The sequence below is a fragment of the Manacus candei genome, unplaced genomic scaffold (assembly GCF_025592945.1).
Source record: "Manacus candei isolate 608988 ecotype Guabito, Panama unplaced genomic scaffold, ASM2559294v1 h1tg000008l, whole genome shotgun sequence".
Taxonomy (NCBI): domain Eukaryota; kingdom Metazoa; phylum Chordata; class Aves; order Passeriformes; family Pipridae; genus Manacus; species Manacus candei.
Window position 1 is genome coordinate 17593464 of NW_026138056.1, and position 121896 is coordinate 17715359.

Genomic DNA, 121896 nt, shown 5'->3' on the forward strand with positions numbered 1-121896 from the left:
GAGATCTGGTATTAGGATCTGTAAATTCATTATTTTCTGCCATGAGTAGAGACTGCAACATTTATATAATATGCTGAGAAGAGAGATAGCTTGGATAAGAAAAGCCTCATGAAGATGTTTCTGTGATTCTGAAATGTGCAGGAAAGACATAAATATATAGAACTTAAACTTGTATTGCCACCATACACATTATCAGAAGCTGGCATTACCACATACTTGAAAAGAAAGATTTAGAGCAAATCTCAGTCTCTGACTAAGCACCTGCGACTAATTAAATAGCCAGTCTGGGGTTTGAGGGTTTGATTTTGTTGCTTTCTTCTTTTTGTTGTTTTTTCATTTTTTTTCCTTTTTTTGGGGGGGAAGGTGTTGCTTCGTTTGTTGTTTTGGTTTGGTGTTTGGTTTTGGTTTGGTTTGGTTTTGTTGTTTTTGGTTTGGTTTTTTTTTGGGGGGAAGTTAAGATTAGGAAATCAGACACTTTTATTCACAGACATGATAAAGCTGCAATGGATTAAACACTTTGTTAGCAACAGAAGCTTAGAACTCTCAAGGTTGTGAGTTTCTTTAATATAACTAGGAATTTATCAACTGGAAACAGATCTAGAAACTTCTTGGGTTTATATTGTACTAAAAACAAAAGAAAAAGGGCAGCAAAACCAAAACTCCAAAGGCAATTAAAGTGACTGCAACATAAACCTTAATTACTTTTGCTTAACCTCAAAAGTGGCCACTACTTCCCTTACGCAAATGAAAAGGAGTACAAACTAAAGAGAGAAAGTTCATTAAGTGAGACAAACAAGGGCTGACCTTGCCAGAGAGATAGGTGGTGGCTGCAGACAGCCCTCTGAACCACAGGTCATCAGGATCCATCTTTGAATTTAAGGACTCATACCAGCTCAAAAATGGCATGTACAAGGTCAGAGGGCTTCAAATCTATCCTTGCCTGTTTACAGTTCCAACAAAGAAACATGATATCTGTATGGATGTCCTTACTGTGCAGGATCCCACCTCAACAGTATACACCTTTAAATCACTGCAAACAAGAGGTATTTCAGGAAAATTGATTTTTTCATTTTTATTTGCACAAGTCTTCTTTGGAGAGCAAGGTACCTTGTGAGCAAGGCACTCTGTGAATGATGACTATAAAGGGAGACTGCATGGGATTCAGGACTGTTTACAGGAAGGTTCATAAGGAAACTGATCATGTCACCACTGACATTTTTCCTGTCTCTGTTCATTTAACATAGAGGAAGAAAGTCAAAGAGAGGAAATGAAATAAAAAAGGAATAGCTCAGTTCCTTCCTTCATTGTACTTAGATGAGCTGAATAATATGGAATCATTCACTGTGAAACAGCGCAAAAAGTCAACAAATTCTAATGAGACTCCATAGGTTTTACAATATTCAATTCTCTATGGTCCTTATTGGTGTCTCTTCTGAAGCCTAACAGTAAAGGGAGAAGACATAACATTTTGAAGCAGTATGAAAAGTTTGAACCTGCTGTGTTGAACAACTTCTCAAATTGCTAGGAATGAGAGCAGCTTTAGTAGTTTCCATACAAAATTTAAATCTATATTTCAAGTGGCATTTCAATTGCCACTGAGCGGCTGTGCAGACTGGGTGGACAGAACAAGAATGTTTCATCTCCTTGATTATTTCCTCAGTGGTCTTTGAGCGATTCTGTGGAGTATAGCTGCACATTTTCAACCTGGGGGCAAAACTGAGTACATAAATAAAAGTATAAGAGTGAACAAACACTGTGAACACACTATTTTCATGAACATGTTCAGTCACAAGGATGAGATGCTTCTTACAGGAGCAATAAGCTATATTAAAATTGAAAGAGAACTTTATAAAACATTCTCCGGTGCATATGAAGTACAGCTTCTTTAGAAATCCTAATCATGCACCCGGTGACCTCAGGGAGGGGTCCAGCAGTGAGCAGCTGGACCTGACAGTGTGCAGCTGCCTGCACCACACAGCTGCACGAGTGCCTTTCAGGATGGAATCCTTCACCTTTGCCAAGGCAGTCTTATGTCTCCTAAAATTGCCCCCATCAGTTTTGCACCTGAGCAAAACAATGCTGAAAAAACAGCTGCTTGGAAAATAGGTTCCTAATACACACAGTAACTTAATTTCACTAGACGAGACTAACCATTTAAATTTTTACCTATAAACTTATGCTTTTCCCCTTCAGCAAGAACCCCATTTCCTGAAAAATCTTAGCAGTCCTCGGTGCTCACACCGGGGGCAAGCTACCCTCCGGCATTCACCAGGTTGTCCTTACTACTTGCTAGTCAAAATTCCCAATTCAAATTTCCTTTGGGAATCTGAGATTGGTAACCAGGACTAGCAGGCTTATTCCACAACTGAAACAAGTAATTTTTTTTAAAAGTGACTCTAACATAGCAACCAGCCTAGATACATTTATTTTTCATCTCCCTGCATACTCTGCCATGAGACAAAAGAAATGGCTCTCCTCTGGGGATAAGGGAGAAAAATATCATTTGTCTTCCTAGTGCCTACTCCAATTTCCATACACAACTGTCCTCATGCCAAATTTTTGTTTAAAATTGTTTTGGTGACTCAGCAGGACAGCGGGACAGAATAACTGAAAGTAAATGATTTCTCCAGGGATTTTATTCCACATAAAGAGACAAAGTATAGAAATCCCTGAGGTTATGCTGAATGATAATATGTGCAGACTATGCATTCAGGCCCATGAAGATAGCCAGGCATACATTCCAAAAAACAGTATGCCTATGTTTTTAAGGTGATGTGCATAAGTTAATAAGCTCAGATGTTCCTAAACTTATTAGAAGCTAATTCAGGTATCTGTGCCTGCTGAGCTGCAATATTTGTCTGATTAGTGTTTTACAGCATGAGCTAGGAGGGAATGATAACTTTCCTCTATTTCTTTAGGCAGCAAGGCTACCTTTTTGACCAAGACATCTGTAAGTGTTTAAGGAACATTTCATCCCAGGCAGGGGATCCAGGCGCTCTGTTCAGCAAAGAGTGTTGTTAGATCATGGCCTCAAGGCCCTACTTACCTGTTAAGGTTCAGATTCAAGTGAGGTGTCCTGATAGTATTTAGACCCAGACTTTTACTAATGTTAGCTTCAGAGGGAGAGAAAAAGAAAAGAAAAATAAAAGTTATAATTTATGTTAATCACTGAAACACCAGAGTTGAATACTGACCACACCTTCCTAGCAGCTGCTCATACTTTGAACAGAAGAAGAGCAATCCTTCCAGTAGCAGCTACCTGAGCACCCTCCAGCGATCCAGGATTTCAGGGCTCCGATTTCAGTGTAGCAGGTTGTGGTCCCAGGTACAAAACTGCAAGCAATTATTGGTTAGACACTGTCCTGCAGGATCTGTTCAAGTCATCCAATCCACACATTTAGGATTTCCATAGTTTCCCAGTGATTTTCAGCTTTCTTCCTCAACTTTAATTTCATTGGCTGTCTACCAGAGTTTTCCAACTCCTCAGCCTGGTTGCAGGACAAGAATTCAACAAGAATTCATAAGACACAGTATTTTTTACCTCAGAACACTGACTCCTGTGTGATTATCTACTCAAATCCAGTACAGTCTCAACAATCCTTTCTATTAAAAAAAATAAAATCAAAGAGAACAGGAAAAATGCAATATTATCCATAAAGCTTGAAGGGGAAAAAAAGAATAAGCACACAAAAAAATGCAGAAAAAAAGTGTTAAAAAATTTACATCCCAAAACATACTGCAGTACAGTCTGTTTTTCATATAGTAGTACCACAAAGTTAAAAGCATAACAGTATAACATAACAGTGCATAAACTCCTGTTTTATACAATTTACTTTGCTTTAATTTTAGCAAAAAAAAATCTAGTATTAACAGTTATTAGGGAAAAAAATAAGAAAAAAGACAACTTTAGCCTGGATGTATTTTGAAATTAAAGGGAAACCTGGTCTTTGTTTGGTGGAGAATGTTAGCAATAGAATATAGCATTAATGAACGAGGCCATTTTGCATTAGGCAGCACATTTTTTTCTATAAACACAAATTAAAGTATTTGTTTCTAGTGTAGAAATCTATCCTACCAATTTTTCCTCAGGCTCTGTTTACTCACTCCTCGGGGTGTCTGGCTTTTGGAAAAGAAAAAGCATTGATTTGAAATTCAGTTCTGCAACACTGTTAATTGTGGGAGTGGATCCTACTCACAAGTCATCCCTATGAAACTAATGGAAATGCTTGTGTGCATAAGAATCAGAGCTGGTTGGGAATTTAGTTTTTTCTTTCTTTGTTCTCCCCTAGAAACAATTTTTGCATGGATACTGCAACTTTTGATTAAATATATGTTTTTACATTGAACTTTGAGTACATTATTATTAGTTTTACTGACCAAGCTGGAAGAGAGCAAGAATAGGAGTTAGGAACTTGACTGTGCTCAGAAACACACATGCAGCAGTACTTGTCTGAGGCATGCCCCCCTCAGGGTCTCTACTGAAGTATTCTTTCTTTTATAAAACACTCAGTTGTTCCCAGGGCTAGAGAAAAAGAGATGGAGCAGTCAGGATGCACGTCTGAGATGCCAGGCTCCCACACTGAGGTACCCAGGTAATGCATACCTCTGCACACATTGGATAAGGAGGAAGGCCTGAGATGGGCAACTTCCACTTTGGTCTCATTTCTATTCTAGAAATTAAAGACCTTCTCTGTTGAGTAGGAAAAATTTCTAACAAAGGCTCAGTCACAGTCTCACATCTCCCACACTAATATATTTTTTTTAGAGCACATTTTCTTAGAGGAGGAGTGTTTTGGCTGGTATATGCTTTTTTTCACAGATTTGGAATGGGATTTTCCGCACAGCTTTGCACACAGAAGCTTGGGTTCAGAAGACCGCTTTTGTATTGCACTCACAGAGTGCACAGTCTGAGGTCTTCTCACGAGGCTAACACTTCTGCCCTGGGAAAATTACAGTTACATGACACTTCAGGAGGGGTAAGATTACAGAATTACACTTGCCATGACAAGGAGTTCTGCTTGCTCCAAAACAAAATTTTAAGCTACAGTGAAGAGTAAAATACCTCATTTCCTCCATGTTAACCCTGCTCTGGTCATTCTATTGAATGAGCACTAACAATATGCTTTTCCATGCCTGTTGGCAGGCACCTAGTGCCAGATCACCACCCTTCAGCAGCAAGTTCTTCAGTGGTGAGACACCTTCTCATTGATAAGCTCAACATTGTGAATTTCTTTGTCCCCTTGCTTGGAAAGTTGGTGATATTTAGTATTTGATTGTAATCACATAAACAGACCTTTGTTCTTTTCTGTTTGCAGCTAAGCTGCTTGGGATTTGACTTCCCATTTGCCAGCAATAAAACAACTTCATTCGTAATCAACACAGAGAGATGCTATAAAACAGTAACTGTAATTGTGAATCAGAGAAAAATTCAGCTTAATTGTATATTACCATATGCTGTCAGAAAACTTTGTCTGCCCTCAATTATTATGCATCAGCCCAAAGCATGCTCAGTCTAAGACGTAGCACAACATTGACAAACTAGATGTAGGCTAATTTATTCAAACATATTTGCAGGTTCAAACACAGAACTAAAAGCACACCAGAAATCCAGAATCTTCCTCTGCTGCTCCAGCAAGTCTTGCAGACTGAGCTGATCCAGGTCTTGCAGCTAGTGTAACACCAGTGCCCAAGCTAGATTAAAAATAGGAAAGCCCCAGTATTGTTCTGTCCTGTGTATGTGTATATATACATCTATGCACACATACAGACCAGCAACATAGTTTTGGGGTTTTCTTGAGTTATCCACCCATACAGGAAGGTAAAATTTAGTACAGTCAGGGTTTTTTTAGTAGTTTTGCCCATCTTTTAATATTTTCTATGGTTTAACTTATTATAGTTAAAAGGTCTCTTCTCAACCAGAGGTAACCAAGCCCTTCTATAAATACAGATTCTTTGTGGAAAAAAAATATTAAGGATTAACCTGCTGTTACTTTTAGGACTCAGTTTACAGTTCAATGTTATATTAGGGATGTGTGAGTGGCTTCTGAAGCAAAGTACATTTCTATAGGCATGGCACAGTGTTACACACTGATAAACTGAGTCTCATTCAAGAAGAAACACAACTTCATGAGCAAAGTATTGGATCAATGCTAAGTATTATCAATCCCCTGACAGGAGGGACAAGGAGTTGTTATGACCATCACACACTTGGGACCGATGAAGTTTCCTATCAGTCTGCTATAGAGAAAAAGGATTGGTCTAATTAAAGATGTGGATCTGAGAGAGATACATTCAAGTCTCCTCATCTGAGACAGATTTTCTGTGGGACTTGGTCAATGGCAGAGTCTGCCTGTGCTTAAGATTCCCATTTATAGAAAGTGAAAAGTAGCTTTTTCATTTCTTCCAGGGATTTTGTTCAGATAAATATGTGATACTTACAAGCACCATGTAAGAATGTAAAACCAAATCTGAACAACAGCCTCAAGAAGATGAGAATGATACTCATTCTTTTAAAGCAAGGATATTAAACTAGTCAAGCAGAAGTATATCATTAAACTACGCTTCTCTCTAAGGCTGTAAGTAAGCTCATTCCCCTGAAGGTGACTTGTCAGGAGCGTATGCATTCTCTGTAAGCTACCAATCTCTATTTGCAGTTTGTTAAATATTACTGAGAATAGAATCAAGGCATTTATGCCTCCAAATGTGGTATTTTCAATGGTTACACACAGAATCAACTACCTGTCAAATTTCCCCATCTCGCACCAAGAAGAAATAAGGTAAGAAGAATGGGATTTCTCTTCCCTAACCTAATTGTGCAGACATTTAAATCTGAACTAGTCACCCCAGGCTTCCTTTCAAGTTCATGTCAGGAATACATTCCTTCTAGCATGTGATTCATCTCATCCTAAAGCAGACAACTAGAAATAGGTCAGAGCTGCAGACTAGAAGGGGTTTTATTTCTGCCAACTGCAGCAGGAGGCTAGCATGAGAAGTTTACCTAAAAAGGTCTATGCAGTGTGCCACCATGTATCAATTTTTTATCATTGCTTTTTGTAGGCTTTTTCCCATTTCTCTTGTGTGCATTTAGAAAGTCTTTTAGCATAGTCTAAACCAACAGTTTGCCAAAATATAACGTTTAGAAAGAATATTAAATGCAAATTATACTTTTTGCATCCTATGAGATGAACATTTGTCATGCAAATTAATTGTACTAAAATTTTTATGAGCTTGAGTTTGTCATGTATAGCTAGGTAAAGAACAGAGAAAGTTAAAGTCCTTGTTGGTCTTTTTCTTCCTTCTGAAGTAGTAGCTGTTCCTGTTTCCACGACAATGTGGTGATTCCTAAAGTCAGGCTATACAAACTATGGGAGGAGAAAAGAGTATCTGTCATTTCAATATGATTTTCTTTTTGTTAAACACATCTTTTTCCCAGTTCCTTAAGAAAATTAGTCTATGACTCCTCTTATACCTGCATACACCAGGGCCTATACCTGCATACACATACTTGCAATAAGAAGGCTCTTTCACCCCTCTGCAAGGAAAAGCCCAGCTTGCCCTCAAGTGCAACACCAAGGATTCAAAGGTTTGCTCAAAAATTTCATAACTAAGAAGAAGGTACAAGAATAAAGCTCTGTCAAAAGCAATTAAGAGCAAGTTACATGCTAATAGCTTTAAAAAACCCAACACATATTTTGCCCATGACCACTGGGATTTAAGAATGCATTTGTGCCTTAAACAAAGTCTTGATAAATTTTCCAGAAGTCCTGATAAATTTTCCTAATTTAACTTCGGTGATCATTAACATATTTTCAGAACAGGCATTTTGGGAAGACCTATTAAATGAGCAATCATGTTCACCAGATATACTCTCTTATTAGTGGGATTAGAAAATTGTTTAGAAACAATTACTTCTGAAATGAAAGACGAGTAAAATTACATTTAAACTGTTGCCATTAATAAACCTTAAAGAGGACCTTAAAATGAACTGAAGAGGAAAGATATCGTATGTTTTTGTGGCTTTTTCACCTAGCCCTAATGGAAGAAAGAAAACAGCATTGTAGTTACAGAGCACAAGTAGAGATCTCCTTGTTTTTTTTATGGTATTAAAAGGATGAAAAAAATATTATTTTTAATTCATTTTAGAATAGAACAGAGAAAGGGAATGGATCTGATTTTTATTATCCTTATGTTATATGTTCAATTTATCCTTTTACCAGCAAACCTCTTCACATGTTCAAGAGTTCTTAGGACCTATGGGCTTCCAGGAAAAAGCAATACCATGTCCTGAACCTATGAGCTGCATTTAAAAGGCCATTATCACCTTTTTTTTACTGAGATGAAAACAGCTGAATTTTATCTCAAGGAGAAGCTCATGATCCCTCAGTAGGGGAGATCCTGACATATTCCTGACAACCTGGACAGAGGAGCCACCAACCATCTGGAGATATTTCCCACACCTCCCAGATGTGGTCTGTGCTGGGTGCAGGTGCCCAGGTGCTGGTGGCAGGAAGTTAGGAGAGGCCAGGGCTGTCCCGTGCCAGGCACAGCCATCTCCAGGGGAACCTCCTGCAGGGCACATTTGAGCTCATCAGCAATGCTGCTGGCTCCTCTGTGGTAACATATTTGAGATGGTAAAAAATGCTGGACAGCGTCTGTGAGAAAGGAGTGAGAAAAATATGAGAAAAGGACTTGCAGACACCAAGGCTAGAGAAGGAGGGGAGGGGGTGCTCCAGATTCCCCTGCAGCCCTTGGAGAACCTACACTGGAGTCAATGGACATTCTCAAATGGCTGCAGCCCATGGAGAGTCCATTCTGGAGCAGGGGGAAAGTGTGGGGAGTAAAGAGCAGCAGAGAGGAGCTGTTATGGACTGAGCCCAAACCTCCATTCCCTACCCCTTTTTTTCCACCACTTGAGGTGTGGATGGGTAAAAGGAGTCTGGAGTGAAGAAGAGACGTTAAGTCTGTGATAAGGGGGAGAATAGGTCGTGTTTGCATATTTGTTCTTTTATTTACCACACCTGATTTAGTAACTACATTTTATTTTAAATGACAATTAATTAATTTTTCATTGTTGTACTTGTTTTGCCTGTGACAGTAATTGACAAAAAAGCTCCCTGACTTTACCTCAACCCAGAAGATTTCTTATTCCTGTTCTTCCTATTTCCTCCACTTCTGTGAGTGGCTGGGCAGGTGCTTGGCTACTAGCCAACACTAACCCTCTGAATTTTTGTACTGCTGTCTAAAGTGTTGGTACAACATGGAAATTTTAGTCCATGCATCAAACCTTGACCACCACCATTCATTAATTTAGGATTGAGTAACAGGAGGAGTAGTCATTGAAGTCCCCATACACAGACTGTATGTAAGTATGTAGATACAGTATTTTGAACAAGTCCTGTATATCCAGCAGAGAGGAAGAGATGTAAAACAGTGGCATTACTCTATCACCAAAACAGCATCCAGGCCCTTTTTTAAGTCAAAAGTAACCTCAAAGATGATTTCTGTCAAGGAACATTTGCCAGAACTTGAGAACAAACTGCTCACACATCATTCTTCTACAGTGAGATAGAAGGGGCAATACAGTATCAATCTGGAAATCTTCTACCTTTTTGTCCTCCACCAAAGGAGAATCCTGGAGCAGTCAGTGAGGTGGATATAGTAGTAGCTCCATTGGCAAAGCCACAATAGAATATTTTATTATTGAAAATGTAATTTTATATGCTGTAAAACGAAAGTAGCAGAAAAATATTTCTTCTTAAAAAGTCTGTTGTTTTGGTGGAGTGAAGCCATATGAGGATGCAACAAAGAATTTAGATATCAATATCTTTTTAAGAACCCAGCGATCTGGTCCAGTATTTCACAAAAATCTAGTCTCATATGCAGGCACACACACACATACAGGCCTTGTACATTTGTTGATCTCTAATTTATTTTTCCTCTTGACAGAACTTATAATAAATCAGAAAGGGTAACAGGCAGAGTTACCACAGAAGAGAAATGAACTGGAAAAATGGATAATGGTGTTTATGCCCATAATCTACATTCTATTTGTGGCTTCATTCAGAACTCCAGCCTGGTAGCGAGTTGCAGTCTATTCAAGTGAGTTAAATAAAATACTTTTATTATTTTTGTTGAACAATCTCTCAGTTTGCCCGTAAATAAAATTATTTTTGTTAAGAACTATTGGATTTTCTCTATGTAATGAATCATTTGTGGCATATTCTCAGCACACAAGAGATGCCTGAATAGGAAACTGTTACCTGAATTGGTAGGACAGCAGCAGCAAGTTTGCAATTATGGAAAAGACTTTGTCCACAAAAACAACTGTCAAACTTAAATTTAATAAAACTGAAAAGGGAAAGAAAACAAAACCAAACACTCATACAGAAAAACTTCACTCTCATAGAAAACAAAAGGAATGTCCAGATGATTTCAGCTAGCTTTCAAAATGCACTTTTGTAATTTGTTACCAAGAAAAGTGAAATACTCCTAAGCATATACAGCACATTACCAAATAAATAGGTTTTCTGACAGCTTTTGAGGCAAACAGATGAACTGACCTATGAAAAAATGCAATAAGTTATGTCAGATATTAAAACACTAACAAAATATAATTTGTCATGAAACAACATGACAAGTTTGGATCTCAGCTTTTTCTAAAATGAAGCCTAGTGTTTTTTTCAAAAAGACTCATGGGCAGCAAAAATAAAAACTGCAGAACATACTGCAGACAGGATTTATCAGAAACATGTGTGTTGCAGAAGCATCACACAACTCAAAACTCACTAAGTGACCAACCTTGAAACACCTTTGTCATTTCCATTTTGTTTTCTGAGAAGTGAGACTGAAAACTCTTTTTCCCCACATACTTCCTGCTCATTTCCCCAGTCAAGTCATAGGAAGAGACAAAGAGTCAGGTATCCTGCTCCCTCTGCAGTGCAGCTACAGTACAATTCTAGAAAATGTAATTTTCGATTCTCTTAGGGGGGGAAAAATGAAGTCACTATTTTCAAACAAAGTTTCACTTTGCAGAAATATGCATTACTGCATAGAATTCCAGTAGAAAAAATTTTAATCAGTTTCACTTTTCATCTGAAAACATATGTGGAAAAACATTCTCTACTAATTGCCATGAAGGTTCATAGGGTCCCCTCATCCCACTGCCATCTTTCCACCCAACACACAAGGAACAGGCACATGGACTGTAATCATCATCTTTGCAAATCATTCCTGGTTTTTCAGAAATTCCTTGGACTATGAAATTGCTCCTTTACCTTTCATTCCAGACCCACAATCTGCAGCAATGGGAATACAGGAGGCCCTCACTCACAACAAGCCATATATTTCGCTCATCTTCTGCCTGCAGACCTCCTACCCCTTTCTTGCCCCTTGGTGATTGTTCCCTGCCCACATTTTTGTTCATCTTCAACAGTAGGCCAAGTCATAAATGAAGCCTTTTCACTATTGAGAAGCCATTTTCTAATGAAATTTGCAGCAAAGAAAACCTTACCATTCAGCCACCTAAAGCAGCAATGGGACCTAAATAGGCCTTGCTGTCCATACAGTCTACACTTTCTGTTATTACGTAATGCTTTATCACAAAGGAGATCAGTTTGCTTCAGCTGTAATCATAAATCTGTAATAAAGGACTCAGTTAAGTTGTGAATATGCTACACTAGCTACGAATTATTCCTAATCTGCATACATTTCCAGATCTGGCACTCAGTAGACAGGGAATTTGTAACATCTCCTATATAACTGTGTAGCTATTCTATCCAAAAATTTTGCTCTTTTCCTCCAGAGACAGACTGAAAGGTGTTCAAAACTGTGTGAATTGAAGATATCCAAAATTTGAAAGAGAGCTGTAAACACAAATGGAGAAGTGGTTAGGTGAGCAGAACTCCTTCTTCATTTCCTGAGTACTCATTCTGGCATAGCATTTTCTTGCAAGCCTAAGCAGCAGGCCTAAAGCTAAGTCTCAGATCTCTTCTCATTGCTTGCACAGCACATAAGGAAAGCCTCAGATACTCTACATAAAAGCCAGAACCAGTTTCCATTTTCCTTCCCTTACAGAGCAATTCAAAACCTACCTATAGTCCAAAAGCTGCTGCTCTAAATGATCAAATGCAGCAATTAGTCAACGGTCCTAAAGCAGCTTCGCTGAGTCCAGTCTTCAGTGACCAAAATTTTGTCCTGAAGTTCAGCACCCAGTAACAGCTATACAGTATACTTATCTAGGGAAAACATATTGCATGCAGCACATTCCTATCTCATGCTCTTATTAAAGGAATGCAAATATAGCTGCAATCTTGCCCTAGAGACCCGCTAATTTGCATTTTTTCCTCATAGAATCATTTTGACTTATCAGCATGACTGTAAGTTATCTGAAACATGAGTTGTTATGGTGAACTCTTCCTCAAAATTGCTTTCAAAGACTGGAAGAACCCTTGATTTACACTGTTACTAAGTACCTACTATGCAATCCACTGCCATCAATTTAGAGAAAAATTATGGATCTGAGGTAAAAACTTATTTTTCCTCCACTCATAAGAAGAATGCACTTCAGCGCACACTTCTCCCCAGGTCACAAAGAGTATACTTTTAAACAGATGCTTTCTATATGTTAATATAAATTCAAGGATTTAACTATGTAATTTCACTGTTGGTGTCAAATTAGAATTTTTTCTGTAAGATAGATCTTACACCTCTCTCTCTAAATTTGTATTTTTGCATACTAGACCTCATAAATTTACTTCAAAATTTGACTGTAAAAAGAAGAGTTCATACTACAGTGCATTAGCCATTCTTGTGGGTTTTCCAGACCATGTTTAAAATTTTAATGTTGGTCAAACTTGGAAAACATCTGTTAGTTTTTCATCATACCAGAACTAAAGTTACTAGATACTGGAGTTTGAATGCAATGTCCTTCAGAGTAAAATTAAAGGATTTCACTTCTAATTAAGAGCTATATTTAAGAGGAACACAATTTAAGTATTGGACACAGTCAAGACACAAACATCTCTTTTGTGCTTGTTTCACGGACAATAAAGATTTAGGAGCCTGTTAAAGTAAACAGTGCCTGTAGAAGCAAATACAGTTTGGTGTTTAAGATAGAGGACAAAATACAGACATAGAAAACAGTCTTATCTTTTATCTTCCCCTTTATTTCTACCTGCATGTAGCTGCAGCATTTAACCTGTTCAAGCTCCATTTCTTTAGCTGATGACATTTGGTTTGTGCTGGTAATTAGCCTGGGAAGGCAAAGACTAATGACCCCAATTACTGCGGGAGGCACAGCTGGAGAGTCTTAAAAGCTAAAGTTTATCAGAGTGTGTGGGGGGGGTGGAGGGTGTTACAAACAGAACAGCTTCTCTCAAGCTAGGATGTCTAAATAGGGTTGCAGTGTTCTTGCTATGTATTGTAAATTGAAGTCCTTTGTTGGGAAAAAGCAGGGGTTTTTTGCATCTATGTTATTTTATGACAAGGAGAATTTTTGAGAAGTATAAGCACTGTATTAAAAATGTCCACGTGTATTCAAAAGCACCTTTTATTTTTGTAACTGTGTAGCCCTGTTAATAGAGTAGTGCCACTACTAGTATCAGATCACCTTGTAGTAAGTTTGCAAGGCCTCTGGACTGCCACAGCTGAGCTTTCCTTCACTTGCCTGTAGCTTTCTTTAACTCAGTTTTGCAGTGACAGAAGTCACTCCAGATGACTTGATGTCTACAGCTAAGCTGTTTTACTCATGTTTGTTATATGGTAAAAACCTATATAGAGGTAGCAGTAACAAGTAGTTATTGTTGGCAGAATGAAGTATTTATGGTTCTCACACAATGCAGTAGTGCAGAAAACGCTGCCTTGGTATGAGAGCAGAGGCCCTGAGAAATGGGGGTGCAGGAAGTGGCATACTGACATGGCATGCCAAGAGATGGGTCCAGCATGTGGTATGGGAGATCCCACAGCTGTGCACAGGTCTCTATAATTTTCAGTTAAAAACCCCAAAACATACAAACAAATAAAGAAGACTTGAAGGTGGGCAGAACTGGTCTTTGAGGTAACAAAGAGAACAAAGAAATAGCATCTAATACATGCAAGGAGTACTTATATGGTAAATCTGAATATAACCTGAAGCTGAGGAGCACTGAAGAAAAAGAACAATATAGAAGTGCTAGCAAACATGCAAATGGTGGATCCCAAGTGGATCATGGGAGTGGAAATCAGTAACACCATATGAACACCATATTCCTCCTGGGAAAGGACTCCAGATACTGGTGATGTGTCCTAACACCTCTTCACATACGGAATCCCAGAGTAAAGACACTGACTTTTGGATCCAATGGAGTAGGGGAAGGGTGAGCTTAACCCCAGGAAAAAGAGTAGAAGTGTATGTTGTGACATTTTTCTGTGTCAGTATTCTGATTACACTAGACTTTGTTCTTCTGTACAATTAGATACAGGCTCATGATAGTGCTTGAATTAGACTACTAATATCCCCACTTTATCTACACTAATTTCTTTGCTTTACAGATAGATAGATATAAATGCCAGATTTTTTTAATATTTAGTTATATAAGGCATGTTCCCCTTCCCCATAAACAAGGTTCTTAGCATAACACTACACAGTGTATTAGAACACTGACTGAATTGTGTGCTTCACAACACAACTCGTGATAGTTCAAATTAGCCAAATCTTAGCAAAATTACATCTCTATTATTGTTGCACTTTTGGATATCTTGCCTGACCATCCAAAAGGTATGTCTTGCCCTTCTGATCCCTCCTACAAAGGGATCCAGGAACACACAGTGCAAGGGCCATCTAGGAGAGAGCATGTAGCAGCTACTCAAGGATGGATGGCACTGTGTGTCTCTTGTAACTTCATACTTAGAAATATTGGAAAAATTATAACAAAAGTATTAGCCGAAATCATTCACAAAATGCTTTTCTGAAGAGCAAGACAGGATTCCATTTCCTCTGACAACATGATTATTTTCAAAAACAAGCAGCCTGCTTTTTGAATCATAATGAAAATTTAGGTTTAATGCTACGTAAACTTCTATGGGACTATGGTCTAAAATATTTTTACATCACATTATCTGTTCTTATTCTTCTAAGAACATAGGAACTTTACCCCTCCCCAGAATTCAGTCCAGCTTCATGTTTTCCTTCTGTTTCTGAAGAACTTTGTAATGTTCCATGCAGAGGAAACAGGTGCCAGCCCTGCCTGCTGTGGGAGCTCAGTGAATACACATTCTCCTCAGGCCCACTGCACACACAAAATTTATGCTGCACAGGAGATGTTCTTTGTTTTGCTCAGAGAAAAGATCACTCCAAGCCCAGGACAATGGTGAGGTCTGCATGTCCTATACCTAGCTACAAGATCAGTTGGGTAGCATGTAACTCTATTTTAAACCTTCATTGGGAAAGCTGCTTTTGGGAAATGGTCTCTTCCATGGTCCCCAGGTTACATTAGAGTAGTAAATGTGGAGGATTGCACTGTCTTCCTAGATATATTTTTTATTTTGCTGTCAGGAGTATAGTATTCCTTTGCAGTACTACAGTATTTCCATTGTCTATAATGACACCATTCATGTGTGAGAAGTGTGCATAGATTGTGCACAACAATAGGGTATCTGAAAGATAAGATAGCATGAAGATATTGACATTTTGATAATATTTCTTCTTTACACTCAATGGAATGGTAATAATCCATTTTAAGACCCAGAAAAAGAATACAAAGAGACCACTGCTTTTTATTTTCCTTTTGGAGACTGAGTTTCTCTAAGTATTAATATACTTTTGCCTCACTGAACTTGAAGTATTTTTGGGGACTAAAAGGACCCTGCACATGTTTAATTTTGTAGCTACATGCCTGCTCAGTTTTACAGACCACAACCAGAAGTGGCCAAAGCTATCAACAAATTAAAAATATACAATTCAGCCAAGTCCCACCTATGAATTAACATCTCCCAGAATAAAGGCATTGCAAATAAACAAAACAACTGGGCTAAATACTGTACATGTAATCAACAAACAAAGAGGATGAAAAAATGCCATATTTTAGATTTTTCTTCTGCATAGAATTGAATTCACATAGTCATCTAAGGATAGAAAGTTAGTAAATATTTACTTCAGAATCTACATATGCTGAAGTTAAAACGTTAGCTAATGTGCTCCTAGGAGTACATGTTCTTCCTAAACTCTCCAGTTTCTCCTGTGACACAGGCCCTTGGCCAGCTCTGTGAAAGCTTCGTTGCTTCATGCAGCTGAACTGCTCATTAGTGCAGTGGTTGATAGCATCGCATGCGGCAGCGCACACAGTGTGTTGGAATGGAAGATAAGAAAGAAAATGAAAGTAGTAATTTTCTTTTGCTCAGGCTTTTTTTGCCACTTTGATGTTATTTGTAAGAACGCACTTAGTAATTTGATAGTGTTCTTTTTTTCCCCAGTCAGGTTCCAGCAGTACTTTCATGGTGCCCTGGTGTGCCTGTCACTCTCCGACATCTGTTACAGTTGAAGGCCATCAGCTGGGTTTGCATGTTGAAAACAAATTCTCAGTGGGTTCCACAATTTCTCTGCGCTGTTGCTGTGCAGCAAAGTAGTATCTATTGATCACTGACTGTAACTGTGGTAGGTCAACAATTACTGCTGATGGGAGCTCTCCCGTGCCTCAGTGCAGCAGCATGCATTTATGTTGCTCTAAATGAGCAGGTGGAGGGGAGGGGTCTTAGTTATATGAAACAAGGAAAGGCTCTGCCCCTGAGAAGCACTTTTATAAACAAAGAAACTTTAAAGCGCTTAAACGTATAAAAATAAAACCATATTATCTAATACAGAGTATCTATCTAACACAAGAAAAAAAAAGAAGCCAGGAAAATTGAAGCTTAGACAAGACTTAATTAAATGTCTACATTAAAAAGTCAGAGATGATAATTAATTATTCCTAAGCTCCCTCAATATTCCATCCTACATCTGATGTTTCAAATAAAAAACACACACAAGGAATTAATGCATTTCAAGAAGTATTAAAACAATTTCTGCTTTGAATTGAAGCTATTTTAGACAGTATTTCTTCCCTTTTTAAAAATCACAAGTCTTTGCAACTTCAATCAATTCAATTCCACACTATAGTCAAAAATTACCACGCTAATTGTAGGTAGGAGAATAGCAGGTGATTGCACATTTTTAAACAGAACTACACAGATTTAGACACTTGGGGTTTTTTAAGGGAAAATAGACAGCATAGAATTTAAGCCAGAAATTTGGCAATGACCTGGAATAGCACATGTTGCTTCATATCAGAAGAGGTAATAAATAAATGTCAAGCTGGTCTCACTGCCCAGAGCCTTGGTATTACAGTGATTAGATTTCCCAAAGAAAGATCTTGTTTCAACCTTCGTTATTAAGAATGGCCACTGGCACATACCTTGAAGGAATGCTGTTTGTGAAACCTCACTGTCAGGTCCATCAGACAGTTAACATATTTCATTTCTATCATTCTAGCTCTTTCAGTCTGGAAAGAAATAAATGGTATTTTAAGTATATACTCTACCAACCATGCCGAATGCATTGCTGCCAGGAACAGGATCAAGAAAGCTGTTCTCCAGTTCCCTAGGCCAGCTCACACACTGTTCTGTGTCTTCTCCCAGCATGGTCAAGATCTTTGTTTCTTCCCCCCAGCACCTCCCAGTGAGAAAACTCTTCTGCCAGGTTATGTGACCACCAGTGCCAGGAGCTGCTGTCTGGGGGAGGAGGTCTGCCTCTCTGGTCTCCCAAATAAACCTGAAATCATGAAAAAATGCAAGTCCTCTCCTCTCTCAGCAGAAATTATAATATGTCTCTAAAGTAACCCATAACATACCTTGTACTGCCACATTTGGTAAAGGGGCTCAAATAATCCCATCTTAATCTTGTAAGCCACTATGAGCACAGCAGAGCTACTCACTCTACTGCATTCATGTCTTCATCAACTCTATTCCCCATATTGACATGAAAAGGAGATTAAAGAACAAACACACACACAGACTGACAGATGTTATTCTAAAACCAGAAAACTCCCTTCATACAGAGAAAAAAGTCCTTGCCACTCTTACGATGACACATTAAGGATGCATTTGTTTCGTGGCATCTCAACAGAGAGTAGGGATGAATGGAAACAGGAGTTAGGCACTGATGTTTTTCCATCAACAAGTAAGAAAATAGGAACCAGAAACATATGTAAACAGAAAAAAAAATCATTATTTGTATTAAATCATAGCAGACAGTTATAAAGTTGGAGGCTGCACTTGAAATATCAGAAGTGCCTAGAAAATACCAGGACAAATAACTGATAGAATCAAGTCTAAAACTTATGAAAGTGCAAACAAGAGATGTTTGAATTACTAACACCAGTAGGATGTAGGCAAAGGGGCTAAAGTATTTCTAATAGTGCCTCTTTCCACTAATTACAATGATGCTCTATGGAATTAAACCATGGCAACAGTCTTGTAACTTTCAAACAAAGAACATGATTTGAAACTTGTGATAGGAAAGAAAGTAAGGGATGGAATTACAAATGAAGTAGATTGGAAAGGTTTCTGGATTCAGTCATACCCAAACAAATAGTTGGTGATGCCCATAATATTTAAAATGCTCTCTTTTGGACAATTACAACTGCTTAAAACTTTGAAAGCGTAGTAGGGGGATAAAATTTTTTCTCATATATGTATCTATTTGTTTCATTTTCAAAAATTCTAAACAATCACTGAACACATAAAACCATCTTTTCAGTATCTCTAAAAAAGTTGTTTTGCCTTCCTCTGTTTAAAAGGATACAACAAAGAGCAGTAACTTGGGATATAGATCGAGTGCTGATGCTCCAGTGGCATCAATCACAAAAAACACAATTATATAAGCATGAACCAAGTCAAATGCGGACAAAACTGTTCAGATTGTATTTTTCTCTTTTGCTCTAGTAATTTCTGGAGCTTCTGTCTTATGAGGATAGGCTGAAACAGTTGGACCTATTCAACCTTAAGAAGAGATGACTAAGGGGGGGACCTCATAAATATCTAAAAGTATCTGAAGGGAGGGTGACCAAAGCATGGAACCAGGCTCCTCTCAGTGGTGCCAAGCAATACAAGAGACAACAGGCAGAAACTGATGCACAGGAAGTTCCACCTGAATATGAAGAACTTCTTTACTGTGCAGGTGACTGAGCACCAGAACAGAATGCCCAGAGAAGTTGTGGAGTCTTCCTCACTAAAAATATGCAAAAATCATCTGGTTGCAATTCTGTGCAATGTGCTCTATGATGACTCTGCCTGATCAAGAAGGTTGGACCAAGTGATCCACTGTGGTCCCTTCCAACCTTACCCAATCTGTGATTCATAAGTTCGCCATGTGCAACCACAAACACCATTTTTGTGGCCTCCAATTATAATGGCCTCATGTCTTTCTGCTTCTACAGTGGTTCCAATTTACTGTCATGTCTCCATACCAGCCTAGCCTGGTTTCCTTACAAAAATTCAGTCATCTTCTTTATCAAACCTTAACTCTGGATGTTACAGGAATCTACCACAGCAGATTTGCTGCATGCCTATCTATATTGTTCGATTTCAGTACCAGAAGATTACATCTCAACAACTTCAGCTCACTCAAAATCTTCTGCTTTCTACCTCCTTCCAAAACTCTTACTAAATCTTATTTTTTCTGTGCTTTGGGGTTTGGGGATTATGGTGAGGGGAATGTAAATGATTGGGGGTTTTTGTTGTTGCTCTGATTTTTTATTCAGTTTACTAAAATCTCTCTTGCCCAGTTAAGTAACAAGAAAATAACCAAATAAACCCGGAAACCTTTTTGGTTTTGTTGAATATCTTATTCTTTCATTCAAGTTGTTTCTTCCTTTTGTTACTTTCTGGCACCCAGCAGCACAATGCATACTGGCTCACCCACCACTTCAGATCTATCCAGTAAGAATCTGCAACAATGAAAGAAAAGCTCCAAATTCTTCTTCCTTTGCCTTTCCTACAGAAAAACATGTGCAATGTGATCAGCAACCCAGAATTTTAAAAGCTAGTTAATGCCCCTTTTTTTAGCCTATACTTGGAAGCTTCTTTTAACAGTGACTATAAACCAATAGAGTCACTTCATTAAGACCTTCAAAATATATGAATAAAGACTATGGTGTCATATTCTTACATGGTAATACCCTGATAGAAGATTTATTTATTGTATTTAGGTATTGTTTATAGACTATTACATCTATTTCTTTTGTCTAACTTTAGATTGATTAAGGTTATATAAGTGTAAGCCTTTCGAGTGGTGCAAAAAAAATACTAGATTTCTCACACTGACAGTAACAGCTAAATAGAGTCAGGAAAAGAACAAGCTTAGCAACTGTTTAATTGCTCTATGAAAATGGGTTCTGTATGGATACTGAGCTAAATTTCCCATTTAGTACCCTAGTGAACAAAAAGAAAAAGAATTTGAAAAATCAAATTTTTCCCAATCAGGTAATCTGCATGAAGTGTATTTGCAAAGAACTAATACATAGACTAATGCTTCTAATCCTACTTGAGACCACAAACTTAATGAGGCAATTTAAGTAAGTCAGGAGATAAGCTGTGCTTTTCTTTGTGGTGTAGAATTTCTTGAATAACAAGAACAAGAATTACCATTAGCAGCCTTTGTAAAAATAGCAGAAATAATCCTAAGAAAGGAAAAGCAACTGAAATTGCACAAAGTGCATACCACGAAGTATAAAAAGTATGTCTAGAGAGAAGCAAAAATTGTATTTAAATTGGATAAATGTAGCATACCTTGCTCTTTTGCAGTTTAAACTGCAATGCAGTTTCTAATCAGTGAGATAATTTAAAATTGAAAATAATAATGGAGTCTGTTTCCATATCACTGACTACATGCAGAGCAAATTTTGCTGAAATAATCCAATTATTCTTGCTATTTACTTTGATATCATGCTGCCTCCAAGTAATTACCAGAAAAGTTGGACAGATGTAGTTCCATTGGAATTATGCTGGCACCAGCAGCTAGCATTCAAATACCATATAGGAACCAGTAAGTGAAACATTTCATTCCTGGATGGTGTTCCTTGTTGACATAAAGCTTTTGCTGAGAGTACTCAGGCTCTGGCAGTTCCTCTGATAACTCTTACTCTGGTGATTTGAGATTTTATCTCCTTCAGGTACCTGGGTGGTTTGTGCCAGAGGTGACCAGTTACACCTCAGCTACCCCAATTCCTAGACTGGCATTTAGGGCGAACAGTGAAAAAGGGGTTTTGCTGGCCCATCAGCAGGTCAGCCTGGGGCGTAGAGATGTCCACTTCATTCAGTTCAATCTGCCATAGCTCAATTGATCAGGCGTTATTTGTGAGGGACCTGGACCTTTGCTGGCCAAACCTCTGGAGACAGTGTTTGCTGCTGTGGCACACACAGCACTTTTCTCTTCTGGACCGTACATTTTAGTAGAATGTGACATGTTAATCATGGCTGCTGTCAACAGAGTAAATAAAGACGTAAGGATTCCTCAGGGATTGCAAATATTTTATTTTTAACATAATTGTTACTTAAGCGGCTTTATTTTATGTAGAAGAGGTAAAAGTTATCCTATATATTTATTTCTATTTGGGATCCAGTGTGACTTCTGCTAGTCACTGATAATTTCCATTTGGCACGACAGAACAAACCCATGTCTCATTAGTGGTCTCATTTCCCTTTTACTTTTTTCCTTTTGGGATAATAATAAAAGGGAATAATTTTTAAACACCTTAGGAGACTGTAACTCTTTCATAGACTTATGTAACAAAACTGATTAACCAAAGTAGCTGCTAAATCAGAGTTTTAACAATTTTTTAAAAGCAAAAATAAAGTTGAAAGGTAAAGCAGTTCTTTGCCCTACACTAAATTAGAACTTTTTGTTAAAAAATGGATGTGAAAAGGAATAATTTATTGTATCATAGAATCCAAATTTTCTGTCACAGCTCTGAAATATCTCTCTTGCCAAAAGTATAAAGGGAGATATTTGTTGCTAGGGTTATGTTATGTGCAAGGTCTTGCTAAATAATTCAAGAAAACAGTCCATGCTGATGCCTTGCAAATCTACTTTTTACTTCCCTGTACATATTCATCCATTCAGTCCAGTAATTCACCTTCTCCATGATGCTATTAATGATGAAGGCAAATATTGTGGCAGTGCTACTTTCATGCAGACCCACAGCCTTAGACTTTTTTCTCTTCAACCCAAATGACTGAAAAATTTTCTTCTCTTTTACTTCTTTTATATATATCTAAATATTTTCTTTCCAAAACTTAGTGAAATAAATTCTTTTAGTATTGCTTATTAACACATCATTTTCCTATAAAGGGGCATTCAAGAAAATTATCTTTCTCTTTTTATGTGCTATCATTAGATATTTCCCATTGTTAGTCCAAGCACACAAATTACAATATACACTCAGGGCTACTGAAAATACAGACTTCAGTCCAAGAGATCTTCAAGTAAGGTTCTCCACAGTAAATTTCATTGTCTATCTTATTTTGTTTCTACACTCCTCTCTTACAAAACTGTTGGTGGAATTTGTTTTAAGAACATGAACCTTTGAAGACTGATAAAGTTAATTTCAGTTGCAGATGGATAGATGTGGCCCTTCGTGCTGCGTGTGTATGCAAAGCAGTCATTTGCTCTTTGGCATGCAGATTTTAGGAGTCTGACATCATATTTACTTTCCCAAAATCTGAATTGGACTCTATAAAGATCATTAAGAAGGTCCCTGGGAGTAAATAAAAAAGAACAACAAAGGCATGTTGCATTTGGCCCTGCTGAAAACCAATAGAAGCATAGTCTGTAAGGAGAGATTTCCCACTTCCAAAGAAATAAGGTCATGTATTTTAAATAAAAAAACTCTGAAATACAAGGCAATTTTGGACAGATCAGCCCCAACATTGTAGGCCTTGGGGCTTAAACCTTTTCAGAAATCAAAGGAAAGAGAACCAGCAGTGTCCTCTATGTGTCCTTCCTTTGGTTTTTCTCTGTTCCAGTCCCACTTTTCACCAAATGAACTCCATTCAGAATCAAGAATTTCCTTCCAGACTTGTTTACCCATATGGGTTAAGTAAGGCTGGACAAATACAGAAGTTTGTAGGTCTGAACAAATACAAAACAGTAAGTATGACAATCATTAGAAATTCCATCCTATCAGGAAAAACTGCCTTAAAAATTATCACATTTTCTACAAAAAAAAAATTAATTTGGAGGCAAATGCCACAAACCCTACACAAACTTGACTGTGATCTGTAAGTATGCTAGTTATTACCTCAGGCTGTAAGTTAAAATGAATTATCAGGCATTAACATCATTACAGCAGTGCATATTAATGAGCTCAGTACTTACACTAAATCTGTTTTGATCATCTCCCATTAAGTGAAAGATGAGAACATAAAGAAAATTTCTATGTGATTTTTTTTTATTATTATTCAATAGAACAAAAAATATTGGAAATATTTTACAAGGTAGTGAATCAATTAGAAATTTGAAAGTGCACCCTTCTAATAGTTTTATAGTCCTTTTTTTTTTTACTAATTGACAGTGAAGTTATTAACACTACTCCTTGTAATCTGTTACGAAAACTCTACCATTATGTGTTTCATATGCTCAGAAATCTTACCTTTAAATGCAAAAAAATTGTATTATATTAAAAAACTTTTAAGAATAATACCCACTCACAACTACTATCCAACTCCACCCTTTTGTGCACATACAGTCATTCACCATCAGCTGTAGTGTGTGATGACTGCCCAGCCATCAGTTAAGGCTAGAAGGTAGCTTAGAATCACAAAATGGGAAGACCCATAGGATCAGACTGACAGTGCAATCAGTATAGGATTTTTCTACAACTGGACCAATATTATAAAAAAGGAAAAATAAAATCTAATAAAAGACGGGTGTGATAACCCATCTATCAATTTTCAGAAACTGGATAGCAGCCTGACAAAAAGTTTTTCCACTTTTCTTATACCAAAGAGCAGCCAGCCTGAAATCATTCCAAGAACATTTCTTTCATTTATATACTCCATGAACCTGTCTTCACTTCTACCCAAGAACAATGTAAGTATAAAGGAACTTAGTAAATACTGAACTCATAACAACCTGAGATTGGTACCCAAAAACTGAGAAGTTTATAATTTTATAGATCATTGCCAGCTATCACTGTAACTGACAGTTTTTGAATGATGCTCTGAAATAACATTCTTTAAATAATTTCCAGTGAACTGTATAAAAAGTAAAATAAACTACGCTTCTCCCTATTCTATACAATAAAATCTGTTCTCAGTTTAATTTTGTGGAACACAAATATACATAAAGGAAACAGAGTGTAAAAATGAAGTATATTGTCCTACAAGCATAGTTAAATTGAAAAGTTTTGCTAAAATACTTTTCTTTTCCCACTGAAAGAACTCTTGCAAAGTTCTGAAATTCCTCTGCTATCGATCTCTCCCTGCATATTTTCACGAAACTTTTCTGGCTATATATTGCAAAGGGAAATGCGTCATTAAATGCTTTTCAAAGTGACATTGCTGAGTGTGTCGGAAGTATTTTCTGTGCTCTTCATGATTGACAGGCTGCACATCCCAGGCGTCAGCTGTGCGAGGTTCATCAGTGCTACAACTGCAGCAAACCAGATGATGGTTCTACAGGGCTCTTCAAAGGCAGCAATAAGGAGCCAGCTTTCACTGATGAAGGAAAAGATGATTCCTTCAGCTATTTTTTTTTTTTAATGAAAACAAGTTGTCAGCCCAGGAAAAGAAGAGTGAAAAATTAATTTCTAAGAAACATTGAGACGTTTACAAGAAAATTTTCTAAACCGGGCAAAATGAAGAGTGGGAAATTGTTTGCTGGAAGTTGCTCTGAAACAAATCTCAGTTTTTCCTTGATGCTTTGGTCTATAATTTGTGGAGGTTTTCAGGGAAATCTAACATGGGCTCAGAAGCACACAATACCTGTAAATGGTACACACAGATGCTTTGCTTGCAGGAAGTATACTTCAAGTTTCCTCACATGTATTCATATTATGCACTTTGAATTTGACTTGTGTGCAGTGGGCTTGTTACCTCGTTGTAGGTCAACTTCCTCTAATGGTTTGCTGTATGACCAGATTTTCATGAATGGAAATTGAACCTGTAGATTAAAGTCTTTTATGCACCCCAATATTTTGCAGGTATAGATGGGGAAAGATGAGAGAAGGAGTCTCTTAAGTCTTGCTTACATAGAACCACTCTGAAGATTAGTTCTCCTTACACTAAAGATTAGGATATTCCTTACAAAACAACAACCAAACCAAAACAAATAAACCCTTAAAACTGGAAAATTAATTTTTTTAAAAGGTACAGGGGAGTGATTTACAAAATTCTATCAGTTCTCTAAAACAAAATTGTCAAGTTTAAACCTAAAGTCATGAATATTTTCAGAAAGTCCTAGAATTCACATAGGGTGTTAGAAGGAGACAAAACTTCCCCTCTGCCAAATCATACTGCTAAGAACTACAGAATGAGATAGGAACAGGTATATGCAGAATTTTAAGCATAAACATGACTGGTTTCTGCCTGCATTTGCCAAAGCAGAGATAAGTCTGACAGGCTCTCCCACAATCCAGGACACTCACAGTACCAAAGCAAATTTGTGCAGCCACATGATACTATAAAACAAAATTCACATTTAAAGAACAAGAGCACGACACTTTTGTTAGCATGCTCCATTGAAAAAAATATTGGAATACAAACATCACTTGATCTTGCTGATAGACCTCAAACCTGAGCCTCTGGCACCCCTACTATAAGGTTCTTGTCTTCTTTGCTTCTTTCTTTCAGTTTTAGAGAGGTAAGACACCACGAATGTTAATAACAAACTACAAACTGCAAAGCAAAAAACTTCAGTCTACCTTTCCTTTGTTTTCTAAATTCAGTTCAGATAAGCTTGTGACAAGAGATTGCTCAGCTACTTGGAGACTTGTAATTAGATCTTTATATAATACACTAAAAAATCCCAAAACATTCTTGAATGGCTATTGGAGAGTGGGGGGTTTGACAAGACATCAGGTGAAGAGGGATGGGTGAAGAATGCAGACTCTATGCAAGAAACCAGAGATCAAATTGGGTCCAAGCCCAACGACATTTCTCTGAGTGCTTTCATCTCACAAAAAATATATATATTTTTTTGTCCGTACTGAAAGGGTTTCCAGCTCAAAGAGTAACAACAATAAAAGAGAGAAACCCCAAACACACTTGATCACAACTTTAGGTATAGCATCCAAGAGATGAAAAACAAAGCTGTATTTGATGCCATTCCCACTAAAGGGAAAATTGACTTTTTTTGATTCAATAAAACACATAGATTAATAGGTGGAATGAAAACTGTCAAATCTCAACCAAAAATCTCTTTTGTCTTTGGAGAAGCAAAATACAAAAGTATTTTTTTGACCATCCTTATTCTTTTTACAATTTGTTTCATTGTTTCACTGGAATAGGTAAACTCTTCATTTCTACAGCAAGCAAAACATGACTTAAAAATATCAAATATGGATTTGACACAATCCAAGTGAGAGAAATGCATCCTATAACACATGAAAGGAATCCTAAACCAGAAAAAATTCCCAGCTTTTAAATGGGTATTTAAAATTTATGTCTGAGAAAACGCTGCCTATATTCAAATGACAACCAAGTATTGCACTTATTTATTTGACTTTTTCTTTAGTTGTTATTTATCTTCTATATATGTACCCATACAATTCACCAGAGATTTGCATGACATATTGCAATGATGTAGAGCACTCAGCTGAAAGAGCTGAGACAATGTTAGACTCTGTTAATGAGTAGCTAGTTTGCACCTAAAAATCTATGTTTATTATCAGGATTTTTTTACATCTTCCAGCATTCTGATACTTTGTGAAAAGTATAAGATTTAGACATCTTTTAGGTTAATAAGGGCATTCATGCTCTTTGAGGGACTCTACTGGTATGTAATGTGCATGTATGTACAACCAAGTTAATACTGAAGATAGAGGATAAAATTTCAAGCAGATGTAGTTTTGCATTTAGCTTATTTTGCTTATGCTTGAACAGCCCTAGTTTTGTACACTCTGACAGAATAAGGTTACAGCTTAAATTAATAAAGAAAGTAAACAGGGCCAATTAAATGCATACAAACCTTTCCCTAGTGTGCTTGTGGGTGTTTGCAAGGCTGGGTGATTTTTTTCTTATGGCAAGCAGATCTGTTCCAGAGCAGAGCTTTTATCACTTGTATCTTTTTTTTTTCAGGTCACATGTCTGAAAAATGGTACACTGTGGGAGTTCAAGGCATTTCTTATAATACATTGCAAACCTTTGTTACCATTATATTATTTTAAATACTTTAAAATAAATCTCTCTGCTTCCAGAGGTTTCTGTTTTTTAAGTATATTCCACCTTTTATGGGGCACACAGTCTTAATTATGTTTTAAGATCCTGTATTAATGCTGTGCAAAAAACAAATTGATTGTACAACACCAATTATAAAGAAAACTATGAAGATAAAACCACACTCCTTCTTGTGGAAGGTATGTAACAGTGATGATTATTACAGTAGGTGGTAGATTCCTCATGTGCAGCAGCCTGGAGGGGGCTGGTGACCTCCCAGATGACAAAACTTTTGACCAAAAAACCCTCAAAGGCATCCATTGAGGAAAAGTGATGTTTCAGTGACTTTCACTAAAACTTTTTGTCCATTCTCTTCCATACTGCATATGTAATTTCACAAGGCTACCCCACCCCCTCTACTACACACTTCTACACTTCTTTCAGCTGCAGGTAACATCTCACCAGGCTCTGACTGGGCAAGTCACGCTGCTCAGGACACAGGCAGAATTTCCACAGGACCTCACAGCCTTCCACAGAAGAGGCTCCTTCGAGGATGAGTGATAGGCAAGGTCTGACTTGAAACTGTAAACTGGTGCACAGTCTGTGCAATGAGCTTGACATGTGGGTCCTTCATAAATGATTAGTGACTCAAACAGTACAACCACAGCAATGTGTTTGATAATCTTATTGTAATTCATCAGTTAATGCCAATATAATCCTCAGAGGATTTAACTTCTTAACTAAGGCCTCCAGCATTCAGCTGTATGTAGGTGCTGTGACTGTAAATTGCTCTTTTTTTTTTTTTCATGAGAAATAAGTGGGTGTGATAGGGTGAAATTTTCATTGATCTGAGCTTTAGGAAAAAGAATTTGAATTAACATCACACAGGGTTGTAGTTATAAAACTTACTCCTTAACAGCTTCATGTAGTATACTGTATTTGAGAAGATTAATTCCATTGTGATCAAATCCAAACTAAACTCGTTTAATTCCCCTTTAATTTGCTGCCTTCCATTGTCCACCTGTTAAAAAACTACTGCTTGCTAGCCAGGCTCCAAAAAACATCAGGTATCAAGGCTATGAAGACAAAAACAATGATTAAAAAGTTCTCAGAGATGCTGTAACTCTTTCTGGAAGGCAAAATAGCACAACTCCTGACTTGGATCATCCAATCCACACACATGGAGTTGGACAGGCAAACAGAGCATGTTTATCCACAATAGTTTTAATCAGTCACAATCAAATCAATTCTGATTTTGAACAGTTCACAAGGAGGTGACAGGTTCAAAAGTCTAATTATTTACATATTCTTACATATTCTGAAATAATAGTAATTAATTAATCCCATGTTGCTGTAGTAATTATCCACTGTTCCTTGTTCATATTACACTCTGGCAAAACAAGCATTCCCAAGCATCCCTTTCTGATGTACAAACATAAGGACAGCAAAAATTACATGTGGAAACCTTAACTAAATGACAGTAGAAGTAATCAAGCTGAAAACCATCTGCCATCACTGGCTGTGCAATGAAGTTTGCTTTAAAAACTACAGTGTGGGAGGCTTATCTTGTGAGCAGAGAAAAAGTTATCCTGGCAAGGAGAGCCAGCAAATCCCAAACCTTCAAAGGCACATCAGCCTCCTGCACCAGCAACTGTATGGTGTGGCCTAAAGCTTTCCATCCAATATGCTTCAGCTTCCTTGTGCATGAAGACATTTCCTACTATGTATATTACTACAGTATCCAGTAGCTTTTTTATTCAGACAGGGCACCTGAACATTGGGTGATGCAGCCTCATGCTGCAGGAAACAAACACTTCTATTTTAAGCAAAGAATTTTCTGCCCTGCTGCTGCTGCTTTTTATTCTGCTCAGAGGTCCTGCCAGCACTAGGCTCTTTGGACCTGCTGCACTTTCACCTTTGATATTTCCAGAAATTCAAGTATTTCATTGTTCTGCTCATGCACGGGGAGAATTTCCCCCTTCTCACTGCCCCCAACCCCATCTCTTCTTGTCACTCAAACTCTTCTAACCCAGGCAATCACCTGTGGTCTGACCCTTCCCCAGAGCTCTTCCAAAACCCAGCAGAGCAAGGACCTTGACCTGTGGCCTGTGGTAATGTCTGAGGAAGTTGTCTGCATGCCAGTAGGCACAGAGACTTCTCAAAGGGAAAGAGAAGACAGAGGAAGAGCTTCTCTTCACCCAGAAAGTAATGAAATCCAGGTTGGACAAGTCAGCTGTGCATATGCCTACAGGGAAAGGGGGAAATGTTACTGATGCCAAACTGTATTGATAGAGGAGAGCTGCCAAACACCATCTGCTTTCAAAATTCCTCAAAGATAGTATCAATCTCATGCTGTGACCAGGAAGAAACTATCTAGATTCAGTGTAAAAGCACATCACATTCTCCGCAGCCTGGGCAGGTCACTCCCTCTCTCTTGCTCTTGCTTATTCTGTGTTCCACTGCTGCCTTTCCCTGTTCCTTCCCAGTAAGAAGAAACCAGGAGGAAAGTAGCTTGCTGACTTGTGCCAGTACACAAGTGTCCTGCACCAGGATCTAGGGCCAGCTGCATAAGGTCTCATTTAAATAATAAAATGCCTCTTATAGTGAAGAAGTCCTCTTTGTAAAAGCCAAAGGGATTCAGTGACACAAAGTATTTTTTCCCAATGGGGAAACTGAGACATAGGCTAATGACCTGTATGGTCACCAACAGACCAGGGAAGGAATCTTCAAATCCCCACAGATTTCCAGCATCCCTCTTGCTAAGATAGGCTGTTTTCTCAAATCTACTGGCAGAATTCAGAATTCAAAATTTACTAAACAGCTTAGATCTCACAGTTTTAGCATTAGCATTGCATAGTATTCCCTAACTTTTAGACATGTTGCCTACAAATGAAAATGCTTTTATTGCAGGCGACATTTAAAAGTTTGAAGAAAACTTTAGAGACAAGCTCTTTGTTTTCAATTTTGCATTTTCCTGGAAATAGACTGACACCTTTAAGGAAATTAATATTGTTTCCTTGGATCACAGTGTAGAGCACCTATATTCCTATTGTGCCTCATACCAAAGAGCTATCCCACAGCTGCCATTTCCCTGCCTCCAGTGAGCCCCTTAACTGCAAAAATTTAAGGTTATGCATGGCATATGCATTAAGCTTTTCCTTCCCTCTGTGTCTGTGAGACCCCAAAGTCCAGGCTGGGGCCACAGGATGGGGGAACTGCAAGGGCTAGGGGAGAGTACTGAGCTAAAGTAAGTGCTGAAGAAAAGTTGGGACTGGAAGGCAAGTCTGAAATCTTACAGTTTTAAGAACAGAATATTTCATTTTATTCCATCATTTATCTTCATTGAGAGTGAAAGGGCTGAGCACTCACCTGATAGAGGCTTGTACTGTTCCTTTCTCATAAAAAACGTGCAAATGTCAGCACTTTCTTTCCTCAGTAGTTGAATTACTACAGGAAAAGTTTTCTAATATTTTCTCTGCTCCCTGAAGGAAATATGCTGTACTAGTGGGAGATGGCTGTGGAAGGGCTGGCCAGACTCTGCAGGAAGCAGGAACTGGAACCCAAATCAGCAACTGTCAGTGAGTTCGTCCCAATCCCTTTTTGGGGGCCTCCACAGCCCTTCCTCATCTTCCCCAGTCTCTATATATCTGCTATCTTTTATCTGTTTGCAGTCAGGAGGCAATAGAAGAGTCCCTATTGACTTGAATCTAATCAGGATTTCATCTTTTTCAGTTACTCCTGAATAGACTGCTGCTTTTTGTCAAAATACATTAGTCACATTTGCAAATGCTAGCACACTGATGTTATAGTAAAATCCAAGTCAGAAACTTCTATTCTAAGAGGGAAAGTTTCTACAGTACTTATTTTTAGGATGTCAAAGAAAAGTAGAGTGAGAACCTTACTGCTCAGCTATTTTCATTAAAGATTTTATCATCTGTTCTTAGCCATATACACCTCAGCTCTAATTAGGAAACTGTTTTGATACAGAGTTTTAAAAATTGTCAAAGCAGCATAGTTGGTGTTTTTGTCATTCTCATTTATGACCAAACACTTTCAATAGCCTTTTCAAGCTCTCTTTTTTAATACTGATCCTGAAATCTCAAGCAGCTTAACAGCAAAGCAAGGCTGCATCATTGAAGCCAATTGATTTACAAAAGCTATCATCTCTGAAGAAAAAAAAAATATTAGAACCTAACATAAAACACATGCAAGCAAATATACATTTTGCTCTGTGGTGCTAAGACCATACTGGGGCTTCTTTTTCCCAGAAGTGTTACATAGATGAAGTGAGACCTGGTGTCCTGCTACCTGTCCACCACACATCTGTGATAACTTGTGGGGAACACCATGGGACTCACAACAGTCAGCATGATGACTTGGGAACTAATAAAACCAGCCCCACATATTAAAGCCTAAGAGAGTTGTTGTTCACTTCCATAAATTCTCCCAATGTGGAATTTAGATTTCTCACCTGTCACAGAGGAACTTTCATTGAAAACCTTTGTCTTCTTGGTTTTGTGAGAGCACTTGCACCAGTATCTCGTGCTGCTTGTGATAGCTTCATTCACCTTCTCCAAGGTGTAAGGTAAAACATATGCAGGTATTCCTCCCAAGAATGCCAAGGCAGTGGGAGGATTAAAAAAATGTTTATTTCACATGTAAGAACCACTTCTTAATGATGCTGTGCACACCAAGTCCCAGGGTAAAAAGGCAATACCCTGCCTTCTCCAAGGCTTTTTCTACTTTCTCTCTCTCCTCCCCTACTCCTTCTGGCCCGAGGAGGCCTTGTACATGTCTGCAAACATGTTATCTCTGTGCATACCAGGGAGAGAGCAAGCTCGCACACAGCTTCTCCCTGCAACTTTCTCTGAAATGCAGAAAGCAGAAAAAAAACATCTAACCCGTTTGAGAAGGCATTTTGCAGTTTTCCTGAGAGAAACATGTTCTAGCTTTCTGTTACAAATTCTTGTGCAATTGCACCGATCCCTACACAGGTGACTCCAACTAACTCAGCAGGAGTATACCAGTTAAGAACGTACGGATATACAAACTTTTAGTTGAGGTGCCTCAAGAGGCTGCTGGACACTTGAACTCCATGGTGGACCTTATGATTTGCAAGACCTTTGTTGGTTGTTTTTAATTTTTATTTGCCTGAAAAAGATCTCATAATTTCATTATGCACTGGAATTCAATGTTTCATCTGCATTTTATAGAGGCAGTAGTTTACAATTAGTGACAGCTGAAGCCCATGGATTAGATACACAGTGAAAGAACAGTAATGAGTAAAATCAGCAAGGTTACTGTGACAGAACTAGATCTATCTCAGCACAGTTGCTACCACCACTGCAGAGAAAAGGACATTGTTGTGATGATTTTAATAGCAGTAAAAGGACACTGTGTTGTCATAGTTTGAAACTGGCCCCCCTTGAGAGTTCGAGGGGCTTAGAGGTGATTTGGTGCCAGGACAGTGTTCCCTGGAGAGCCAATCACCACTCATGTTGGTCGCTTCTGCTCAAAATCATATATCACAGCACTGGGAATGGTTGGCAGTTCTGTCTTGGTTGTTTTGCTGTTGGTGTCTGCTGCGTGTAGGTGGACAAGGCCAGGGGGTGCCTGGGCTCCCTCTCTTCCCCTCTGGGGGGGAGAGGGGAGCCCTGCGACCCCCCCCCAACTCAGCCTTTGGCTAGAATTAGAGTCAGCATTTGGAGTGTGTGCTGTGAAGGAAGAGATTCACAGCACCAGAGGTAAGAGAAGAGAGGCAGGCTTTGCAGCCAAGCCTTCTTCCCCCTCATTTTCTGCAGTGAAGCTGTAGAGAGGGGCTTTTCTTTCCCTCCACCGTGAGTGGAGGAAGGGCTCAGAGTTGGAGCTGAGCCAGGAGACTGGGCCGTGGAGGTAGGCCCGGCACTCGGGAGGAGTCCCGGGCGAAACTGGAGACGGGCCAAGAGAGGCTCGGGAGTTGCCTGTCGAAGCTGACCGGAGGCAGCCAAAAACTGACTTAGAGGAATGAAGATTCCAGGACGCGCACACTTGATAAGCTACACTGCAGCAGCCTACGAACCGAGGTGGGACACCGAGAGGGAGAGATCACCAGCAGCAGGAGAGCAAGGACTCAAAGCTATCTTCTCGGACTTCATGAGGAGGAGAGACTACAACAAACAACTGCTGGACCTGGTGAGGAGGGAGTGTTCAGGAGCCCAGAACACTCCCACGGCAAAAGACTGTGTTACATATCAGCCTTAAAGGCTGCTCCTGGACTAAAGTTAAAGGAGGGGCTTGAAAGGACTGACTGATAGTAATGTAATATATATATATATATTTGCCTTTAGTTTGTATAGAATTTATTTGCGTAAATAAATGTATATACTTCCCCCTTCCCCTACAGAAGCCTCTGGCCTGAAAGTTTCTCTCCGGTGTTAGGATAAATTGTTGAGAAGGGGTGGGGGAAGCCTAAAAATTGGATTTTAGATTTCTAATGTGGCTCAAAATGCCACATTTACAGAGAAATAGCCATGTTAGAATTTATTATTAAATCTGAAGTTACTATCAAACCATTATCACACACATTCTCTAGATACACAAAAAAAATTGAGATATATTTCTGTGCTCAAAGGGAAAATAAATAGTCTGCTTAATTTTTAAACCAAATTTCCTGAAGTGAGATAAGGTCATGGAGTTGCATGTCATTTTTTTAAAAAAGATTTAAGATTAAGAAGGGATTAAACAAAATCTAAAATCCTGGTTTCTGCATATGGAGAAGTCACTTAGTGCAGGTACTTAAAATGATGATCCTATAACAGCTTTCTACAACATATTCACACAATCTCTACTTTGTGGAATGCCTGAGAGTAGAAAAAAGGAGCTTTGGAGTGAAGCGCTAGTGGTTTTCATAAGGAGATAGTTCATTACCCATTTCCCACATCTCAGCATGTTGCTTAGTGTCACTTGGTGCTATTTGGGCTAATAAGCCTGCCAACCTTTGCATTCATGCAAATCCTCACTCCAGCCTTTGAACATTCAGTATTTGTGTCCTCTCTCTATTACTATAGTTTAGAAATGTGCTGTTGTTTTTTTATTCTGAGAAAAGTTGAAACTGCATCCAAGCAAGATTGTTGCCAGTGCTTATCTCAGCACTGGTATCATTAGCAAACCTGAGATCAAGCTGTGGAAACAGTATGATAGATCTGTCTTGTACCTTAAATACGACACTTGCTTTTTTAGCCACCATTTCATATTTTGCCCAATTTTCAGAAAGTAAATCAGCAACATCCAGACAATTTATTCTCTCAGGACTGAAAAATTGCCCGATTGCTGGACAGCCAGATTGGTTGATGCTGCAAACGCTGTAGGTAGGACTGGGATCTGTTTGTGGTATAGCCAGAGCATCTGGAATGGACAAAACTCTCACTGGGGCCCTGAGCAGCAGAGCAGCAAGCACTGCTCTGAAGTGCTTTCCCTCAGGTCTTTCTCTGGGAAATGTGATCCTGCTGGGGCCAGGTTTTAATGCCACATACTTCAGAACATTTAATGCATATTTGTATCACAACTTCCAACCCATGCCTCTGCTCCAAGCAGGAGATAAGCAGCAGCACTGTACTGCAGAAACAGCAGCAGCTGACTACTGCATTACATAGGGCTGCAGGTGATGCACAGGTATGGAGCCTGTCACACATGGCAGTTCACGGCACAACCGTTCTTTCCTCACATGCCCAAATGTCCAGCTCTCAACATATGGTCTCAAGCAAGCATTAGAAGAAGTCCAAAACAATTCTGGCAGCTGAAGGCATCTAATGCCCAATTACACAGCTAGTCAAACCCTTACAGACCCTTTTACAGCGTGGTACCTTTACTGTTTATGAATGAAGGGCTTTATCCACATCATCAGTTCTGGAATGGTCTTGGATTACATGAAAGCACACCCCAGAAAAAAAAACCTATTATACTATACACCTAAAACAGAAAATTCAGAAAATTATTTTGAATAATCATAAAGAATATTATTTTGAATAATCATAAAGACTCTTCTGACATTTTCCAAATATATATATGTATCTAAGCAAGTTACTCAGAGAAATATTTCACCATGAAAACAGCAATGTGGATGTTTTATTCCTTTACTTAACAGTTGCCTGCACCCAGCTTGTAAGTCTCCCAAACGGCAATGCTGCCCTCTTTTGGTGTCCGTGATTACACACACCACTTTCGACAAAATTCTTCAGCAAGGTAAAACAGCATCTTTTAAGGATCTACTACTTTTTATTTTGTAGAAAATAGACATGTCAAGTTTTGAGAAACACAAGCTAAAACATACAAAGTGCCACAAATAACAGACTTAATTTTGTATGCTGCTGATCTAAAAAGGCTGCTACTGTTAACAGATTACTGAAAGTCAATGTTAGAGAATGTGTTAGATATGGAGCAAACAGTGCAAAACCAGTGCATTACAGGGTTTCCTTTACTGACTACTGCACTGTGCCAGTTAATAAAGAGAAAAACTGAAGGCCAAGACAATACAGTTAAAAATATTAAAATCAAGTATTTAAAGTGGTTAAAACACAGAGCACCATCTCCCTTCAAGCTAACATTTACAGACTATGAATTGTACAGATCTGGGAAGTGGCAGAAATGAAAGATTTTGTGGCTAATTTTTTTTTGTTATATAAACCAACCTGTCACTACTGGTTAGTTACCTGTCACTTCCCCTGTAAAAATTATTCATCTCTCCTTATCCCTGCTCCTGTCTCAACCCTGAAAAAAATGCTTTTTGATCACCCAGACAGAGAGATATGAAAGCTTGTTTTCATCCTTGTGTAGCCCTGTCACATATGGTACTAGCACTGCCCATGGCAGGACAAACACTTCACCGTCTCCGTAGCTGACCTGACAGGTAACCTTTCACTCACGTTTATCTTTGTGTGGTACAAGCCTAGTTTTAAATAGTTAACAGTAATATGTCATTACTGTTGGCAGAACAAGGTATTTATCATTTTCACATAATGCTGTAGTGCAGAAAATGCTGCCCTGGTCTGAGAGCAGAGGCCCTGAGAAGTGGGGACACAGGAGACAGGACAGGTAAGAAGATGTGGGCCATGCTTTGTACTGGAGATCCCACAGCTGTGCACAGATATAGAATAGCCAGAAATGCCAAAAATGCAGACCTGAAAATTGATGGCACTGGTCTTAGGGATGACAAAATATAGTATCTAACATATGCAGATTATCATAAAGAGATAACCTGAATACAAACTGGAGCTGCAGAAAAATGAAGGAAGATGCAAAGAGCACATTATCCAACACAGAAATGATTCCCAAAGTGATCCCACGAGGGTGAGAAGGAACCAGCAACATCAACAAAATATTCCGCCCACAGACAGCAGAGGCACAGAACTTCGTGTTACCTAGCAGTTGCAAGTTGTGGTTTTAACACTCATGGGAAACAAAGGGAGGTTAAACATAACTCCAAGAGAAGGATTAGAAATTAAGTGTATCTGCTACAATTTTAATTGTATTACTGTAATAAAGAACTGTAATTTAACTCCATATGTCTATCTGGCTGCAAGGAACATTTCTCTGCAAGGAGATCACCCATGATAGCACAGTAGGAAACACCAATAAATTATTTTTCAGTCAGGACTAAAAGGCTACCAAAATGGCAAGGAAATGCTCAGAAAGAAACAAAGCCAGCATTTAGCATGTACTGAGACACACAGCTTTGCTCTCTGTTCTCTCTTCATCCTATGATCGTTATGGCTGGTCTCCAATGCATGGAGAAAAAGTGAGAGAAAACAATGCAGTGCTTTCTGCAGTGCTTCTGCTTCTCTCCAGCAGGGAAGTATTTTGCAAAATATTCTGGCAAAGTATTATACAGATTCCTAGGTCACAGCAGAGAATACAGTTTTAACAGGGACATGTAACTCCCCTTAGGTCCCCTGAAAATTCTCTTTAAAGCATCACAGAATACAAAGGATGACAATCAGAAGACTCCAGAAAAAAAAGTTACCATCACGCTGAAAAGCACTGATAAATCAGCATTAGATTCTTGCTTTCATACTGACCATAAACACAGTCCAAGCCTGGGGCTAAACAAGCCAGTTTTACTTGAACAGAGTAACTCAACAAGTTGAACACTGTGAAGCTACAGAAGCACAAAGAGGCAGGTATTTATCAAGCCAACCACCCAGATTTTACTGAAGTTAATTTTACTAGAAGATCTCAAGAAACACACACCTGTAAAGCCTCACTGTTCCAATTACACTCCAATGACCTTCTCAGAACAAATTTATGGAAAACATCTCATACATGATTCAAGTGTTGTCAAAGTAAGTAGCATCTCATTAAAGTGAAATTCAGTATACACCTCTAAGAAGAACACAGCAAGCACACAGGTCCTTTATCTTTTATAATTGATTAGTAAATCACACAAAGCCTTCAGTTTACTCAATTACATGAATGATGGAAGGAGAAGCTCTTGAGGAGATACAGATTAATATTTAATGAGTTAAAACAGCTTTAATCAGAACATAGCATATTTCATAACATTCTCTATTTGTTTTCAAGCTGACAGGTTAAAAAAGTAGTTTGGAGAAAAAAAATTAGAGGATAAAAAAACCCCAAACAAACAGACTAAGTTGCCAGCACCTGAACAAGCAACAGACAGTGCTCAGCTGAACAGAGCTGTTCAGGTTCATTTCAATGAAAACTGCTTTCCAGCTTTTTGGGAGGCAGCTGCTGAGATCTTCCTGAATGACATGGGATCAAAAATTCAGGTTGTCTGAAAAGACTGCACTGGTCTTGGGTGCTCCTCCAGACCAAAGAAGATAAAATCCCCTGGAAGTTCCAATTCATCCCATACTTCCTTACAGTGACCACAATTACAGTACTGCTCATCAGCCCAGACTACCCACCTGGTATCTTTCCTCTAACTCGTCATAAAATAAGACTGCAACAAGAGGGAGTTTCAGAAGGAAGCGAGGTTCGGTAGTTGCTCACCACCCTTGTGGCTCTTACCTCCAAATTTTCCTTATTTATTTTGACCCAGAGAGCTGCTCAGCTGAGGATGAAAAAAAAATACCAATGTTTGGAAAAAAAAAAACAAGCCGTGAAACTGTTCTTTAGTATATAGCTCAATTTTTGCTTCTGGGCTCTCCAGCAGAAACTCTCCATATAAGTACTTCAAAAGTAGTGATGGACCCAAAATAGCTTTCCTGTGTCATGAGTAAACACCTCATCTTTCAACCTTTGTAAAAATTCAAAATTTAGCAAGAAGGTGTATTTCTGAAATTCAAGAATAGCCTTTATTAAAAGGTAATTGACCTAATTACGAACAAACTGTTACCTGAATTTCCAAATAACTCAAAATATTTCCACAGAAACACAGAAATTCAAGCAAGCAGAAACCACAAAAAAAACATTTTATTGCAACAATGTCCCCATCATCAAGTGAGATGGCAAAAATTAAGTTTTAATTAATTTTGCGTTTCTACCTTTTTATTTATGTAAATATAAATTCAAGAGTGTAAAATAAATCCACATATAAAACACAGAAGAAACATTCTCTTTCAGTGATTCCAAAAAAAACCTTACATACTGAAGAATCATGACAAGTCATCCACTGTCCATTTTTCCAAGTATACAGGCGTGAAAGAATGCAGAAATTTATTTTCAAAAAGCATCCTGTATAAAGTCCTTAAAGTACTTAAGTAATATTTAGTAATCTCATACTCTTGAGCTTATGGATGTAGATTCCAAGAAAAGGAGAGACAAACATCTCAAACTTTAGATCATTTAACCTCCATCTAAAATAACCCATTTAAAACAATATTATGTTCAATTCTTATAGCTGAAGCATCACAATTACTTTATTAGTATCATTATTTTGGAAAACTATTTCTTATAAGGTTTTCCTGCTTTTAAAATAAAGTCAGAATATTTATTTCAAATACCTCTGTTTACTTATACAGTAAATATATTGCGGAAAGTTAACTCCACATGCTGGTACAACAGGCCTCCAATGAAATTCCATTTAAACATTACTATGATGTACCTTAAAAAACAGGGACTACAGCATGAAATGCACCATAAAGAGTCAGTGTCATGGGATTGTGTCTTATCTTCCTTCTCAGATCCAAGAAAATGCTTAGGTACTTGGAAGTCAATATTGGACTGCTAGACCATATGAATACTGGTTGGTTATAAATACTTGGATTAAGAATATTTACTGCTTTAGAAAGATGTGATTATTCTGTTCATTTGTTTACACACACACAAAAAAAAAGTCACCAGTATTAGAAAATGTATCATATGGGATATTTCAATAGGAATGTTTTTCATTGGGTCCAACAGGCATACGTTTCCAATGATTGTGGCTTTTAATGCATATCATGCCAAGTTCTTAATAAACTGTTTACCCTCGTGGTTATATTACAACAGAATGAAGAAATTAAAGTGGTAAAAGCAAAGTTAAAAATGAAAACTGCAAGTAACTTCACAACTAGAAGAGGAAAGATCATAGAAAGATTTAAATCAGCACTATTGTGGGTCCCCACAGTTGCACTGCTACTCTTAGGTTTCCAAAAGATGCATATGATTTTATAAATATTTTTGTGCTAAGAGCCATGCTCAGAAACAAAATATAGGCTAGCACAAGTCTACCTTCTTGGAGATGCATGTTAAGTATAAAATTCACTTACTAAAGTGCATTTGCTGAACAAATTCTAACTTCTACTATTATAGCTATCCCAATAAGCAATACAAACTAAACTTTGTTGAAATTCTATCTCTATTTAAAAGCAGTAAATATAGATGACTGAAATCTAAATTACAATCTTGTATTACCAAACTTTTTGACTCAATACTGTGAGCTGTAGAAATAAACAAACTTTACTGTCCTAAACTTCCCACAAATGAGGAATTGCCTCTAGTTAGAAATACTGACAGTGTAGAATGGAGTGAAGTGTAAGCAGAGCTGAAGTAAGCATTGCTTTGCTTCTTATTCAATACGGTGTTTCTTTAAGGCTCTGAGAGAAGCTGTTAATTGTCTCAAGATCTTTTGGCAAAAGATTAATGCAGAAGTAGCAGGGTCATCTGACATGGCAGAACTTGTATTTTCATATTTCACTAAAGCCAGCTCATTCAGTGTCTGTATACATTTATTGCACTTGTGTTGTTGGAATACATCTAGACCAACATAGTAATAATGATTGCAACAAAGCCATAGTAAAATAAACTTTAAGAGGGTCTGATTTGGACATTAGAGGGTAAGTGTCTGCATGTTTAAAATGTTTCCATAATAATAATAAATACAGACAAATTGTTCATCAAGTCAGATGCACATTTTTAACCAATTATTTAGCATATATAAAATTTCACTCATCCTTGTATCAATACAAATCTGTTAGGGATCAAAAAAGACTTACCATGCAAAATATTGATTAGTGCTGCATAATGGAATATATATTTCTATCAGAGTTAAAACAGCATTTTCAAAATTTAAAGAAAATAGATTTTTAAAAAGGGATTCTACTGTTGAATGCAAGTCTTCCTTGTAGCAAAGACAAGATAGAGACAAGTTACCACTTATCGCTGTACTTCAGTCTTGATGAAAAACTAATAATAATTTGTCCACCTACTTCTTAATAAATGCTACATTTTCAAGAATAAAGGAACTATCAGTAGGCATTATTTCTACTTAAAACAAGTTATTTTTCTCTGTAATAGGTCAAGTATGCTTTTAAAGATTCAGGTAATGGTAGACTCATAATTTTTTCTCTCAATAGATTTCGAGGAGGCTCTTCTGGCTTCAAGGCCTCACTGTGATCTTTATCCTCCTCCTCTTTGCTATCATCTTCCATTCTTTCATCTTCTTCACTGTCTGGAGGCTGAGGAATTAGCTGATTACCAACAAACACATAGGTGTTAATCCTGCGTCTACGACATCTCCTGCGTTTGCGTTTTGGAGGAGCCTTCTGAGCAATACCCTTGGCTTTCATCTCCTCGTTTATGAAGTTTCTAAGAGTGCGTCTGATATATATTCGAGCTAGGTCCTGGAGGTTTCTAACAGCACACGGAGCTAAAATGAAAGAAAAGTAAGTTATACTAAGTGAAATCTCCCTCTAGCAAAAAAAACCCCAAAACATTAGCTGCAAGGCAGTAAGACTAACGCTCAAAAACAACTGTAATTTTAGTACATGATACAATATGCAAATAAAAGAAGGGTGGATAGAGCCACCTTAACAAACCCTGTGTCACAGCCCAAGAAACAAAGAAGTCTTTTGACAGATGTGCAAGAGAAGTAGAAAGCATGAACAGATTATTAAAATAAATTTAAGACATCATACAACAAATACTGTCACCTTTTAGCACCTGGCAAGTCTTGGCACCTACTTTCCTACTGTTAAGATCTTGCAGTAGGAAAACAATTTCAACCCCTGTGTCAGACTTGTTTAGGCAAGTGCCTTTCTTCTGTCTCCTCCTTCCACTCACTATGCTTTTCCCCCTGCCTCCCAAATCTATCTGATGAGGGGGGGACATGAGTAGTCCACAGCTGACCAACCATAAAAGTCACCTGTATCTTTGCAGCAGAAAAGGAATCAGAATTACTGAATTCCTGAAGGAAAAAAACAAAACAACAAAAAAAGAAACAAGTAAGAAAAAAAGTCAAAAGCCTAGTGTTTTCCAAAGACAGACAGGCAGGTGATGACAAAGTATTGCTGGGCTAGTGGATGCCTGCTCTAGATGAGCTACGGATTGTTAATTCCAAGGAAAGTAAACCCGAAAAAGCACATCAACCAAAGCTACAGCCTGTTCAACTTTCTTGCTTGTCACATTTCTTCCTGTACAAATAAGCATAAAATTAATGGAGACCAGAAGTTAGTGAAGAAAATCATCATTTTGAAAATTACACTTCCAAATATTCCATTCAGCTTAAAAAAAAAAAGTCCTGATGTAGTTGAAACAAAACCTATTGTTTCATACACTGACTTTAGTTGCAGGCTAATCGTTTTATCTGAGACAGAAAGAACGTTTAGGACTGGCAATACTGATGTCAGGAAATGCCAAAAAAACCCAAACAAACCAAAAAATGCACCAAACAAAAGATCCCAAACAAAAAAAAAAAACAAACAACAAACTACCAAACAAGCCCCATCTCTTTCATATAAAAGAAATTCAAGAATCTCAAAATTCAAGAACAAAACTCTATATCTAACTAACCATTCAGATCACATTTATAAGTTCAGGGGTTGCAGATTGTAAGCCAATTATAATAAATGCAAGCAGAAGGTATGTAAAGTTGAAGAAATGGACCAGAAGGAATTCAGCCAAAATACAGAATTGTGTTGAGACTTCATAAAATCAGAAGGAAAAAAAAAATATTTCCTTCAAAAGAGGATGCAATAAAATTTTGAAGCACTGCATTCTGAAAAAGGCGTAAAAGCAGTATGCACTCAGCTTTCTTATCCTGTAAAGTAACATAAAACAACCAGATTATTTTTAGTGCTAGTTATGCGTGACTATATTCTACTTTATTCTGAAGATAACAGCATCTAAAAAGGTTTAAAGACAAACTAAGCTCCTCACAGTCACATTCAAGATCATAACCTATAATCAGTAACTACCAGTAATTCATATTTCATAAATTAGGTCAAGGTCTAAAGCTCCTGCCCTTCTGTTCAGAAGTCCCAGAGACACACAGAGGTAGCATAAAAAAAAATTAACTTCCAGAAAGCTTAAGACTTGCTGTATTAAAAAAAAAAAAAGGCTCAAGGGGTAGGAAGGACAGTTAAGAAGTCCTTCAGTGAGGCAGTCATAAAGTTTTCCTATTCAGGGTAATAGAAAATCTGAATACAGAAGTACTCAGGAGAGTACCTAGGGAAGACTCAAATAACAGAATTAAGTTCCACAGACATTCATGCATTTAAGCCAAACTGATCAAGAAATACAACTCACTTTTGTTTGAAATTATAACATAGTATTGTACTACTGTTCAGCTCTGAATGCTCATGGTCTTCACTACTTTCATTCTGAAAATTTAGGAATGGTGATAAAAACTCTCTTGTGTTCTAGGGAATTATATATATATATTATTACATATATTATATGTATAAAACCATAGTAAGACCAGTGTTTGACTACCCATCTCTGTATTTTGCTGTAAGACATGATACAGCCTATCTACTATGGATGGAACAGAGGAAAAAAATAATCTTGTATTAACAAGGTTATGTCAGGAAATTACTTTTGAGGTCTCAAAAAAGTAAGTGTTAAAACAACCAAAATTAATTATTCCTGCAAAGGAACAGATTACATAAAGGAGAAGATCTTCTATACTTTGTGCAAAAAAAAGTAAAGGTAACTCTAATAAGGAACTATCCTTGGCAAGCTCACACACACTCTCAAAATTAATTGCCAGATCAGCAGTTACAGGCAATGAAACCTGATAGGACAACCTGGACTCCTGAAGGGCTTATACAGTGAAAACATATGCATAGGAAGGCAAGAAACATGCAAAGGGGACAGTTCCCTTTGGTTATTTGTTAACAGGACAAAACAGGAGAGTAAAGATGTCATCTCTTAGGCTCTTTGTTGGGTTTATTTAAGTCCCCACATGCTACTAAAGCTCAGCATTATTATTCTACTCCTAGCCCTGACTACTCAGACAGAAAATTTCAACTTTACACCTTTCTCTACCATGTTTTTCCCTTCCCCTTATCATCCCATCTTACCACCTTGGCAACTCGTATACTTTCAGAGACTTTCTAAGTATCTTTATTACCTCTTCTCAAAGCATTGCAGCTAGAAAGCCAACTCTCATGACTAATGACATACAGATACAGGTATGACTATATCTGTTGCAGATAGACACAAGCACACTCAGGTTATTAATATTCTATCATACCCAGTTGCAGTTTAGACCTCTTCCTTCCATTTCAGGGGGAAGAGAAAATGTTTTTTTTCTGCTAGACCTTGAGAAATTTAGGACTATGACAGGCCTAATATTAGCTTACTATTTTATCTATACCTTGCTATAATAGAGAAGCTGAACCTGACAGGAAAAGAAGGCGAGAGAAACAAACTGGGGCCATTGCATCATTTTAATTCAGGATATTAGTCATTTAGCAACACACAACATGCACTGGGAGCACAAAAACATATCAGTGAGCTACTGGTTTCCTAAACTGTATGTCTCTATAGCATAGTATCTCAACTTCCAGACTTCCACCATCAGGCACTGTAACAACCATTCAACCCAAAGGGAGCGAGCACAAAAGCCACTTACGCAGTCCCACAGTGTCATGTTTGCCGTTGTCATTTCTGTTTGGTTGCACTAGTGGAGCAAATGAAACAGCAAGGATATTTTTACTTTCCCAGGTGTTCTGTCCTGTTCTTAAGATTTGTGTTAGCTGCATAAAAACAAAACCAAAATAAATCAGTGGTCACAGTTTTGTCATACTCAATACTATTCAGACTGGTGTTCAAACACTCTGCTGTTTTGTTTTGCTTCAAAATTAAATTATTAGGGTTGTTTTATCAACAGAAAGCACTCCGATACTCCTTGAAATATTACTTGGTCACTAAAGTAATGAATAAGGTTCTTTGATAATGGGAAGAAATGCAGCTGGAAAACTAAAGCCCAAGGTAAGTTTTGCTTTCTCTCATTTTTCCAGAAGATGAAACAATACTTTAATACTTTAGATTGTAAGCAGCCTCTGGAGTCCTACCTACTCCTTGAACAAGGTCAACTTCACAGTTAAATCAGCAGCTTTTCCAATTAAGTTAAAAAAGATCTAGTACCGAGATTCCCTAACCTGTCTAGGCAACCTGCTGTAGTGTTCAACCACTCTCGTTACGAAAAGCTATTTTCCTTTCTTGCAGACAGAAAGCTCCTTTGCTGCCATTTGTAACAGCCTTCCAGTATGCTCTGCACCTGTGAGGAAAACTGGACTCCTGCCTACCAGGCAAATTCTCCACCCCTTTAGGAAGCCAAATCAGGAATTAAAAATTCACTTAGCTGTGTCTCTGCAGGCTAGGCTAACCCAGGTCTCTCAACTGCTCCTCACACTTTATATGCTCTAAGTCCCTATCCTTTGTATGTAAGGCAGAAGTAGTCACACACTTAATTTTTTTTTTTTAATAGATTGTGACTACTTTTAAATTGGATTCCATCAATTTCACCTGACAATATCTTAGTCAAATGAATAATAAAATAAAGTATTTATGGAACTGAATCATGCAGGCTATGCTTAAATCCCTTTGGTATTTTAAGTAAGCAGATAGATAATGTGGTAATTCTTTCTGGAAAGTAAAGTAACTAGCATGCTTATCAACAAGCATTTTAGTAATTATCTGCATTTAGGAGGCTATCAAGTCACATGATCTGTCTTTCTCAATTTCCCTACTAGTAAAACAGGGAGAATAATACTTACCTTTGTAAAGCCTTTTGAGGTCTAAGGATGAAAAGTGATAAAAGTGCCAAGCATTATTAAATAATACACCTGTCTGAAAATCGTTAAATCTAACATGGAAAAGCAACATTGAAAACTGATGGAAATAAAGTAATATTTTTTCTTCCTTTTTTTTTTCTCCCCTTACAATCTCCCACTAATTGTAGTTATTTTGTATTTCTCTGAAATGAATTCTCCTGGTTTAGAAGGTGGTTTCTTTGTTTTGAAGTACTGACTAAAAATGTCTGTGTGGCAGAGAGATTTCAAAGCAGTTCTGAGACTGATGTAATATACAGGAAATAGTATGAAACAGACTTTGTTAGAAGAAGGATATTGATGCTTTTCTACACATTTAACAGAAAACTTCAAGACTTCATTAAAAAGATTAATATCTGCTTAACTGCAACAATACACTGAATCAAGGTATTATTAGCTGAACATTAACTTAGTCAAATATACATTTAAAAGCATTCCTTAAATTATATATTCCTTAAATATATAGTTCTCATACTAGAAGATTAAAAGGGTAAATTGTCACTAAGTCACCTGATCTTCTATAGGCATTACTAAAATGCCTCCAACTTTCAATAAAATTTTCATGTAGTTTTCATGGTCTTTCTGGACTCCAGCTCCACAGTAAATCCGGTCATACTGATGACTGTCTGAGGCTATTTCCAAACAATTACCAACCACAAAGGCAGGTTCACAGAACTCAAATCTAAGGGGAAGAAGAAAAAAAAAAAACAAAGAGGGGACACATTTCAAATCAGGATTTTTAAGAAAAGCCACTCCAGATAAAGACAGAAAATATTTTTCATATCTTCCCTTGTATTATAAAGAAAGATTAAAATACATACTTGAAAATTCTGTATTAAGACAGTACTAATTTGAAAATAATCTGTTTTTTTCCTGTCACATCAGAGACCACCAAAGAAAAGCTCTTAAGCAGTTATAATTATGTATTATGCAACACAGGAAAGGCCTCAAAGCATCACCTTCCTAACTACAAGGAAATAGATTTGTCCATGGAAATCTTTAGTCATATGGTAAAAGTGCCATTAAAATAGTAGATTATCAACAATGTGAGATATCCAGGCTGTTGAATAAACATTGAAAAGTTTCATTTCCTAATATCTCACCTCCATTTTTTATAAGTTAGGTTTTTTATAAACTCATTTTCCTCTACCTCCAAATTTTTCACCTTGAGCCCAATCCACTTTACCCCAAAAAGGAATTTAAAGGAAAGATTTGACATTTTTTGACGACACGCAAAGCAGAAAGAGATTCATTATCTCAGAAGCATCTGTTCTCATTTTCATTAGCAAATGAAAGCTGTATAACTCCTTTTTAGTACACCTAACTTTTTTGTGACTGCATAAAATACCAAAGGAAAAATGTACAGGACAGTACTTCATAGCTAAAGCTGCATATATTCTCCACAACACTTATTTTCTGACATTTTTTAAATCTCTGCAGCATGTTACTGCTTCAGCTGTTAACACCATAATAAAACTTACTATTTTGTAAAAAAATTCCTTCAATTAATAACTTTATGTCTTCCCCAAGCACATTTGAGAGGTTACAAAGTAGCTCATAGAAAGGATTTATGGTTTTCTTTGAAAAAAAAAAAATAAAACCTAATACTCTTGTTGTTACATGAAAAAGCTCATAAACTTCATCTGGCAGCACTGAAGTCCAATGCATCTCAAACATCATCCTGAAGGAACAAATTTTTCTGAAAACATGCAATACATATAGCCATTTTATGAACTTTATAGCTGACTGTCAATGGAAAATAATTTTCTTTGGCTTGGCTAGCATTAGCAAATCTCAGTACAACACCTGACAACATTCAAATCAATATTTCTTCAGTTACAGTGAAAGATGGCAGCTTTCACTGCTTAAGGATGAAGCCTATGAGGCTTGGCTGACTTTCTGATCTAGAACATCACCATTAACAAATCAGGAAGTTGAAGTTTTTGCTGCTAGTGTGGTTTTCCCCCCAAGATGGGATGCTTGACCTTGAAACTAATGCAATGCTTCCTTCTTTGATTAGGCACAGATAGATCCCAGAATCCTTCACCAATTATTGCATAGCTCTCTCTTCCATGTACAGTCAACTGTCCATAACGTTGTTTACTCTTCCAAATCCAGAGAAAAAAAAAAGCTTCAGACAACACGGGTAGATTAAAAAGAAAAAAGGGAGAGGGAAGGGAGTGGAGATAAACTGCCTTATTACACACAACTGGAATGCTAGCCCAGCCTGAACTGTGGCTGAAGTGATTTCAGATTAACACAAAGATGCAGAAATACATTAGGCAAGCTTAAATGCTGGGAAGAAAAAGAAATCCAAGGCATTGACTACTTTGCTGAAGAAGCAATGTCATTTTTTAAAGCACTTGGGACTACCATGTGTTTTCCTATATTTTCTACATTCTACCTACAGGTCAATTAGGCAGTTCCTGATATAGCTTTCATTTCAGGTTGCCTACAGTTTAAATCAAGCATCACCACATCAATTAATGTGAAGGTTTGAGCAAATTACCTTGGTAGGCTTCAAAAGTAAAACAGGAAAGGGGTGAGGGGGCAGGGAGAAAATGAATATGGTACTTTTCTAAAATGCAGTTTTAAATCTCGAGACAGTGTCTGCTTAGTTTTAGAAAAATGAAGACAGTCTGCCTGCCTAACCCCGCAGCTTTCACAACTTCTGATCTTCTCAGAATGCTCCCCTAAAAACAACCAAGTTTATTGACACATAATCACAAACTGTTTTCTCTACTAGAAACCACCCTAAAAGCTCATGAAGCCAGTGGTTAGACCCTCTTAAAACAAGGAAAAACACAAACTCTCCAAGGAATCATAATACAAGACAAACAAAGCTCCCCAAAATGTTCCCCAGACACAAAATATTCTGTGAGGTTGTCTTTACCAATATAATAAAAGCCGAGGAGAATTTCTTATTTAGCTCCATGCCTTACAACCAGAAGGACACAAAGTACAAGTAAAGACACAGAAGTAACTTCCTAATACACACTTCTAGGAATGAAGTGGGTTAAGTACTACAGATTGACTATCTACAGGCACTTTGAAGTGGCTGGACTGTGTTCCCTCCATGTTCTTAGCACAACTTTGTGGAGACGAAAAGCTCATGATCAAAACAGCCATTTATTTATTAGTTTATTTACTTCAAAAAAGACCTTCTTCCTCTATGTAAGTTTTTCAGCTAGTTTCAACCTCGTTTGTCACAGCTGGTGATTCCCGACAGACTCATTTCCCACAGCAAACCTAAACACTGTGTGGACTAAGTTACATGTAATTCCTGAAGACACCTCTTCAAACCATGTCAGATGAAAAATAAAGAGGTCTATTCAGCTCCCCTGGCCATGCAATGCTCACACCCAGCTAGCCTGCATACTATAGGCAGTTCAGGTTACCCAAAAAGCTAAAAGTAGGTAGAAAAAATGAGAGGAAAAGGTTATAAACTATCTCTGGCAATAGCAAAGTGATTGTTCAAAAACCAACCCCTCTTCGTTTATGCTTCTCACAGAACCAACTGCTCCATGTGTTATGGCATGAGTAGCAACAAAATACCAGAAATGAAAGCATACTGAGTTCCTAGTTACTAGAGTATCATGGATTTGTCAAACCTACTCATGTCATACAACAGTGAATATTACTACTTCCATGTAACGTAAATCTAGTGATGCAGCAAGACTCTTTCCCAGTGCCCTGAATCTTAAGACAATTCTGATTTGACAAATACACATGCACCTCTGAATCATAAAGACCTGGTAAAGGTATGTACCATCTTCTCATATTTCTCTAATCCAGTAATTTGTGATGACCTTCAAACACAGACTGAACTATAATTTTCAAAATTGTTTCTACTAACTTGCCCAAATAATTTTTTTTAACAAGTAAAGTTTAGTTTGGTTCTACTCAAGTATAAAAGACCCCATTAATCGATCAGGAAATTATCTAAAACTATTACAGATATTACATTACATTCTGTGTTACACAGAGTTATATTGTATTAATGGTATTGACGAAAACAAAATTCTTAATGGTTTAACATGCAGTATTGATAAACACATAAGATACCTACCAAGATGAGGTAATATTTCACTTAAAACTTCTGTTTGTTTCCAAGCTGAAATGAAACTAAGAAATGCCAAGTGGTCTTTACCATTTGTTCACCTCTACCAAAGGGTGGTTTTACACAAACATTATATTGATAACACAAAAAAACTTCTCTGATTTCATGCATCAGATACCAAAAGAAAGGGGAAAAAAAGTGCTGGAACAACCTGGGGAAGTTTTAGTGACATCAGGTTCTTCAGTTGAATATGGTATCTTGATAACAAGAGAACCAACAGCCAACAGAACAGAAATTAAGTTCCCATTAGAGATAATATAGCAATAGAAAACCTGTTCAAATGAGCACTTGCCATAGAAAAAAATTAAGCACACAGATCACACGTAGCGATGGCCCAAGATAACCAAGCAGTTTGAAGCGTTTAAAACATCTGTTGACCATCTGCTTCCACCTTTCCATCTTTTCCACTAGATGGGCATTTCAAGTTCACAGTCAACGCAGCCAAAGTACTTTTCTTCCAGATAAATGTAAAAATAAATCTGTAGAATTTAAAGTGAATTTGTGCCTTTGCTGCAGAAACTTAAGAAAATGATCAAGTAATAGATTGTAACTGCCCATGATTTAATTTAGATTCCCTATAGCTATCAACACAATAAAGTATTATTACTGTAATAAAATTAATAACCATTAAAAACACAGCAAAGAATTAAGTTTGTTGCTCTTGTATCCATATCCACCAATCTAGTATTTGTGTCATAGTAAAATATTAATTAAAAAACCAGGAGTATAGTACAATAACCTACCCTAATAGCAGGAATTTCCTTACAAGGGGATTAACTGGTTGATCCTACTATGACACCTACCCACAAAGCCTACCTTTAATTACTTCCAGCTCTGAATATGGACAGGACGCTTCTTGGGCTAAGCTCTTCTACTTATACAACCTTCATGAATACAGGATGTTATCCTGATGTCTCTTGAAGATGAAACTAGGTGCAAGTACACACGAATTTTCTCCTTTTTTGCTTTTAAGTGGTAAACATACTTGATTCTTTAAAAAAGAACAAGTTCAATAAAGTTGGGGAGAAAAATATTAAGTAATTTGAACGGGAAAAAACCCCAAACTGTCAGCATCCACAGATTTGTATCTGAAGGAAACAATAAAACATGTTACAAGATGCTTAAAAAAGCAATGCTGTGGAACCATTAAAACTACTTATACCTGTCCTTTGCTAAGAGAAGAACTAAATTACTTCTTAAAACCAGCACCATTCCTGGTACATTTTACACCTCTCTACTACACTCATATCAGGCCATCATTTGACAGTACACTTCTGCCTATCCCTACATTAACTAAACACACTCATATCTCTCAGCTTGCTGCTCACAGCCCTTATAGAAAGAAAATCCATTTCAGTATGAATTTACTATGCTCTTTTCCCATCCATACTCATTTCCTTTAGCTGGTCAACTCAAACCCTCTAAAAATCATGACATCTCATTCAGTACCATCAAGCTACTTCAAGTAATTCCCTTCTAATAGGAAATTTATTTAAATTTATTTAAATTTAGGGCACAAAGGACTACTGTTCAGCTTTAATGATGTATGAGAAAAGGTTGGCAAGTTGTTAACATTTGTCATTTGAACTACAGTGACACTACATTAGAACGAAGAATTTCACACATAACTCTTTGTGGAAATAAAAAACCATAACGTATTTTAATACATATTCCAAACCAGAATAGTAAATCCAGCATAAGAACTCATGGAATTAACTTTATATCAAACTCCCCTTAAACCATCAAATACATTAATAACCAGACATTGCAATGAATGTGCACAATATGTAGAGCCTGAAAATATGTGATAAAACATTAAACAATTTTTGTTTCTATGATGAGGAAGTAACATTTACTTTTGTCCTATACTAATACACTGTTGTCCTAATTCTAATATACTGCTGTCTGTACTTTCCAAAAACAGACTCTTCAGGATGGTGGAAGATGGGAGTAAAGAAGGAAATAAAAAACACCAGTTCTTGCAGATTTGCCGGTGAAAAGAATAAGAAACAAAACCAAAATCTGGTCTATAGAGCTACAGCAGTTGCAAAGTAAGTTCCTGTGGTTATTCGAAGACACAGACTGTAAAGCTGTACCATTTAATCTAGAAAGGTCTGGTTTCTTTGTCCACTTGCATTAAAAAGACATTCTCAGAGCTTCTCTTATAACAAACAATAATTCCATAAATCAGTAATCTTACTCCAGGTATTCCTAGAACCTGTTTAAACACTAACGCATTCAACTGAAAGAAGCTTTGAAGAAGTTTTCAGATAATTTAGTCAATTTTTCAGGTTTTAAAACAACTTCTTTGAAAACAACAGATGAAGGGCAATATTCACATGGCTTTGTGTGATATAACATGCCACAAGAACATGCAACAGCATGAAATACTTTCAGATTCCTATGGCTCATTAGCGTCTCTTATTTTACTTGACTGCAAGAGTGCTTCAGAGCTAAAATGAATCAGATTTAAAGGTGCTTCTTACATATTGCAGGAAAAGGTTTTTCCATTTGTTTTCCCATAAATACTTTCCATGATATATTCTCTCAGTGATGTCTATTTAAGATTAAATCACGAGCTACGAAACTTAAAACCTGCACCAGCTAATAGAAAAAAATTTTTAAAGAGTGTTAATTCTTTTCCTATGAAGGGCAGGATGGCAAGCTCTTTCTAAATTTTCTCTATTTTTCTTTCTTCATTGTTCATCTCAGTTAAATATTTTTTCAAGTTCTTTAAATTAGTCTTTGGTTCATGTATAAACACGTTTATCTATTTCTAGCATGTTTTGTTGGAAAGCTACGTACATTTCACCTACTATTGTTGATACCTTTTTCATGTACAGTACAAAAATTAAAATAAAGTATTAATTGAAAAGCTGTCATTATAGACTTTAAGCCCCTTGCATCCAATTGCAATAGTAATTTTAATCATTACAGTAATAGCCAAAAGTAATGTTGTTAAAATATTTATTCAATAATTTTTTCCTTAAACATTTTTTTTTAGCTTCCAGGCAATGCTGTAGGGACAGTGAGAAATTGCTATCTCTTGTATTTGTCATTTCCATCTCTGAATAAAATTGTCTTGGTTCTTCTCAGTCATCTCGTTTAAAATTTCTGATATTCTCATCAGTTTCAATGAGTAGACCAAAACTCATTATTCAATTATTTCTGAAGAAAAAGTCAAACACTGGTTCCTAAAAATGCTTGATTAATGTCACTCTCCCTTCAACACTGGTTTACAAAATTTAAATGTCATTAGATACCACATCTAAGCCCTGGTGGTAAAATTAAAAATTATATTGAAGGAACACTTTTTATCAATTCCACAGAGAATTTTAAGAAAAGCTAACAGGAACAAGGAAGTAAGAAAAAATTTCTGTCACTTCAGTTTATTGTCAAGGCCCTAATACATCCATGGATAAAAACCTGGAAAATGCTTACAAAAACCAGAAAATATTTCCTTTTTTTTTTTTTTTTACTGAAGGAGAAAAATGGTTTTACAGGTTGAAATACTCATATTTTACACTGTGGGGTTTTGTGAAGCAACAGCTTTTATAGGAACCACGCATCAAGTGTTGTCATAACTTGTTTTAACGTACCAAAAATTCTAAATACTATCAAAACCTGTAGCAATGAGAGACTTCCAACGAAAGGCAGTGTCCATCATGGAATTTATTTTGAGAATATATTTTATGTGTGGTTCTGAGAGGGCAACAACCTCCTTAGGTAAGAGTAGATGCAACTGGGATTTTTAGAGGCTTCTGGTCTAAAAGGTATAGGATTAGAAACAGTACTTCTCTAATATCTCTAAATATAAAATGGATATGTTCCAAACCCTTATTTTCCTTTCCTTTTTGTTTAACATAGCCTCTGGCATCAAAGAATCCCACTGCAATTCTTGTAGTCCGTGTTGTGCCGGTTAGATTAAATCTCAACAAGAATTTACATTAAAGCATTATTTACACTATTTGAAACTAAGTTATCAGGATGATTTGAACCAAGAAAGCTGTGAATTTTGCTTTTCCCGCTTAGATTTTACTGCAATCAGTAGCCAGCTGAGTGGTAGGAAGAAGTTTTACTTTTCTGTGTTTATACTAGGAACTTTGCCTTTCAAATCTAATTAAAAAGGTGAGCCTTCAGAGTCCTACCATGAGCCTTAAATTTCAATGAAGACAAATATTCTGATGGAATTCCTTTAATGCCAAGACAGTCTACCACAGGACTTCAGAAAGAAGTTTCACCCATAACAGTTATCTCCCATAATTAGTACTAGGGTTCTTGTCACTTACCATTGAAGTGGATTCTTTTGATCCTGAGAAGGGTTGCTGATTTTCTCTCACAGCAGGGACTTCACCAGCTTACCCAAGCTGGGTTTTTGATAGGGTGCTAGAAGATGGGCAACCTAGCCTTGCCCTGTGGCTCTCTCTCCAAGCTGGATATTCTAGGTCTAGAAGTTGAATGGGAGCAGAAAAGACAACACATTCCCCTTCAATAAACAGGTGAAGCGGGGCCTGAACATACGTGTTTTATATAGAGCCTTCTTTAAGAAATGCTTTTTTCCCCTTAATTGGCATGCACTTTCTGAAGGTTTCAAGAATGAAAGAGGGCCTTAGGTGTACTTCAGACTCAAAGGATTTTCTTCAGTCTGTACCTAAAAGTCCTGATACCTCAACCATAATGACCCTTTCAGATGCTTTCAAGATGGAACTTTTCCTTTGATTCTACTGGCAAACATACTTCAACAAGTAAATCAAGGCAGCATTTCATCTCTCAGAATACACAACTCCACCTCCACTTAGAGGAATATTATTTTTATAGATTGGTGGGATATGGATACAGATACAAACGATTTCTGGAATTATTTGCCTTTCTGAAACAGATATCTGAAAAGCTTTTCTTCTCATGAACAGTTCAAGAGGCCAAAACTGAGATATAACCAACTACCAGAGGTAGACAACCCGCACTTTAGGTCAAGAGAGTGTCTCAAAAATCCTTCTGGATATGCTAAGTTTACATCATTTCAAGTCTCTGGTCAAGCACTTAAATCATACAAAAGTAATTTTTTTAATACAGTTCAACAACATTCTTATAAGGAATCAAGAGATAAAGTTATACCACAAAACACCGGATCATTCCCCCACAAAAATGGCATAAATGCAGCATTTCATCTTGCTTTATCAGGCAAAAAAATCACCTAAATCATCATGACCCAGCTCCACGAAAAAGTCAGATGCAAACCCAATGGCCTGTTGGTCCATGCAAAGGAACACCAAGTGTTTACTCAGGATCCAAGATGAAGCTCTCCAAGTACCTACCCATAAGGTTAAATTCCTGGTTTATGTTTCAAAGCAGAATGCTTAAAACATTCAGACCAGGCAGTAGAACATTACAGGCTAAAGAGAGAATGCAAAGAAGTAGCAAAGCAAAGCTTTACTGAATTCCTCACCCACGTATCTCCATTACCGCCAGGAAAACAGATCATGGTCTCCGTGCTCATTATGTCTCCTAGATGCCTTGTTAGAGGCTGCTGTCCAAGTGCAAGGTATTTTTCACTCACACACACACACACATTCACTCAGACAATTACCTTCATTCATAGCAGTGTGTCACATAATCTGTTTTCAAACAGTAAGGATGCCCCCTAGAGATATACCAGCATTCAACAGCAGACAGATATTGCACATATCTTTCTTTTGGTATTTTGTCCAAATACTAAGTTGATCAAAGCAGTAGTTAAGTTCAGATGCCACAGCCCACAACTTTGGGTAAGTATCTTTCATTTGTAAATGAAGATACTGGAAAATACTGAAACAAGAACCAAAAACCAGACTTACTGAGTCAGAACACATTACTTTGAGAGTCAGTTTAAAATTCAAGACATGATCTTAATGCTTATAGTAAAAAAGAACACAGAAGAATCCTGTAACAGAAAAAACGCACACCATCTTCATTAACTACATTAAAATACAGAGTATTTACAAAGAAAGCAGTTAGCCAGAATCAGCTATGCAGAGAACTTAACCCCCCCCAAAACACAAAATCCAGCCAACCATTATCATGTCAGCTGCAGCGCAGCTATTACCAAGTACATTTGTATCACAAAGTCCTTCCACAAAAGTATAATTTTTGTTAGGTTGGTGAGGAGTCTTATTTCTTTGAAACACTATACATATACAACACTGATGTTCATCTGTATCAATTTTAGCAATTTTGGTTTTCTCCAGTTCTTGCATTTATTAAAGTGTAACCCCCACCAGGGTTCTGCTATTCATTTACAAAAAGATCCTAATCAAATTTACAATAATAAAACTTCATTGCTACCCCTTTACTCAATTTCCCTTTATTTCTTTACATAAACATATCACCTGATTGGAAAGACATTCCAATCAAAACCAGTTTTTGTATGTCTCAGTACAGACACCTACAGAAATGCAAAAATACAGGTATATACGTGCAGGAATTGACTAGCTAGCAGGTACACTAATACAGCCATTAATGCAGTATTCATAATGATCACAAGTGACCATATTTCACACACATTTTTTTAAGATATGTAAATTCTGGCTGCCGTTATACATTACGCTCAGCCAACATAAATGCTTGTATTAAGACAATAGTAATGAAACATGTATTTTCTCCTACATAATTTTATTTATTCTGCTGGGGTGACATAGTACTAAAATAATCTAGCCAATATCAGAATTACAGAACTGACTTCAGAACCAGGTAACACTGGGATGGATACTTTTCTGTTACTTAGGACCATAAAGTGGTCAGACTCAAGCTCCTGAAGTTTGCAGTAGGGAAAAAAAAACAAACTGAGGTCCAGCCAACACAACCAAGAGCATGGCAATTAAAAAGCACATCACACAGGAAAAAGGATAGCGAAAAGTGGAGGACATGCAATTCTTAGGCCACTCCTACAATTCAAAAGCTTTTCTGCATTTCCAGCAGCTACCTTGTAATCACTGTTGGAGAATTTATTGCCCACAAGGAAAGAAGTCTTTACAAAGAACAGCCCTAATCAGAACCTTGCTCTCCCTTCTATAGAAGCAGAAGTGCCCAAGATCCAGATCTTATGGGCCAACTTAAAACAATAAAAAAGTGTTAAGTAGGTAGAAGCAATAAGGTTCAAAGCCATGTAACCCAGAATTATAACCAGAAGTAAAAATGACTAGTGTTATGAGCATAGATGAATCCTCTTAAGTCCATCTCTTCAGGGAGTAAACATGACGACAGAAAAATTTACTCATTCATGTCCAGAGCAACAGTGGTAGATAAGAAAAAAGTTAATACTGCACAGAGAGATGATGTATAATTATACAGTAAATATTCAGTTCATGGATAAAAATTACTGTATACATGCAAAGACATCTGGACATCACGCCACTCTCCTAAGAACATATGCATGTATGTGCACGTACATACGTGTGCCTGTGTACGTATACACATCGCCAAAACACAGAAATCCACTTTGCTAAGTACGGTACAACAGAAATACTACCATACTTCTGAAGAATGCTTTCTTAAGCCTCAACTTACCTCATGGAGTCACAAACTGGAAGTTTTATTTTGGTCATGTGGTGCCATTCTTCTCCCCTCCCTAAACTCATAAGCAGTGACGCACTGAGTTTAAAAACAAAAATGTTGTTGCAAAGTGAGCTAGTCAAATTAGATACTTACTTATCGAAGCTATCACTATATTTTATGAAGCTCTCCAATTTTTCCTTGGCATATTCTACCACATCTGAATGAAGCTCTATTCCATGATTTATCCCAAAAGGCCCTGTAAATAAAAACAGCATAGTGGTTTTTGTGTTTGTTTTTTGTTCTTTAAGCATAACAAAACTGCATGGAACAGCACTATACTTTTCATCTGTGAAAACACTAAAAACACATAAAACATAAGTCTACCAACACTGCTAGACAAAGTTATTTTTTGCATCTGCATTACCAGTGCTTAAGAGGAAGGTAAAAGGCCAAAGATTCACTAAAAGAACAGGGACAGAACTGTGGCAAAACAATTTTATGGAATGAATTTTCTTCATAAGCATGCAGAAAATGAAAAAACATTGACTACACTTAAGTCAGTCTGCGCAAATTCTTTTTCAACATGTCGCTTACTTGGAATACAACAATTAAAAATTTTCTGTATTTTGCTATTTAAATTTTTAAGCTTTCTTATGGCAAAATGTTCAGTTTCGACAATTCAGAGATTAGATATTATATCCCTTACCCACATCTGCTCTTCTACTTCGCAGGTTGCAAAATCAGAAGTTTGCTTCTGATTTACCTACATATAATAATTAATTTCCACCTAGAGCACTGTGGTCACTCATCACAATCACAACACTGCTTTCCTGTGATCAAATCCAAATATAATTCCAAGTAAATTTGTGTGCCAAAAGTTAATGCTATTTTTTGGGAATGAGAAGAAATCATGAGACAGTACTATGAGGATTATCCACATCAGGAAGGAATTTGAATCAGACAGTCACATTTGCTGTGAGGATTCTAAATTTAACATGCACTCATAGCCCAGGGACTTTAGTCATTGGAGCATAGAATTGGAAAAGGGAGAGGAAAGGGTAAGAAGGGAAAGTAAACATCAATAAGATTAGACAAAACTTATATTTATATCCTCTACTGCATTCCAAATCTTTCCTAAATATTTAGCTCAATGATGTTACTCCAATGAAACAATTCAATTTGTCTTTTCTAGGACACAGATTAACAAAACAGACCTAGGGCTAGTAAGAGAGGTTTCATTTTACTGCAAGAAAAATACTGCATATGCCATTAAGGTGATCAAGAACTGCAATTCTTAAAATAGTTTAGAACATTTTCTACTGGGTGAAATAACAGCAATCCACTAGGTTACCACAGGCAGTGTTTGTAAGATCTCTCTGACTGCAGGCAAGAGGTAGGTGTCATTCAAGGGATGTTCTCAGAACTTGCGAAAACGTACCTCCTGATGACATTCCATGTAAATTTAGTTTATCATTGCTCACATTAAAAAAGTACTGGCATAGGAAATCCCTTCCTAGCTGTTTATTGTTTTCTTGTACTGTAATAGACAATGATGTTTCTAACAGCTCTATAGCATGCAGCAGCACTCAATTTATATTTTCTTTACTTAAAAATTGTCATTCCTTCAATCTCATCATTTAAAAGATGCATCAACATCACCTGTCCAAAAATTCACATGTACGTACCTTCCATTACTTAATTTTGAAAACAAAGAACTAAAAAATCCTGCAAACATCAGTTGCTCCAAAAGCTTAAAATTAAATCTGTGAATGCCGAACGCTACCCCATCATCAAACATCACAGTATCCATAATTTGAACAGAAAGATGAGAAACATGTTCTCTTCTTTCACAGGGAAAGTCACAACTTCACTTTTAAGCAGAGTCAGCTATTCTAAAATCATCAATGTAATTTCTCTATTATTCTCTGAAATCAACTGGCCTCTTCCAGCATAATGAGCTGGCAATTCCACTACCTAGTCTGAAGTTCGCTTATATTTTAACAGTATCAGCAGCAGTTAATTTAATCTGTATAGACTGAGCAGGGTGGATGTCTTATTATTATGTTGCTATACACAGAAGTGATTACCAGTTTCAAATTATTTCAAAATTTAACCTAGTCATTTTGACACCACCAGTGTGGCAGAAATACTACTCATACATTGTCCAATGGAAAGACACCCAACTACTGTCAAAACCCACATGGTTCTCTGTTGCTCACTGCAATGTACACTGAAGTTGGTTTGAAAAAAGGTGAGCTATTAAAAATATATATGGTTTATTTGTCAGGAAACTACATCCGTTTATTTTTCTTTGTTAAAACAGCTGTTCCCTGGCCTAAAACACACACTGAAGTAAAATGATTACATGTAACTAATTCTATCAGGAGCTGAGTAAGAAAATAAAGGCACATAAATTGCATTTATACTTTCTATGCCTCAGCCTAGAACTCAAAACACATTGCAACACTAAGCAGATTTCAGTGACAGGATACAGCATTACAGAAACATAGAAAGTCTCCTTCTGTAAGTAGCTGAGCAGTTGCTGCTTCAGGCTGCTCAGCCCTGCTAGGGAATATCAGCACCTGAGCTGCCTTTGTGGGAGCATCTGCAGGGTAACTGTGCTCTTCAGGGGCTGTCAGCCAATCTCACCCTCTGCAAGAGACAAGTCTTTTCCTGCCTAATTTCTTCAGCACTGCATATACTATTCTGAAGGCAGGAATTCTGCTTGATAAGGAAAGGTCAAACTCAGGAGGATTCAAAAGCCAACCAACAGCCACTCAAAATTGGTTAGATAAATCCACAGATACAAGTGCAATATATATAAGCAAGAGCAATATACATTATTTTTTTTTCCAGCAGTTAAGAATAATGAAATAACAAAGCTTCCCACAAGACAAATAAATTAATACCATTACTCACTAAGTTGAAGAAACATTTTAGAGAAAAAAATGCAGCAATATTTTCTTATTGGTTTAATATGGAGCTTAAAATATTACAGTCTAATTTAAAATAGCTACTCTTAAACAGAAACACTTCCAAACAAAGTAAAGCAACACTCTGAGAGAGTAGACATCTTTTTTACACTTTATTTTTACCTATGAATGAACGTAACTCCTATTTTCACAAAACAGTGGAACCTGTTAAATTTATTACTATTAACTGGAACAAAAGATACTGCCAGAGATACCAACAAATGACATTTGTTATGCGCAATTAGGTATAATTTCTGCTCTTTAATAAATAAGAACTGATGACAGAAAGCAACTCACTGAAAAATTAACAAACCAACTCTTGACTGTATATACCAACTCTTGTTCTATATATAAATAAACAAAATCTGTATATTACTTGTCAGCAAGGTTTCTGCAACCAAAGAAAAACTGCTTGTAATATGGTCAAAAATTATATCTATGAAAGCTATGTATTAAAATAACTGCAGTTGTTTTATGTAATGAAATTAATTGGTTAAAAAATTACTTGTTGGTGCATATGCTCTGTAGTCTAAACACTGGGGACAGAAGAAGATTTAAAGCACTTTCATGTGTAGGTTTTTAGATTTAAATTTAGAAAACAATATTTAATTACATCTTTTTTCATACAGGAAATTTATTTGAAAACAGAAGAAAAACCACAGTGCTAATTGGTTAAAGTAGCTTTGAAAACCTACAGACCTACAGTGATTAAACATCTTATCCAGTCTACATCCCTAAATTTTCTCACTAATAAAATTATTCAATAAATATATTTTAAAAGGAATGTTTGCACGTTGATACAGATTTATTTTTCAATTAAGTTTCTTCAAGAGAAGCCTTTACAATTTAGATTTTTCTTTCCATAAACTGAAGATGAAACCAGTAACCTAGAGTGAGGGCATAAACACGGTGCAAATGCAGACTGAAATTCTAGTCTTCAAAAATTTTTCCACTGTACCTTTCCCTTTTAAGCAATAAAAGGACTGGTTCCTTTCAAATGAGAATTTTAGACTATAGAACGCAGGAAGAACTGCTGCTTCCAAAAAAATCCCATGAAACACCACTGAACTACAGGTGCCAGTACAGATAACAAATAATATTTTAACAGCACATCTCAAAGAGCCAGCCTTAAGCATAGTATTGTCATTTTTAAATAAGTTTTGCAGGGCTTGCATAACTTTCTAAAAATATGCAAACACACTATATTAAAACAAAAACATTCAGGTTACCTAATATTAATCCCACCATTGTACTCAAGTATCCGGTTCCACTACCCAGATTTAGAAAAGACAATCCAGGCTGAAGCTTCAGTGCTTCCATGACTTCAGAATAAATGCAAGGTGCTGACAAGTGTATATTTCCATGCTTCCACGCCAAGTCTTTATAAGCATTGTCCCTGTATCCTTCCAGATAATAATCACCACGATCAATCGCTCTGAAGGCTTGCTCCACACTCTCAGTGCGAATGTACTGAGCTTCTTTCAAGTTATCAATTAAGTCATCATTGTCTTCTCCAGCACTCACAGCTCCTCCCATGCTGAATTTCTACGGTAATTCAATTAGTTTGCAAAATACATTAGGAGGAGAGTTTTCCCAAAAGTATATGTATGTAATGGAGTCTCAGTTCTTCTTTCAGAAGCACATCACAAACGAATCCTGAAAAACAGATATGTTTAGATTACTTGAGTTTCAAAAGAGAAACAAATCAAACAGCTATTAGTGGGTGATGAAATAGTTAATACTGGATAACTTCGTGAAGCAGAACTATTAAGAGTCAGGACAGCTAGTATTTAATCAAAATTCTGCCCTTCAGATTCTAACTCAAGCCAATGTGTCTGACCTTAGCCAGAAACATATCTTAGCCTTCATGTGTCAACATGGGCTGTCTACATTAAATAAACCCTAACGCTGCATTGCTTGCTAAACACCAAAAACACTACTGTGCTAAGAACCTATCACCCATGTTATATATTTGAAGGGGGAACGGATGGGATAGCAACTGGCTTTGGGCTAGCTCTAGTCCCATCCTTGGAACTAAATGTCCAATAGCAGCTGGAGCATGTACCAACGTAGTTAATTTTGAAAGGAACTGGGTTCATATGCTCTAACATCACTCCATGGTGGGAGACTAAGCCCAGTAAGCGGTCATGTCCAGGAGATGCTTTTCAGATGTTCACTTTTGAGCTGAACCAGAATACTACAGCAGATACAATGGCACACTGCTGTTCTGAATTCAAAACAGGAAACCACTACAAGTATTTGAGCTCCTCCTAACGCTTGCCCTATTCACTAGAGGAATACAAATTCCCTAAGTACCTAAAAGTTTTCAACAACTTGTCAGCTCCTAAGTGTAATTCTACACAGCATATCAACTTCAAAATCCTTCAGATCTCTATTTTATCTGCACTTACTAAATTATTAATTACTAAACTCATCAATTCCAGATGTTAATATTTTTAATGTTGCATGAGTTACCAGTAAAATAGCAACAGATGACTAAGAAAAAGGGAAACAAAAAAGTTTAATCCACCACTTCCAGATGAATACAGTACACAGTGAGCTAGTTGTTAACAGGAATTGAATGTCAGTTCAGACAGCTAAGAGAAGAGAAAGGCAATTGTGAATTTTGCTACACATTCTACGTAACTTAGTTAACAAATAAAAAACCCCAAACAAATCCCAAACCAATGACACATTCACCCTTGACTCTTCAACTGCACTGCTGAGTATCATGTTTTAAAAGATTCCACCTTCTGCTTCAAACGAGCATATTTCTTTTTTGAAAACATGAATATAATCTTTTATCTGAGAATACTCCAACCTAATTCATCAAATCGCTATTTTGCACGTGCCTATCTGTGCATATTCATGTCAGGAATTCACAAATACAACCCAAATGCCAATGGTCGCTTAACAGAATGAAGCTGGTTCTTAAATTTATGTTGTGGGGATAAGGATAACTGCAACACAGGTTTTATGGTTTAACACTTTAAATGAAGAACCTCCTGAGAACATGTTTAAAAGGTGTCTATCGAAACAGAACCAACAAACCTTTCCATAATACTCAATGGAAACATTCAGAAACAGGAACTTACAAGCATAGTTAGATTTGGTGGGTTTTTCCTGCCGCTGCAACATCAAAAAAAGACTTTTGGAGTTTGAACCTGTCCTGGTTTTGGCTAGGATCAAGTTCATTTTGTTCCTAAAAGCTGGTACACAGCTAGTGTTTTGAATTTAGTATGAGACTAATGTTGATAACACACTTCAGTTTAGTCGTTGCTCAGTAGTCTTTACCCTAAGCCAAGGACTTTTCCATCTACCACACTCCGCCACTGAGCAGGTGCACAAGAAGCTGGAAGGGAGTGTGGTCAGGACAGCTGACCTGAACTGGTCAAAGAGATATTGCATACCATCGGGTGTCATGCCCAGTATACAAACCAGGGGCAGATTACTGGGGAGAGGGTAGAATGCTCAGGGCTGCTAAAGCCCTGGTAAAATTATGACTTTTCACCGCACACCTGTGTGCTCCCCTCTGAAGCAATTTTCAGTGCCATTCTCGACTGGGAAGAGAGAAAAAGTCACCAGGTGCAATTATCAACCAGCAGGAAAACCTTTGATTAAGGTAGAAAAGCCACATTTCTCAACACCCCAGTGTTCCACACCAGAATAAGCAGGCATGTGCGTGTTCACTTGCGCAGGAACATTCCTTTCTACTAGTGAAAAAACTAGGGGGCGATTTAGACAGAAGATATGAAACCTGAGGGAGGCTTTTTCTAAGTACAGTTTGTAAAAATATTCCAGCCCTACTTGCTTGTCTGCACTTGCATCACACCTGAAAGTTCAATGAATCAAAGGATTCTTCAGTTAAATAACCTACAGTGACTAAAGTAATAGTTTTTGCCATCCTTTCACAATACAAAGTTCATGATTATCTTGAGATATGTTTGGAAATAATTTTAACTAAAACCACAAAGGTAAGAACTGAGTTTACTGAAGACTTGTTAGAGAAACAGCAATGTCGCTTCCAGCTCTTCCCGCGGGGTGCATCCACCACTTTGCACCAGCAGATGGAGAACTTCGCTCGCCCTCAGCACTGCAGCGGCAAACACAGAGCCCGCAGACGGGAAAATGCTGCTCTTCCAGAGCAAAGCTTTAGTATTTCCATCAACAAGCGTCTTCACTAGTTTCACACAGCATTTCACCTTCTGGTTATCACACAGAATCTCAAAGGCAAGAACAGGAAAGGTGTGGTAGACAGCATGACATTGCGGGAGGTAGGGGAGAAAAGAAATAAAAGCCTTCTCTCACAAACGGGATGCCTGCGCAGCTGAACAGTGGCTGTTTGGTAGCGCAGTTGAAGGTTACATCTTATTCTGGATACACTGCTCCTGTCTGAAGGAGGTGACATTAGGTAGATGACAGCGATATTGTTTGCTTTTTAGATATCTTGCTTTTGGTTTGCTTTCATTAATCAACTATGGTGGTCTACTCTGGACTCTACAGCTATAGGTAGTAGAAAGTATTTTTGTTCAAAAACAAAAAAAATGCCCTAGGAAGGAAATAGATATTTTCACGAAAAGTGACCTCTTGTACTTTTTTCCACTTTCCTCTAATGCTTTTTTATTTGAAAGCTTTTGCCTTATGAAAGTAAAATTACTTCTAACATGACAGATTTTAAACACACAAAATAAAGCACTTCAACCTGTAATCTCGCTGATACTAAAAGTGAAGCACATGCAGTTCACAAAAAGCATATGCAACATTCTGATGCCTATTACGCCAAGAGGTGTAGCAATTTCACAAGAAATAGAAAGGTGCATAAAGTTAACAAAATGCAGCTGTTGCCTTTAGGCTTAAGAATCTGTGGAATACAGAAGCCAACAGAAATCGTAGTTTAGGAGTTAAAATTTCAATATAGTCTTGATTAAAAAGTTCACTCACTTATTAAAACCAACTACAGCTAAAACAATCTCCACTTCTCATTCCACACAGTTCATGAATTCATTTTCAGAAGTCAGAACACTATCTTGAAGATTCTTATATTCACAATAAAAATGAAATGACAACACACTTTCGTATTACATAACAATCCACACAACTGCACCTCTGTTTCTGACCTAATCTGTAACAAATTTCACTGAAATTCCTTATCATAAGTAATTTCTGAGGGTTCTTCTGTTGATTTTTCTTAATATTTTCACATGAATTGAACAGGTATTTTTTGGCTATCTGGCTAAGAAATTCTGGCAATTTGAGAGCATTTTAATTCTTCACCATCTTAAAAGCTACGCAGATCTCTTATCTGGTGAGTCAGTAACCAGGTGCAGCAAGGTTTACTAAGGGGTTTTTTGCCAACTTCCAAAGGGACACAAGTTTTGCACGTTTCAGAATTTTTACAAATACATTTGCACTTCAAGTTAATTCCTTAGGTCACTAAGCACTTGCACACACTCCTAAATACAGTTTAAATACCATGCTAGCAAGGTATCCATTTAATTTGGCAGAAAAAAATCTCACCGACGTTGCTAAATCCATATAGTGTCAAGTATCTTACAAATTTAGTATCTTGTAATACTGACATATCTTGACTCCAAATAGATGACTCCTTAGAAATACATGTTATTTGAGTCTATTTACTTGATTCTTATTTTGTTTCAAAAGATAAAAAATACAAGATAAATATAATAAATGGAACAAGCTATATTTCAAGTCTCCTCTTCAGAACTATCTTCACTAAGATATCAGCTTGGAGCAACACCACACAATCATGACATGTGACACTACTTTCAACTCATAATGGAATACAACATTGCTTGGTCAATTTTCCCTGTTTCCTGTGAGGGGGCAAAAGACAACTATAAACCACTGAGCTGCACAGTACTATTACAACTCAGCTGTTAAGTTTCCCCAGAAAGGAATGTTCTGTGACCGGCAATAGAAGGGAATTAACCATGAATGCACATAAGTGCCTGAAACACTTCAGTCCACTTCACAGTTTAAGTTTACTCATGGCAAAAATCAGCAACATTGCTCTGATCAGCAGAGATTTAAAGTTCTCCAGGCCACTAATCCACTGTTAGACCTACTTATTTTGGTTCCGACTCAATTCGTGACATTCAAGACACTCCTGCAGCTGTTAGGATCTCAAGATCATGTTTTGCCTGTCCTTGTCTCATCCAGCAACTCCTACAACCACAGGGCTCCATTTTTAGTTTAGCTTCGCTACGTCTCCTGTGTATTGAAACAGTGCCTCACACAAAAAAAATCAACTCCAAACTGCAGAGCTGAGTTTAAGACTTCAGTGGGAGCTATCAAAAAAACCCAGAATGCTTGATTATGATCTGAAAGGAAAAAGAGAAAAATTCTAATATTAACTTCACCAGGCAAAGACTGGAGAAAACTAAAATATGAAGTGCATGCTGCAAATAACTATAGTAGGTGACTACAAAAATAAGAACTAAATGTGGGACACACAGGTATTTCAGAGTGAAGTCTTTACAAAGAGTTTATTTTAATTATTTTTATACCCACACCTTGCTGCTAAACCAATACTAAAGGCAACAAATAGTCTAAGCACTTTGGAAAATCAGCTACTACTTGAACTGCCTTCTCTTCCACAGCTATTTGTTTTGTCACTCCAAACAGTTATGAAAGAAGAAAAATTGTTTTCAGGCTATACTAACATACTATTGGTGCATTAAAGAAAACACTTTTGAAAACACTGCACATTTTTGAAGTCTATACTCTAGACTCATCTTACTTAACATTCACTCCTAACCTACTGTTCAGTAGATGGTTTCAAGAAGCACTTCCAGTTAAAGAGAAGCAAGTACAAAAACAACTGCAGTCAGCTCTCAAATGCAATGCACTTCACAAAGCATACTTTGAAGTTCTTTGCAATATAGCAACGGAACAAAGAACAGACCTCAGGATTAGGTTAAGTCAAATGAATGTAAACAGCTACAGCTACTGACTAAACCTGAATTGCATTGACCTACTTCAGCAGAAAATGTTTGTCAAGTCTGATGTAAGCTTAAGCCCTGATCTTCCTGTTTAGGCTTTCAACAGCTGTTTATACAAGATTCCAGGTATGTGCCTGCTCTCACTCTTCCTCCACTTCCAGTCACCTGAACACACCAAACAGCACACATGGTACTGCATTTCTCTCAAAAGAGGCACTGAAGCTTTTGGAACTCCACAAATGTATGAGCAGGGACAAGTATATCAGTGCATGATCAAATGACTTTAACCTTGGAAGTTACACAAGGGCGTAATTTTAGACCAACTTTGCTGAGTATCTACTGAACTTTTTTTTTCTTTTATTTGATACAGTTCACAGGAACTTGAAGTAAAATATAATAAAACAACATAGAATTTTGCTGGTGTTTTTTTTCTCCTTCTTTGGACTAGGTTTTATATTTCTTTCTTGGTCTATGCCTTCTCCTGCACTGAATTTTTTTTTCTCATCTGAAATTCTACCTACCCTCTTCAAATAATAGCAAGGACTGAATGCTAAAAGGAACATATTCTATACATCATTTCTATATGCCACACCCTTTTTCAGGTATGCTGATAAAGACTTTAAAATTCATTATCTTTTATTACAAAGCAAAGCAAACAATCCTATATATTTCCTGGATGGAACTTCTAATGCTTAGCTTAAACCCACATCTTGATTTAGTTCTCCTTACTATTTAAAATCTGGGCAACCAAAAAATTTTTGCAAAGCTGAGCCTCTGAGGCTTCAGAAGCAGTTTCTTCTTCAAACACAGATTCATTAATTGCTAGTAAAGAGTATCTACTGGTCATCTGTACAAAATTATTTCCCCCACACACCTCCTATGCACATGAGAATGTGAATACCTACAAACATTTCAAATGTAGTCACTCACATTACAAAAAGTTTTAAATTGGGACCAAGCACAGAAACATTTCCTTCTTTTAGAAGGATTTGCTAGTATCTAATTTCACAGTAAATTTTAGTTTAGCCAGCATCTGCCATAAATACTTTGTTAAGAAACATTATTTTTAAAGTGAAAAAGCCTCCATGCATGAGAGGCTGATGACTAACAGCTCTGAAATTTCCTGATTAACCTGTCTTTGCAAAAGTTTCATGAGACTTCAAGTACGTGACACTACCACCTGTGCAGAAGACATGAGTCTGCCTGGCATAAAGACTTTGTCCATTACTGATAGACAGCATTAATAACCAATTGCTGTTCAGTCCCAGAGCCAGCTCCTCCTCATAATCTGAAGCACATGACCAGAACTGCTGTTAAGAAAATAGCCTCTTAAGTGCTCAAAAAAAAAAATTTTTCAAAGCAGCAAGATGCTGCTGGCTAGCACCATCAGAAAAAAACACACCAAAGATGTAAAATTTGCTGTGTGTCAGTTCAGTGATACAGTCTACTAGATTAAAAAAAATTTCTAAATTATTGCAGTAGTTTCAGAGAGCAATGATAACATCTAATGGAAGCTGAATACCTGATTGACAATGACAAGAGCCAAAGTCATTGGAAGTGTGTGATGTGGTCTGAGCAGTAAAACTACGCAGTTCCCGGTAGTAGTACCTGATCAGAACAGCATGACACGTTTTTTTCACAGTATGCAGTGGGAAAATATCAACAAAATAATAATTGCCAGTCTGTTGCTTGCCATTAAAGTTCAGCTACAGGCAAAATGGTGATTACATCTCAACAGGCTGTACGTATACCTTTATGACTGAATGAACACTAGCTCTGCCCAGATTCTGGGTACGCTGTAGTATCCCATCAATTGCAGATTTCAAAACAATTAATATTGCTTCTCTACCCACACCAGTCCAAAATATTTCCTATTGCTTCTTTGTAGGATTCTGGATAAAATGCCCTCATCCTTGGGGAGTAGACTGTATCACTGAACTGACACACAGCAAATTTTACATCTTTGGTGTGTTTTTTTTCTGATGGTGCTAGCCAGCAGCATCTTGCTGCTTTGAAAAATGTTTTTTTTTTGAGCACTTAAGAGGCTATTTTCTTAACAGCAGTTCTGGTCATGTGCTTCAGATTATGAGGAGGAGCTGGCTCTGGGACTGAACAGCAACTGGTGTCAGAGGAAGGATAGGGGATCTTCTACGTGTTAGACATTGGGTTAAACTGATACCCTTTGCTTATGAGATCTTCTGGTGGAGCTTTGACAAGTCAATGTCTAACACGTAGAAGATCCCCTATCCTTCCTCTGACACCAGTGTCCATGACACAACCTGGCAGCCCTCTTATAGTACACGTTGTAAAGGTCTCAGGTCCTGAGAGGTGTGCCTACAGCTCTGCCTATGCCCCAGATACTGCTATTTTTAGTCTGTCCAGCTGAAGAGTACTGCTTTATCACGGACTGGCTGGGAGAAAGCAGAAAGATGAGAAGCTTCTCAAGAGGGCCTAACAGACCCACAAAAAGAGGAGGTACCAGGTAATAGCAGTTTGCTCACTGGCAAGACTAAAATGTCAGGACTTCATATGACAGATATGAATCTATGATGATTAATACATGCAGGTGTCTGATATTCACCAAGTCTGTATCATGCACCTGTTTTTCAGATGAGAAACTGCTGTCCATGCACATATTTCAGAGGAATTAGTGAGCTACAGAGTGACTAGCCTGCAAAACTCATTGCCACTATACACAGCTTTGTAGAAGGGTATTTAACAGAATATTCATTTCAAGCAGGTTCATATAAGCCCTATCTGTCAAACATTAGGAATTAGAAGAGTTGTAGAGTAAGGTGTGAAAAGAACTAGTTCTGGTATATCTAATCTTGTTTAGTCTGAAAATGGAAAAAGGCATAAAAGTGACACAAACTTTTCTGCAAATTTTAATATTATTGTGAACACTTGCCAACTAAGACACCTTGAGATATATATATATAGAACAAGCCAAATACTCAATTTTAAAATGAAACTCATTTTTCTTCATGAAAGAAAATGCTTAGTAATTTAGTTTGTGGTGACCAGAATGTAACAAACCACAGGAAAATCATGCTCCTTTACTTTCAATATCATCTGATGAGAGTAACCAGTAACAATAGGGGACTGGGGAAGGAGAATCCTCTTTTACAATAAAATACAAAGCAGGTTTTGTACAAGAACTGAAACGTATTTTCCTAAGCTTTTACCACAAAAGTTATAGTTCTTAAGCAGATCAAGTCACACTTCATATAACTTTGAGTAGGTGAAATGTAGCCCATGACAAAATATTCACTATTTCAGCTACTGCTAAAGTTCAAAAACTTATTGCACATAAACATTTCAAGTTATTTAAATAACTCACTTCCAGCAGCAACAGAACAACATACGCCTGTTGCCTTTAGCAAAAGAAAATAGAAATGAGGTCAAGTGTAAAAATAGAAGATAGTTGCATTCCTGACACTTGAAACCTCATCATAGAGTTATGCAGTTAATTCAGTCTCTACAGAAAAAACACAGGCCAAATTAAAAAAACACAAATATCAATCAACTTTACCAAGTTCCAAGTACATGAAAACTTTTGAGTTTCTAATCTTTAGAAATACATCTAAAAGCATCTAAATAGCATGCAATAATCACAGTACAAACAATTCTAAATACTGTATTTTGTTGTTTACTTTCACAGCCTAAGAATCTCAACTTTTATTTATTATATACCCTCTTCTTACAAGATGCTAAATAAATACAGTTTAAGGAAAAATAAGTCCTAATCCTTTTTTGTTTGATTTTTAAAATAGTCCAGTGTAATACAATAACATGTTTTGAGAAGTTACTTTATTACTTAGGCCTGTAATTCTCAAGAGGGAAAAATAAGTATGGTCCACTCCTGTTTCCTGCTTCTCTTCCTCAGAACCATGACACAAAATTCTTTCACTGATGCAATCTTCCAGAAGCATCACACTGCACTCATCATTTTTTTCAAATGTAACTTGTTTACTAACACATGCACACCAAGAGTTACTTTTACCTTGTCTAAGAAAGCAATGGATATCTAATTGAACCTTTCTTCTTTTTAATCCCCAAATCCTGCATATCTCCAAAAGCTTTACACTTTAAGGATCCATATCATAATCTGTCTTATTTTCCATAAACCCATGAACAGCACAACCTAAAATGACTTTGTCCATAAATCTCTATTCATTAAGATGTCCAATGCTTACTTAATATAAAACAGAGATCAACTATCCCTTCATGGTTCTTACCAAAAGGGAGCGATGTTTTATCAAGACTCAAAACGTACAAATCAAGTATTAACTAAGTTTACTTTAAAAATCTTTGAAACCTCTCTAGTTATCGGGGCGGGGGAGGGAGGAAATCAACATTTTAGTTTACAATGTAAAAAGGATACAGCATTAATACTGTTATCAAAGCCTTTTCCACAAAGCTTCATGCAAACATTCTATAATTCTCCCTACTTGAGGTAATGTTTCAAACTACTGCTTTCACAACAGTATCACTTTAATTTACACGTGTGACCAGCCAGCAACTTCTACCTTAAATTTTTCACAGGGCTTGCAAATGATTAAACAGATTATTTGCCTGCACATACCAAAGTTAACCCTGTTGGGTTACCCGACAGAGAACTGTTCTGCACACAAAGGAGCAGAGAGGTATGCCTATGGTTGAGGGAAACCCACATGAATACCCTGACCCAGGCTATCACAGAAGATCCATCAGCTCTCCCCACACTCCCACCACCACTGGGCCTCTCCAAGGCACTTCTCAGATTGAAAGGTGCGATTCCTACAAGACTAGAAGAGTTACCATGGGGTAACCAGGGGAAAGGGACTTGGGGATTGCAGAAGTCCTGTGAGAGGATGTTTAGAGGAGGAACCAAGGGTGGGAAAAGGGAGAGACCCCAGTGTCTAGAGGAGAAACAAGCATGGAAAGCCAGGGCTATGGTAACAAGAGGGACAGGTCACCTGTGAGCAGTATGCAGGTCTGTATGTGTGTCCAGCTGTGCTCTGCCTGTCCTGTCTGACCATTAATTTCTTTTTGTAACTCTTTTTCTTGGATCTCTGTTCAGTGCCCCAGGTGCATGACGTGGAGTCAGATCATAGGTCACAGGGGTGCTAGTGGGTCTCTGGTGCCAGGAAAGGTGAGGGTGAACTTCTGTGGGTCAGAGTGTGATCACAGGGAGCCCGAAGCTGGGCTAGCCAGAAAACTGGCAGAGTGGCCTTGGAACCTGGGACAGGACAGACTGACTGAGCGAGGCAACTGAAGGTGTTGGCTGATAAAGGAACAAGGAGGAGTCCAAGTGAGCTGTTGGAGAACTGTGGGGTTTGGGACTGGCAGCTGAGTCCGTGTGTGTCTCTAAGAGGCAATGGGGCATAAATGGACCAAAGGGTCAAATCCAGGGTAGAACTAGTGCCTCAACCCAGTAACCAGAAAGAGTCGTAATACATACGCACATGTGTTTGCAGACATTTAGGTTGGCCACCCAGAAAGGGCAACAGGATAAGGACATTGGTGCTGTTTGTGTTTGTATTACTGCTGCCTTCTGTGTTGGTGTGGTGGCCTGCTATATATTTATGTATGTACATGCTGAACACATGTGTTTGTGTGCTACTGAGAATACGTGCTTAGCCTCACTACTCACTGGACCTGGGGCCATGTACACCTAAACTAAAAACTAGAAATACTTGAACAAAACCCCTTATAGGCCTTCCTTAAAAGCCAAAACCATCATACATAAGCACATTCTTACCTTGAAAATGTTTCCGAATTATTGTTTTTCTTTGTCTCCAGGTATGAATCAAGTACCACTGTAAATCTGGCTCCAAAGTTATGATTTCCTTACAGTACAGACAGCAGTAGATGTTGTCTGGAGGGGATCTGGAGCATTTGTGAAAGCTTCAGTGACCATTTCAAGACATTCATAAAAATATTTCAGCATGACACAGAGGTTGGAAAACTTATATCACTGTTTATATAGCAGCAGTGCACTTGAACAGCTTAACTTAATCGTCAGCCTCACAATCAGGCTTTCTGTAGTCACACAAAGCGCATGGTTTTCACCTGACAAAAGTGTAGTTTACAGATATAACACAAGAGGCTGCTACAATCACATAACCTGATGTAGTTATATCACAGACATCTCCAGTTTATCCAGAGCATGCCAGAATGGAGAAGTCAAATTGTACACTGACGTTTTCTGACAACTGAATTACTTCAGAAAACATCACAGAATCTCAGGAAACTTGGCAGCAATGAGTCTTAGTCATAATGAATGCATAATTAACTGAAGCAAATAAGCAGAGACTAAGGCCTATGGGATTTTATAACATTGCAACTGTCAGCTCAGCAGAAGTCAAAGAAACTCAGCAACTCAACTTTTCTGTGTCCTTCCAGTTTCACTGACCTTCTGACCTCAATAATGCCAAATTTAGTTTCTTGACAGAAGAACACAGCAAAGCTTAACAAACTGGACTACACTGAATGGAAAGAAAGCCACAGTTCATTCTGAAAAGGGTAAAGGGGACAGTTTTGCAATAGACAGCAGGGTCACATGCCCCAGCAGAAGAAGAGCCAGCAAAACTCAATCTACCAGAATGCAACATGAACTACAAGAGTAAATAAGAACTTTATGAGTCTCATGCAAAGACTTTCAAATCAAAATAAAATCCGGTGATGGCAAACTGATGCCCCAGTAGAAATATTCACAGCATTCCTGACTACTTGAAGTTATGAGTACTGTAGAAATATTAGAACATTTGTCAAAATTAAGCATCTCCTTTAGAGAACTTTGCAGCTCATTCTTTCAGCAAAACTTGCATAGAGTTCAGCCATACCTATCAAGCAAGAAAAATTGTGCTGAAAGTGATTAGAGTACAGAGGCCCCTACAATCATCTGTCTCTTAACTTTGATATATAGACCATTACATAGCATAGTCATCCTGACTGGGTTGAGAAGTATTACTTGGTTCCTTCTTTCATGTTTTTCTTTCATATGTTTCAAGAAAACTACATCGTAATTCCTGAATATCTGCTAAAAACATTTGCTATAGAAATAATAAATTCTCAAAATAGTAAACACTTCTCATTTTCTCCCAGCCACGTGGTCCTAATTCCTCTTTCAATGTTAAAACAACCATTTATAGGAACCAAGCCTTTTATTTGGGACAGGGATGCCACAGACATATCAATTGCTGGATATGACTAACTAGCTGACTATTATTATAACCGATTCCCATCACTATCACTTCACTTATGGAAACCATGCATTGATGCAGGGATCTCTTTCTGGATAAGCAGCTTTTTTTTCTTTTTAAATATGAACAAATAATTAAGATGTATCATCTCTGAGATCTTCTCTTTGAAATTTCGTTCCCTTTCACTCCAGAATACAACTCATAGCAAATTCTATTTGTTTTGCTTGAAGGATAATATCAATACAAATACTTTCAATGGTTACATTCAAGAGTGCATGTATTTTGTGTCCACTATACTACTGCATACTGCCTTTCATTACATCTTAAACTACTATACTAGAAAAACTCTGATTTGACTACTGCTACATCTATAAAAACATTTGTGGACATTAGCTGGGGGAAAAAAAAAAAAAAAGTCTTCCCATTGACAGATGCCTCCCGGTGGAACACTATCCAGTACAACAAAGTTTTTGCTACTCTTCCTGAAAATAGTTTTCAAGACTGCTTAATTTGCCATTAGAAATACACACCCCTCACTTAAGGCTTCAATAAGCCAACTATTAAAAAAGGAAGAAATAATTACGATTACTGACAGCCTTAATAAGCTGCATCTATTTAGAATCATGCAAAGAAAAGTTTTTGTAATAACAGCAAGCTTCTGATACTTGTGATGTGACTCAGGTGCTCAAACACAGACCTCCAGTGCTACATTAAGTGCTCATACCGACTACAGGCTACTCGGCCTATGAAATGGCAACAGCACTAAGTAACAAAACAAAAAACTCTTCTGCCCACATCCTGTCTTTGCTTCTCTGCAAACAAGGAAGAAAAGCTGCTCTTGTGTGATTTAAGACTACTCAGTTGGGACTGCAAAACCAACTAGATAAAAGGCATCATTGGCCTGTTCAGTCTGTACACTGCCACAGAACTGGTTGGTTGTCCATGTGTTCCTTGTGCATCTGTGTCTACAAACACACAGCATCTCCAGTAAAGCATGTATGTCAGCAACCAAGACAAAGGCTCTCCCTTCCCTAACTGCTAAGCTACCTCTACTTAAAAAAAACAGCAGACAGGATAAATCTTAACTTCAAAGAATGTAGGCTTTCAGTAAATCCCATCTCATATCCAACAGCTCCATGCTGACAACTCAGACGCCCTACAGCATCTCCATATAAATGTCTTTCATTCAGGATTCAAAACATCCCATGTCGCTATCAAACCACTTGCTCTAAGTCTACTAGCTTTTAAACCTAATTTTAAAGTTTTGTTGGCAAATTCTGCACTGTTTCCTCAACCAAGTTTTTAAATATTAATTCGACTTGTCGTCTTTTACACCCTAGGAACACTGCAACTCCAAATTCAGCATTTGTTTTCCAACTGTATGCTGAGCAAATACTACTATGAGTGAAATGCGCTACTTGAGAGACATTCCAAAGATCACCTTTTATATCAACTTAACAATACAACACAGAATCTTAAATCTCTACTTGTGTGCAACTTGTAGAATGCAATATTCTCCACTTCTAACAAACAAGATCTTTATATCCTTTCTTTGCTAAATATTATACAAAACAAAGCCAGAAGTCCAAAATTAGCCTTCATTAAATGCATTTTCCAAGCTGCAGATTCCAAGTATTTTTCTGCCACAAGACAGTTTAATCCTGCTCCACAGTCACTTCCCCACTCTAGAACTTCGCCACATGAGAATACACCACAATCTGTAGCCTGAGAGTAACCAGAGAGACTCCTGATGTCACGTCTAAACTACTTCAGGGCTGTGGAGTTTGAGGGTTTGTCTTTGTTTGTTTGTTTGTTCTGTGCTCTGTGATGACCTCTAAACCAGTGATTTCTCCTCACAATAAAGGGCAATTTATATTTTTGTGCTTCAATTTAAAGCACTGATAAAATTCACTGAGAAATGTCAGGTACCAATTGTAGTCACAATGTACAAGTGATAAAGACCCTACAGTTGTTTCCAGATACTGTTTCCAATCCTTTTTTCCTTCCAGGAATAAGTTTCTTTGGACTAACTGCCATTTTTAAATGCATCTTTGTTTTCAGTTTACTTTTACTTCTTCAACATTTTCAATAAGCTTCTCATCAGACATAGATTTAGCAATAATTCACATACATACATTCCACCAGGATTCCAAGCTCCTCGAGATTAGTTAACATCACTGTCAACTTTGGAGTTGCAACACTAATTCTGAAACATCAAGTTGGCATGATGTACCAGGACAAAATGGACAGAGAACCAAGACCACTGTTCTGAATGTCAGCCAACTATCTTTTAGTTCTGCAAAAATTATCCTAAGCTGCTACACATTCTAGCCTTTCTTCAAGGACCAGAAGTCCAGTCCAAATTTCTTAAGTAACACAGCAGCAGCAACTGCTTTAAGAGCTTGCATGAAGCAGGCCTGAAGGCTCTCATTAACATCCAGTGCACACAAATAAGTCCCAAAGGAATTGAAGCACAGTAGTTCTTTCCTGATGCTTTCATACAATTATAACCATAATATTTCATCATAACTACTACACTTTAGTCCCTAGAACTCCACAAATAATGAAGTGGAACAGTGTGATCACACTTCTGCAAACCAGATACTTTAAAAGAATTCTCCATCTAAAAAATTCACGCTTGTTGGTTGGAGAAGATGAAGCATGTAGATCAACTTCTGACCCTACCGAAGACTCATGGAGTGCCTTAGGGCAGTCATATACCTGATTATTCATTTGCAAAACATGATTGCACATATATTCTACCCACTTCTGCTTTGAGGAATTTACATTCTAAGTAGGTAAAATACACAAGATAATATTAAACAATGTTTGCATTCAAGAGTGCCAACTGCTGTAGACTTCAAGGCACTTTTCTTATACAGAGAGCTAATTAATCATCAGCTACAGAACATCACTTTCAGTTCAGCAGGGTAGAATAGCACATCTCTGTGACATTCCTGCTGAAAATGGAAACAAAGCAGGAAATGAAAAGGACACATGTAAAGACATTTCTCACTGAGAAACAATGACTGTATTCTCAGGTGTTTCTCACCATGCACCTGAGATTGGGATGAGCATTCCCATATGCCTAACTATTTCAGAATCGCTTTTTAAGTATTTGTTCTGGGGAAGTTTTAAAACTCCTCACATATATCTTTCTGGAACACTTCATGGAAAAATTATCTTGCCTAGTTTTGGGAGTATCTTTGGGGGGAAAAAAAACCTACACTACTAACTGTATCTTGCTGTAGGAATTTCAAATTTTACCTTTGTGCTAATGTCTTTTAAATTTGCCTAAAGAAAAAAAATATCACAGGCAACATGCTCTTTTAAGACTTCAACCTGCAGTAGTACCATGCCTAAGCCTACCTTTAGCTTCAGAATACACACTATCTCAAAAGCACTTCAAGATTACAGAAACACAGACAAGTGACTGCTCTGGTGTGGTCCAGCACAGGCATGGAAAACTACAATACATGTCTGGCATTCAGATCCTATTCTTATTCTCCTATTAGGCAGAATCCTCTTCAAAAGGAGATGCTGCAGCTTGGGGCAGCCACTGACAGGTAAACAGAAGACTAAGCAATAAAAATCACCAATCTGCCAAGATTGTGATTATAAAAATGGCAAGACTTCATAAATTTATAAACACTGCAAAATTGAAACTGGCTAGTCAAACATCTAAAGCAACTCACGATGCAGTCAGATTAGATGAAGAAAATCCAGGAAGAAGGCCAACTAGAGAGGCAAGAATATTTTTACAAGAATTCTGGAAGGAAGATCAGAGATTACGCAGGGAAGGAACCTAATCCTGCACAACACACAGTGATAAGATTTGCCACCCAGGACTGTTCAGTATTACATACTTTTTTTCTGTTTCTGTGATTTCATCACTTTCTCCTCACTGCGGACCTCCCAACAACATCCAATTGTTTTTGCTAGCTTTTCTGAGGGACACTGACTGTTGTAAAGAACATCTGGCTAAGTGTCCATCTCCAAAGCCCTCATTGTGGCTCTCTGACCTCACTCATACACTTCTTACATTCCTATCATTACATTTATTCACCCAAAGTCAGTTAAAATACCAATAGAGCTTTCACACATTTTTCCACCTACACATCCAAAGTATTTTTCAAACTTTCCCAACAAATCAGGCAGGAGTTCTGCAGAAGACAGCTCCACTTATCCAAGCCTGACTCTTCCCAGAGATGGTCTGCCCAGAGTAAGGTAATGGTCCTGTTGGGGGAAAAAAATGTATCACACATTATGATTCATTTGCAAGCATAATGGATTAAGGTTACAAAGACAATACATGCTTGTAACATATTAATTTTAGGCATTAGACTTTTTGCATCTTGCATCTTAACAAGCCTTCTCTGTAACAGAAAGGTCACATGGTGAAGAGGAATTGGGTATCTTCATTAATTCACTCAATTGCTGACTAGCCTTACCTGTGTCTTTTTTTTTATGTGTGTATCAAAATTTGTTCCTCACTATCAGAAGAAACCCTACTTCCTCATTAAAGTGTTTAGTTCAACTGTATTTGACTTTTACTTGACTGGAGTGAAAAAATACCCTCTAGAACAGTAACTATGTGGGCCCTGGCAAGTACTGCAAGGACACACATGCATTCTCTACACACTGCAGCAGTTCAGTACTTCCATCTCTTCTTTCCTGCAGACTCTGAAGATGTTTTTGAACGAACCCCTCACCCTTCGGCCATAGGTGGTTTTTGAGGTGCTTTTTGTTTCGGTATTTTTTCATGACAGAGCTGTACAAAGCTGGCCCAGGCTGCTGACCGAGTATCAAATAAATGCCAAGATTCCTTCCCCCTCTGCCCTCCCTTCCCCTTCCTCCAACTCCACTGCGAGCCGCTGACAACTGCGGAGGCAGGGGGAGGAGGGCGACGGCGGGGGACAGACAAGACCGGCACACGCACGGCAGAAGGCGGCCCAGGTTTCGGGCCCAAGAGGAATCCCATTAACCGCAGACCGCGGCTCAGCTACCGGCAGACGTGACCCCAGGACGCCTCCCCGAACAGATAACAACAAAGAAAACAGAGGGGCGGAGGTGGCTGCCCCGGAGCCAGTTCCTGCTCCTCCCCTTACGCTGCTCCCAGCCAAAACAGAGACCACAATGTAAACAGAGGCAAAATGTGCGCTTATGGCAAAGCGGGGGGCAGAGCAGCCCTCTCGCTTTCCCCTGGCGGCTGCCAGGAAGGCTCACCGACCGACTCACTCCGGCTTAGGGGCGAAAAGCGAACTTATCGCGCGTTTCACACACTTTATTTATGTAAATAAAGTATTTGCCCCTCACTGCCGCTGCACCAACTCCTCTTCCGAAAGGAGAAATATCCTTCCCTAGTCCGCGGGAAACAAAGCGTTGTCTCACGCACCCCTCAAAGATGCCTCGGCCTGGAAGACGCAGCCAGCCCCCACAAGCCCCTGAGGTTATAAAAGCTCGGCAGAGGTAAAAAAAAAAAAAAAACAAACCAACAAAAACAAACCAACAAAAAAACCCAAACAAACAACAAACAAACCTCCAAAACGCAAGCTCCTGTTCTCACTGTATTTCCTCAAAGGCAAAAAGCAAACCCACTGCCATCACGGGGGAAGAGGCAGGGCGCTGAGCCGCAGTGGGGGACGAGCAATGTCCTTACCTTGCCTCCACCCCCCACTCCGCCTGGATCTCAGGACTGGAACCTTCTCTCTTGTCGTCCTCCCCTCACCGCTGCCCTGGGCCCGCGACAGCTACATCAACCACCTCCCCTCCTCCCAACCCTTTTTGGGCCAGGGATTATTTATTACGCAGGCGGCGGGATGGAGCGGGGGGTGGCGGGGGTCGGGCAAAAGAGGAGGACGAGAAGAAACGGGCTGCTGAGGGCGGACGCGCACAGCCCCCGTCCCGTGCCTCCCCGGGGCGAGCCCTCGCCCTGTCCCGGCTGCGCGAAAACAAACACCCCCACCCCCCGCCTTCCCCGCGCCTGCGTGCGGGACCCGCGGACAATGGGACCCGGGGCACCCGGGGAGCCGACCCCAGCTGAGCGGCGGGGCCGGCGGGCCGCGGTCCCACCCCTTCGCCGCAACCCACCGTCCCGGCCGTCCCAGGGGGCCCGGGCGCCGCAGAGCGCGGCGAGAGCGCAGCTCTGCCCACCCCCGCTGCGGGACACTCACCCGTTCCGCAGGGGGCCGCGGGCCCTGCGCGGGGCGGCAGCGCCGGACCCGCCTGGGGAGGCGACTGCAGGCGGCAGAGCGCTGCGGCGGCTCGGGGGCGGACAGCGGAGGGCGCGGGCCGGGGGCTCGGGGGCTCTGCGGTGCCGCCGCGGTGTCGGTGCGATGGACGGGACAGGGGGCGGGGCCCGACAGCTGAGAGGATGTAAACACAGCGTCACGTGACGCCGCCCCCCGCGCTCGCGGGCGCCGCGCGAGGCGAGGGAGAGCGAGCTGCGCCGCTCCGTCCCGGGCCCTGATTGGCCGGTTCGCGCCACGGCCACAGCCAATGGCAGGCCAGGGCTCGGGGAGCTCGTCACCGGCCGCCCCGAGGGCACGGGGGAGCCTCGTGCGCGCGCGGCGGGGCCCGGCACGGCCGCTGCCTCCCGACACCCCCGCCGGGCTGGGCAGCCCTGGAAGTCCCTGGAAATCCCTGCCGAATCCTGTGTCGCCGCCGCCCACTTGTCTCCCGTGGGCGGCTGAGGATGGAAAACACCGTGCTGTCGCGCGGGAGGGCCGAGCCGCGGGGGGCGGAGCGGCGGCAGGGGACGTGCGGCTGCGCCGGAGGCCCGGATTGAACAACATGCGCAAGGTGCCCCTAGTGCCCGCCCGGAACAGCTCCGCTCTCGCCTTTCTCGGATGACCCCATGCGGTGTCTCTGCAGGGTCCAGTTTGTAGGGCCGCTCGCAGGGAGCGGTGGAAAGTTCCCTCCCTCGTACCGAGAGGGAGGGCCTCGGGCTTTGTTGTTGCCGATACTCTGAAAGATAGTTTGAAAAACTACATGAAGGCAGAAGAGATCACAGGAAAAGCTCAGAGGAATTGCTAGAAGTGTTAGAAAATGTCCAAAGGAGGGTTACAAAGGTGGTGAAGGGTCTAGACGGGAAGCCACATGACTAGCTGAGGTCACTTGGTTTGTTCAGCCGGGAGAAGTGGAGACCGAGGGGACACCTCACAGCAGTCTGCAACTTCCCATGGGAAGTGGAGGGGCAGGCACTGATCTCTCTGTTGGAAATGATACAACTTTTCTAATATTTTGTAATGCTTTCAATTAAACATTTTAATTAGTTGTTTTAATTAATCATAGGTTGCGTGTTAGGTCTTAAATTACTTTTAGCCAGCCTATATCAAAAGACTGTCATAAGCAACTTTTGTGAGACGTAGCTTGGGAAATGTACTAAAATTGTACATTTTCTTAATGTTAACCTTGATATGCTTCAATGAACAAAGCCCATGAGAGAAAGATGTATTGTTGAAGATGGACATCTGGAAACAAGGACCATTTGCAGAAAGCAGCATACAACAAGACTAACAAAGGCTCGGTATTTGTGGCAGAAGATTCCTATCGGAGGAAAAAGATACTAAAAAGACTAAAAGTATTAACTAAATAGCATAAGCAACGCGAGATTCATAACCAGTAGTGGATAGAATACTAATTAATGTAATTTGGAAACAACAGTAATTTCTTTCTTTGTTAAGAATGTATAAATAGGTGAAAGAGTAATGTGTATCTGTATGGACACAGGATTTGTCTTGGCCACATGCACACCCAGTGGTGCAAATAAAGTAACGCCTTGTTTTCTAACACTGAAAAGATTATGTTAGAGGGTTCTTTTATTCCCGACGATTTTGGAGGTATTTGACAATGAGTGAAGGACCCAAGGGAATGTCACGAAGCTGTGTCACCAGAAGGCTTAAGTTGGATATTTGGGAAAGGTTCTTCACTTAGAGGTTTGTTGGGAACTGGAACAGGCTCCACAGGGGAGTGATTACGGCACCAAGCCTGACAGAGTTCAAGAAGTGTTTGGATAACGCTCTCAAGCCCAAAGTATGATTCTTGAGGTGGTCCTGTGAAGGCCTAGGAGGTGGGACTTTGATGATCCTTGTGGGTCCCTTCTGACTTGGGATATTCTATGAATTTGGGAAAGGAAGAAATACTGTGGAATGGAATAGGCGGGGAGTAAGTGGAAGTCGAGGCAGCGTGGGGCCCTAGTACAGGTTAGAGAAGCCCAAGGTGATGAAGAGTGTTGGGTCATCCTGAGCCCTGATCTCAGCTGAGGTTTCTCAGGCATCATCTCGTGATTTGGCCTGGAGGAATGATTAGAGATTTGGGGAGTCAGTGTGGAAAGTAGGCTCTGCTGATGTTTGGAAGAATTAGAAATTGTGCAGGTGTCAGGACTTGTAGCAGCTTGGCTAATCTGTTTTCATTGAGGAAAGGAATGAGAAACGCCTGCGGTCACTATCAAAAAAGGGATGATATTCACACTTGTGGAGCAGTAAGTTTGTGTTCACTGAATGATCAGGCAAAAGGTGTAGTGTTAAAGGATTTCAGGCTACTGGATGTGAAAACCTGAAGATCTAGAGTGGATGTTAAACTAATACAGTAATTTAGATAACTTGGTGACATTTATAATAATAATTTACTCTGGAATGGTGTAAGCATTGAGTGTCTTGTGAAATACAGTTGAGAGGCATAAAGTTTTGAGCTTTAGCCAAAGTTTAAGTACTGGTGGAACAGGATTTCTAAATAAAAGTCCTGAGAAATGAAGGACACAAAAGCATAGCTGGTAAGAGGCCAGGAGTGAGTATTATTCTGTTTGGGGAGGGAATTAGTTAATACCTGCAGCACACAATGGTTGTAGATGGCAGCAATTGAGGTGGAGATAACTGGCAACATAAGGGGGAGTTTCTCTTAGGCTATGACTGAGAAAGCATTGTCTTTTGTTAGTTGGACTAAGGAATTCAATTAGTTCTTCAAATTGCCACTCTTACTGATGGCCCCTTGAATGAGAGGAGTAGGGGAAGAATAAACAAATTCCATTTTTACATTGAAATGTGCCTTGCCCTCAGATAGTAAACTTGAATAACTTTTGCTGGCTTGAGTATTGAATTTTTTCTATTAAGAATTCTTAGTTAGATATAATAAGTGTGTATAATTCCCTGTGTATTGTATGTATGAGGGTTTCCTGTTTTTCATTCCTTCTCTTTCCATCACATCCTAAATATTCTTGTGCCTGACCAACACATACTCATTACCTGTCAGACAAGATTTGTGCTTAATCAATATTTACTCAGGACAGACATATATGGCCATATTTTCCTCATTCAGTTTTAAGAGAATTTTTCAGATAGCTTTTTTCCTCTCTGCAAATTACCATGTTATGCTTGAACTGATACCTTTTTTTTTTCTATTTACAGTAGACGTGGATATCCAGTTAGGAAGATCATTCTGCCATCTCTCTTCAGAGCTGAGAAGAAGCTTCATCATCCAGGTCTAGCAGAAAACTCTATTCAAGCATGTACAGTTCTCCAAATCTGCTCTAACTCCTGTCATCCATTGTCAAAACAAAAGTAAGGTATGTATTTTCTGATGCAGTATGTAACTTCTGCATCTTCATGTGAAAAATATTTATTGTCTCATTATTTTAAATTCGAGATGTGCATCATTTGGGAAACCTTTGTTTTCATTTAAATGTAAGTTAATATTCTCAAAAAAAGTTTAAGTATTATATGACAGGCCCATCTAAGCTCTGTATAAACTGACTAAGTTCAAAACCTGTGTTTCCCACTTCTTAACTGAATGAAATGAAATAATGGAACCTGTCTCTTAACTGAAGCACAGGGAACATTCCTTCATCCTCATAAAACAATGGGCTGTGTAGGCTAAAGTGCCCCCAAATCTTAATCACTCTCTGCAAGGTTGGGTTGTTTTATTGTCTCTGCAAATTTAAGCATAATTTACTTTTCCAGTATTTTGTCCTGATACTTTATTATTTTTTCATCATAATTCAAATAAGGAAAGTCTGAACTGACTCCAGCGTGTCTTCACTCTCTGCTCCTAGGGAAGGTTGTAACATTCAGATGTCTAGTAAGAAAAGCACTCAAGACTGCCATTTTTTAGATAAATTTGAAATTTGCTATTGAGGTCATTAAGTTTAAGTATTTGGACTTACCTGTTACCCTAATGAGCAGAAAATTAGATATGCATAACAATTTATAATAACTATTTCAAATAAAGATCATGTCATATATATTGAGTAGTTATGTATATTTAATTTCTTATTTATGTACAAAAAATTGTTCTTTAGACTAAAACAGCATATTGGCCTTCCTAATAATGGCAGTAGCTTAAGAGCAGAGTGGCACAAGTTACATTCCTTGAATGCAATCCTGTTAGTATAAAGCTAACAACTGATGTGTCATTTGCACTGCTTATATTTTTTGCACATCTCCTTAGTTAATGAAAACCATTTACATATCATTGCATTTCGGGTGCTTTGATTTGAGTCAGTTTCAACTTTACTTTCTATAGTATTGAATAACCGTTTTCAAATATTTTCAAATGCTACAGAAAATGTACGAAACAAGTATTTTTCTTTAACATTTATTTTTAGAGATATATGCCATTTTCTTAATTTAAGAAAGCTTAAAACTCATAACTCACTGTCATTTTGAAGCAGTGACCATTTTCTGATTCTGCTTTTTTTCTGTAGTAAATGAAACTGGCAGTTTTTCATTCTGTCTTTCCCTTTTTGCTTTGACTTTTATTTTTTAGGTGAATGAAAAGACGCTGTGTGCAAAGGCACAGAAACAAATTCTAATGTAGCTGTTTTAATTATGGATATTTATTGTTTTGTGGGTTACTTGCCATTCATTTTCCCTGCTGACAAACATCTGAAGATGTGTTTTGAATGTCACTTGACTTCTTCAACCACATTTGTCATACTAGTATCTATTTATATAGAGATTCAGTCAGCTTGAGAAAAAATTAGAAGATGGTGGCCCTGAGATCTAAAGAATCAGAATCTTCTTTGCTGGAAGTTACTTCTGCCTGAGTTTTTAAACTGATGCTTTCTGAAGGCCAGGAAATCGAATAAAAAAAATAAAAGCAGGATGTAATGTTGTGTCTGCATGTAGTCCAGAAAGCCCATGTAAAAAAATCCTCCAATACAGCAGTGAAAGAGAGATGAACAAATGTGGAATAGGTTATAATCAAAAAGCCATGGAAATATAAATAGATAACCAGATCCATAAAGCTAAGGTAAAATTTCGGTTTTGTCCTTAACGTTTGGCATACCTGTCATTTTTAAAATGTTTTATTTTTACATTCTTTACTCCCAGATATTTGAGTGTACCTTCTGTGGCTCTCATCTGTATCCAGCAGTCATCATGCCATTTCCAAAGCTTTATGTTAAGAAGGGAACTGGATTATGCCTCACAGAGTTCCAAACCCAAGCTGAGTCCTTTCACTTGCACATACAGAATGAATCCACTTGTAGTTAAGCTGTAAAGAACTAACTAGTCTGACTGCACAATCACATATTGGATTGTAACCTCCAGTCCTAGTGGGTAGTGAAACATCAGCCTGGCTCTGTAGGCTGTTGATGTGGACCTCTGAAACTGGCTACGCAGCTCTGCAGCTGCACTTCTTTCTCGTGTGGCCTGGCTGTAGAAGTAGTTTAGCCACATTTGCATGGTGCAAAATTGGCTTTGACAGGTGAGACTTGAAAGATTTCACCTCTGAGACTGGTAAGATCTACATATGCAACCTGTAGTGCTTCTGCATCTTCAACCTTGTTAATCTGCAATTTGGATAAACAAAACCAGCACAGATGTCTTAGATAAAAGTAGTTGTACGTTAATCAAGCTTTGAATCCAAATAATGTTTCCAAAAGCTCCAGAGCTAGTTGATTGAAAAAAGCATCTTTAAAAGGAGTAAATCATCATTTACTACAGGCTTTGTCTATATGCCAGATTACTTCATAGAGTATTCTTGCTGGTCTTTAAGACTTACTTGCCACTTTTTCTTTTAGATCAGCCCACTGTAGCCCCCTTCAGAGAGGCAGTTGTTTATTGTAACCTCACTAAGGCATTTGGAGTTTTTAGGACTAGAGATTTTCATTGCTGTAGATTTTGAAATACAGTCTTCGCAAACATGACTTGCATTAAGTAATTGAACAGTGTTACACAAGGTGTGCATCGCAATCACAGTGTGCTCCTCCGAAGCACATCATATCAGCTCCAAATAAAATGTGTTGGGGTTTGAATTACATACATTTATTTGGGATTTCTGTAATCTATCTGTGCATCCCACCTCTCATGCCCCATTTAAGTGGTCACAACTTTTATCAATTTTATTAAAAGAAATGTGATACAACAGTAGCAAAAACATCTTTTGATGCCTCAAGTAAGCAGGAATAGAAGTTGTAATCACCAAAGCCGATATGCCTGCATGCATCTGGTTAGGAGAGTGCATGAGGCTTTTTCCTCTTGCCATAAAATCCTCTGCTAGGGTGGTGTTAGAACTCTCAACACCCCTGGAGCAGTTGTTGGGAGTGCTCCTGGCTGTGGACAAAGAATGGCACAAAGCTAGTATTTTAGTTGTCAGAACATAAGCTGTCCTCAGTTCAGTTTTTAAAACACTGAAAGCACATACTAAGAAAAAAACAAAACCAAAGAAACCCAGATTTTAACTTAAAGATGCAAATAAGTGAATGAAATGAACAATGAAATTAAATGGCATCTGTGGCCATAGACATTGATCTTAAGGATGTGTCTCTCATGATCAGCTGTTTGGCCTTCTTCTGATTACTTTTCCAAATTCCTGCGTGCGCCTTCATGTTTTTTTCTTCTGTTAGGAACAAGCCTGAGGTTGTAGCAACAGAAAGATTCTAGTGGCCTGTAGTCACTGCTAAGTTTATAACCAAATGTTGTTTGCACATATAAGAAACTGAGCACATCTATATGATGGTTGACATACTATAAAATCTAGTCACACAATCAAATATTAAATTGTTTAGAATTTGGTACTAAGACAAGTGTCTGACATTTAGGTTTCATGTATATTACTTCTTTTTTTTCTCCATGGCCTGTGATGGGAAAAGAAATGTCTTCCTTCAGTATTTTTGCTTTTGACCATTTGTAAATTCTCTCAGATGTATATTAGGGTACAAAATTAATATGTAAGTAGAAAGTGTTCTACTTATCACTTCTGTCCTCCTCATCGATTGTAAACTGCAAGCAAGAGACATTCTCCATGGAAATATGTTGATTTGTCTTTAGATGTAGCTGACAGTGAGTCAACAACAGACTCTTTATGTCAACCTTTTCTTAAATCAGTAGGGTGTTTTTCTAAATTTATAATGTTCTTTTTTTATAAGGAACATAGTCCTTCGAACCAAGAAAAATTATATGCAACCATGATTACTAGTTTGAAGACAGTCTATGAGCTTCCCTTGAATGAGTCATGTTGAAAGGAAGTTGCTCTATTTTGTATTTTAAATAGTAGCAAAAAAATTATTCTGAAAATAATAAATGTTTTTACTTCAATTTTGCCTGATTATGTTAGTCAAACATGAAAGAACATGTAATTTAATTTATAATGTATTAAAATTTAACTTGTAGAGCTTCTGTTCTCTATTTGGGCTGATAATACACTATTACTAGTCCTGTTACTGATAGTCAGCTGGCCTACATGTCATAATTTCAGAGGCTTTTAAGATCAACTCTTACTTAGATACCTGATAGTTTCTAAATGCTCTTTCTTACATGTGGCTTTTATCTTTAAGTAGGAAAGATGAGGCAAGCTATCTGCATGCTGTAAATGAGTCAAAAAATGCTTGTAGTTTCATTTCTAAGAAACTTAATATTGTGGCAAATTGAGAAGGTTAACTATATTTTTTTTCCTAAGAGAATTTAAATCTCTTAATAGAATTGAGTTGTTGGAGACATTAAGCTGGTCTTCTTTTGGACTGTATAAAACCATCCTTTATCAACAGACTATCAGAAAGACAAGGAAACAATTTCTTTTACAGAAATGATTGAAATTGATGTATTTTTTTAAGTTCATATAATATAATATTCTACATTTTAAGTAATTTTTATGAGAAATGGACAAATAATACATTATATCCAAAGGCTTACCAGGATTTGTCCTTAAGATGCAGCATGCAGATTGCTCTTTAAAGGTCTTCTAACAGAACGTAATCTTTTCTTTTAGCCTCCTCCAAACTCCTGATGCTTTCCAAAAAAAACAATTGATATTTTTCTCCAAATTTGGCAGAGGTTTAGCAGCTTTTTTTTTTTTGCTTGTTTTTGCTTTTTGGATGATGTAATTGGCTATTATTAAGTCTTTGATATATGTACAGATGGCTGGGGCAGTAAAAGTGAAACTTCATAACTGTGTCTGAGGTGCACATTATTTAGTAAGTTATATGAAAATAGATTGTTAGGAGAGATGTAAAGCATCTCTGGAACAGATCTGTTCTCAACCAATTAATTAGAGTGCTTTCCTAGAGTCCCTCATCTGTGGTTGCACTCCACAGGTTTAAGTATATAGTAGAAAAAATTAAATGGCTTGAATATTCACCCCTGTTCTATTCCTCTGGCTCTTGGAATAGTGGTGAGAAAGATAAAAATTTTGAGATGTTTCCTAGGTAAGATACTCATGTCATGGAAATCAATTATTTGACTATGGCTATGGGGAACAATGTGCATTTTTCTTTTTGATCGCAGAAGTCTCTCTTTGGCCATTTCTTCAGCTGTTTCTACTACCACTAATGGCAAGATGTTTTCTGCCATCTGCTATTCTCATACAAATCACAGCTAGACCCTTTGTAGTGGGCAGAGTGGGAGCTTCAGACAAAGTTTATTAAAGAAGCCCTCCCGCTGCTCAGTCACAGGGTGCAGAAAGGACTCCCTTGCTTTCTAAACTACTTCTCAGAGGAGCCTGGGTGCATCTGGATCCCATCTTAGCCCCAGACTTTGTCAACAGTTTATGTCTAAAGGATTACATAGGTGTAATTGAACCTTTATACAACTTTATCCTGCAGGATTAAGGATGGCAAACCATATATATATATAAACATATATATTCGTTATTACGGTAATGATTAGACAAAAAGATCTTAATCAGAATTATGTACTACACAATATAGCACTATTATAATATAGCACACTATGAAAAAATGTTGAAGCAATTAAGTTAAAACTATCATATTAAAGCTAGAAAAACAATTAATAAGTAGAGATTGATGTTACTCACCCATGCTAATGACCGTGGGCAAATCTCTTTTGCTCAGCCTCAGGGACTAACCTTGAGGGCATCCCCACTCAGGGGAGGAATCTCTGTACAACACACTCCAGGACAACACTACCGTTAAAATTTGGGACTGGGCTTTTATAGTAGTGTACTGTTAGTCATATATCTCCAGGCCAGCTGTGTCAGCTTAGCAGCTTTAGATAAGTTTTTAGTAGTATTGCTTGTTTATTCCTTTATCTGTATACTTCACCAGGTCTACCGCATCTTCATGTCACTATCAGGATGACTAACTTTGGGATTGATGAGCCAGATTGGTTTCAGCAGTGTTCAACACCAAAAGCAGCATGACAACCCCTTCTTCATTTACTATGGTAGCTTTGCAAATAGGGCATTGTTTGAGTTGGTTTACCCCATTCTAGGCAGAGCACCCTCGTGTGTGCATCTTGGAAGATTACTAGCACATTTTGAAAAGTTCTGAAAAGCAGAGCAGCTGAAGTGGGAAAAAAAGAGCAAGATATTGAAGGCAAGTCTTGTAACTGAGTATGCTAATAGCTAGTGGTATACTTGAGCTGCTCCATGCACAGCTGTTTCCATGATATGCTGAATGCTTTCAGGTGCCTCACTTGTAAAAGAGATTCACTTTTGACAGGAATGATGGCTACTGAGTGCCAGGGAGCAGCAAAAGCAGGACTGCAAGCTTAAAAGTGAGCCAGGAGCTGAGAGCAGCCACAGCACAGGATGAACAGTGCCCTCATTGCCAGGGCACAGTCCAATTGCACCTGAGCTGAATAAGCAGAGCAGGGTGGTAATAGCAATAGATCTTATGAAGAGACCATGTGGCAAAAGCAAGGCAACAAGCCAGAGCAGCGATGTGAGGATGAGGATTGTAGGTAACACCTATAGGATAGAGCAGCCTGAGGCTAAATGAGTCTTCTGAGGTCATGGGCTCATGTGGAGTCTTACCAGGACTACTACAGCCTCTTGGTGCATTCAGCCATGATACTGAGCTTTTCAAATTATCAAGCCCAAATGGAGCTCTTAAATGACATAACTTGGCAGACCAAACTTTGCAGTGAATACATGAGTACAGAGTGTAATAATCAGATTAATATTGTACTGATTAGTCATGTTTAAGGTATGCCAAGTTAAAAAACGTCTAATAGTTTCAGAAGACCTTAGGTAGGCATTTGGTCTCTAATAAAAATTCTTTGTCTAACTGTTGTGATAAGAAATAGGTTTGTGATCTCTCTCATTTATTTGGCCTAATGCATATATCTTAATGTGCAAGACAAGGCCAAGTAAGTAGACTGGTGCTTGTGTTAAGCTTTGAGTAAATGCCAAAAACCAGTGTTTTCTCCTTACTGCATATTGTTAATAGTGGAAGATCTTGTTAAAGCCAACTTGTTCTTGCATGCAGCTACAGGATTGAGCATTTTGCACTCCAAAATATCTGAGTAAGTGCCTAAATCTCCACCCTTTAAATCATGTGAAAGATTGTATTATGGTGAGATACTGGAAGAAGCTGCCCAGAGAAGCTGTGGATGTCCCATCCCTGGAAGTGTTCAAGGCCAGGTTGGATGGGGCTCTGGGCAACCTGGTCTAGTGGAAGGTGACCCTGCCCATGGCAGGGAAGTTGGATTAGATGATCTATAAGTTCCCTTCCAACCCAGACCATTACATGGCAGTTCTCAATTTTCTACTAACCTAAAGAAATAAAAAACTAATCAAATATTTGGCAACAAAAAACTGTAAAGTTTCATAGGGGTTATTGCCTTTAACTGTTTTACCCAATATCTAATTTTTCGTACAATTACATAAAAAAAAAAGTATATTGAAAAAACATGGTATGAGAGTGTGAAAATTACTCTGCTAAGTCTACAACTTCTCAAGTAAGATAATAGCCTGAAATCAATGGGTTGACACACAAGTCATTCACAGCATTTCTTCTTGTGTGCATTTTGACCCTTCAGTGGCAAGAAAGTGTTCAGTGGACTCTGAGTTAGAAAAGTGTAAATGTTTTTCTGCTAACAGTATGCTATACATTATAACAGTGGCAGAATCTGATTCTGGAACAATTAAAATCTCATTATTATTATTATCTCATTATATTAAAGAAAGAGAACACAATTCTTTTATATGTTAAATTTGTCTCTGTATGACTTAATAGCCTGCTACTGAAGCAGGCAAAAATGCAATGATAATATAAACCTTGTTTTCTTCCCCCAAGGTATGAACTGTGTTTAACTGAATTGATGTGCTTTTTTGCATATTCTGGGATATAATAAATTGGAATCTGCACTCATAAAAATGTATACAGTGTATAGGAAATGACATGTTAATATTAGATAATGCCCTCTATTTATTTCTATTTGCCTTTTTTTTTTAAAGCCTGTAGGTAATTTTTAGGTGTTTCAGAGCTTCACATAACCATTTCCTATTGAAAAAATAGAACTCAAAGCTTATTCTAGATCACAGTTAAATCTAGCTGTGTCTGGTAAATGTGCATATTTAGATTGTGCCAGTATCAACTTAGATCAGTGAACAAAGTTTACACTTAAATCTCACTTTGGCTTCCATGTAGTTGGTAATTGCAGAGCTCTGCTGATTGAACACTGCTGTTCTCTAGAAAGAATGCTGCAGAATAGAAAATGAAGCTCAAGGACTTTCCTTTCTGTGAGAAAGCATAGAAAGGAACAGGTTGCCCACAGAGGCTGTGGAGTATCCTCCTCTGGAGATGTTCAAAAGCTGTCTGCACACAATTCTACATAACGTGCTAGAGAGAACCCTGTTTGAGCAGAAAGGTTGGACTAGATGACCTCCAGTGGTCCCTCCCAACCTGACACATTCTGTGAAAGTAACTGATACTTTTTCTTGATGTACTTTTTTTCACCTGAATAAACCTGAATTTTTGGCATATAATAGCAGACTGAACCCATAATGAACACAAACTTAGTGATTAAACATATAAATAGAATAGCATCCAAATGGTTTCAAATCTCTGGAGCCACAGAAGCCACGAGGCACTACCTAGCATGTAAATAAGCACCTAAATAAGCATGTAGCTAAAACTTGTATGACAAATTAAATTATTTGTTATACAACTGAGTTCATGGTGTTTCTTCAAATACATCTGTATTAAGGGTAAAATTCCATAGATATATATGTAAAAAATAGGTATACAGTACATGCAGTGGCAAAACAAAAACACCCCACACAACTCAGACTATTTAATCTCGCTCCACTTTGTTCATATACATCTTTTAACATTACAAAAATTAGATGAAGGCTACTGCGTTGCTCTTTGTATCTTTTTTGTTTATTTTTGTATCTTTTATGATAGTAATCTTTTTGTATCTTTTTGTATCTTTTTGTATCCTTTATGATAGTAATCTGCCTTCCAAAAGTTGCCGGAATCTTTAGATTAATTTTTAGGTATATAAAAGAAAAAGAAGTAACAGTAGTTTCACTCAGCTGTGAAGAGGAGAGAGTAGAAGCATCTTATTTTCTGGAATAATTCACAAGGAACAGATTTTAGAAAGCCACAATGGAAGATGCATCATAGATATCTAAGAGTTGTTCTGAATAATTTTACAAATGTCATACTTTCTTGGATTCTAGTTTAGGATTTTTTCTTCTCTGTTATGACACAGAAGCAGCTTTAGACATTGCTTGATCCAACTTTATCTCAGATCCTTAAAAATTTCTGTGAAACTTTTTGCTTGCAACTTTTGGGCCCTTTAGACCTTGACTGTCAGAGTAGCTTCAATTCCTCGTGTAATGTGGGTATGCTGCTGTTGCAAGTTCATCTAGTCAGGTGACCCTGAGGCTTTTTTCATGGTCTTTCATTTGGTGCTATCTTTACTATCATTGACATTAATAAAGTCAGTGTACTACCTTTCTTTATTCTGACTTTCTACCCTGCAGGGGTAGATACTGAGAGTCCAGACTGTAATAAGCACTTGATTTGTGACTCAGAGCTGCAGGGGACTGTAATGTCTGAAGACTTAGAGTTAGAGGATGAAATATACTCTTCACTCTTCATTTCACAGAAAAAAGAAAAGACGTGGAAACATAAAGGTAAGGACCCAGCATTCGAATAATGTTGCCATCTTAGTGAGCCATGATGTAAACTTTTGAGCATGCTAGGGTGTAAATCTGATCTGCTATAACCAGTTTCCAAAATTTCAAACCAACTTAATACATACATTTTATCTGAAGCCATAACAACTTTAAATATATATAGAGAGAGAGAGAAAAAATTAACTCTGATAAATTTATTTCTTGAGGGCTATTATTTAAACACACTCTAAATATTCTTAGGGTTATTCTAGCACACTTTTTTTATGATAGTCACACTGATCAGTAACACCCAAAGATGGTGTTTGCGCAAAGTACAATAACATCCAAAATATCTTCATTTTTTCATCTGCCTAGTCACAGAATGTAAATTCTTTAGAGAAGGCTGATGTCATTACATGGGTTTATTACTGCATCCTATATAGTTTCTGACCTTAGTGATGTAGTCATCCTTCTGCTGACAGCTCTTCTGATTTTGGTAAAAAATTACTTTCAGAAACATAGTTCATTGGTTAGAGCAAAGGAAGGGGGGAGTTATGTTGCACTACTCATAATTGTTATTAATTCTCAATGAGCTCTTAGATCTGTCAGAATATTTATATTTAATAACAAATTCTATGAAATACCTTATTTATGTCAGCAAAGTATTGAGGAAATTTTATTAAAATGCTGCAGAGAGATTTGTGTTTAGTCAGCATCCAACTGTTGTTCTCCCATCTGGGATGTTAAGACCAGAGAGCTTGATTTTTTAGATTATTTTTAGATTATTTTTCTTTGAAGTGTAATACAGCAGCATTATAGTGCTCACAGAACCCAAAAGCTCCCAGACCTGAAACACTACAAAAAGGCTGGGAAGAGCCCACAAACTGGTGGGTTTGTGGGTTCTTCCTCCTTCAAAAGGAGTTCTTCCTCCTTCAAAAAGAAGATAGGCTCTGTTTCTCTAAAAAGATTTTGCTCTGTCAATCAATTCATGTAAGTAAACACCTTTACCCATAGAGAAAATAAAGGTGTATGGCCTTCATCATTTTGGCTCACTTTTGTTCTATTAAATACTGAAGACTTTAATGGAAGCTGAAGGATAATTTTTAATACAATTAAATAACAGTGAAGTAATGATACTTTTCATTCCCATAGCTTTGAAATGTAAAGATAATTATATTCACAGATCTCTGTAGAATAGACATGTATCATTATCCTTAGAGTACAATGAAGTACAGCAAGGTTAAATAAATTTCTCAGAATTAGAAAAAAATACTCTATTATAGAATAGTACTCTAATTTCTTGTCATCTTGTTCTATTCTGTTTTCACAAGATCAGTCTTTATTAAGTTGTCATCTGAATCACCTTTAGCAAGTTATACCCGTGAAGAATTTAAATGAAAGGCTTCTAAAGTTTATTTAGGAAATTAACTCACAAGCCAGACGATAGAAAAAGCATTGCACTGAGGATGAGTTTTGTGAGATATAGACAGTTTAAAGTTCTTGACATACTGCTTTGTTGGATGCAAATTTCTTGTGGACTTTCTTTTCATGACTGAAACGCTTACAAAAACAAACCCCAAAATGCCATGATATAGGAGAAATAGCTGGGTTGTGGTACTGCTGGGTTCCTCTAAGCAGAACAAATGCCCTGCTGCTGTAGGGAACCTGAAATACTGGTTGCGTCCTCTGGTAGCTTTTGTACTACAAGCCCTGTATTTTTTACAAGGTGAAGAAGAGTGATCTGTAATTCATGACATGCAGGGACAGAGCTCTTGGCTTTTCTTTGGAACCTCTTTTACATGTTTGTGTCTGACTATGGGGAGTTGAGCAAAACAGGGATACCCAGCATTTTTGGATTTTAATTCTTGATGGATCTCACCAGATTTTGTAGACTTCAGGGTGAAATCGCTAGAAGCAAAACAGTCTCCTGGCAAAATTATATGATAGATATACAGTTTAGGCAACTTTACAAGAAAAATAAGGCTTAAATTCAGTGGTTTTTTCCTTTGGGGACAACAAAACAAGACAAAACAAAATAACTTTAATATTAAGCTGTATAGACAATATACCAAATGGGGTTCCTCAAGTGAGTAAAAATTAACAATTTCTGCTTAGATTTGTCTTTAGGGGTATGACATTTGGGTGAGTTCAAAAGCTGTTTTCATGAGTTTTTGCAAATATCTTCTACAGCAAAATCTAGCTCCTTTCACCAGCCATCACTGCAAGTTGCCAGGAAAGTGTCAGAATTCTTCTCAGTAAATCAGTTTCTACAAATTTGTCCCAGGTAGAAAAAACATTTGCAAAGAAAATGAGTCTTATGACTAAAGGAAAAAAGTAAAAAATCTAGTGATGTGGAAGGAAAAATAGTCTTCTTGCTGAAGGGTATTTAATTTTATCTTTGTAAATTTTTAAGATTATTATTTGTATCCTTGTAGTAAGTTCTACTGTTTACTGACCTTATAGTTGGTAAGAAAACATGATTTATGACCTCCAGAATATTTCTGTGATAGATGAGGATGAAAAGATTGCTACACTCTCTGAAAGAGAATTTCTTCTGTTTCTCTCCAATATTTTCATTGCCTATTTTCCATCTTATAGATTATCAAGCTCTGTAGTCCATGCTTAAGTAAGTCCATACAGTTGCACCTTGCACCCTGAAAACAATTGGTCAAAATCAGTTATTCCTTCAAACACCAGATGCCACTAATGAGGCATACTGGTGACGAGTGGACCTCAGCCTCAATTGGTAGTTCAATTTTAGGACTGTAAAAAAAAAGCAAGTAGTGCTTTTCTGCCAGGGGCTCCAGATATATTACAGTTCTGTTAGCAGACTGCATGCCTTGAGGTCTTAACACTCTGCTGTTAGAATGCCTGGTACTGGAAGGAGAAGAATGCCTGGTACTTTAGAAAACACATAGACCATGCTTGAAAGGTCTCAAAGATCTAGTCTGAAGTTCAAAGCAATGCTGCATTCTTAATACATAGAGGAATTGTGATGCTTTGTGTGCATCTCTGTGGAATAAAGCTCTCTTGCGTGGATTCTTATTTTGGGAAAGAGTTTTTTTAGGAGATTTAAGAGAAAGCTTGTTACAAAGAAGAAAAGCATTACAAGCTTACACATTGCTTGGAAAGCATTTATTCTATAAGAACACAATTTAATAAAAAAAAAAAAAGGCTTTTTTGGGGGGGATTTGTCATATCAAACTCTAATGTAACAGACCTGACTCCAGAGTCTGTTGCAAAACCTCTATTGCTAGACTGGCTTCTGTCAGAATCTATGTGGGTTTTTCCTGCAAACTTACGCAGTAATCTTTCCATTTTCAATTTGTGCACAAGCCCTAACTCAGAACTTGCAGTCCTAGGGCTAGTCAAGCTTCTAAGTCCACTGCTCCAGGGACTTAGTGAAGGTCATTCAGCATCTTTGTCTACAAGGCAAACTAGGATGTGTCACATATGGGAAGGAGAAATATCTAGACATTTCTGTTCATTTAGAAAAGGATTGTGTCTGCAAGCATAATGCCATTAATTTTCTTTCTCAGAAGTTTTCTAAGTAAAGAAATGTCAAAAGGCAAAACCCTGAGGGAACCATTCTGGTATGATTTCTTTTATATTTAAAGACAGTGTTCAAGAGAGGCAATACACTTGTTAAAAGGGTAGGTGTTTTATATGAAGTGAAAAATGGAAGACATTCTGTAAAAGACTTAAAAACAAATTCATCACTTCACACATAAGGCTATCTAGAGATGAGATTTTGGCACAGCGTTTGAGGATAAATGGCGTGTCTGTTTGATCAAAGAAGTGTTTTGAGATTAGCTGAATATTAAATATGTAAATATACTCGCCTCTAACAGGTGTGTAATTGGCAAGAATGATCAAAGTATCCTTTCAAATCTCTAGACAGATACTAAGTATGCATCTTCCCGTGTTAAAAATTGTATTTTTTTTTTTTTTTTGCTTTTTAAAGGAGCTTCATCATCTGCTCTCCCTGGGGAAAAAAACATCATGCTGACAAAGACTTCTTTTGAAAAGCTGGAAGAGGAACATTTGCTGTGATATATTGATCCTTTGGAAGCAGCTGATAGTGGCGAAGCCCACTCCATCACCTAGGAGTCTGACAATCCTGGTAACAGGCTGGCCAAACGGCGTGAACCTGATTTTTGCATTGCTTACATCCCTGTGCTAGCAGCTGTTATCATAGTATTAGCCTTCTGTAGTCCTCATGTAACCTCTTGAAACTTATATGGGCTCCATGCTCTGAGACTACCTGCCAAATATTTAAAAAAAGAATCATCATTACCTCTCTCTTTCTATTCATTTTCCACCTGGGGAGAAAATAGCTTGATTAGTTTGGGTGATGATAGGAAGCTGGAGGAAATCCAATCGTGATTTTTCAGTGTGAAGGGTTTATTTCCTTTCATTTCATTCATTTCCATTCAGCTGAAGGTAATGAGGTTATGCAGGTCTGATTTCAAAGGGCACAATTTTGAAATGATGGGTTTTGCTTAGGTACATTATAGCTTTAAATTGGTGATTTTGATGAAGTTGCATAAACTGGAGTATAATGCAGTTTCTTTCCCCCAGAGATATGGTGGCTCAGCAGGGAAGATATGCAGTGATATTTTTTCTTTTTCTTTTTTCTCTCTCCCCACTAAAGTGCACAAGAACAGATCTGCTGAGTAGGAAGTGCTATTTTTACATAATCACTTTTCAATCCAGATCTTCACTGTAGACATTTTGAAGAGACCAAACTAAGCATCCTAATAGTCACTTCTCCTCCAGCTGCAAAACTGCATACAAGAAGCTGTAGTGTAGGTCATTTAATAATTTAATAGTCTCCTCTTTATATAATTCTGCTGTCAACTAGCTGAAGTATTTCCCAATAAGTGTTCTTCACATTTCTGGGGTTAACCATCCAGAAATTCCTTGTTTACATACAAACAGCTTATGATTGCCAAAAGAGATTTTTGAAATGTAGGTATCTAAAAAAGAATGTAAATGTGGTTATTTTGTTTTGAAAATTTTTTAATTTACTGGGATGCATTACCATAACATCTGAGTATCTAATTTATTCTCATAATCAGCCCTTTGAGACAGGGAAATGTTATTATTGTTATCCTCATAATTCAGATGAGAAGTGTTTTGCTTAAAGCCATCCAGGACCTGCATAAAAGAGAAGGGAGATAAAACCATCTTTCATATTTCAATATGAATTGTTCAAATTCTAATGAAGTAGCAAACATGATTAAAGTGCTTGTTTACAAGCTGATGCAGGGGCATCTCTTCCTTGACCATGAGAGTGACTCCTATCCTCTTACCTCTTTTTTTTTTGACTCCCTCCAGTTGCTGCCTATGACCAGTACTTCTTATTCTTTGCACCAATATTAGTGAGAGCATATTTTACCCCATGTGACTTAGGCTAAATTTCTCTTGCTATAATCTGAGATGACTGTTATTCACTCCCTTCTATCTACTGTTTATCTAAAGAAAAAAACCCAATTGTGTCATAAGCAAAACAAACAAAAAATAACCACCCAAAACACATTCATGAGTCATAGACCTGATAAGCATGTAGTAACATTAACAATTCAAAACACTTGTTGAAAGCCATCCTTTTGGTTAGAGAGCATAACTTTTCAATAAGTTAATTACTGATTTAGATATGAATGAAAATTTACCACATGCATACTTAATCTTTCTTCATAATTTCTGCAGAAGTTTTTACATAAGAAACTTTGGCTCACATGAGGCAAATGAACTTCTTTTTATGCCATCTGGCTTTCTGATATACAGTTGACATTAAGAGAAAAAAGGGTCAAGTGTCAGCAAAAGCAGTAAGAAATAAAAGATATTTTGAAGGCTTCCTCCATCTCTTCCTTCCAATATGAAAAAGAAGATATTTTTCCTTATTCCTGAGAGCAGTCTCCTTGACTTTGATAGCTCAAATTTCAGAGCACCTGCATAAGTTTTTTTAGCAGCATAGCACGGGACTGCAGTGCCCATATCCAGACATGGGTTTTGAGCCAAGTTCTAGTTCAGTGACTTACAGGCTTTGTGGGTAGAAGTCACAGTCTGCTTAAACTCAAAGCAGTTTTTGTTTGCATTAGAGACTCACAACTCAAATACTGTCCTTATTAGCCTTAGAGTTTGAATTAATATTGCCCCATAGTTTCTTACTGATATATCTTCTACCTATCAGGACAGCTGTTCTCAAGACAAATTAGCCTTTACTTCCTAGCACAGTCAGTCCTGTTCATAGAGCAGCCTAGATGATGCTGAAAGTTGAGATCATTTTAGGATTAGCTGGACAAGGCTTTCTCTCATCTATGACCAACAAAGTGTTTTGCTGAGTTCTGAAACAAGCAGAAGGAAAATGTACACAAAGTGTCAGTGAGTCATTTGTGGACATGCCTCTGGGCATTTTTCCTTTTCTGAGAGGCATTTTTCCTCTAATCCACTGAAGCTGAAGGAAATAGTATTTTAATTTTAGGACTGGACTTAAATGCAAACACTGTACTTTTAAATCTTAGATTTATGATATACATATTAATAAAATATGCCAGTATTCAAATAAGGAAGCAAACCCACAATGGATGAACAAGCAAGTCAGTACATCCTACCCGGTAATGATATGCTGAAAACACCTTGAAAATGACCACATGGGCTTCTGCTCTCTAAGCAATAGATGTAGGTCACTGCACATCCCTGCCTTGTAAAGAAACAAATAACTATTATGCTATGTTTACATTCTAAGTTAAGCAGTCATTACAAAGTTAAGCAGTCATCTACAAACTTGGAAAGCTGGATGCTTTGTATAATAAAAAGATTTAGCTGCTATATTCTTTACATCCTTGTGTAAAAGTAAGTTCCACTGAAGAAATTACTTTCCATTCTTCCTATTTGATGACTTATGCATATTTTAGATTTTTTTCTTTTCTTACATAACAAAGTTTAATCAGCAACTTCAATTCAGTATTTTTGTAAAAATAAATGTATTATTTTACATAGTTTATTCAGTAATCTTTAGTTTTAATGCATTTTAGAAATATAGATGATTCTAAACTTTGTCTGCTAGGTTCAATTAAAAAAAATTGTTTACACACATTTATTTATTTATTTATTTATTTATTTAAGAACATTCTAGAAAATTGCCAGTATGCTACACTGAAGGAGTGTATATTAGATTATCTGGCAACATATAATTAGGCATTGATGCATTAGGATGTGAACTCACCTTTTGTATTTCTTTGCCTGAAGACCCTATTTCTATCAGAAGAACAGAAATACAATAAAATACATTACTTGGTAAAAAAATATTGTTACATAACTTAGTTTTGAATATCGAGATGGGCAATAAAGTTTTTTTTATATGTGAAGCTAAGGGCTCATTCCAAGTGCTGCTAAAACTCTCAGACTTTGGGAAGAAAAACCCCAACATTAATTCAATGCAATGCAAAGCTGCACACAAGTGCACAGAATTATGACAAATGCTGTTTTCTTTGTCTTTTCCCTGGTTATTTTCTTTCAGTTTAAGTGACACAGAATATACCACCTAAGGAGTCTTTCTGCTGTGCCTTTTGCAATCGGACATGTCTATCCCGTATTGGCCTCATAAGCCACCAGTGTGCTTGTAACAAATGTGGATAGAGCCTTTCCCAAATCTTCGTTCACGAAGCCCAGCCATGATGAAGAAGTGACACGGTTAATTTTTCTTGATTTCTAGAAAATTACAATTCATAGGTATAAATTTAGAGACTGTCTATATGTTAAGCTCTTTGACATGAAAAGAAGTGTTCAGAATCCTTAGACAGGATTGCAGACTTGCAAAAATGAAAGCATATTTTTCTAATATAATTTTTAAAGGACAAATGTACTCTCAGCTGTGCCATATTTCTGTAAGTAATGATATGCAAAAGACTGGCCCCTCAGCTGATGGACTTCAGTATTACTTAATGCTAGGAAAGCAAAATCCCCGTAAACACATGGCTCACTAAGTAGAAAAAGTCTGCAGTGTGTTAGGTAAGGAATAGGACAAATGAAACCTAAAACTATGCAGTTAATAGGTGAAAAATCAACACGCTCTTAGTTTTTCCTCAGATTCAGCTGTCAAGAAGGGAAAATATGTCTTCATAATTTATTTTCACTCTTTGTTTACAAGTGAGAACTATTTTCCCAGTAAAGGAGCTACTGGAATGAAAGAGCAGTTGAGAAATACCCGATAGACACTGTGCTTGGAATAGTTCTGTTTGTATTAAGCTTTTGATTAGTAATATGAAATGTCCAACATCCTAAGAAGGCTAGAAGAAGAATTTCCCCTTGCTTTCAAGTTGTTTACCAATCTGCATTTTTTGAGGCATGTAATGCCCTCTGGTGGTTCACGAGCTTTATGGCAAGTTAAAGTACTGGAAAAATGGGAATTAACGGTTGGGTGTTCTTCCTTTCTTTCCCTCAGATAGCTCAGTCACAGAGCTTTTCTTGCGATCTACAGTTTTGATAATTCTTTTGGCAAGCCGTTGAGGCTTTACTCAGAGCTGCTTCAAAGAGGATAAAGCTCTTGCAGCCCTGTCATGAGCGAGCTGTACTCCCTTGGAATAGGAAAAAATCCTGCCAGTGCTGAAGCAGAGCTTAAGTCAGATTGTACTCTGAATTGCTCTGTCATAGGACTAGAAATAAAATACATGTCTTTTTCATGATTTAGTCCAGTGTATCATTGCACAAAGAGGACCAGATAGTGTTTTGTGAACATTGTAATTTTTTTAGAACAGGGGATGAAAAGGTGATTGAAAAGATGATGAATAGAGAATTGACATAGGCAATCTCTTCCCCTACCCTGCTCTCCCTCCCTCCCCCAGTCCTATCTGCCTGATACTGTCTTTCTTTGAAAAACTCTAAGTAGAATTATTAATTAAAAAAACTAAAGTAAAATATATGTGAAGTGGTAACTGGAAATGGACTTCAAGCTGCAAGTAAAAGCACCATCTCTGGCCATTTTATTCATGTAATGTAACAATAGTTTTATGCTCTATCTATCAAAAGGACAGCAGATAGATGCTAGATAAATGGATATTTTTTCTTGACCTAAATTGTTAAATATAGAATTGTTAAATATGTCTTTCAAACAGAGAAGTCACTTTCCTATGTCAAAGACCATCAATCTTAAAAGTTTTTAACCTTTACACCCAAGGCAAGATACCAAATATTAGCAAGACATAAAAAGAAAAGGAAAAGAGCCCACATCATTTATAACTTACAGGATTCCAGCAGAGGAGAAAGAAGAGTGGATGCACGAGACTTTTTGAAAATTCAGACGTTCTGTTTTGTTGCACTCCAGCTGTATTTAAATACTACTGCTGCTGAAAGGTGTTGAGATTATTCAACATAAACTGATCTAGACATTAAAGAAATTTTTGCCTTTGGTTAGATTGTTAGTGACAGTGTTGTGGGTTGCAAAGGGCTGATTGTGAAATCAGGCGAACAATAATTCAGAAAGTTCTTTTTAACATGACAGAGCTGACTGGAGGCTCATTATAAATACCAGCTCCATATAAAGAAAGGCAGAAGGGAATTGACTTCAGTGTTTTTATTCCTGGAGGTGAGAGACACACACACGCATAGTGAAAATAAACAATGAATAAATAAAAATAACTCTTTCTTATAAAAGGTCAATCTAGTTTCACCCACACAAATTTTTATTGAAAATTATTTTTTAAAACGTCCAGTATTCTGGTTACTTCAACTTTCCCATCCCTTTGACTGAGAACCATTCTATATATTCAGAGAACAATCTTATTTTGGATCACAACTGTTCTTTTACTGTGAGTACCCCGCTCACGTCTTTAAGATTTCTCAAAGAAATTCCTGTGAAAGCCCTGTTTTGGCAGTTAACCTGTGATATTCCAACTGGCCAAGAAAGCTATGGTCCATTTTAAAGTGCCTGACTGTACTTCAATTTTTAAAAGTCTTAAGGTAGCTTTCTGCCATAACAGTTAGTGTAGATACTTTGCCTCACAGCACATCTTCAGGTATGACAACCAGTTTGGTTTTTTAGGAGGGGCATAAGTTCAGTCTGACTGCTCTGAACTGAGCAAAAACTGCATAGCCCTATAAGACAAAGACAAGACTGAAATAGTATACTATTTCGAAGCCAATGCAAGTAAGTTCTCCCTGCTACATGTTCTCTATGTGTGGCAGCTGAATAGTTATTTTACTTACTTGATGCTGGCACAGTAACACTGGGCAATGCTTTCTTCCTACTGGAAGCATTTGGTGGTTTTGTAAATGTATATATAAACATCAAGTAAAAATGTACTGAATGACCCATCTAACATGCTCGAAGCCATTTACTGTGGCTATTTGTGTGGATGAAGACAGAAGGATCTAGAACTTCTTACCTGGAAAGAGCAGCAAAAGTTGTCAAGAGATGTATTTGAAGGCATTCAGTATTACCTATGGCAGGCATGAGGCCCCAGAAATGAAATGTCTTCCAGAACTATGTTGATGCCATTTGGCATGGCAATTTGAACAGAATCTGAGAACTCAGGAGGCTACTGGGATAGCAGAATAGTGACAGATTGACTTTATGGTAAATCCCTTAGTCAAAGCCAATCCTAATAAACCCTGAAGAGACTAACTCGGGAGAGGATGGGGAAATGGAAGCTCATGGCACACATTAAAGTTCAAATGAGTAATTGCCATCTAAAATCTTTGTTGTGGCTTACCAGTTCTCAGGTTTGGAACAGGACATTTATTTTTTGAAAAAGCTGGTTGCATTTATAGGGCATTCTATCCTTGGATAATTTTATTGACAATAGGTACGCAGTTAAACCTGCAATTTCTCAGACAGTATTGTATTGATTACCTTTCCCACTTTATTGTATACTCCTTAAAGATCAAATCACCTAGAGTACATTAAGGAGTAATCTGACTTTCAGTTGAATGCCTTTTTATTATACTAGGTACTTTGGAGTAGTGGCACATCAGTTTGTGGAATGTGTTAACAGCTTCCTCTATTATTGTGCTCCCATAACAACTAAAAGAAGGGAAGCGGTGGTCTTACAAAAAAGAAAAAAAAAGTTAATCAGTTTAGATAGCTATTCACTCTACAGAGAACTTCATTGAATAAAATATGATTAAGTTAATGGAGTGAGGTCAGACACTAGTGAAACAATAGATACTTGTTTAAAACAAAACATTGTGCAAATCAAGTCTGAAACAAAGAGAATCAAGGTACAAATTTCACTGAATCAATCTTGAACAAGAAAAAAGTACAAAGTGAAACAAATTAAGAGAATAACAGGTGAATGCAAAACAAACAGAAAAAAAAAGATGGGAAAAATGCCCACAAATAAAAGTCAGATTTTATCTTAAAACAGATTAAAGTCAACCAGGACAAAAGTGATATGAAAGGAAAACAGAACTATATGTGGTGCTCTATATGGTGAGTTGTACTTTAGTCACAAAATCTGAAGTGTAGGAAGACAATATTCATATCAACAATTGAATTTTATTGCTACCCAAGTGATATCCCTTGCCCTAGTTCTGGGGTTTTTTTTCTCTTCATCTTTCCTGACCTGTCTCATCTCATATTCTGTGAGAAGCAATGACCTTTGCTTACAGGGCTTTCAATTCATCTCAAGGGGAGAAGAGGCACAAGAAGTGCCAATACCTTAATCAAGGATACAGCAGTCTGCAAGGGGATGTCTTTTTTGGGCAGGGTTAAGCTTTCAGTTTATGCAGCATCCTGGGACCAATGCTATACTCATGTGACACCTTACACTACCTAGGACCTCAATGAACATGCAATAAAGGTTCTCAGTCTGTCTTCCAGGACTGATGTTTCTTCTTCACTAACTGCACTAGGTCCCAGCAGGTGACAGGATGGAGGAGGAAGATGAATCATTTGGATTCTGCTGCCATGGACTGAATTATCTCTGACTTATCTCTGAAACAACTGATGTGTCCTCCCAGAGATGTAGCCTGCAGCCCCCACTCCAGGACTGCTTCCTAACAGGAAGCCTCTACCGCCTCCACCTCTGTGAGCATCAGCTTTGTCAACACACCATCCAGTGCATCCCAAGCTGATTATTGGTAAAATGATAGAGGATGCATTAATCCCCAGAGACTGCTATTGCAGTTCATCATATGGAAAGTTATTTTTAGTCTCTTGTACTAGCTTCTGGGCAGACCCACATGACTAATCACAAAAGCACAACTGCAAAACTTACTGTTCCACACGTGCTTCTTCATTGTTTCTCATCTGCTTGGCTCTGTGTACACAGAACATGCTGCTGAACATATGGCTCAGCCAGAGTGAGACTAGAAGGTGGGAGAATATCCCAGCAGAGCAAAGTGCTTCCTACACTGGAATCATCATAGAATCATAGAATGGCCTGGGTTGGAAGGGACTTAAGATCGTCTATTTCCAATCGCCCTGCCATGGGAAGGGACACCTGCCACTGGACCAGGCAGCTCAGAGCCCCATCCAACCAACTTGCAAGGATGGGACATCCACAACTTCTCTGGGCAACGTGTTCCAGTGTCTCACCACCCTCACAGTAAAGAATTTCTTCCTAATATCCAATCTAAACCTACCATCTTTCAGTTTAAAGCCAATGCCTCTTGTTCTGTCACTCCATGCCCTTGTAAAAAGTCCCTCTCCAGTTTTCTTGCAGTCCCCCTTCAGTTACTGAAAGGCCACAACCAGCTCTCTGGTTGAGCCTCAGAAAGATAAAAATCATTTACCAACAAGCAGAAAACTTTTTATTTCCTTTTATATCAAATTATTTACCTTCTGTTTGTTTGTTTGTTTGGAGGTTTTTTGTTAAAAAGGAAAGATTAAGAAGTAGCATAGGTAACAGACTAAGGCTTCTACTTGGCAGCGTTTTTCACCCCATGCACAGGCTGGCTGACTGGCTCAGAAATTCTCTTTTAGTGTCTAAGTCCTGCACAAGCTTCCCCGGGTACCCCAGCAGCCCCAATGGTCTTGTCTTTTATTGGCTCAGAAGTTGTGCCCTGCCACCCTTCCACTCCAACCATGCTATGTGCATGGCATCAGTAAACACCTTGACAAAAATACATAACTCACACTGATATTTTTTCTCCTAGATAAGCATGCTGGAGACATTAGCTTCATTACAAGACCACTAGGTGGCAATTTAGCAGCCTTGTTTTAAATGTTTAATATATTTGATTTCCCTATTGCATTAGACACAAACTTGAATGGCAAACTGAACAAAGTTCTGGAAAACATGTACTGGCTGTTCCTGCCAAATCTGTTGAGGTCTGTCTGTTTATCACACCCTTCCCAGAGGTGCATTAAATAGGACACCTCAGCAAACACCTCTGGCCAGGTCGCAGGAAAGGTTGATTATCATGAGAAAGTAAGAGTCCTTCTAACTCTTTAATATATCCTTTGTGTTGCAGGCTGTATAGGAGTTGTAGCTGTATATGCTATGAGGAGACTGACCCTGTCCACAGCCACATGCACATCACATAGCTGCATACATTGAAGGTGAATTTCTGTGACAGCAACCAATGCAGCAGGAGAGCTACTGTGGCCTTTGTATCTGCCAAATATGTCAGCAGTGATCCCACATCCCCCTCTTCTTGCTAACCCAATATCACAAAGATGGTATGAACCATTTTCCTAGAAATTGAAAGTTGTTTTCCTAACAACTACTGTATGGTTGTCTGAGAGGATTGGATTGCTGCAGAATGCGTTTCAGGTCTGGAAGATTTAAGGCTGGCATCTAAACAGAGAGAGAGAAGATAAGCAATGCAAGTATATGTGTATGTGAGTGTGTACAGTTATTTTCATTACAAACGATAAAAAGATATATAAGGTATATATCAAAACACATACAAAAGCTACATACAAGAGAAATATTTTGATTGCATACCCATTCACCTTTGTGATAATGTTTATTTTTAGTCACCCTGTTCAGTGCTGAGAGCTTTTATGGATTTTACTTAGCAGTGAAGTGATGCTCAAATGACTGATACCAGAACTTTTGTGAAACCTATTCATAGTAGTGCCCATAGTTAATGATTCAATAAGGAGATTTATGAAGTATTTTTTTCCCCAGTGATCTCAAGTGACACACAGTAAAAGCAGCGAGCTTTTGATGTGCTGACATTTATTCCTGGGGAAAAAAAATAAAAGAGCAATAGCATATTGTAAAATTTCAGCCTTCAGATGCTAAAAATAGGAGGAAATGGAAGAAAAGAATTGCTTGAAGTCAGAAACCAACAAGACAATATGTTGTGCTTCTGTGCTTCAAAGCAGGCTGACTCAGAAGCTAATGTTTTGGTAGAAAAGGTCATGAAGAAAATGGTTTATGATTCTCAATGATCTTTATATCAAGTGACTCTTAGGTCTCCAACTACAGAGCTGCTACCTGATGCAAAAAAATTCAACCAGTCTGTTAATAGCAGAAAATATTGCAAGTGAGTGCAATTGCAGGATGTGGGGAGTGGGGACAGAAGAAATAACATGGATGAGAAGTATTGAGGGTTTTTGTGAAGAGTGCCTCAATCCAGATGAAAAATAGAACAAAAGATGGTCCCATATAACACAGTCGGATGAACTAAATTTATCAATAAATAACTGTACTAATAATAGGAAGATTGATATTGATACCAATTTAGCATTTTTTTCCGTGTTTCCTTTCAGTTGTGCTTTTCATCTTGAAAGGAGCTGAGAAGGGGATTCTCACCTAAGGTAGGAATAGTTTAGCATTAAAGAGAGTCAGCTGAAATAAGGGCAGAGTGAGGAAGGGAAGGTAGTTGTTTCCAAACCAGCTAGGAGAAAGGAAAACTTACTTCTTTCATCTGTAGCTTGAAAAATGCACTAATTTTTATCATTAATGAATATGAAGGAACAAAGAGGGGAAAAAAACCCAAGATTTATTGGGATAAGAGATTAGCTCAGTTGGTTAGAGCATGGTGCTAGTTGGATTCGATGATCCTTGTGAGTCCCTTCAGAATATAGAATAATCAGAGTATTCTGTGAAGTCTGTGAAGAAGGTTAACCCTCATCACTGTATATAAGTATTTGAATGGGGGGTGACAAGAGGATGGAGTCACACTCTTCTTGGTGGTGCCAATCAATAAAGACAAGAGGTAATGGGCAGAAACTGATGCACAGGAAGTTCCACCTGAATATGAGGAAGAACTTTGTTACTGTGTGGGTGACTGAGCACTGGAACAGATTGTCCAGAGAGGTTGTGGAGATTCTGGCACTGGAGATATTCAAGAACCGTGTGGGTGCAATCCTGTGCCATGATGACCCTGCTTAAGCAGGGAGGCTGGATCAGATGACCCTTGTGGTCTCTTCCAGCCTGACCAGGTCTGTGATGCTGTGATTCTGTGAATAGATCTGAAACTGAAGATGATGTCAGGCTTTCCAAGTCATAGGGTTTTTTTTTTTTTTTTTGATAGCTCAAGACCTCGAAAGTTTTAAGAGTGGTGCTGTTGCTTTCTGTGCTGTGACTGATAAACAGCTGCTGGTTTCCTGTCTACTCCCCCCCCCCCCCCCCCCTTGGGCAGTGTTACCTGCTGTAAAAATCCCCGTGCCATCAACTGAAGAAGGGAGCTTACCTAAAGGTACCAAAGCACAGAAAACATGCTATAATATGTTTAGACGTTTTCATATTGGCATTGTCCTCCAAGGACTCTTTTCCTGCTCTTCCGTAAGCAGGACATTCAGCCGGCTCCGCCCAGCAACAGCCCGCGGAGCAGCCGCCGTGGCCGGCGCGGCACTCCCTCTGCTGGCCAAAGGTGGCTACTGCAGGCGCCCGCCCTGCCGCTCTGCCCCGCTCCGATTTCATCCTGGGAAAGTCGCGTCCCGTCCCGCCCACCCCCAGTCCTCCGTCCGCTCCCCTCGCGATGCTTTTTTGCAGTTTAGGGGGGATAGAGTCGCGCAACCGATCTCCCGTGAGGAAAGGCTGAGAGAGCTGGGGTTGTTCAGCTTGGAGAAGGCTCCAAGGAGGCTTCCAATACCTAAAGAGGGCTACAAGAGAGCTGGAGAAGGACTTTTACAACCGTATGAAGTGACAGGACAAGGGATAATGGCTTTAAACTGAGTAGGAATATGGATATATAGATAGATATCAGAAATAAATTCTTTACTGTGAGGGTGGTGAGGCACTGGAACAAGTTGCCCAGAGAAGTTGTGGATACTCCGTCCCTGGAGGTGTTCAATGCCAGGCTGGACAGGGCTTTGAGCAACCTGATCTAGTGGGAGGTATCCCTGCCCCTGTCAAGGGGGTTGTATCTAGATAATCTTTAGGGTCCGATCTAATCCAAACCATTCTATGATTCCGTGATGTCCCATAGTTTCACTGAACAACAGGTAGAGGGAAGCTACCAAGCTCTCTGGCAGAGGCATTCCTTATTTGACACTGGTTCTTAAGAAATTGTCCATTACACTTGCAAAGACCCGTATTTGAAAAATTTCTTAGAAAAACTCAATTACCAGCAAAAAAAAATATATTTTTTGCTTGTTTATTTCCCATGTGCAAACTGAGAAACTTCATGTTCAGTCATAACCAGTAACAGTAGGAACCCACTTTCTATTTAAAACTCCTAAAAAATTCTTTCAGAGAGAATTTTTCTTCCTTTCAGGGAAAAGAATTATTTTAGAATACTTCGAAGAGTATTCTAAGAATAAACGTTTTCTCTACCTCCTGGAAACAATGGGGAATTTTGTTTTAATCAAATAGGTGGATTTTGATTCCTGGCAGATGTTTTTTTCTTTAACAATTCAAGCAGCTTCATAAAATTCTCTTTTTGACAAAGTAAAAATTTTCCAAACATTCTTATTTTTCCTCTTTAAGCCAAGACAAATTAGTATTTGTGGGCATTTTAACACATCTGGCTTTGGAGCACCCAATTTTTATTCATTTTTTGCAGGAATGACTGTGTTGTTTGTTACCTATACTAATTTTCCCCTTTAGATCAACAACAAATAACCAACCAATAACCTCTTCCATTCTCTGTCTGAAATTCATAAAAAAAATCCCTCAAATGCACTGTTGTCTAAATAACATACTTAAAACCTGAACTATGAATAGAAATTAAAGCCTATAGAGTAATTTTTTCCTCATTTTTGCGAATTATACCAGTTGTCTTCCTAATTTATAGCTGTCTTTTATCTTCCAGCAGTGACACCCCCCATCTGACTTATGATCTCTCCACAGGAAGTCATTGAGTGACACAATAGAGTTAATGAATTGGTCTTTCACCTCCAAAAACCTGATCTAAATGCTAGCCTGAGATAATGAGCATGATGGAGTTCAGTAATGTCAGCAGAGTATTAACTTCTGTTTAAAGGAAGAATGAGCACTGGCAGGAAAATAGATTTTAAGAGTGATTTGGAGCAATTGCACCTGCATGCATTATGGCAACTCTAGCCTTCCTTCATTAGAGTCATATTCACATTATCCCTTTGCTGTTTGAATAGAATTTGGCAGAGGTTTATCTGCAGAGTGTATCATTTATCATGGATCTTTCTAGATGTTTAAGTTCCCTACCACTCTAATATCTAAGCACCACACCTTCAGTACCTGGTTGTTTAATGTCAGAATAGATCTATATGGAGAATCAGAGAGAACCACTTAACCAGTCAAGGATAATATTTTTTATCACAGGCATAAATAATGGCAATATATTTCAGGAAAAAGATAACACTACCATCTATAAGCACCAGCTTTACTGCAGAAGTCAGTAGGACTGACTGAGTGTTCCTCTTTCCAGCACAGAAGGGCCAAAAAGAGTGTACTTCACTGAGGATCTCTATCCCTGCTAAAGGTGGATTATTTCAATGCTCTGAAGGCCTTCAGCACCGACAGAGGTAACTCCTTCACTCCTTTTTGAGAGACTTGAAAGAGGTCAGCAACATCTTTCCAAGCACTTCATCATTCATAGACATATTACAAACTGTCAAACAATTTGGCAAAAGACAAAAAAATTTCTTTATGTTTGTTGGCATTTTTTCACCCTATTTCCAGCTCTCCCTCTTTGTTGTTTCAGACAGATCCCACCTGCACTCTCAAAGGTCACATTTCTCAGTCTAAACTGAGAAGCATCTCACATACTTTTCCCAAATTCTTGACAGGTTTGTCACTGTGCTAGTCCGGTGATGTCATTATGTATCTTAAGGCTCCTTCAAAAAGTGTGGTATCTGACATAAAATGATCAATGTGCCCATACCAAGTGCCTCCACCCACTTACAAGCTTCCACAGGCTCTTCAAAACAATTGTGATGGTCTAGTCATCTTGTCAGTTTAGACAGTGTTTCTCTGTAAAGCAGCAGCACAATGATAGATTGCAGAAAGAGCAGCTGGGTGCCAGTGAGCAACGGGAAAGGCTGCCACTCCCTAGCTGGAGTTGCATCAAGAAGACAAACAAATGAAGAAAAACTCAAACAGCAAATCCCAGAACTCACTCCCAGCAAAAATAAGTCCAAAACAAGTAAACCCCTAACCCAAGTGAATCCCTTCCCCACCTTTATCCCCACTGAATTTCTTTCTCTGTGTGTCCTATGTCTTTGGGGGAGAGATGATGATCATCCTGACTGCTCCCCAAAACTAAAAAGGAGAACAAGACTGTCAGAGTAGCTGTGCTGTTGCCTTCGCTCTGATTTCTTTCCCTCACACAATAAAATTCAAGCTTTCACCTAAAAACAAAAACAAAAAGAAACCACCAAAAAAACCTCCACTCAACTCAATTGAAACCAAACAAAAAAAAACCACAAATGGAGTATTTGCAAACTAACTACTGTAACTTTTCAAGGCAATGAAGCCCTGAGTAACCAAAGAAAAGAAGTATTTTAGAATAGTGAAATAGTTGGTACCATTGTGTGTACACGGGAAACACCATCTTTACATCTTAGGCAAATAAGCTTTATTTTTTCCTGAGTGGCAGCAGCATCTGAGTGGCAGCAGCATCTGAGTAACTTGTTCCCTGAACAGTTATTGGTACTTCACACTCTTACACAGACGGATGTTTTTACGTTCACCTTTTTTTTGTCACTCTGACTTCAGCCTTCCAATCCCAGCAAAACATATCTATTGATTACAGCAGGCAGAATGTAAATGGCTTATAGTCTGGTCTTCTATCGGCTTTGCTATTACCATCTTTTTACTCTCTTCTTGTTTTATGGTTGGTTTGGGTTGTTCAGCTTTTTTTTCTTTAACAGTTCTTGATTCACCCTTAACTACGGTCCATAAACAGCTTTAATACAGCTTTGTCCTCCTCTTCTGCTCTCCTGCCTTCCCCTCCACAACTGCCTGCAATTCCCATCAAAAGACTGGTTCAGACCCTCACAGTTCACCTGTTCATACCCAAGTTTATCTAAGCCCAGTCTATACCTGTCTCCAATCAAAAGTTAATTTTAAACTTGAACAGATGTTTGTCCCTAGAGTTTACATAGTTTATATATTTAGAAGATAAATGTTCTCTTGGCCTTTGTTAGTCTATATTAAACAAGCCAAATTCTTTTCAGGTGTGACTGACAGGGAGCAGTCAGTGGTGTTTGTGCTCAGTTGCTGCCAGAAGGCAGCTGAACCCGCAGCAGACTTGGACCTGAAGCCAGGCAGGTATGTGTGTGTGGATACCTGCAGGTTTGTGATTTTCAGTACTGGATGGACTTGGTTTGGTCAGAGTACAGGTGGAGAAAATGCACCTGGATATGCAAAGCAGGACCTCAGTCTCTTCTCAGACATGGTCCCCAGTCACACAGTTAACCAAGAAGTTTTCTCAAACACAGCTGTTTAACAGGTGAGCTCTCTTCTATTCATGGAATATTATTGTTAGCTCTTAAGACTGTGTCCTTACACCTGGTAAAGCTGAGCTGGTTTCCTGGTTTCCAATAGGTTTGAAGGTTTTAGCAGTTGGGTTTTTTTTGCCTTGGGCTGAGGCCAAGAGCAGTAGGGCTCAGGGGAGATGACTTGCCCTGATGGTATGACCCAGTACTTGCTCCAGACTGCATGAACAGAGCACTCAGCAGGGTACTAACATGTCAGAATGCTGAGTAGGCACCACTGAAATGCTGAATGTGGCACATATGAAACACCCCGTGCACCAAGGACTTGGTATCTTGCATGAGACCCACAGACGTGCAAGCTTAAAGACCTGCAGAGCCTGACATGAGCACAGCCCAGGAAACACTGCTTTAGAGTGCACATGTGTGGGGGAAAGAGGACTATAAAGATGCTTGGGAAGGAGTTATCTTTCGCTTTTTCTGTTTGCCTATTCATTCCCTTTATTCTGTGCTCCAGCTGAGAAAGAATCTCTCCGATGTACCTGTACGTACTGTCATGGCAGATTTGCTCAGCTACATTAGGCTTTGGTGTAATTCTATGTCTTAGATGTCTTCTTTTATTTAGTTAGTTTTAGTTTTAAAGGTGCATTATGATAAGATTTTGGGGGATTTTTAGGATGTAGGGGGAGTATGAAGTTTATCGGTTAATTTCTTTCAAAAGTGTGTGGCAGGTCAGTGGAAAGGAAGTCTTCTTGCCTCATCCTCACTACAGCACCCTGGGTCCTCCTCTGCCTCCTGGAGATGCTGTCTTCCCCAGAAGCTCCTGGACATGATCCGAGGAGGGAAGATTCACAACTGAAGGACAGAGCAGACAGAAGGGAAATGGAAGATCCAGCAAGGGAACAGCACAGCAAACATGGGTCAGTGACTCCTGAGGAGAGCACCATCAAAATCACAGCCAAAACAGGAGAGAAGGAAAAAATCACCCTCCCCTAAGATTTGAGAGATGGCAGTGCGGCCACTTGGGAAGTCACTGAGTTGTTAGTTGGAAAGCAAGACTGAATGTGAAGGCTGGCTCTGCTATGATACTTGGGACTGGAAGACCCTCAAATTCTCTTCTGTCTTCCCTTTTCATTTTGAGTTTTCTCAGATTTAGAAGTATGCTCTTCTAGTATCTGTTCTGAAATAAACTGGTTTCTAATTGTAAAATTTGTAGAAAGGAGAACAAATTCTATATATAAAAAACCCAACTTTTTATTATTCTGGGAGTGATTACTTCCAAAAAGGAGATTTATACACATCTACCTTATATTTTGGCTTATTCAAGATGAGCATCTAAAGAGTTCCAAAGTACATCTTTGGAATGTACTTCTTGGTAGCGGTCACTGCAGCATTTCACTGTGCTCCAGAAGGAGGGCACGGGTTCAGGTTCTGCAGCTTCGTCCTGCTGCTCCTTTTGCTGAAGTCAGTTGACTGTAGAAACTAATCAGGCAACAGCTTGACCTGTAGTTGGCTTGCTTACACCTTCCTCCTAGCTGAGCATTGTGTATTCACAGTTGGATTTCAAAATGTAGCTGTCCAGGGAGTCTTATGTCTGGATATGCTCAGAACAAAATAAGAAATGTCAGAGCCACATTTTACATGGTGCTGTGGTCAGGTTAATAAATCTTGCAAGCTTTCCAAATAGTATGTTGTTGTGCTTGAGCAGGACTTGCTACCTCAAGCACAATGTCATCTTAGATATTGTTATGTAGCTTCTGCATCTTCAAAGATTTGCATCCAGTCAGCTGAAAAAACACAGTGACCAGGCTCATTTTCATCTGCAGAATAGCAAGTAATGTACCCTAAAAAAAATTGTATTTGTGCCAAAAATATGTACACAGAAATGGTAGCTATGTTTCCAAGCTTTAGGTTTATTTTTTAGCAAGCTAACAAAAATGGCTTTGTTTTAAAATCAACAACCATGTCTATAAAAATGTTTGATACACCAGAAACACATTTAAATAGCCATATATGAATGCACAGTATGCCTCCAGTGATAATACTAACACTGTGCCTTGTGCACATAATCTTATTTGCATGAAGGACTAGTAGAATTCTGCTTTTCGTGATCATATACATGGTGGAAAATTGACCAGATTAATGTTCTCATGACAAACTGAGATTTCAGGTACACCAATTGGTGTTTTAAGGACCAGTGTAAATAAATCCTGTGTTTTTAGCTGGCAGTGAAATGGCTCTGAACCTGTAAAACAGAAATGAAACATAGGCTGTATTTGTAGGATGTTGAGGATGGAAATAAGAGAAAGGCAATCAGTAATTTTGAAGCATTGCTAGAATGCTTCCTGTACTCAAACTCAACCACAAACCCCAGGAAAACGTATGTTTAAACTTTCTTAAGAAATGCAATGTGCCCTGTTTCCTAGGGGAAGGAATCTGGCTCAGCAGCTTTGTGCAAGGCAGCTAGACTGCTGCCAGCTAGGGAGGAGCTCTCTGAACCACCCAGCAGCTAACAAAGAGGCTGCAATGAAGGGATAGGCCGGCTATGCTTCCTGCTGTAAGGAAGCTACCTTTTGTTACTTGAAAGCACTTTTCACATTTTTCATGTGTTTGGGCAGAAATCTATCCAGAATTTTCTTCCCCAGAAATTTCCTTTTTTTTTGGAGTTGGAAGACTCTGTAATTCAGGTGGAGAAACAGAAACTAGCTGTGGGGAGTCCAGAGATTTCAGTTAAACCTCATTCACATAGAAATTATTTGGAATTAATTTGCCAGTTCTCAGACTTATCCAAACTGAAGAGACTTTAAGGTGCTCACCCCAGTCCCAGAGCACAGTTTAGCTGATAGTGCCAGTGATGATTTTTGAGCAACCACTCTTGCTCAAAATAGGCATATGCATGTTTTCAGGATCTGAGAGGCAGGCTGCAGTCAAAGAACAGGGAAAGAACAAGAATGTTCTCCCACACTGAAAGGAAAACCTGCACTGACCTCCAGAACGATGAAATAGAGAAGAACCTCCTGAGCTACTGACAGGAGCAAACAGAAGCTTCTGCCTCTTCAGTCTACTGTACCTGAGACATGAAGATAGGTTGTTTTTGTTGTTACCTAGTGTTGGTGTTGTCTTGCAACATGCATGTACTCTGGAGTTTCTAGTATCATTTTGAGATGATAATGACCTTGAGAAAAGTGAATTAAGGATTTCATATAGTACGTTTTCTAGATGTTCCAGTGTAGTGCTAATTTTTAGTGGAGAAGAAGGAAGCTTTCAATTCTTTCTAAATTTAAGAAGACAATAGATCTGAAAGAAAGACTGTTAGTAATTCTGTGGTGTAGGTTTTGAACTCTACGGTCACATAGTTTGCTATTTTTAGTTTACATTCAAGTCATTTGGATTCAATTTTGAGGACAGAGAACAGATCAGAAATCCACAGTATGGTTTCAAAAGCTTCTTTGAAGTGAAATTTGACTCATGTGGTTACTGCTACTGGTTTTGTTGCTCAAACTGTCTGAAGAATTTCCTAAGTAGATTTATTGAAAATAATTTCTTAAAACCTAGTCCTGCCTACAACACCTACAAAACCAAAACAGATTAAATAAGTATTAAGAGAGAAAAATAATACTAAAGAATCTAATTATACTTAATAAAATAAAAAATTATAGAAACTGTCCCAATTATGTCTTTTCCAGTTGTTTAGAAAGAAGAGAACATTGAAACACAAGTAATTCCTATTACTACTTCAGTATTTAGGGCTAGTTTTAAGAGGGGGAAAATGGAGATTTTAAGAATTTGGAGAAAAAAAATACATTTTATTTCTGAAAATAAGCCAAAGCTACTCTCTGTATATTGTGGAACAACAGCATGCTGTAGTGAACAATAGCATGTTGTTGTGAAAGAGAACATAACACAATTGCTTGTATGTCACATTGGTATTGGTCCCCTGTCTGAAATCTCATGGCCCAGTGACACCTCGGCCCAGGAAGGGCCAGTAAAATTCATTGCAAAATAAATGACACTAATAAAATTCCATTTGGTGGGACTGTTTAATTTTGACTCTGCTACATAAAAGCAAAACACATATGTATATATTTTAACTTGAGTATTCAACTTCTTCCTCTCTTCCTTCACATGGAAAAACATATTACCCCACTGTCCAATGAATCAATCTTGTCACCGCATTTTTTCCCTAAGTGGAAAAACAAAATCAAAGACCCTGTCTAAATTTAGAACTTCCTTGTCTTCACTGCAGGCTTCTCAATATAAAGAAAATCTTAACCTCCATGTACATTTACCCACAACAAGTAGAAAATTAAATAAAAATATTTTTAATCAGAATTTAAGAACAACATTTGGATGGTAACCTGCTTTACAACAGTTGGTAAACATGAGGGCTAAGTAAATTCAGAGAAATTGTGTGGCTTTTGCAAACTACAAAGCCAGCTTGCTTCTCCACATCACATAGGGAGGAAGGAAAAGCGTTTGTGTGTCAAGAGGAAGAAAATAGGCAGGAAATAACAAACTCAAACAGGAGTAGTAGGAGCACTAGACATCTAAATAGGTTTCAGGGACCCTTCTGTGTATTATCTTCCTCTGAGAGCGAGCACAGCCTACCCTATCCCTGCTATCTGCAGCTGTTGCTCCAGAGTCCCAGGAGGTTAGGAGCAGCTCCAGCCCGAGCCAGGGTACTCAGCAACTGAGGAATTAAATGAGGCCGAGTGAGTGACTTGAAATGTCTGTCACACACCTAGGGGGAGGGGGGTGCAAGGAGTGGCAGAATCAAGAGAAAGCTCGGGAAAAGTGGTTTGTTCCATTGCCCTTTTAAAGGTGTGACAAAGTGCTTGTTGAAATACCCCAGCTGGCAGGGACTGTTCCTTCACAGGCAGTACAAACAACTAGCAGAATTGTCATAATCATATACATAGGAAAATCCCTAAAAATGAAGGTGAATATTTGTATAGATCCATACACATATTCCATTTACTTTTTTTTTTTTTTAATTTTTTTTTTAAGTGCATGCCATATGGACATTTGAGGGTTTCCTGCTAATGGTATATATATGCTGCCTGTGATCATTACCCTGGAACAGGAAAATTGGAACTTAGAAAGGATTTTGTTAATAAGCCTTTCCTAAATGACACTTTTGCAATCCACCTCTCAAAGGAGTACAGTGCCAACTTTGTTGTGAGGCAGATGGTAGTGAAAAAGGTGGATGTGACTCTGATCATTTAGCAGGGAAATTAATTTATGTGGTACTAACCAGCCTCCAAATTGGGTTTATTGGCTCATTACAGTTTCTCCAAAACACCAAAGCTTTATGTTTTAAAGAAGCTGAAGGTTATTTTCAGGATATTTATGAGAGGGAGAGAGAGAGAGACAGACATACAGAGAAAGAGAGAGAGAGAGAGAGAGAGAAAGAAAATTGACTTAATGACTGAATCTGTATTAAACGTAAAATGACAACTTCTGTGCAACTTTCAATGAAGGACTTTGCAAATCAGCCAAGGAATGTTGAGGAAATCCTCCTGTCTAGTAGTAAAATGCATCTTTATCCATCCTGGACTGCTTTAGGATGAATGTTCTTAGATTATTAGCATTGTGCTTTTGACATGGATGTACCTTCACTGCACAAAGTAAATGAAGGGCACCATGGCCTAGCATTACAGCATGTAGATATTTCAGTATTTCTTTTTATAAACAAAAAATTCGGATCTCCCTAAAGCAGAATAATTCTATTTAGTATACTAAAGAGAACAAGTTCAGAATGAAAGATGGAAGGCAAAATGGAGATTGTGCTTTACATTTCAGAATTTTATGTCAGATGTAATCCTTATATTGTCAATACTTGTGGCAGTCTGTGGTACATCGTTATCGTAAGGATTAAGAGCCTTTAGTACCAGCCTGCCTGAGGAAACAATAGTGTTCCTAGATCTGGTGATTTAAACTTCATTGCTTCACTTCCTTCAAAGTAATTATTTGTGCTTTTAAATTGCCTAGTCTGAAAAGGATTTTATGTAATGCATTACGGTATGTGCTCTGATGAGATTTGTAAAGATTCCTTAAAATTTAGTCCTGAAGTTTTATTAGGATGCTGTATTTAACTGTTACCTTTAATAATTTTTTTGACATTTCATGAAATATGCTACAACTGCAAGATTAATAAAATGCTATTTATCTAGTCACACACTAGTCTGTGACTTCATTTTGGATCTCTTTCCTTACACTCATAGAATGGTCATAGGAGGGACCTTAAAGATGAGCTAGTTCCAATCCCCCTGCCATGGGCAAGAGCATCTTCCACTAGACCAGATTGCTCAGAGCTCCATCCAGCCTGACCTTGAACACTTCCAGGGATGGGGCATCCACAACTTCTCTGGGCAACCTGTTCCAGTGCCTTACCACTCTCACAGTAAAGAATTTCTCCCTAATATCTAGTCTAAACCTACTCTTAGTTTGAATCCATTCCCTCTTGTCCACTACATGCTCTTGTAAAAAGTCTCTCCCCATCTTTCCTGTAGGCTCCCTTCAGGTACTGGAAGGCTGCAATTAGGTCACCTCAAAGCTCTTCTCCAACCTGAACAATCCCAATTCTCTCAGCCTTTCCTCTTAGGAGAAGTGCTCCATCCCTCTGATCATCTTGGTGGCCCTCCTGTGGACTCGCTCCAACAGGTTGATGTCCTTCCTTTGCTGGGGACCCCAGAGCTGGATGCAGCACTTGAGGTGGGGTCTCAACAATGCTTAGTTTGTGTTTAACTTAGTCAAAATTATTCGAGTTAATTCATTAAAATGAATTTTCAATAGATTTTTTTCAAGAGCAAGTAGTATTTTAGTCTTCTTATTTTCATCACAATCATTTTTTTCTAACTTTGTGGAGTGTAGACATAAAAAATATTAGCAGTTTGTATCCAGGCACACCTGCACAGAAGCACAAGTCATGATGTGTTTAATTAGACCAGCTCCTTCATATCCATGGGATGGGCTTTTTATAGATCCTACACTACAACCTGAAATTTTCAGGATGCACATGATTGCTCTTTCCACTTGAAATAGGAGCACTCTCATGGCTGCCTTGTTTTCATTCTGTGAGCTGATATTTATCAGCAGAAAAAGAATTATAGAAAATTGTTGAAAGGAACAACTTGCTGAGGGCCAGAAGCCTAGCGTTTTTGTGGCTTTTGAGGTTTGGGGGAAGGGCTACTTATATTGGCAGGTGACTTGAGATTCCTTTTTAAAAAATTAACAAAAATTTCTGATGCTTTTTGGAAGTGGGAATGTTGCATAGACACTCATACGTGAGTTCTATTACATTTCAGTCCTGTACTAATACTCATTTTCTCCTGAACAGATTGTCTGTAATTAGTTGAAATAATTACCTGCTATGAAGTTTAGGATATCCTCCAGAAAGACTTGGCTAGAATGAAGAATTCCCAAATCCCAAACTGAGACTTAAAATAGTCCTCTCTAATCATGGAGATATTTATATTTGACAACTCAACCTTGTTTCCCGTGAAAGTTTTCAAGGCAACTAGAGCTCTGCTTGTAGTCCATAGAAATAAATTGTTTGACTCCACTGCACCCTGTTTTTGCCAGCCTGACTGGGTTTCTCACAAAGTCTCACATGTGGGATGTACCTACAAAGCCAGTAATCACTTTATGTAGCAAAGGGGAGGTTGTGGTGAAAGCTGTACCAAGGCTTAGAGGTTAGAGCATCTCTGTAGGTGCACACCCTCTTTGCAGAGAACCATCCCCTCCCATGGTATTACAAGGATAAAAACTTTTTCCTCCAGTCCGGCCACAGGTAAGAGGTGTGGATCAAAGTGGTTGAAGTGGTCCAGATACATTGTGTTCATAAGGACAAGAATTTCCTCCCTGCTGGTTAGGCTTTCCTTTCAATCACAGCCCAATTCTTCCATCATTTATGCTCAAGATTCCCTAACTATCGCAGTTGCCTGACTTCTTCCAAATATCTATATGGATGTAAACTTTTAAAGGGCAAATACAGACAAAAGAATTTCATATAAAACATAATGAAATAAAATGGAGCAAGGAAAGAGAAGGGCTGCTTATCAAATGTTTTCTAATAGCACTACTGGATTGTGGAGTAGTTCCCTGTGAAAAGCTGTAGTAGTCCAGTGATCTGAATAAAACGCAGTTGTGGTGGACAAGGGTATATTCTGCAGCATTAGTTACCCTGACAATGAAATAAGTGTGAA

General features: G+C 38.1%; 1 protein-coding gene and 2 long non-coding RNA genes across 8 annotated transcripts; 2 read left to right on the forward strand and 1 right to left on the reverse strand.

Moving 5' to 3' along the window:
- Positions 1 to 38772: 38772 nt before the first annotated feature.
- PCMTD1 (protein-L-isoaspartate (D-aspartate) O-methyltransferase domain containing 1) lies at positions 38773 to 80969 on the reverse strand. Of its 4 annotated transcripts, none has more exons than XM_051774295.1 (6): positions 80799 to 80969; positions 61706 to 62132; positions 57658 to 57760; positions 46365 to 46536; positions 44654 to 44777; positions 38773 to 41446 (listed from the first exon to the last, which is right to left on the reverse strand). In XM_051774295.1, the coding sequence occupies exons 2-6, from the start codon at positions 62010 to 62012 to the stop codon at positions 41076 to 41078; spliced, it is 1077 nt and encodes a 358-aa protein (XP_051630255.1). In that variant the 5' UTR covers positions 62013 to 62132; positions 80799 to 80969; the 3' UTR covers positions 38773 to 41075. The 4 variants fall into 4 exon arrangements, with proteins under 4 accessions (XP_051630255.1, XP_051630276.1, XP_051630269.1 ...); XM_051774316.1 differs by lacking the exon at positions 80799 to 80969 and adding an exon at positions 80285 to 80629; XM_051774309.1 differs by lacking the exon at positions 80799 to 80969 and adding an exon at positions 78742 to 78861.
- A 142-nt stretch (positions 80970 to 81111) lies between these two features.
- On the forward strand, positions 81112 to 102786 carry LOC127464163 (uncharacterized). 3 transcript variants are annotated; one of them, XR_007901212.1, is made up of 4 exons: positions 81112 to 81426; positions 84030 to 84187; positions 93796 to 93948; positions 97895 to 102786. It is a non-coding gene; the product is annotated as an uncharacterized LOC127464163 (long non-coding RNA). The 3 variants fall into 3 exon arrangements; XR_007901214.1 differs by having other exon boundaries at positions 84033 to 84187; XR_007901213.1 differs by lacking the exons at positions 93796 to 93948; positions 97895 to 102786 and adding exons at positions 85387 to 85872; positions 90125 to 93404.
- Positions 102787 to 108460: 5674 nt separating this feature from the next.
- On the forward strand, positions 108461 to 119800 carry LOC127464187 (uncharacterized). The gene is made up of 4 exons (XR_007901227.1): positions 108461 to 109969; positions 111682 to 111778; positions 113432 to 113525; positions 114411 to 119800. It is a non-coding gene; the product is annotated as an uncharacterized LOC127464187 (long non-coding RNA).
- The last annotated feature ends 2096 nt before the right edge of the window (positions 119801 to 121896 follow it).

Excerpts from the sequence above, each read along its gene's own strand:
- PCMTD1 (XM_051774295.1), bottom strand. The coding sequence starts at position 62,012 with ATGGGAGGAGCTGTGAGTGCTGGAGAAGACAATGATGACTTAATTGAT. Across the intron at positions 57,761-61,705 it reads AATGGTGGGATTAATATTAG|GGCCTTTTGGGATAAATCAT; the intron begins GTAACCTGAATG and ends TTTTATTTACAG. Across the intron at positions 44,778-46,364 it reads TAATGCCTATAGAAGATCAG|CTAACACAAATCTTAAGAAC; the intron begins GTGACTTAGTGA and ends GTTTTTATGCAG.